Source organism: Lagopus muta, chromosome 5 (genome assembly GCF_023343835.1).
Source record: "Lagopus muta isolate bLagMut1 chromosome 5, bLagMut1 primary, whole genome shotgun sequence".
NCBI lineage: Eukaryota > Metazoa > Chordata > Aves > Galliformes > Phasianidae > Lagopus > Lagopus muta.
The window spans coordinates 15492320-15623424 of NC_064437.1; the positions used below are offsets into that span (position 1 = coordinate 15492320).

The following is a 131105-nucleotide window of genomic DNA, read 5'->3' on the forward strand; positions in this document are numbered from 1 at the left end:
AGTCTTCTCTGTACTGAAAGAATCCTGATATTTAAAAACGAACATCAAACATTTGGAATTCCTTTTTTAGGGAGCTTCACTTTGTGAGTTAATAGCCATAACCTTTGAATAACCCAAGGAAATACAGCTGAGGCCGGCTCCCCCAGACTGCCCATAAAGAATATTTTGCACATGAAATACAGGAAACAAAGCAATAACTAGGATAGTAAACATCCAAATCCTTGCCCTGCTGGCAACTGACCAAGCTATCTGCTCTAACAGAGCACGACCCCTCAGTAATGAAAATACAGCTCGGTCTTGTTTGTTCATGTCCAGTGTACTTGCAGTTAAGTGTACAGCAGACCAAGGAAACTCTGCTGCTTCAGATGGAGGACTCTCAGCTGACTCTTGATTTTGGCTGTTCTCAAGCCAGGCCTTGTGCAAAATGGGACTTGGGACATGTCACAATATACAACAACCAAACACCTGCAGGATCCAAACTTTGGACTTGGAGTGAAAAATGGCAGCAATCAACTAAATATGTCTACTGCCTTCTGCAAGCAGCCGTGATACTGAGAAGGCAACCAAAGTCACTGAATAAAAGAACAAAGAAAGGAGAAAAAGAAAAATATGACAAAATCAAATCCTGCCTTAACCACAATTTTCACTGAAGTTTATGGAAGAGGAGGAAACAGGCAGCAACACAGATCTCAGCCAACTGTTTTTCACAGTTTGTTGATATTAGTTGCTTCAAATAAATCAATCACAGCATCAACTGTTAATAAACTGATATATACTTTATTGTGCACAAGAGACTAAGATGACACGAAACTGTGGTTATCAAAACTTCACAACTAAGCACTTTCCACAAGTCTCTGAAATACTGAACATAAAGTGTAGTACAAATGGGATGTTCTGACTGGCCACAGGTATTAGCAAGTACATTTCTAATGTTCTTGGATTTTAAAAACATCTGGCATTTGGATCCTAAAGAAATATACTTATCCATTTAAAGGTGAGAATACTGTGTGGAACTGGTAGGTACATGGCAGCGAAATATGGTTAACTCCATGAACATCCCCAAAATGACAAACAACAAGATGGCAGATCAGTCACCTCACAGGAAGGGCTGTCAGCACAACCAACAGTACAGTCTTCTTGTGAAGCGTGAGGTAGATATACGTAACAGAAAGAATGGTACATACATACATACAAGAAATGGTTAGAAAAAGGCAGGGCAACGTTTACAATCATCGACATCTACAGACATTTTGGAAAATCCGTTTCCATGCGGGAAACACTACAAAAACATTCTAACACAGAAAGCTCTGACTTCTTGAAACATCAATATAGTAATGTCCAACACCAGAGGCTCTAACAGGTTAGTGATTAGGCAGCAAATGTCACAACAAGCAGTATGGTTTGGAGTTTAAGTATGTTACTGATAGCTTTCAGAGAAAAGGTGTCCCTTTTAAACCCAGTCCTCCCATTGTTGCATAAGAAGTTCCTTTGGAGTGAATTTGATTAGGCTAAAAGTTGCCACTGTGATGAGCCAGCATGCAGGCAGCCCCCTGAAGCCCTGCTTTAAAGGCGTGTGCTGGGACATCAGTAGTACACAGATGTCCCGGTGGCTTTCCACAACAGGCAGACATTTGCCACATGAAATTCAGTGTGACAAGCCCAGCTTCAATTGCATTGAGAATGAGTGACTTTGCAGTTACGTATTCAGATAGCTTGCCACACCAAATACAGAGACTTGCAGTAGACATGAAGAGCTGTTACAAAAGCAGAGCTTACAGGTGTATCAGTACTCTGAATCACAGGCAACTTAATAGCTGGAAAGTACTATCGGTTTCTGTAATAAAGCTATTAACTTGGAACGCCCATTTTAGTTCCCTCTCTCTCTTGAATCAGAAACGCCTCTTCCATCTGCTGAAGAATTGCATGTATTTTTGGTAATCTCCAATAGCCAATTAATTCAGATTGATTAAAATTTCTGAATTAAACAGCTAAGTACACTAAGTTCAGTTCATTAAAATATTTGAAATCAAAGCCAATAAACTGAATCTTTGAACTTTATATATTTTTGGTTTATCCAACAGTAAATATAAATCTCTACATCATTTTAAAATTAGAGTATTTTTTTTATAAAAACATTCTTAATGCAGCACGTTTCCCTCAAAAATATAGTTATCTATTTTACATAGAAGTTTTTCACCCATCCCTCCCAACAACCAAATTTAAAACTTCTTATGAGAAACTACTCAATAAAATATCTGAAGGAAAGGGTTAAAACAAGGAAAGAATTTACAGAGTATGTAAATTTCACAGTAACTGAAATTAAACATTTCATATAGAGTAACTTACATTTATCTAAAACATTTAAATATATCTTTATACACAAATTTAATGTAGTAAAATATAGCTATGATTGAACTTAAAGACTCTAGTCTTCTTTGAAGACATCTTTAAAGACTTTACACATAGAATATGCTTTTACAATACATTCTGCTGAAGGTTAGGGCAAAGCACTTTCTTTTTGACCACACAGGTAGCACCTTCATCCTCTTATCAGAACCAATCCCGCACACTCTTGTGCATGGGTACGACTACACTTGCATGACAATTCCTGCTGATGTTTCCAGGAAAACTCATTGGCTTGGTAACATAAAACCTATGGCAACATAAGCTTTTCACGTGCTTAACTCTGCACTGGATGTCTCTATAGACTCTGAGAATGCCAGTAAATTGTAGAGCTGAGCACGCTCAGGTACCATCAAGATGATGCACGTAGCTACCCACAGGCATGAATGTTTGCAGGATTAGTAACAAATTTGGTTCAAATTGAGCAATATTCTTCTACCCAGCTCTGGGCATTTAACATCCATTGCATATCTTGCACTTTGACCACCCTCGCATCAGCAAGGCACAAGTGTAGAATCAGCAAAAGAAATCTGCAGCTCAGACTTCAGAGCAGACTATCACTCTAGTGTAATCAATTCCCTTCTCCTCTTGCAAAACACAGGTAATCTTTACTGAAATTAATGAAAGTTAGTTACCCCACTTGTAGAGGAAAACAACACTCATTTTTCCTTAAAGGAGAAGGATCAGTAGGACACATTAAAATTACAAAGTGGCAACATAACAGTCAAAGAATCACACATTAAAAATTACTTATTGTTTCTTCTCATTTGGCATCTAGTCAAAGGTCAAGCTATGGCAATTCACTAAAAAAAAAAAAAATCACTGAGACAATTAGTACCTTTTTGTGCTTTCTGCATTTCAACATTATTTTGGGACTACTGGATTGCAATCTTCATACAATGGTTTGGCACAAACAACTGCATACTTCAGAGAATAGTTTAGTTTCATAGGTGGCATTTTACAAAAACAATAGGCTTTACTGCACATTCTCTGTACCCTCTCAAAATCATCTTTTATTTCAAAGGGAATTTGAGGGGAGCTAAAGGAGTAGAACCACCATCACCTTTTTTTTCTTAATCTCCTCTATCTACCCATTGTGAACCAATGTGCCTGCTGTTTCATACATATGCATTTTATGTTTTACATATGGAAGGAACGCTCAACTAATTTTGCAGTTGTTGAAATAACAAGTTTGGATCTAAATGTTGAGATATACATCTATTTGTATAAGGACACTGCCATTAAATGTACACACACATTTATACTAGTGCACAAGAACGTTATTTATCTTACTGTTTGTGTGTGTTTATATTTGGTATAGCAGATTAAAAAAAAAATCTCTCATTATAGAGCTTTGGCCTGGAAAAGAGGGAAGGGAATGTTAGAGCATGCTCTTCTCCCATTACCAAATCAACGTGCATTAAAACAGAAATAACTGGAACAAACCTGAGGCTGCAAACACAACAGAAAAGCAAATGAGATGCTGTAGCTGTAAGCTTAACAAAACAAAGGTTACTCATAAGTTGCTAACATAGCTGAAGTAATAACATGTTATTAATCAAAGAGATTTCACCTTCAGGCTTTCTCGTTTAGACAAATAGAAATCTTTTGACCTAAGATAATTTTTGTTCTGCTTATCTTTTTGAATTCCCTTAATGAATACCTTGTGTCAATGAGACAGTTTAGGGAAAAAGAGTCATATAGACAAAGCAGCATTTTTCCAAACTGGCAAAGATTTCACATTGAGGGCCAAGAGACCCCTAGAACAGGTTGCAGTACTGTAACATTAGTAGCTTTGTCACATGTAGCATAACACGCTATAGATCCAAAAGGCTGTGCTTACCCATGCATTGTGTGCACGTGTACACACACATGCACATAGTGGCTTCCCCAAAAGAAAATCAGTCTTTTTTTCTGTAGAACAATCTATCCTCACGTTTTCATAAAGGAACCAAACTTTGAGCATTAAAACGCTGATGTCAGCAACACACAGTCCTTTGAACCTCTGCACTCCTATGCTGTTCCTCAGTGTTGCTCTCCCCAGTTAGGTTGCACTGCTACTGGAACAAGGAGTGCTCTGCGTGCTGCCAATGCTGTGCGCTGCACTGCTGTTCTCAGAGGCTGGTGGGGATGTAGGGACCTGCCGTCTTCCAGCTGCTTCCCCTGAGGGAAAAGGGAGAGAAAAAAGGAGATGGAGGGAGAGAAGTGCAAAGTGTTAGTTGTGACAGAAAATATTCCATTCCTTCCCAGTCTTTCTCTTCTGGTGGTTTTTATTTCCATACAACTAATGCTTTGGGTGACAGATCTCAGAGTACTGCTGAAGATGCTACCATACTTCGTTACCTCAGCATCGCTATGCACGTGGGGAAAACAGTATTGTTTTTTTTCTTAATCACTGTAAAAGCAGCAGATAGAAATGACCAAGATGGACACTGTTCACCTTCTGCTGTCAGCCATCACTCAGGTGTGTCTTGCTACGTGATTGACAACATCACAGCTTTCTCTGTTATATGGAGAAAGGCCAGTGAAATGCAGACTTTTGTTCCAACGCCAATTCACAGAAGAGTGCATTTGCTGTAATCGAGAAGCTGGAGCTAAAGACAAAGTTCATCAGTCAGCAGGGTACCACATATCCTGAGACATGATCCATTTCCTAGTGTAGAAAAACAACGGGCTATGCTGCAATCTTGACTTGATGTACTCTGAACGTAACATGTAGGAAGTTCCCTTACAGCTGCCACAGTATGTGCAGCACTTACAACTCAGTAAGAACAAGCCTCACCACTTCTTGTAAATTGTTTATTGACAATAAATTAAAAGCTCTTTGTTATCTGGATTGCCAAATCAAGCACTCAGGAGTTAAAGACAGATTTATGCCTCCTGGTAAAACCTAGATTTCGTCTGCTCTCTTCATGTCCCTTCTGCATATGTGGCAGGGATCCTCTGGAAGAAATCCAGCTCTTACTGCATTGTGTCACAAAGTAAATGCCCAAAATATCACATTGAGGCCACATAGGAAATCATAAATAATATATATACAAAAAAGCCCCAGTTATTTATTTTAAAGTTTCAGTGCTCACTTTTGTAACCTCTTTTGTAGCAATATTACAAAATAGCCTCTTTAGAACAGATGTGAAAATGAAGTTTATGTGATTTACACTGCCACTGCCCCCCTGCAAAGGCAGGGGGTTGGAACTAGATGATCTTTATGTTCCCTTCCAACCCAAACTGTTCTATGATTCTATAATCATTGTCTGGAGGTTAAGTCAGAGATCTCAGCACAGTAGCAGAGAAATAACTGCCATGCAAAGCCATGAAACAACCCACAGCAGCCAGCAGCACACAGTCACTCTGCCAGTGAAGTTGCAAGAAGGAAATATTTTGTTGGATCACAGGCAGGAATAATCAGGAAAGCCGAAGACTGGTGGATCTCCAGCCTCATGAGCTTAGGAAGGCTGCAGACTCCCGCCCTGTGTGTTGCCCGAGGTTATCTGATCCCATGGGCAAGGTCTGCCAGTAGCTGAAGAAAGGTGGAGTCCAATTCTTCTTTCCTACTCATAGCAAGCACATCAATAACAGGGTCACAGAACAAGGACAGGTTCTCCTATAGGTGCCTCACGGCATACTTCATGCCCTTGCTTCTAGCATCCTGTGCTCCTCAAGAAGGGACCCTCGGGGCTGCATGTTCTTAATGTCTTGCATCTCAGGCCAAAGCCAACAGATTTCCACCGGATGAAGAAAACATACTTCTGCTGGCTGCAGAGCCCTCAGAGTCTACTCTGAACAAGGGAGGTCTGAGGATTTCTCACAGCAGAGGCTGCAAGCGTTCTTTGTAACAGGAATTGCTGGGGTCACTGCAAGCTTGTGCTGCAGCCACAGCTGTAAGCCCAGGCACAGCCCTGGAGCACACAGACCTGCCTTGCACCCTGCTGCTCTTGGGACGGGGAAGGCAGAAGGGAAAGAAAAAAAACAAGTAAACCGCTAAAATTCATTGCCCAGGAGGCCAATGAAATGTTGTGTGGGAGGATCAGTCTCACCCTCACAGACATGAAGTACAGCCTTGGCTTTTGTGAGCAGATTTGATTCTGTTCTCTACAGGGTAAGAAATATCCACATAGCTCATCAGCAAAATGCAGATTTCTGCTTACAGGCAACAAGTCAGAATCCACCCCCAGCCATCCACACATAAAATGTGTTTCACCCCTAACCTGCATTAGAAACAGCTTTGTAACTCATCAGAATAAGCTGCACCAAATCAGCGTTTTGTGTTACCGTACTGCAAAGACTTTCATAAGCCTTGTTTGGATAGCTTCTCCTTCCTAGCTGCTCCCTTCTCCAGTTGTTTGTGCATAAGCCCTCCTTCCTTCGTACAAAAGGATATATTTACAGAGGCAGGAATAAACAAACTCCCTTTCACTAAAGAGAAGGAAAATCATCAGAAGGCAGCGAAGGGCTAACCCCAGCTGGCAGCGTTGGAGGAGGCAGCTCTGGCTGGGCTCCCCTAGTGGGGCCCCAGCCTCCCCCCGCTGTCTCCCATTTACAAACCACAGTTACACAGCTCTGCATCAGCGTGTCAGAGCAATCTGGATGTATTTAACCAGAAATTCATTTACAAGCTAAGTGTGTATTTTTATTATAAAAAAAAAAAAATATATATATATATATAAAATATATATATATTTTTTTTTTTTTAACGGAAAAGTGACAGGCATGTCGGCCTCTGTGCAATCCCTATGACGCTACCTGCTCCTTTCAGTTTCTCTTGGAAGCGTCCTACAGGCACTTCCCTTCAGTTTGGGATGGCAGCCCCCTCCCTCACTGGCATCCCCCGCTGGAATTCAATTTCCTCTTCAGTACTTCATCTCTAGAGCATTATTGGCAGCTCCCATACACCCCAATCAGCTGTGGAATAAATTTTCAAAGACCGGAAGAAAAGAAACTTTGTCACTGCAATATTACAAACACAGACCAACAACTGTACTTGGACAGGCTGATTTCTCCTGCATCTTATTTCCTAAACACCCAGCAAAGATGCAGCACAGCATTTTTAAAGAATATTCAAGAAATGGACTTAAAGAAATGTAAATTATTGCTAAAGAGGCATTCCCCATCTGTCTTCTTGTAAACAGCTTAGAGTATCCAACGTTACTGAACCAGGACTACTCAAAATGGACATGTCTATTGACAGTAAACAAGCTTTTACTCATCCGAGCGCGACAACATGCACTTTATTATTCACACTTAGGAAAGCTGCCAGTTGTACTCCCTGTCCAGGAAGTCTGAATGTTTGCTTTTCTATCTCCATCTGCCAAATATAATTGGTTGCTATGTCAGTTTATTTTAAATCAGATCCCATTTAAAAAAAAAAAAAAAAAAAAAAAAAGAAGTGGGGGAGGAGAAATGCATTTAACTTCTCAGATTTTGGAACATTCTATCCTGTTAACTTGCAGCACTGCCTGAAGCAGAAAAAAGCACTACCTTACAGTATGAAGTGATTGACATTCCATGTAACAGCTTTCTGTTTACACCTTTGGATATAGGTTTGGCAGCCTCACTAGCTTACAGATTTGTGCATGTCCTTTCCCAAACAAAACCACTTACTCCTATTAAGACAGACACTTGATAGATATTTATGTGTCTAATTTTGAAGGGTTTCTGAAACTGCACAATCTGCAAGAATTTTTGTTTCTTCATCTAATTGTAGCAAATCTCTGCTGCTTTCCCGTTGTTCTCAAGGCCTCTCAGTCAAAAATAATGCTGCTGCCAGTCACTTTTAAAGGCCTTTAATCAACTGGGCAAAGGATCAAAAGTAGGGAACTGTTTTGCAGAAAGGTGGGCTAAAATTCCTCCTCCAAGGTTGCAAGCACAGCTTCTCTTTTCTCCTCCCTTACTACCTATGTACCTTCAGACAACTCCATACTGAATTGTTTCAGAGAGCCACGCACAGTTTTAAAGCAAAATTTTGATGCTTTTGATAGAAGTCCCTTATATTTTAATCACTGAGAACAGTGAAAGTCCTATGTGAGAGACAGAAAGAAAACACAACTCCTGCTTAATATTTTGAGATTAAATTCTACTTATTTTTAGTTCTTTTTTTTTTTTAGTATCAACTGAGATTTTGATGGTAACAGCCAATACAGATGAATAAAGGAGCTCATACATGTAAAGCTTTCCCCATGCTAGAACGAGCCTGCCAACAGAGCCATTCTGGTAAAATCATATCAGCAAACCTTCTCACTATTGGCAAAAAGGTAGCTTTTTGCTGTATTGTACTTCACACACTCCCAGCTGGCATTCTCTATCAGCATAGCTTGTCCCCATTCTCTGAGTATCATTATAATATATAACTTCAGAGTTAACTCATTTTCCAATTTTTGGTCTAAATAACAGGTTAGAATAGAAACTCAGCATTATTTGCAACAAAAGATGAGATTTTAAAGAGCAATACAACAGAGGGTGAATTCTGTAACAGCAAAAGACAGCCACTCTGTAGATGATATTTAGATAACTTTTTTTTCCTCCTTATTTTAATAAGTCTGCAGTGAACTCCCAAATGTTTCCACTGCAGCTGGATTATCTTGTCCATCACAGCAGTTGTCCTCTAAGAGACTGTCCCTGCCAGAACTTTCACTGTACTCTGCTGAAGTTCTGCTTTGTAGATACAAGTTGTTATGCATGGAAAAATTACACGCGCAGGAACGTAGGCTCACTTTCAAAATCCAACCCAGATAACTTCCTAGATAATTTTCTCATCTCACTGCTGCGATTCTCTGACCTGATGAGTTACAGCATCTCCTTACTTTTCTTTTTTTTTTTCTTCTAAGTCATTTCTTCTCTTTGTCAGGCCTTTTTCTCCACTTATTTTCATCTCTTAAACACAAAGTCGGGGCAGCTGTCTTCTTCACTACTTTTACAGGGTAACTATGACTGATCTACTCTGTTAATGTAATAATTTTAATGGGATTGGTCCAAGCCTTGCTGTTAGTGAAGGATTTATCATGTTGCTTTTGAGTGTTCCATTATTACTGATATATAACATGTGCCCACAGTTGATTCTGCATATGAACAGAATCTCAACTTTCCCCAAACACAGAACCAACAATATTAATTTAAGAACTGTTTTACTATTTTTGTTAGTATGTGTTGCCTATTTGGCAATTATTTCCTATTTAGCCATCGAAGTCACACTTACGTTTCTTGCATAATGTTTCGTTAGTACATGGGGTAGGATAATACTGTTTATACTTATGATCCCAACAGTTACAGTTTCCACATTTGCCTCTGAATTCCAAACAAGCTTCATACACAGCTGATGCATTGGGGAGTATTAAAATGCTTATACTAAGTTGCTGTACTGTCAACTGGAAATAAAACAGATTTTTTCCGAATTAACATAAGCTTCTAGGTCCTAATATTTACAGGAGCTCTGACCTGACAGGACCAGATTCTTACTGGTCCGTACACTTATGTAGCTTCCATAAGGTCTTAAATGCAGAGGAAAACCCACAGTAGCCTGTAATGTGCTATAGGACAATCCTAGGGCTCCAGAGCTGCACAGGTTTGGAGTAGATGACCTCACATTCTCCCCACCTCCTAAAGATCTTGGCAGGGTCTTGCAGTGTTAAAAATGGAAGTAGTTGGCAGTCCAGTATGCTACAGGGATCCTGAGATACTCAATAATCCACTGGTAGCCAAGATCACATGACCCAAAGCAAGGCCTTATCACTGTTCAGTCTTTGTTCACATCAAGCCACAAAACAGAGACCTCCCTAAACAAACTCTGCTTCTTATGGTGTTGCATTTCTGATAACTCATCATAGTATGGAAAGAGATGTGAGAAGGAGACACTGAAAAATTAGCTACGCATAAGAAGTACATCAATTTCAGGCACTTTTTTGGTTATTTGCTTGAGTTAAATTAAATCAGATTACCTGTGACTTCCACCATCTTGTACAACAGTTGATGAACAGAAAAATAAATGGCAGGGACAAAATTTCTACATAATCAAGAGAAACATTTTCAAGTCTAGTTATATTCAGGAAATGTCAAAGCAAGTAAGGCATTCTCTCAGTCATTTGGCTCAGTGATCACATCACATCTTGAGCAACATAAATCTAATTTAGTAACTTAAAAAAACCCAACACAAATAAATTAGAAAAAGTAGTATGTGAACCAAAAGGGGTACGTTAATGGATATGCTAATTAATTTGAAACAGAGATGCTACTAATGATACTGCACAACACAGGAAATCTCAGTTTTAATTTCAAGACCCCAGGTGAGTTTTCAAGACTTACATTTAAGATTAAAAATATATACATATATTTTCGTAACACACAACATCTCCTTTTAAGGCAGGGCAGGTACCAATCTACTCATAAATACCAACAGGCTCCTGCAAGGAGTTGCTCACAGAGAATAGCGAGTGAGAAACAAGGGCAGGATGGCTACTGCTAACTCCCCTCCCCACTCCCATTGCAAGGACTTATACCACACTGCATTTCCTGCACTATGATCTACACTGAGATCACTAAGAGTTCTTACGCTTACCTGTGTGAGAGTAGATAAACCACAGCGCTCCTGTTAGCAGGGCTCCAATTACAAATGCTGCAAAGGCAATGCCCACAACAGTCAGAGTGTCCAAGCCATAGAACACAGCTAAAAAGGCAAACACACAGAATAAGGGCTTTTAATTTTGTCAGTGACAAGTTGTGTTTAAGAACAATTACCCTTAAACTTCCATGGAAAAAGTTGTTTAGCTTTTTTTTTAGTTGAAGTTCATAGTAAATTAAGCACCATTTTAAGGAACAGTGTAGCAGATTAGCATCAAGGAAATAAAAACGATGCTTTTGGAGACTGGCTTCCGTCCAACCAACTGTTCCACATCACAAAATAAAGCTTCAGCTCTGCACACCCAAATGTGGAGCACATTGCAAAAACTGAGCATTTTCAGTTGGCCCTTAATAAGTTGCTTTCAATTAAATATCCATTTATCTTAAAAATGTGCTTCACAAAGGCAAGGATTTTTGGCAAAAGATTATTTTAATTTAAATGCCCTAATATTCAAGCAAACTTTTCCCTACATCTCCAACAAGTTCAGTCTGAATTCTAGGTGGAGAACGGAACTGCTGTTAAGAGGAAAGAGATGCCAACAAAAAAGTCAGCAAAAACATAAATAGAAACAATTGAAAAGATTGCCAAATGTGAAAAACAATAACTAAAATTAATTCCAGAACACAGAAATAGAACACTTCCCCCCCCCACACACACAAGATCACTTTCTAGGGGAGAGGCAATTTTGCAGCACCATTTCAAGGGTAACAGCATCTGGTTCCTTGATACGATGCCCCAGAGCTGAACATCAAAAAACTTCCAGCTTTTGTCTTTTTTTTTCTTGGTGATTAGAAATGCTTCAAAAACACTCCTTCATCAACCATTTGGGGGTAATCTTTTCTTACAAAATGGATTTCTAGTTTCAGTATTTTTAATGTCTCCCAGTACGCAGAATGAATTAGGCCAGCAAATAACATTTTACTGACTAAGCTGGCTGGGAAATAAAATGACTAGATCTTCTCAGTAGTATCCTTCAGGAGAATCCCAGTTCTAAAAACACAACCAACACCTTCACTTTAAAAATAACTACGTATGTTCCTGCATTCAACAGATATCCCCATCGATATCCCTCACCCACCAGCTCCTGGGATTCTCAGTGCCATCCCCATTCTGACAAATGTCATTTCCAGCAGTTCCTGTTGGCAAGGGCCTGAGTGCCTGTGACCAAGTTCGCATGTGCAAAACTAGATGGACAGTGGCTTAGAAGGCCTTTCTCCCATTACTAATATGGGACTATTTCTCATTCCTTTGTTGGCACTTGGTCACTTTTAAATGCAAAACAGAAAAGGACTTCCTAAACTCAAATGTTCTTTTTCCATGAGGCACCAGCCCTGTATACTCTCCTCTGAGAGTACTTAGTGAAGAGGAGAAAGTTATCTAGAGACTCATGCAGTAGAAGCATAATTTTTCATCGCCTTTGCTATTTAGAGTAAATTCAGTCTCAAAGCTATGGGGACAGAAGTAGAGGGGAAAAAAACCTTCTTTGCACTTCCCCTTCTAATTTTCCCTCTTCTTCATTCATCGCTGATTTTAGCTGCAAATCACCGTCAGCTTCCTATCTTATTCTCCTAGAGCCACTTCTCCCCTCTTTCTACCTCTCCAGTCACTGACCATGCTGAAAAATGAGATTCACTATATCAAGACAACAGGACAAAAACAAATAAATGAATCCTACATCAATTCAGTGATCTCATCTAGAGCATGGCCTATGAGTACTGGTGCCAAAGTAATTGAGGATGTGAGCAATTGCAGTGCAGCGTAGAAGAGAGGCTTGCCATGGGATACAGGAAATCCTTAAGATGGCATTGCTGCTGAAGCTCTTGTATTGGGAAGTGGTAGCCTTGACAGAGTTGGGGGAAAAACACACACTGGCAAATGAAGTCATTAAGACTGAAGTTCTAAGTGGTGTTTTCCCAAATTCAATTTTCACATATCGATATGATTACAGTTCTTCTCTCTAAAGATCAATAGGAATGCCTACAGCAGCACTAATCAGAATTCTCTTCTGTCTCAATTTAACAAACTCACCCACACACACATAATTCAGAAAGCTTAAATATAATTTTCCTCATTACTCTAATACTAGACAAAGGTTTAAAGCTTAAAAGAGATAGGTTGAAGAGTTACTTACACGGTTGTCTCACATTTGATTTCGGAAGAGAAGAATCTGTTTTAAAACAAATTAAAAAAATTAGAAAGTTTTGCAAAGAGCCTCCAAACTCTGAAAGTAAACTTCAGGATCTGATCAAGCAGAAATACATTAATGGTAATCTTTGAAACCAAAAACTTCAGGAAAACCAGTCCAAATCTTGCTCAGCCTAGAAAAATTCCATTCATATATTGATCATTCCTCAGAAAAACATTATAGAATGAACTACGTTCATGCAAAGTGTGATTTGCTGACAGGTACATTTCAGCTTCCCACCCAGATAACATCAGTTCTAACCTGCAGTTAAGTCTGGTTAATTCGTATAAGGAGCTCTTAAATGAGCACAGATCACAATGTCAGTCCTAAAGCGATTACATTGATCTGGCTACTGACCAGTCACAAACATGAGATATCAGCACGCTAACTCATGAAAATCAAAACAATAAGTGGCTATCTTCTCTAAAGAAAAGTCACTATTATGGCATAATATAAATTTGTTCATCCAAATTGCATGAGTATGTGTTGATTCACACGTTAGCTTAATTCCTACTTAGTATTCTGTTTTGAATGCTGTTTTGTTGGGCTTTTTTAGTGATGGTGGGTTGTTTGGTTTGGTTTAAACACACACAGAGAATCAAAGATCATAGCTATTAAACCAAAGTTATTATTCTTGGCATTATCATCATCATTATCAGCATGTAGCAGAAAGTGATTACGTAAATACATGTTAAGAAATGAAGAATTTTCTCTTTTTTTTTTGCTTAACTGGCTCCTCTTATCTTTCTCCAAGAATGCCACCTCAAGCAGAAGAGCCAGAGATCCTGGCTTCAGATCCAAGTCTTTGTTTGGTTAGCTGCAGAATTTACTTCTGTCCTGCCCAGTAACCTAGGGATCTTGTTTAAATTCTGGGAATATTTGAGGGTGTTCAGTGCAATAGCTGTAAAAGGATTTGTTAAGACAGTGCCCCAATACTTATTTTTATATCTTCAGGGACCAGAAAACAAACCAAGCGCAACATAAAGTGGTGCAAAAAAACCCTGAAAAGAAATGTTATTTATTTAAAGTGTTCTTAAACCAAGCCAGTTTTTCTAGCTTCTTAAACTCAAGTGGCATCACTAAACTGACAGCAATATCCTATAAGGGCATTACACCCTCAGACACATGTGCCTACAATATCCAAATAGCACGTTATTCTTAAACTGCATTACGTTCAGTTGTTGTAACGCATAGTTATCTCCTCCAAATCACTCTTGGCAGGATAGCAGGAAACAGGTGGAACAGTAGTAGGAAACAGGTGAGAAAAGAGGGTTTGGGGGAGCTTGTTCATACATAACTGAATGTAACATTTGTGAGGAAAGTTGGACTGAAACCAGGGAGCAATCCACAGCACAAACACAAAAGTGTATGTAAGTGAGTCTGTATAAAACTGTAATAACATTAGTAAGGGAGAAGTAATCAGTCTCATACAGATAAGACAGTTGTGATTTCTACTAGAGTCAGTGACAATCATAAGATCATGGCTGAAGAAAAACCTTTGCAATGTTTAGTTTGCTAAGGTTTTTGAAATTTCAAGCATATAATCCTTCACTTGGCTTACAGAGCAGCTGCAATAGCAGTAACTCATAATATGGTCTGCAACAATGAAAGCTGGCCTGTTCACGTGAAAGAAAATTGTGAACAGCACCTCCGAGACGTAAATTCTCCAGTTCAGTGACGCAATGTGACTTATTCTCCAAATCTTAGATGTATTGCTCTTTACTTTCAGAAAGGGGTCATTTGATTCACTGCAGAACAACTGCATACCAACAAAGCTACGTTGTTAATGTGCCACTTTGTATTACATCTGAAAGCTGTGATATGCTGGAGGAGATTTCCATGGAACGTCCCACAATTAGACCAAATCACCCACGATACAACAAAATACTCTATCACATCGTTGTCTTGCAACTAATCTTTATAAATTTAGCTCGTCTTTGCACACTAAGACCTTGTGCCTCTCACAAAGGCAACATTCTGAGTGCAGTCCTAGACGGGAGCTGCACACAATGCTCCACACATCAGAAGGGCAAGAGAGCTCAGAGTATAAGTCCGTTTATTGAAAGATGAACTTCAGTTGGAGGATTTACTCATCTCCAATAGAAAAGCAAATGAAAAAGTGGGAGCTTTGTAAAAAGAAAGAGCGCAGAATCAAGCCAAAGTAGAGATTCAGCTGTATCACATCAACAGATCAATTACCAGCTTTTAATTCATTGTGAATTGATCTGTATTATCAAGAAACTTGTAAAATAAATCATAAGCTGCCTTGTAGAAGTAAATAGAAACACTTTTCTCTTAAGTCCTATAGCAATGCTCTATGGTACTATAAATTGTTTGAAAACTAAAAATCTCACACTGTACAATGGAGGTTAAAGAATTTCTTATCCCCATCCTTTGACATTACCTGAAAAGCATTCTGAAATTTCAAGCAGCTTTTGTACACAACTGTAAGATTTTGATATGCACATAAAGCCACTGGAGCTTACTAATTAAACTGCCATGGTAATACAAAAACGAAAAGATAATGTATACCTTCTCCTTCTATGAATGCAACAAAATATGACTAATGCTGTTGCCAGAGGGATTCACCAAAAACTTTCAAACTAAATGAAACAGGAAACAGTTCTCAGTTCCTGTTGCTTAAAAAAAAAAAAAAAAAAAAAAAAAAAAAGAAAAAAAACAACCCACAAAAACCAACAAACACATTCCTTCCAGTGGCCACCCTTTTGCTTTACAAACTTTTGGGGCTTTAGCATTCTCAAGATCTTGTAATTCTACTGCTATTATTCCTAGATATATATTTACAGACAAAATAAAGAAGTGATGCAGCAGGGAACAGACTACTGCTATTGATCTCTGGGCAACAAGAAGTGCTGGAAACACTAGTGATGTATTCATACTTCTGAAACCAATTTTGTTGCTTAGTACGGTATTCCTTTGTCAATGCTGGGCAAAATCACATTCCAGGGATCAATAATGACCATTAATAGATGGCAACAACTGCCATGATAACTTCTGCCAGGGAAAAGTCTAAACAAATAACAACTTATAAACACAGTATTACCACAAGATTACAAGATGCTTCATACTTAGAGTACTCTTTTCTTTAAAAGCCCATTTCAAGTGGCTATAAGTACATAATATAATATATTAGATTTATTAAACAAGTCAAGCCCATTTTCATACCTTCTAGTTTTCCTTCATGGGTTATTACAAGAGGCTTGGTGAAGGTTTTTTTGTTGTGCATCATGGCCAAGATCATATCCACATTCAGAGAGGTGCAAGCTTCATCAGGAGGAACACACTGCAGATGGAAAGAACAGTGAGGTCAGAGTCACTCAAACACCAGCAGTGTCTGTCAGTCCAGCTCTGCCAGCTGCACAGCTATCTCATAAGTTTTATCAAATGTTGTTTACCAAAAAATATAGGAGAACTTCCAAACAATATCTGTATGACATACAGGCAAAAGTAATCCCAAACAGTGCTTCAGAATGCAACCTTTACATTCATTAAGAATCCTCTAAGATTTATAGGAGTGTTACTCTTGAACTTCAGTTGTTCTTAAAATGCATTCTCTGGTAATGAACTTAAGCCATATTCATTAATCATAACACAAAATTTGGTGATTTTGTAAATATCAGATAGAATATGAATTTTATTTAGAATCAGTAGAGCAGTGCAAGACCGTTTGCTGTAAAAACACCCAAGATGATACAGAACCAAAATGTAGCAGACATGGCAGTACTTAGTTACTTTCTACCCAAGTTGTACTGAGATAAGCTGATCTCAATATTCAAAGGAAGGTCAAACGCACTTGCAAGAATACCTACTGTTACACATAACATCGTTTGTCATGGTGTTATGTGAGATTGATAGCAAAGATAAATCTGAACCATTTGCATAATGAAAAGCAATTTCTATTTATCCCTCAGAATGAGATTTAAATAGAAACTATAATTTTTGTTGTCAAAACATATTGCATCATAACCCATAAAATCTTGAACCTAGAAATATGCTCATTATATCAATCCAACAGAAAACCATGTAGTCTCTTCAGATTAAAGTTCAGATTAAAAAAAACCCACAACTTATTATTACTTAAATCAATTTAGACTTAAAAAAAGTACTCACCTTAGGCAGTCTTTGTGTATCTTTGTCTTTATTTGTACACAAAGTTAACTCACAGTGAAGAAAGAGCAGTGAGATGTTGAATATTGGTTTAAACACAAAGCTGAATCTTTTTTTGTCCTTCTGTGCATGTGCTATTGGGAAGTTCAACTTCTCAGTGCTGTAGAATTTAACAGATTCATCCTTTGGACAAATATTTTCTATAATGGTGTAATCAGACATTCTATCTGGATTTGAAAATGGGGAAACAAAGCACGTTTGAATGGCAAAGCCTAAGGATCTGTCAGCTTTAGTCACAGACACCTGCAATAAAAAGAAAGACATAGTAAGATCTCCAAAATGACATTTTTAGTGCACGTTTCATTTGTATTTTTGACATCTGTTTAAAATAGTGATCCAGTTCCACATTCCAGTTGAACTGTTTTGAAAGCTGAATGTTAAGGGTAGGCTGTCACACACAGAGAGGAAGATCTATGGTTTCAAAACTAGCAGCTGCTTAATAGCATTACCATGCAAAACAACTCCAATTCCTTATCTTAAATAAATAAATAAAATCCAGCCAGATCACAGAATCACAGGGGTTGGAAGGATGAACCCAGATTGACTACAACTGACTACAACTACAACTACAACTGGAGATGATGCGTCTTCCCTCAGAGTGAGACAGATCATGAGAACTCTGTGAAAGGCAATTACTAATCCTTTGCCTTTATTGAAAGCTTTACTGACAAAAAAAAAATAAAGAAAAAAGAAAATGAAAAAAGAAAAATAAAGAAAAAAAAAAAAAAAGAAGAAAAAAAGAAAAAATGAAAGGAAAAAAAAAAAAGGAAAAAAAGAGGGAAAAAGAATGAGAAAGAAAGCCACACAACAGAAAACCCAGCCCCAGCCAAGAGTGGAATGCAGAGGCAGAGTGGAGGTCAAGGTCTGACATGCGGGTGGCATTCCAGGACTGGGGGGTGTGGGCAGTCTACTAAAAAGCCCTAACTTATTGTCAAGTATGAGTCTGAAATTGATATTCTTTAATGAAAAATAATTAAAAGCGCCAACTTGGAGGGCACTGATATGCTTCAGCTGAACTGGATAGAGACAGCAAATGTTACAGAATAATTAGGAAAAAAAAATGGAATTTGTAACAAATGAAGCATGCTAGTCTTAACAAATAACAGGACCATTTAACATGATGTGATGAAAACAGTTTCACAAGAAATAATTTTCTTCTCAGAAATAAGAAAATGTGCCTTAAATGTGTACTTAGTTCTTACGTGCTACATGTATATTTAAGAGCCTTCCAAATTTTCCTGTGGTCTATACAGACATTTTTGGATGTTAAGCTGTGCAGTGAAGAATGGCATTTCCCTTTTTTCACCATGTGAGCATTAATCAAAGATGAAAGGATGAGCTGAAGCATCTAACCAGAAGAGATTATTTCATAAAAAGAACAAGAAACAAGAGGGGTGAATGAAAATCAAGGCACTGATAACGAGAGGGAAAGAAGCTGGTGGTGTAAACTAGTTTGAAAAGAGACATGACATGAAGGACAAATATATTACTGTGTTATGAAACACTGTGCAAATAAAAAGATGCACAATATCTCGAGGAAACAAAAAGAGCTATAGTAGGAAGGTGAGACCAAAATAAGGTAAGAAAATGAAATCTGGGGAAAAAAAGCCAAAATGTTCAGACGCCAACAAAATTTTTTTAGCAGAGAAAGTTCTTACAGATTAAGGCTTACATAATTTACAGATCATAAGCAGTGGGGGGTTTGTTTGCTTTTTAAATTATTTCAATTATCTTTTTAATAACAACAACAACGTTAAAATGTCTGTCAGTTACAAATGAAATCACAGAAGTCCAAAACTGATATACATTTTCCATTGTGCAAGAAGGAGAAACAGGAAAAAAAAAAAAAGAAAAAAGGGGGGGGTTTGCCAGGACAAGTGGTGAAGAAATCAGCACATGTGTCTGAAAAAACAGCTCCAGAACCAGATCAGTTCCAAGAGCTAGAAGCCAAGGGGACTCACCTCAGATTGCTGAAGGAAGCAGAAGATTTTATCCAAATGAAAAAAAAAAATCATGTGTCTTTTATGAACATTGGTATGATGATACGAATATTATGATAAATATTATGATGATATGAATATTATGATAAATGAATATTCTTCAATGATGAGGACATACCTTCTTTTTGTTTCAGCTGTCTTAAGAACTTTTCACTATCACATTGTTTAAAGTCTTTTAGGCAGAAAACAACTAAGGATCTTCAGAACAGACAAAAACTACCACCAACTAAAGGTCACAAATATCGTTCCCAAGTCTGCTTGCTAAGGATCTCTAATGAGGGTGTTAGAGACTAGTAGATCCCTTTAGAGAAGGCTTCACTGATGCAACGGGCTTCATTTTAGCACTGAGGATATGACAAAGCCAAAGCTGCTTACTCTTTTCACTGATTAGCTGGTATTTTATTGTCAGGCAAAGTATGAGAAAATAGAAAAACAAAAGAAAACAAAAAAAGACCTTCACAGACCATCTGCTATCTAGACGCCCTTAAATGGACAGCAGCTTTAAAGAAAGGAAGCAGAAAACTGCTCTAGTAACTGAAAATACAACAAGCAGGATACTACAAATGAGAGGAAACAGGAATCTGGAGCTCCAATACCACTTTCACATTTCTGTTTCCACCATGCAGTGCTGTATCATACTACAAAGACTCAGAAAGTCATTTAAAATAACTACTTTGGGATGAATCCTTATGACCTTTCTCGAAAGAAATAGAAACCTCTTCACTGGGTAGAGAATGAGAAAGATTCACAATACACTGAAAAAGTGATGACAACTACTAGTGTTAAATGAGCCACTATGCTTATGGCTGCTGACTTTGTTGCGTTCATTTATTTTATACCCTTAGATGCCGTGCGTTAGCATAAGAAAGTGTTTGAAACACTTTTGTGTTTCAAACAAAGTGTTTGAAAGTACTTCAGAGACAGATCAGAACCTGTATTAACTATGTAACCTGGGAACACCAGTATGTAAAAGACAGACACTTGCAACCATTTTTTACCATGCCTTCATTATCATCTGAGGTTCAACCACATTACCCAATAAAAATAAGCCCTGAAGTCTTCACCAAAAAATGCCAGGTCAGAGCAAAAACTTAGAGACCACTGTTAGGTTCTGAACAGTAAAGCAGATATGAAAAGAATGACCCTGTACTTAAATTCATGCATTCTGCAAGGACCTTTTGATGTCAACCAAAAGCACTGTCCTGCTTGTAGTCCAAATCAAACCCACAATTTCTGTTCTCTACCACCCCAAAAGCACATACCTATCTACTTAAGGCAGCTGCACAATGAGTTGTACAGCCCTGCAAAATGCTTTTGCTAGTATGAGAGCCTTTTTCAGTTTGTTACCTCTACATATATTGGCCCATTTTCAGCAACAGAGAAGAGTCCTTGGGAGGGAGCAAGGAATAGATCTGTTTTGTAGAGCTCCATGTTGAAGGTCACATTAGTGATGTGTGGCTCAGGAGGCCAGAACATGGCAGGATTAAAAAAGTCTTTCTCTGGCTGGTGCAGTGTGCAATTAAACTGAAATTACAAAAAAGATAAAAGTACAAATGCATCCTGAGTTAGAAGTGGTAGCAAAGAAAGGACAAATTTGAGTATATAGTAATGCCCCTCCCACATTCCTTTTACTTAGTGCAACCCTTCAGCAGGGTCACAAGAAATTGAAGTGGAAGGAAAAGTGATAAAGACAAGTTAATTGCTATATTATTAATGTAATTTCTGTGAACTGCCAATTACAAGAGGTTTTTCTCAGTTGTCAGGTGCAAAACCAAGAGTAACATACCGCTATTTCAGGCCAGCTTGAGAAAGTAACATCTCCCTCGTCAGCATCCCCTGGAAATCCATTATCACCTGATTCCATGTCATCATCATCAAAGCTGCTGCCTTCTGCTGGTGATGATAGCTGAATGACAATCTGCACATAGCATATTGCAAATGGCATAAAATTAGATGATAATTGAGCACTCTCTCTTTACAGTTATTATTTTCTTCTCTATTCACAACAATGTGAAAGCCAAAAGAAGTGCACCAGCTAAAAAGATGGTAAAAGAACATCTCATACGCTTGACACAAAGCTGTTGAAAATACATAGGTTATGTTTAGCGAAAATCCTTTAGTTTGTTTCCAGAATTCAGAAAGCAAAGACATAAAAAATGCTGGTCTGGGTGCTGGTATCTAAAACAGTATTTCAGTATTTCCATTCTATTTCTGGCACTTCTATAGCCAACATTAATTAGAAAAGATGGCTTTCTGAAGTGATTTTTCACAACTTACAGTTTTCCTTGATGCACACATGAAAATAATCACTGCAAGTATTAGGGTCATTAAAGGCTTTTCTCTTCTGTCATTTGCATTTTTATTTTTTGAGATGCATATCCAAAGAAATTATGTCTTTTTCTTTGTTTTTCAATTTGAATTTCTACTCAACTCTTCCACTCCTCCTTAGCACACTTTTCCATTTCCTCACTTGACAATTCCAGTTTTCTTTTAGCAGCCTTCTTCACTCTGTTAGTAACCTATGCCCTGCAACTGCACAGCTCATCCCCATCCTTCTAAGACTTCATATTTGTTTTCCTGGACACAGAGCAACCACTACGAAGTGGCATATCCCTCTTTGGGACTCCACTGATACCATGCACAATTCTGAATTCAAGCAAGTAACCAAGGCTCTTAAGACATGATGGAGAAAGGAGAGAAGCATTAAATATCAATTTTGGTTTGGACCACAACAGAATATAATACAGGAACAAAGACAATACTTAGCTCCACACACATGCTATTCTACAGTTTGGAGATGTTTCTATCTACAGCCTCGGTTTAGGACTTTTACTAAAGTCAGGCTCTACAGATTTAGTCAGGCAAGGTCAGATCAGACTGCCTTAGCAGTGTTTGGGTTGGACCAGTGGCTTTCCATTATTTGCCAAAGATAAGCACTGGAAAGCTCAGAGAAATGTGTCATTACTTCCTAACCCAGATTAGTCGCAACATTTTTAAGGTCTTAACTGAGCCAGCATGAAAGTGGTAGAACCTAAGTAGGCTCCTCGACGTCATCACTCACATAAAAACACTCAGAGCCTCTTCATCACATGCATCAACTGATAGCAAATAAATATGAATCCAAAATACAAGAGAGAAGCGTGCACAATCTATTTTCCTCACTTATGAAAGCCTTTTCACCCACCATTCTAAAAGAAAGAATACATCTTAAGCAATCCAGTAAGTGAGTTAGATGGTATTGCTCTCTGCAATCACAGAACTTCATTCTTATCCCTTCTTAGAACAACATACCTACTTCTTAAGTGTGGGCACATCTAAACTGCACAAGGAAAGTAGATGCAACTTCTCTGAAACTGGTACAGAGGGTTCAGCCATGTAATTTTGTAAAAGCATGCAACTTCAACTCATCCTTTTTCCTATAGGATACTATCTGACCACAAGGTCAGATGGAATGTATAGCCTTCATACGTTCTTGAATACAGGGACTGTAGCTAGAACTAGGTTTGAGCTCAACAGGAAAAGGTCAGGATGCCTCTTTCCTGCGAAGGCTAAAGCTAACTACAGTGGCTTCCTTGTATCACTATGCCGTGCAGCAGAGAAGAAGGCTCCACTTTGTAAAATACTCACAGAGTTAAAATAAACAATCTTGTCCAAGATATACGATGTTCGAGTCCCACATTTGTTCGGCAAAGACTCCAGAATGAAATGGGTACCATTCATCCTGGCTTTGCAAGAGTGATCCAGCAATGAGAGTTCAGTTCTTGTGTAGCCGCTCGCCTAAAACAAAGATGCTTTGTAAATGGCTGCAACCTCCACTGAAATTGTGTTAGACCCTTTCTTAAAGTGTAGCTCAGAATACTGGTCATGACTACTGATAAGAGGAAATGAAGTTCATTGTACTGACATCCAGGGAAGGTCAATCTCAAAGTGTTGTTATACTTGACAGACAGGGAATAAGTGTAACATGGAACAAAGGAAACAACAGGTTCATTATTAATCCACTGACAGAAACTCTATGGTCTTGAATTAAAAATGTTTTAGTCTGTATCAAGCTATTTTCCACAATGCAAATGGGTTCAAGTGACTTGTCAGCTGGTAGATGGTGAAGACAGAATAAAATAGCACATAGTAACAGCAGACTACATAGTTTCACCCTCCAGCTTTCCATTCCCTTAGCTGCCTCTTCATTGAAATATTCAGGCCTTACAAAGCTACCAAAAGCAGTTTCATCATACAACAGAAATTAAAAACCAACCAATGGTTGAACACAGTAGTTTTCTACAGAATCAATCCTGCAAAGCTTTAATCAGAAAGCTCTCTACAAATTACTGCATTACTGAGAAGAGGAAACAAGAGTTATGGCAAAGAATAGGTACAGTACAGTTTCCCCATCAAACTCCTGGGGGGGGGGAGGGAAGCAGGGGAAGGTGAGGAGGGTGAAAATTGCTTTGAATCTTAGACTACTTGTTTTCCATCAAAATACAAATAAAATCATCTGATCAAAAAAGCCTGCCCAAATTTGAGGATAAGAGACCACACTTACCTGCAGAGAATCTTTTTCTACAGCCACTGTCATGACTTTGTCATCACACTTTATTGACAAGGCTACATCAGCACTGCCTTGAACTTCTTCAGGTTCTTTGTGTTTTGAGAGGGAATGCTCAAAGTCATGATTAATTAAAGTATCCACTGAATCCCTGGATGGGAAAATTCCTTCTCCCCCTGTGTCATGTCCTCCTCTATTAATGTGAAAAGGGAAAGTCAGGCCATCACTTAATGCAGGATTCTTTGCACCATGCAGCAATTCTGTAAGCTCTGGAGGAAGAGAATGGTCTTCTTCATCATTCATCTCTTCTAAAGATAGAAAAAAAGTTTTTTGGCTTATTAGGTATTTTTCCTAAAAGTATTCAGAGCTGAAGAACTTTCATGTAAAAAACCATTATCCAGAAAGGAATTTCTGAAAGACATCCATAAAGGATCATCTTTGTACTTTATTAGCCACAATTCCTCTACCAACAGTATAGTTGATACTGAGGCACTTAATGTCGGTATGTTTATTTTCTTCTAGAAATATGCTTCCCTAATAGTTAAAAACAGACTTTGAATGGGCCTCACTGTATGCAAAAGGCCACCACAAACATAAAGAAAACATCATACCTAAGAAATACACTAGTTTAGTGCTGCTAAAGTATCAGTCAGTCATATGAACCTACAAAATTCTTCTATTACTTGAAAATACAAATTCTACTGTTGAGGAACTACTTACATAACCATAGTGAAGTTAAATTAGAGTTAACTTTAAGATGAGGAAATGAGAACACTATCTCCTGGATTGCAGGCTGTACTGCTCAGGATTGAAGTTTTAGCACCTCACCCAAATAGAAAATTATGTGGAAACCAGAAGAGTGCAAGTGATAAAATTTATGTGAATATAAACTTTATCAAAAAAGAAAACGGTATTTTTAGGGCCTTAAATTCAGAACTATCACCAAAGGAGATGTAATTCTATTAGCTTCTTTGGACTAGGGTATATTTAAGTCAGCAGTGACTTTGACCAAATAATTTTTTTTTTAAATGGCTGTATTTATTCCAGTTACTCAGACTTTTCTGGTAACCAAGCTTTTTCAGTCAACAATTTAAATTTTCATTTAATTGTCCAAAGAAACATGTTCATATTTTTTATAAAAACCAAAACTGCATTTATTGACTAACAAAATATGCAGTTGGTGAAGTCTCATTCCAATGAATACTGAGCATGGTCAAGCTTCTGAATTGGACAGAATATAACCATTTAATTCCACTTCAGGATGTAACACAATTTGTCAGGGATTTTCTAACCAAGAAGCCACAGTTTTTTGTTTTTTAATTTTAAATGAGCATTTACACATACAAGCAGCATACTTTCCAAGGAGCAGTGAAAACAGCACAATCCCCAACAACAATATTCCAAAATTGAGAAAGGACCTTTAGAAGATCTTACTCCTGGGAAGACAGTATTTATTTCTACCATATGATAAAAGTCCATCTTAAAGCTCACCTGTATGTTCAAGTTGCAGATGAAATCTGTTAGCTACGGGGGCTTTTGTATAGGAAGTAACTGGACTATATTTATGCTCATATGCCCACTTGATCAAACTCTCATGTGAGGAAGGAATATCAGGTATTACCGATTTACTCATAGCCATGGATCGTTCTGTTTCCTTTCCAAAACCAATACTATTCGATGTCTGCAAACAAAGAAAAACATGGTTCATTACTTACCATTTAAGGATACTTAACATGGACTAGGGACAGTGATATTTTGTTGAAAACTTTTACTCTGTTAATAACAGCAAACTGAGATCACCTGGGAAATAAAATAAAATAAACTCTGCCACCTTAAAAACAGAAGTGCTGCACACATGGAGAAAGTTTTCTTGTCCAAATAAGCAAGTCGAAAGTATATATAACAAGCATCCCTAGCTGTCAAAGGGGCAGACAGAAAATATGCATTGATATTACATTTCAACTTTCTTTTAAGTGCTTGGCATCTTATGTGTAAATATGTATTCCCACAAAGCTTAAAGATACATGAATTTTTACATTTACAGTTTCACTATTATCACTGTAACAATTCCATTACGAACTACATAACAAGCTGAAAATACTCACACAGCAGGAAAGGGCATGACGACCCACTCAACAATTCCTCCAAAGTGACTGAATTGCTTTTTCTATATGCAGATTACATCTTTCAATTTACAGCACACACTTAATTTCCATGCCTGATTATATTCTCCATCATAGAGGCTGTATATTACTTATCTTCAGCTCCCTCCCTCATTTCTTTCTAATGACCCAATTGTGCATACTTCAAACACTCAGAACTTACAGGGAATTTTAGGTGACAGTGTCTGGTTTGAGGATACTGTTACTAGTTTTCAAAGACCAGTAAATACCACCAAACAGAAGAAACAAAAAGGAAGCCATGAGTATCTTAATTTCAGTGCCTTATTACTGTTTTGGGTCAAATAATATTTTATTTTTCCAATAGATACAAATCTGGATATGATTTATCACACATTTTCATATTACCATACCGCTTCGACCAGCTAGAATTTCTATGCCATCCCAATTTTGCTGTATTTCCCTCTCTACTTTCCTCTTCTTTTTCTTTGTTAAAATGAGACAGCTGAACAAATATTATCCCAGAACTTTTCAGTTCTAGCTGGCTCTTGAACGTTTTCAGAGCTTGTTTATACCTCTCCATGCCACAGTGCGCCTGTAAAAGTTCAGTCTTGCATCAACTTAATGAAACAAAACCAATCACAAGGGCTTCCAGGAATAGGCATACCTTCCTTCATATGCCTGCCCTGTCAACACCCTTGCACAGTGCAGGCAATCAACATGGAGCCGCCTAGAAAGCTATTCCAAATAGAGAGATCCTTTCAGAAACTGGCAGGCAGTTTTCCTCATTAAAGAACAACTCCTCCAAGCTTCTGGAATCATCAGAGATTTGTTGTTCTGTGCTTTTTACCTCTTTCACTCTTTACCCCCCTCAATACAGTGGAATTGATCAAATCTTTCTGCAATTTCACTTTTTTTTCTCCACTGCACAATCTGTACACAGCTGTGTAAGAAGACACCTACTCTGAAGGGAGCAACATGAAGTGCAGATAGTCCAACAAGCACAGAAACTCAAGCTGATGTAAGGACATAAGGCTGCAAACAGGATCTGAACACAGCCCATGAAAAACACATTACACATATACTGTGTGCAATTATTTTACCTAAACTGTTTTCTCCTTACTCAATTTTGTGCCCATCAATTTTCAAGGAGCATGGCAAGGTGGGAAATGATAAATGATCATTTATCATCTCTGCATCTGGACCTTCACTCAAGCTTTCCGGGTTGAGGCAGCACAGCATTAACCTTTCACTCTCAGTTTGTCAATCCCCTCAAGACTAAAGCTGAGGGCAAGATATCAGGAAAATCGAAGTGCATGGAACCTACTCAACTAATAAAAAAGCACATTGTGAAACATTACCTAATTGTTTAGTAATGTTTCTATGTATTGTCTAAATTTGAGCTTGGAAAGGCCGTTAGCTTAATAGAAATATTAACAGATCCTAAATCCTCGCAGTACATACTTTCAAATAATACGTGGTTGTTTAATTCCCTCCCCCACATAAAGTAGAACAAACACACATTTGGAAAATTAGGCATCCATATGAATGAGCCAGTAAACAGTCACGAATCCTAACATAAACATACAGTCTTTAAAACACTGACATTTTCATATACTGCATTACTTTCTCTTTTTGCTGACCTAAATAAAATATTATTTTTTGCCACCCATTAGAGAAAAGTTTCACTTATACTTTTTACTCACACTTTCAATGATTACTAAAGGTGAACTTGAACAAAACATAATAATATTCTTCTTTGTTCTGAATAAAATTGCAGCATTTTAAGACATTTTAAAATCTCCTAAAAATGCTCTCTCTGAAAATTCACATCTACAAAGAGGTAGCTTCATGGCTTTGAAACATGTCACTGAAGTGAACTAGTGCACAATTCTCTATCATGTGGAAGAAGAACAGTCTAAATATACAACAGTGAACTTTATTAAATAACCCAAAATGAAAGTTTCAAGTGTAATGTTGTTTTTTGATCTTTTGTTTAAATGTGCTAATCCTGAACAATTGACCTTGATCTCACTCTTTTCGGACCTACTGATCTAGATCAGCCCTACCTATCCATATGATCAAGACGTGCCAAAGATCAGAAGAGAATTTCATTATCAACACTAGAAAGTCTTTTCAGACAATTTCCTGAGCAACACCACCATATTTTCCTTAAAATTGGTTTCTCTTAAAACCAAAGATCAAATCCTAGAAGAAATGAGTGGTAGGCAGATTATGAGGGTTGCTCTGAAAGTAATGCCTCCTATGATACAATGTCAGAGACAGATGTTGGTGGAACAGCAGTAGAGGCTGAACCTTCCCACCGATATTCTATTACAGTCTGTTATTATGCAACAGATGGCAGCAGAGGGGCAGCCTGACAGAATCGCATCTGACATGGAAGTGTATATGAAACAAAGGTGTGTCACTGAACTCCTCCATGCAGAAAAAAATCACCCCCATTGAAATTCACTGCCACTTGCTAAACGTTCAAGGAGACCAAACAGTGGATGTAAGTGAGAACAGTGAGTGGCATATTTCAGCAGCAGGGATGGCAACAGTAGGTCATCTCTGCTGGTGATGTGTATGAGCATGGCATGCAGGCCATTCATTGCTGGCGAAAACACATAGTTAATGGTGGTGATATGCTGAAAAGAAGTGCTCTGTAGCTGAGACTTTACTCTACCTAATAGTGGTATTGTGTTGTTTGTATCTGTTGTATATGGAAATAACTAGGAGGAGTTACTTTCAAAGAGACCTATGTAGATCCTTTGGGTGCTTTCAGTATTGACCTGCACGCATTCAGAGAAAGCTAGCAAATAAACTCTAGCCATTTATGTTTGTATGAATTCGACGGTGCATCTTGGTTACTGCAAAACTGTTAACCAATAGGCCGCTGGCTGGTCTTGAGCCAACATTAAGCTCAACTTTATAATGCACTCAACTCACTACTTAAGAGAGAAATAAGCCTAATTTAATTTTTATTTAGGTTTTTCTTCTCTCCAAAAAAGGAAAGGTTTATTTTCTTAGTAGAAACAATGCCGAGTCACAGAGCCTGTGCCAAAAACCATTCTGAATTGGAGCTTCCAATTATGTTTAAGTATGGTTTCAAATGCTCAGCTTTACAGACCCTGGTTTTAAATTTTATAAAACCTACTATTTGTGGTCTGAGCAGAGGTGAGGTCAATTTGACCAAACACTTGCTGGGGACAGAAATACTGGCAAGGAAGAAGGCTGGAGACCACTAGAATCACAAGTGGAAGGCAAAAAGCAGTTTTCAATTGTAAAACAATGTGGTTGTACGACTTATATCTAGAATTATCTATTCTGATTTCATAGGCATCTTTCCAACTTCTTAGATGAACCTGTAGATTCATTCACCAAATTAACAGAAAGAAAAGAGATGAAGATTCAACTCAACAGTGAGTGTACTTCAACAGAAATCAAGAAAACATAGACTAAATCCTTGCAGTAACTACCTGGCTTTTGGGACACGTTGGTCAGTATGTAAAGGAGAAAAGAAATATGTACAGTTTCTGTACTTACTCCTTGCAATGTTGGTTTGCATCAGCACCAGCAGTTTAGAATACATTAAAAAAATCAATATGGACTAGTAGCATATCACATTCAAATGGATTCCATACTGTTCATACATGGTACCTCTCAAGAAAATCAAGGAGCCATAACTTACAATGACTTCCAGCTTTCCTTGGACATCATGTGACTTGATAACCCAGTTGACCGATTTCTTACACTTGAGGATAAGTACGACATTTCTGTCAAGTTTGGCGCCAGGTTGAGATGGTTTAATGTCAACGATTATATCCACCTGGAAAGCACTGTGTGTGGAAAATAGAGGGAAAGTAAGACCAGAGTGCCAGAAATTTCCAGCTATCAACCTTCTTCCAATCCATCATGTTTCCACTGTCTGGCCAGCTGATTAAAATGCTGGAGGTTATCCCAGACAACACAACATGTGCAAAACAGATTGTTATTCCATTTACTCTTGAATGATTTTACATTGCAACAGATACAAGTATTTTTTAGACAATTTTTTTTTGTTTGCTTCTTTGTTTACAAGAAGTGTGCTACTCATTTCAGCTATTATTTGGGGCAGGTTAGCTATATCGCAAGCCGTTTGCTTTACACTCTTTGCTTATTTCATTCCAGCTATGGCTAAATATAGCTGTTTCAGTTTCCTCTGGGTATAACAAAATTAAAGTTCAAAATAGTATTTTAAAAAAGCAAAAAGACAAGCAAGTTAATACCAAAAAACACAAAAATGCTGTATCAGGCAATGTCTCTGTCTATGCAGTTAAATTGTTGAAATTACTTTGCTTAGGATCATGTATGTGTTGAGGAATTAATCTGTCCTATTTAGTTTCCAATACTTCTGGATATATACTTTAAAAAGACAAGAAAACAGATGTACAGCCTACTGATCACTGGAAAATAGACGAACACTATCCAGATTTTCAACACTTCAGTACAGTAAGTAGAGCAATAACATTTCATCATGCAAAATATTAATTCAACATAAAAACCTTTACTTCCAAATCATCTTATGGGAACACACGTCTAAGAATGTGCTCATCTCCAAATATCAAGTTTCAACTAATTTTCTACATTGAGACTTCATATCTTGGCATCTTCTGTTTTATCTCATGTAGCTTTACACATATTCACTTCAGCTTCTGTGCAGATAAAGTTTGTAAAGATAGCTGTGGAACTATTTATGAAGCAAGCAGAAATTTAACATACTCACTGCCTTTCTTAGTATTGTAACACTTAAATATTTTGCAGTGTTATCATCTAAAAAACCAAACTCCTACTGTGCACTGTCAGCCAACGCTAAATGCCCAGAGGAATAGAAACAGGGCCTTAATCATCACATAACGCTGTAAGAGACTCATGGTGATGTTGCTACAAACTAATACCATGATTCAAAATGGGCTTACTATCCACTGCCACAGACAGGCAGGACTTAACTACTTGCCTTCCATCACCTCAGCACTTTCTTGCTCTGCCAAGATTGCTAGGAAAGAGTATTTTCAGACCCTGGATTCAGCACCATGCAATGAGATAATTAATCTTCCACCTCTGTCTCCCTGTGTGATTTCCTGGCTAGAGATGGGAAATATAATGCATAAGGAGCAGAAGTGGACAATGCTGGAAAGCCAGTCTGCAGAAAACAGACGACATTTTAATTCTACCTCATCTCTGCTGAAATTGTGCTTTTCTTCTTGCAAAAATAAGTTCCATGGCAAATTTCTGTTCTAGCAACATTACTCAGCACTTATGAAGAGCTTTTCCAGGTATGATTATCTGTAGCAAACACGATTCATACGTTTCCACTAAGATCCAAGAAAGACAGGCAAAGGATGAATGCTTTGACCATCTTAGCTTCCCAGTTTACAGCACTTTTGACAATTTAGATAATTCTAATAACATGTACAGAGAGCTACCTAATCTTCCTAACAACTATTTATAAACCTTCTAAAAATGAACGGACTGTTGTTAACCCTTTTTCTCATAGATTATCAAACTATACCTTATGCTCAACCAGAAACATTATAGAAAATACAGCTGTGATTCTGCAGAACTGTGACACTCTTACCATGGATCACAGATCACCCATGACCTCTAGACCCCTGGCTGGGAATCAGTGCCCTTGGGTTACTGTAAGTCTTCAATACCTATGACAGGTCAAAATTACTTTTAATTCCTCTCTCACCTCCCCATTCAGTGGGCTTATTTTAATCCCTGTCAGATTTTGTCCTTATTCATACCTCCTTATTCATTTCACTAGAAAACATCAATTGATTGAGCAAGACTTCTGTCTAGAGAAGGACAGCAGAGTAAAATCCACAAAAACTGTGCATTATGGTCTTGTCCAGAAAAATCCTGGAATCATGAAGCAGAATCCAGAGTTTTCACATGATGAAGAACTAGTTTCTACTTAAGTTAAAATGTTAAGGTCCAAGCTCTTCCTGTAATGATGAAATGACTAAATCTTCATTTAAATTCCAATACAGAAGGGAAAGATCTAGCTGTGATTTCAGATTTTATATCTTACATGATACTTTACCTGTATGGATTGGAATTTGGAGTGATTAGTTCAATTATGTGAACCTCCCTTTCTTGGACCAAGTTAGACATTAGGCACCCCTCTGCTCTTTTTGGTTGTAGGTATCCCGCAAGGTAATTTAAAGACAGAAAATTCTTTTCTATGTTGCATGTGGGAGGAAAAACTTGATCTGAAAAGGGAAGAAAAAAAAAAAAAAAAAAGAAAAAAAGAAAAGAAAGCATAAGTAGCTTTATACATAAATATCAACTTACATTCATGTATGTACAGCATCTACTTCAATGCAGCACTGTATTTTATGATGCAGATCTCAAGCACAAGAGGTTCATCTGTTACCCACCTTACGTACATAGGAGAAATCACCATAATGTTGAAAAGCAGGTAACTGTTGCAAAAAAAAGCACTCCTCTGCTCAGGTAGATGATTTAGCAGAGGGCTGTTAGAGTTGGGGTAGCACGGTTAGGTTGCGGTTGGACCTGATGATCTTGAAGGTCTTTTCCAACCTGAATAATCTTGTGATTCTACAATACATACTTGTGAACTACAGATTCAAATATTTAATGAACTCCCTCCCTTCCCCAAAAGAAACCTGAAAACAATACTGAAGGAAAATACGTGTTTTTCAAAATTAATAACATATTTAATTTGCTTCTCTCATATTTCTTTTGAAATTAACTCAAAGCTTCTGTGTTAACTCCTCCCTTTAGATTTTTTTTTCTTGTTATTAAAAATTTAATATATTTAAAAGATCACAGAAAATATATTCCATTTCCATATTCAGTATATTTTCCTATATTTTGTGTAGTCAGAATCAGCTTTGTCTAGAAATATCACAGTTCTCTTACACATGGAAAATTGAATATAGCAAGAAAAGGATGAAATAAATGGTTGATATAATACTCATCGCCGAAGTGAAGAAATCCTAGAGTAGATAATCTTTTTTTTGGTTTCAACTGCCTAGCTGATCACGCACATTAATTACTGTACAAAATTAAACAAAAAAATAGTCTTGGTATGAAGTGCTCATGCACAGCCTGGATTGCTGCACTTCAAGCAGCAGCATACATAAATACTTCATTTCTGAGAGAGCTTTACGTACGAACTACCATAATACACAGAAGGACTAAGTGTCATGCTCAAGACAAAGTCTTACAAGAACAGAATTCCAAACCATTGCCACATTGACCTTTGCATTACAAAGAAGGCTTTCCTTTTAAGATCAATAGCACAACAGAAAAATATCTGAAAGAATATAATGCATTACGCATGTAAAGCTGCGGACAAATTCCTAGAAACTGAGTGGAGATCACTGTTTGCATTTGCTTCATAAATCAGAGCTGACATATCATCCCTGAAGTGTATTTGCATGTGGTACACAACTTCTCAGAAAGCTCAGAGACTCCTGTGTCCCAAGCTGCAGTGGAAACAATTAGGAGAATTTCTTCTCCTGATCTTACACAAAGCAGTCTTTGAATTTTAACCTTATTGCCTTTTGTACAGAACCTGTCAAAGCTGCATGAGGCAGTAACTCTTCATACTGTGCAAGCAAAGCACTCCTCCAACATCTGGTGCGTGCCCTGCCAGATTAGCCTTGAATGCAGCTGCACTCCTGCCAACTCCTCCCACTACAGCACAGAATGGAAAGTGATCCCAAATGATCTATACTGAGCCTGAAGTTATATATATAGGCTCATACTTACACACAGATATTATGTATTTGCTTCTCAGTTGCTGTGCTACAACACAGTTAAACCCATAAAACACCAGCCTCTAAGCAGTGTGTGGGTAATCACCACACGTGCTATCACAGGCCATGGCAAAGCACTCGCCTCCTGCTCCTGGCCCTTCCCTGCCGCGTCAGCACAGCTCAGGGAACCGCTCCTCGCTGCCACCAGCACTGATGCTCCCCAGCCCGGGCCCCTGCTCCTCACACGCCTTTCTTCTGCGCTCATTTTAACTCTGTCAGTAGATGCTTGATATACACATTTACTTCCCCCGCCTTAACCAAAATGCATTTACTCTTGTCAGTCAGTTACCAAGATTTGGGCTGGAAGAGAAAAGGAGATTCATTTCTTCTTTCTTTGGCCACCATACTTTTTTCCTTCTTTTTCTCCCTCTCAGCGCTGTTTAGTTACTTTAGAAGGTTGCTGCGGGTGTCTGCAATTCAACTGATCAAACAGAGCCCATGAGCCCATCTAGAAGCCCCAGGCCTTCCCAATCTCCCCAGGCACCAAGGTGAGGCTCCTCTGCAACAGCACCAGGTGAGCTGTAGGCCCACAGCTGGTGAGCCCTGCTTGCCACAAGCATGCAGCCCTGACTGTTCCCAGCTGCTGGCTGCTCCCAGGAGTTCCTGTGGGCAACACCTCCATTTTAAAGAGGACAGACAACAGCTGCTCTCTTCTATACACATTAGGTATCACCCACAGGTTCTTGGCTAAACTGGATAAAACTTAATCACCCAGCTTTAACTCATGCAATTTTTGTGCAAATGAGAGCTGTTAATCAGGCATCGCTCTCCAAGACATGCAGTCTTAGCAGCATCAGCTTAATTCAGCAATAAAAATCCTATCCAAGCAGAGCTCACCTTCCAAAACTCTAAGCTGAGGATGAGCAAGGTATCTGGGATTTTCCTCTCCCACTCCTCTACATGCAAAAGAAAATGCAGGAAGCACTTTACAGTTCACTAGCCCTTAGCACTACAGAGATCAGAACATCAACTTTAAAGTGGCACCACGTTAAAAAATAGAAAGCAGCTGCAGTCTTTGCAGGGAGGGAGGAAGCTCTTAGCAGCACTCACTGTGAAGCAGTGAGCTGAAGCAATGGCAGGACAAACCATAGCACAGAGCACAAACCTACAGTATTAAACCCAGCAAGTCTGCAAGTGTGGGTAAGTACAGGGCACCAACTCAGCAACAGGACTGAAGCTCCAGCTTCTGCCAGGACAGGAGCACAGTGTTAGTTTGTAAACAGATTGTACATGGAGTCTTTTTCAGACCTGTTATTGTTATGGTTGACTCCTTCTCTGCTTTAAATGTGTTGAAAATAGGCTGCCCTCCAGGCTAGCGCACCTGTGCTGGATTTAGATTGGTGGTACAGGCTGCATGAGGTAACATTTAGCTAACTCATAAGTCTCCCTGACCTGTATGTCATATCTTACTAAGCCACAAGGAACTAAATCAGCTTCTTTTCTACAGAAAAATATGCTCTAACATCACTTCTGTGAGCAGTCCAGCCTTCTAGGATCTGATAGCAATTATCATGGCTATCACTTTGTCACCTCTTTTATCACGGAAGTCCAGCTGACCACAACACCCCTACTCTGTGGGCCTCCCAGCTCAAAATTCTCACTCTAGCCTGGTTAAGTTTCCACTGTGCTCACCACCCCTGCAGAGCTGGATCAGCCACACTCAGGCTCTTGATGGATGGAATCAATAAGATTCAGGTGTGCCTGGCCCCAACCCAGTTTTGGCAGGCTTCCATACTCAGCTGCCTTTCACTCACAGCCTCAAAACTGATTTCAGAGACTCATGGCATCAGAAGCAGTTTTATTCCATGACAGATCATCCTTTTTTAGATTTTTTTTTTCCTCTGGCTTGAATTCTCTTTTCCTTGTATTCAGCTAGAGCACCAACTTCTAAAATGTTATGTCTTCCAATTTCAGATATTTTTAACTTGAATAAAGATAAAATGGCAGTATTCATTTAACTACCCACATTAAATTCTGTATCAGCTGTGTAGAATGAATGACTTCATGCAGCCTCTTCTTTTATGAGTAACTCTAGCCATGAATTCAGAGACTGGCCACTGAGGGTACCTGACTGCATAGTGTGATTTTTGTAGGAAAAGCCTGAGCTGCCTATCAGCATACACTGTGATTTGTGGAACTCACTGATTCCATTGTTCACTCTGCAGAGAAGCAGATCAGGTCCATGTCCCACGTGTTTTTCATAGAACTTCTTGCATGACCGCTACAGTTCAAGAACTGACCCTCTCCTATGCAGGAATACATGTGCATGATCTCTCCACTTCCTCCCGCCCCTTTATTTCTTCTGCCAAAAATTCAAGTCTAAATCAAATATGGTTACAGTTGAGCTAGTTTGTAGGAGCCTTCTCAGAAACTGATGTTGGTTGCTTGCCAAGTTCCATTTTGTGTACTTAACTCCTAATTAAACTGTGTTTAAATATACTCTAAACACGATGCAAAGCTCTCATATTTAGCTGTTTTGTTTAACTGGAGATGAGCAAATCAACAAACAATTTTATATGTTTTTTGACATATCTAATTGAATGCTTATCTCTGTAACACAGAGACCATACTCCCATACATATGTTCCAAGAGCACTTTAATAACCTAATAAATGTATTTCTGAATGATCTTCTGGCATTAAAATACAAGACTGGTGCCAAGCAGAACAAAAATCATGCAGGGGAATCCTGTACAAATTTGGCATGTTTTGGATAAAACCAACACAGCCATGCTCCGATTTGGGGGGACAAGCCTTATGCGTCAGGAAATCTAATGATGGTATACAGGTGGTGAGGATTGGGTGTTTTTGCCACAGAAGACTTTGGGTTCGGTTTTGGTTTTCGCTTTTTTTTTTTTGGTAGCCAACTAGTTCCACTCTGCAGCAGTTTCTCTAGAAATACTGCTGAAGTGATACTAAGTCACACAGTCTGCTGGTGCCAGTCAATGCTCAGTCCCCAGTACTTTTGTTAAAAGTGTTCTTCTACTGATTTCTAATATTTCAAAACAGCTGGATCTCTAGCTGCAATGCAAAGAACAGCTCCAGTTCACTTTTACCAGCCTTTATTCTCATTGCATTTGGTTTAGCCTAGACTTGAATGGCATCTTCAAAGAACTAAAGGAACACTGAAACAAGCCATTAAGTAATGAACACTGAAATCTTATGACATCCCATGCCTGCAAATAAAGCAAATTTCACCCCCCATCATCTCGTACTATAATGGAAAGTTGCTTTTGCTGATAAATTTCTTCTGCTCTCTATATGTGTTCCAGAAAATAAATTTGAATAAAGATAAGTAGTTTATAAAACTCTCCTGAACCAACGGCCTTATTCCAAGATCATAGTGAAAAGCTGTGCCTGTTGTATCACTATGACTTAAGAACAGCTCAGATACAAATCTCTTGCAGAAGACATCTGTAGCATGATAATATAAGCATGATCCAGAAGCTACTGCATAGATTCATATTTTTATATTTTTCTGATATTGTTCAGCTGCACAGACACAGCCAAAGCCCCACCCTAACATGGGCCATGAAATCCCTCAGGCACTGCAGTACTTTCCCAGCTCCCTTTAGCCCAGCTCATAGGGATAGGAAACCTTAATCCTCAGGGTAAAAATACACAAAGACATCAGATCAGCCTGAGATGACCTATCTTCATGAGAAAGACAATAATTCTTTGCTCAGAGTAGTCTGTATCCTTATGCAAGGGAATAAGAAAAACAGAACACAACTCAGGTATTTCTACAAATAGCCCTCAGAAAGTTTATAGAAACTTTCCTCAGGTTCTACACTCCAATCTTGAAGGCACCCAAACAATCACCACGAGTAGTATGTTTCTTTAAAAATGCAATTTTTTTTTTCTTGTAAGATTATAGCCAGTGATCCTGTACCTGAATTTATAAGCATAAAATTATGGCACTAAAATTCATTAAAAAACTGACTAAACCTAACGTCTGGTCTTTACACCTGATTTTCTCTGCCTCATCCTCTTCATAACGTATCTCTTTGGAAAATGAGAGGTTTGTTTCACAATCAAAAAACAATGAAATACTACAATTAAATTTATTCTCAAGATTGAGAAGTTCCAACATTTCTGTTGAGTTTTGTTTGCCTGTTTTCTTTTTGTTTGATTTACCTTCTCCTACTTTAATATAGATGTTTCTTGATACTTTGAGTTCGGTGAAAGATGTCACTGCCCCATATTCCTTCTGGGCCCACTGTAACAGATGTTCGTTTCTCTCAGGAAAATTCTTTTCTTCCATTTCGGCTGACAAAGAGAAATTTCCCTTCTCGAACCAAACAATGGAACCTGAAGACACCTGATGAAAACAAAAATGCAATTTAAATGCAGTACATTTATCCACACAGACATGCAGCCCGTTTAAGCAACATCATCTGGCACACCCAAATCAGCTGCACGTTTATAGCTTACTTCCAACTTCATGCCTAAATTTCATGCATTTTAACAGCTGCATAATGATTCATTTGCAGAGATTATTTACTTTAATGTAGTTGTTTTAAACAGCACAGTGTTCCCAACCTATCAGTTCGGCTGGAGTGCATACGGCAGCTGAATCAAAGGGTCTCTAAACCAGTCTCAGATGTCGGCTGCTGACAATAGTATAATAATGCTGCACATGGGCTGAAGAGGAGAAGAAGGGGAGAGCAGGAAGACAGCAGGGAAATGGGAGGGGGTTAAAACAACAGAGTCCAGGTAAGTGAAGGGAGAGAAGTATGTGAAGCTCAATAAACCTGGGAACTACTGAGGTAATCCGAATCCGAAAGGTCTTCCAAATGCAAAAGAACATGAGTTCAGGCACAGTGAAAAGACCAATGGAGAGACACGGTTAGAAATGAAAGAGGCTATACACACTACTGCTTTACTTAGAGTAAGAAAAAGAAAGGCTTTGATCTAGCACATAAAGCAGATGACTTGCATCTTTAGAAAAATCATTATAAATAGGTTGTATTAACTTACGCCTTGACCAGAAAAACTAAAACAGTGCTTAAAATTGTCAAAATATAGAGTGTATCAGTTCTTGCACCTGAGCACAAATCAGACAGAAGCCTGGAGGCAGAAAGTATCCCAATATTAATATATACTGCTGCAACATCAAGGCTTTCTAGTAAACTTGATTTCTTTGTTAAAAAAAAAATAAATGTATTACTTCCTTGAATTCAAAACTAACAGTGTTGATGAAAAGAGTAAAAAGAACAGTGCAACAATTTCCAACCCCTTCTGAGTATTATTTACACGCTATCACAGCATAATGGTGATAAGTACCCCTCTAGTCTTTTAAACAATCAACAGCAATTATTTAAGCAAATTATATGAAGTCAGGCTCCAATTAGATAAAATTAACTAATAACAACCAGCCATTATCTTCCCTGTATCTACAGTTCACTTCACAGCACTATTTTGTGATGTTCTATATCAGCTTGTTGAGCAGTTTAGCACATACAGGTATTTGTCTAAGTAAACACATAAATTATGTCCTTCGGCACATGGAAGGAATTTCAAAAGTTCTTCTCCATGCTTCCAGCTATTATGTTGGCATTTATTATCTATGTATCACACTCTGCTCAAGAGAAGACTTTTTTTCCCCCTACCAGAATAGCATTCAAAGTTTAAACTAACATTTGTTTCAATTCCAAATGATCTTCCTTAATTGTTTTTCATATGACCATCAGAACACATTTCCTTTAAATTAATCCTTATCTTCTGTAACGCAGAAAATACCATCCTTACCAAATAAGAAAGTAGACTCTAACGTAAGAGAAAATCTAGGATTCTCCTACAATACTAAGAACAGATGGCAACGTATGACGGCACTTAGCAAATAGTATTCACTTTGTAATTCCATTACTTAGAAGCAGTTACACCATGAATGGGTTTTCATGGAGCATCTCCATAATAACATTGGATCACAGTGCCCAGTCTTACAGGACAAAGACCACACTGTCAGTACAAGACAGGTCATGTGGAGACAGCCTATGCAGCACCTCTTAACTATGCTGTCTTTTCTATCCAAACACATGGGACATCTTTGTAGAGCCCTGGCCTAAAAAAGAAAATTCTCCTGTGAGTAAAAATTGCTGGATTTAAGGATTTCATCAGTTACTATTTTACAGGTACATTGGATAGATACTGGCATTCCACTGCCAGGAACCAAGATTCTGTAACCGCCTCAAAAAATTCCTACAGTGCATCTAAGAGTGACAGCAATTGATGTTCATTTACACAATTTATAATAGGCCTGGTATTTTCCATGGTCCATGTCAGAGAAAAGAATTCAGTGTAACCTTTTAAGACATTTGAGGAAAATTGGAGAGGAAAATATTAACACTTCTAAAATATTGTCTAAAGAAATGCATTTGCTTGCAATAATGCATTTGCACTGTATTTTCTATTTAGGATTTGAAATATTTAAGTGTCTGTTAACAATAGGTTTCTTCCTCAAAGGTCTTGGCTTTCCATTTATTACTAATTAAACTTGCAAATATTCAGCATAATTCTGGGGCAAGACAAATGTTTCCCTGCAGGACAGATACTATCAGTGAACACCACACTCAAATTTCTGAGTCTTACTAGAGAGAAACTGGGAGACAAAAAGCAGAATCATCAAGTCTCTCACTAACATCCTCAACTAACGATTATATAGTAAACATCTTTATATAGACATGAAGCTTATCATCATTTTTTAATCACAGACCGAAGACAATTAGAAATTAATGGTTTCACTATTACATTTTTAAAAGAAGTGCAGAGTTCTGCTGTTCCTGCCAATGTTAGGATTTTTACTACATGGACCTGAGGTAAGGTTAAGTGGGCCAAGCACGTTATTTTTTCTGGAAAGAATTCAACAAACTCTTCCAAAAAAGGCGACCATCACTGTTTCAACACCTGCTTCAAACATTAACTGCTTACTCTTCAGAAAAAAACAAAAGCAGCCCTCTTGGAAGTACTTCAGGCATGGCAGCCAGAGCATTCAAACAAAAGAATGCTTTACATGCTCAGAAATATGTCAACAATTTTAACGTGAGCACACATTACCCAGCCCAATGGTTGATTAAGAAACTGCCACCACGTTCACTCTCATCTCCCTACTTCATCTCCTGCAGTGGTTACTTCTAGAGGTTGCAGAGTGGAAAAAGCGCTCCAGCTCTATTTCTTCCTGTTGTTGTGCGGGCATTAAAGATGACTGCACCAGAAACATCCCCTGTTGCTGAGGTCATCTACATGCTTTGCCACATTTCTGAGGCTAAATGAGGAACTTCCAAGTCTGATGTGGAAAATCAGTTTGCAGGCCCAAAATACACCGTCCACAGACAGCAGTATTCCACAGCAAGGAATGCAGTTCAAAAGGCTCTGCTGTCAGGGGGAATGAGGATCAAGTGCAGCATCTTGCATTTGCTACAAAACTCTGAGCTTTCTATCAAGTAGTAAAAGATATTTAGGAACCTACTTTAATTACACATACTACTACTTAAATGTAACTTAGTGGTCCTTGGGAGAAACAGAAATTTTCTTTGCACTGTACAGAGGCAAGGAAACTTCAAGGATCTCTCATCCTGAAAAAAAAAACAACCAAACCTTTATGTGTCTCTAAAAAAAAACTTTCCAGTCTCACAAAAATTGTTCTTGCAGTGCTGCCAAGGCACCTTGGGACATCAGCTACCTGGCGTTAAGTGCCAAACTGCACCAATTACTGCTTGCCGGAAGGAACACCTCAGATCCAGCCGTAAGTCATCTCACTGCTGAGCATGTCACTACAGCCACTCAAAACAGCAACTTCTGTTTCTTATTTTACCTATTTCCTTCTCTCTTTAAAGTTCTGTCTTTTTTTTTTTCTTCTTTTCTTTGAACCTGATATATTGGGGATATTATTTTTTGTTTGCCTTATGACATTTTAAGAATTTAATGTAGCTGTAACTCAGAACACCCAAGTAGGAAGCAAGCTCATAAATTAGCCTTGAGAGAGAGTCAGATACCTTTGGACACTGACTCAAAACACAAAGTTAAGTATCCACAGCATGAATCATTCCCTCTCCTCACAGCAACAGCCACTCATCAAGGTCCCTCCAGCACAAGTGACCAACAAAGCCATCCATAACGGAACAAACAAATCAGCAGAAGAAAAGCAGCACCGTTTAATGTTTCTAGATAGTATCAGACCCGTGACAGAACACGTCAGGAGTAAATCCACTCAGAGTAGAAGTAAAAATCTTGCACCAACTTTCATAGCAGCCTACACAGAGTCAGGACTCGGTAGCTTTTTTGATAATGTACTTTGACAGACTTCAGACCTCTTACAGAGAAAAAGCGAAGCCACAAATGGAGAAAGATCAAGTACTCTGAAACTCAAAAAACATTTCCTTTATTGCTTAAAAAAAATCAGCATACAATCACAAACAGAGCAATTCTTCTTGATAAGTGGCTGCTTTTGAAATCAGGTGCAACATAAAACATGCTGCACATTTGTGCAGCGTCTATCAGCTTTGCATTATTCCCTACAAACCACAGAGATAAGATGCCTTCAGATAGCAGTATATTTTTTTTCATTTTCAGCTTGGTGTTCTCAAGAACACTTAAAATCATGACAAACTTCCACTTCCTTTTCTCACTGTTTTTAGAACAAAATGTGAAAGAAATAGCATTATCTTATCTGCAGATTTTAATTCTGCTTCTGAAGAGATGTTGAGTTCACCAACTATCAAAGAACCTGATAGGAATTAGAACCCCGTGGGATCACACTTGTGCATTTATATGCATCTGGAAAGAAAATCCAGAAATTTTCCATCTAAGTTGAAACCACATCAAAGCAAGTGCAATTTTCAGAACCACCATAGAAAGAATCATGATAAAAAGGAAAAAGAAAAAAAAATGACATGAAGGATAAATCTGTCCCCAAAGTTCAGGGCTCAGCAGGAGTTTAACATACACAGGCAACTGTTCACTCACCTCACAGTAATCTAATACCATCTTAATAGGTTCAACACATTAAGTTGATCTGAACAAAATAAGATAGCAGATGCTTTTTCAGGGATTTTGTTTCAAGCTAGATTCCACCTAGCTAGAGAAGGAGTGAATTAAAGCATATCTAGGCAAGTGTAGCTATACTTTCCACTGGAATCAGTGACTAAATAACAACCTGTTGTGATTTATTATCTCTGCGTCACTAACACCAGTAGTCTGCCAAAATGTGCTGCTTGCTTCTGTGAACTTCCACTTTCAAAACCCCCATCAACTGAAGCAAGTGAGGACAGGAAGGAACCATGACAGTATAGAAAAGACAAAAATCAGCACAGGAATCTGTCTCCAAACACTTCAGCTTATTGCAGAATGGGTCCACTCCAATCTCCAAGTGCCAGAATGTTGTTTCTTTCCTTGCTCTTTCAACTCGATTTAACATAAAGCCCAGGATGCAGACAAAGCTTTTGTTGGAGCCATGACCCATGAATACAGCCCACCCTTGAAGCTTAATGAAACACCAAGCATTAAGCGTGAGTTTTGAAAAATGGCTTAAATCACTTAGGACATGAGAGAATCTAATATGAACTGTGATAGCATTAGCAAACCAAGCTCCAAAAAAGAAGAGGGCCTGACCATTCCATGAAAGGAGAAACTAAGGCACACAGACTTGCATAGATTCCTCTGGTATTTACCAGCAACTTGGGAATTTTGAAATATTTCTTTCCAGATTAAAGTGCTTTACACTGAAAGCAAAAGATACTTCTGTGCTGTAAAAAAAGTCCCCTGTTTTGGGACATCATGCTACCACAAACAGAATTCTTTGCTATGAACATAGCTTCATAAGTCAAAAATATAAATTCTCCCCTCTAACATTTCCTGAAGGAACTTTTGAATCAAAAAAATCCAAGTATTTAAAGATGCTTTACTAGGACTATTGTGCTCTTTCACATTCCACCTTATTGAATGCAGACAATGCAACACTGTTACACCTGTATTAAGCACTCATTTTCTACCATCTCTACTTCTGACAAAATCCTTCCAGCTGATTGCCAAGAACAGCTCTCATATACAGTCTCTGAAATTTCTGGGAGGAAAACAGTTCTACAGACTAGAAAAGCATGATTTTGTCAGGAGGTAAATCAGGCTAAATTAGACATTGTCTGAGGAATTTTACAGTTGTGACAAGCATAATAAACATTACTGTTTACTAAACGCTGCTTTTAATTAGACACTTAATGGTATTTTCACATTCCTTCCAAAAAGCACGGAAATGGTATGGGAAGGGGAAGGGGAAACATGAACTCTGCCAAGTGGAAAAGGGCAACCATGGGATTATTTCCTGCTACTAAGTAGAAGAACTATGAAGATTTAAACAAAAAACAAACCCAGGATTCTGTGGAAATGCAATCGTCCCTTTAAATTCCTCTTCACACTGTTACACAACGCTGAAAATCTACAGCATTTTACTTTGAACAGTGAAAGGTCACTATTTATACTATATTTATCACTAGTCATGCACTTCCTATCCTTTCTCACTCTTCTAGCAGAGCGCTCTGTTCGCATCTGGGTCTGTTTAGCAAGTGATTGGAAACTTAGTCTCCTGATTTCCCGTTAAATTCTAGGCACAGGAAAACAAATAGCACTTGTTTTTCAGTGAGTTTTGTCAGTCATCCAAAATCTAGTGCAAACCATAGAGCAGCTTGTGGTTTGGTGGCAGAGACCCAAAATATGTCAGCCATATGAAGTAAAAGGAATACACTAGCTATTGGCTGAAGAAATAAGACCATCCCTTTTTTTTTTTCTTAGAAATAAACAGATGACTAATAATTAAACTCAATCACTGATTTTTCTTTACAGCTTTTTCTTTTTTTTTTTCTCCTCAAATCTCAAAACAACAGCACACGATCTGGTTTTGCATTTATTTTTATTACTGTTGCTTCCTCCGTTTTACCAATCTCCTGTCAGGTTATTCACTTCTTAAGTGCTTTCGCATCCATAACTCTTATTCAGCCAATTACCTGAATAACTAACTCAGAGAAAGAGCTGAAGCACCACATCCTTAACCAAATACTATAAGCAGTACTATGAAGTAGATATTCAGACTTCTGGAGAGAGGAGGAGGTGGGGAATCTAGTCTAACAGTGATTTCTCTCAGGAAAGCAAAAAGGATTGGGGTCCATTTTTTCATTTAATTCTGATTAGTTTCACTTGCCCAATAAAGACGTTCCTAGGCTATAAAAGCAATTGAGAAAGCTAACAAATCTGAAGAGAGAAATCACTAGCGAGCAGCATCTGCAAAACCCTCTTTCTGGGCAGCTTCATAAACCTTCTGGTTTTCTGCCAAGACATGTTCTTAATAAACTGCTTTTAGGGAAGGAGTGAAATAATGACTTCGGGGGAAGGGAGGAAATTATTTTGTTATACAGAAATTTAAAAGTGTGGTGGTGGGAAAAGTCTGGTCAGGTTTTTCTGCAAAATTGGCCTGTAAAAGGATCAAAGGTAGAAGTATTTTCTGCAGGTGTTGTCTAGCTTACAAAAAATTGAGATCTGTTGTAATCCAACCAGGCTAATCCCCAGTGAAGATGTACTCTCTCTCCCTCTGCCTCCTTCCGGTACAATTCTGGCCTACAGTTTCTTCCTACTGAAGAAAACGCAGTATTTAGCACAGGTGCTAAATATTCCCCTTGCTGAACTAAGCAGACTTTCCCATCTGCATGCCACTCTTCCTAGAGGGGGCTGATGGTTCAGCCTAGGAACTCTCCAACAGAAAGGGCCCAGTCCCCAAGCTATTGTATTTTTGTAAGAATATCCAATCAGACTAATATGTCTAGATATATCAGTAGTCAAAGTGGTGATTTTCAGCGACTTAGGTCAGGCAGACTTCATGCACTCAAATATTTCAGGTGTTTTCAAATTAAAATAGTACGATAATTAGGTCTGTTGATTTTCAGCATCATGAGAACAAACTCAGGACTTGCTGGCACCACCAACTTAACCCATCAAGATATACATAACTGACGTAGGCTCTTTGAAAATAATCTTATCTAAGCCAGATACAACATTAACACCATACCAGACAGTCACCATGTACTTACTTTCTGTAACTCTCGTGCAGAAATTTGCCTTTTTTGGCACTTCCACAGCTTCAAAAATCACTCTCCACCCTTCTGCCTTCTCCCAGGTAACCTGAGAGAACTCAGCTACAACAGGAGTCAAAGCTCAGGAAAAGCATCTGTTTTCTAATTTATTTTCTATGTGAGTACTTTTACATTAAAAAAATTTTAAAAAAAGTACACAAAGCACAAGAGTGTCTGTAGTTTCCAAGAACACCTGTGCACTAAAACATGGCTATTGAAGCACACCTGACCTCCTTGTCTTGCACAGCACTGGAATATTATGTATACCAAACAAAGCATTACAATTCTATAATCATTATTGCATCACTTTTGACTTGAGAATACAGAATGTGTCTGTTTTACTTCTATTTACTGGCTTTTCCTTCTCCATATTATGTAGTTCCTTTTGACTCTCCATTTAGATAATCACTATGTGAGTAACTCAGCTGAATGCAATTCAGGCAGTTCAGAGTGAATTCATGAATTGCATTTATATAATTGACAAATGAACCTACCAGGAAAATAATTATTATTTAGATATCTTAAGTTAGTTTTGATCGAGATCCCAACATTTTTTCTTAGGACTATTCACTAATGTTTTGTCTGATTTACAGATGCAGAAATCAGTGCAATAACAGCAAAAAGGCAATGAATAAGTAAAGAAACCCCTTAAGAACCATCCCAGATGCCTTCCTCCAAAGTATTGTAAGCGTCACTGTGCTTCCATCCATTGCACTGTTTGGGAAAGAAAATAATAATTTACAAAGTACTTTGTACTTTCTTCTACAGTTTAACCATGCGCCTGGAGGACAGATTTTCTCCACCATTCATTTTAAACTTCTGTATAATGCAGGACCTGACCCAAGTCAACAATGCAAGCTTTTAGCTATATGGAAAGAAGGTGAACTCCAGACTGACTCAGAACTACTACTGTATGCTTTCCTGGTCTTCTGAGAATATGCTGACACAAGCTTTAAATCTTTTCATTCTTTTCCATATATACAGATTGAAAGATAAAATAAAGAAAAAAATTAGCAAGCAATCTGAGACCCCTTATCTTTGTTCTCTTCAACCAACCTTTGCAGTGGAAACTCAAACAATGAATTCAGACTGAGGGGAGCAAAGTATCTTTCTAACAAGGATACCAAGAATAGACAGCCATAGTTCTACTGTCTGCTGCAATAGAAATATTGTTCAACCTCAGCAAACATTATTTTCTCCACCTGTACAAGGGTACTAACAGCATCTCACAGATTGTTTTATTATCTGCTCATATCCTAGAGTTACCTCCCTTTTTAGAAATAGCTTTTGATCTTTTAATATAATTTGTATATTTATTTATTCAAATAACTTCGCTGTAATGACTTAAGTGTTATGGTGCTATGCAGGGGCAAATTTAACAGTTAGTAATTGTAAGAAATAAACAGTCAGGACTTGGCTCCAGGAGTGTTTTCTTTACCACTAACAAGTCCCAGAAGTTGCCAGTTAAACATTTTTACTTACTAACTAGGCTCAATCAATAAAACATTGCAATTCACAATTTACATACAGCATATTAATAAAATTGTGAATGAACATATTGTATGAAATGTCAGAAAGAGAGGCTGGAAAGACAATGATTATCATGCCTCAGGCTTCCATAGAGACAGACACAATAGTTATGACACTCCTATGGTATGCATGACACACATTCCTGTTTTGAGCATAGAATTCACAGACATCAAAACATATTTTTATATTTGAAATCCTTTATGATTCAAAATACCCTGTTTCTGGCTTGTAAACGTAAGGAGAATGAACAAGATGTAACTGCAGAAGTACATGCATAAGCCAAGTATTTTCAAACAAGATGAGCCAATGAAGCCAATTTTGCATCCCATGCTTCTTAAGGTTGTGATTTACACACTAAAGCTTAATTCTCTGGAACTTATTGAGGGCTTTGGTAAGGAAGAAGGGAGAGTAGAAGAAGTATGTCTGTCTGCTCCATGACTCACCTGGAAGTACCTGGAAGTAAAACCCCTGATTCTGCAAAGAGGCAGATTGCTTCTTCAGGCCGGAGGCTGCACTAGTGACTGCAGTGTGGCATGGCCTAACACAGACAAGCAGCTCTGCTGCCAAACTAGAGCTGATCTATTTCTTTGAGGGGTGTTATACCTGTGCACAAGTCAAGATTTTTTCTCCATTTCCCATAATTTTCTGCGCCACATGATTCTGTGTTGTTTTATTTTTTGAAAGAAACATATAGACAAAACAACATATGTATCTTTTTGAGCAGAGTGGAACTGTGGAAGGGCAATAGTCTATTACCACAGGTTAAGTTATTCAGCCAACTAACACAAGTCATAACTACTGAGAAACCGGTATATGAGAAATAGGAAGGTTGATGAGTCCCTGATAAGAGATTGAAATAAACTTACAATGCCTTTTTTGGCACAAATCATGACTGCTGCTGCTCAAGTTTTCAAGACTGTTTTTGCTTTCAAGTCTGTTTTAAGTCAGAAGAGATTGAAGCACTTTTCTGAAGCAAACACTTGGCTAATCGTACAGTTTTGGCAGCTAAGGCCTTAGACACATTCCTATTGTTTCCGTGCCTTACTGCAGGCCACTGAGCCAAGCTAAGCAAGTCCAGCACAGCCACAGTCTGAACACTGGCATGGTCTGCTAAGCAGAAATTGATAGCTCTCAGCAGAGTCTCTTCAATTCCAAAGTCAAGGCAAAAGAAGAAGGAAAATGCTGAAGAGAGGAGAAGAGAGGGCTGAAAACAAATTAGCTGAATTGAAATGGGAGTGATGGTATAGCAACTGCAAGAGGAGATCAAAACTGAAATGAAAATATAACTAAATCTTAATTAACTGGTGAAAGGTGCTGTTTCTTTTGGCCACAAGAAGATCAAGGACTCTCATCATACTGCTGTTCATCATCATCTTCAGTCAATTTCTGAGCACATCTGAACTGTGCTGGCTATGTTAAGGGCACATACCATGAATGGTCAACAAGAAGGTAACAGTTAAGAGTCTGTAAAATTTAGTGAGAAAAATTGAGATTTTACCTTTAAAACACCTTTAAAATACAATATCATTTTTTAATTTAAAACAAATTGCACTGGGAACAGGACAGAGTCCTTCACAAGTCAAAATACTAAAGGTCTTTCTACTCTTGTACCTTGATGGAAGGAAAGCTGGTGACCCGTTTCAAGTGGTGTCCCCCAGGGATCAGTACTGGGGCTCATCTTGTTTAAGATCCCCCTAGATGAGGGGATTGAGTGCACCCTCAGTAAGTTTGTAAGTAGTAAGTTTGCAGATGACACCAAGCTGGAAGGTGGTGTTGATCTGCCTGAGGGTAGGGCGGCCCTTCTGAGGGATTTAGACAGGTTGAACCGCTGGGCTGAGATGAATGGGATGAGGTTCAACAAGGCCAAGTGTCGGGTCCTGCACTTTGGGCACAACAACCCCATGCAGTGTTACAGGCTTGGGGATGAGTGGCTGGATGACTGTGAAGAAGAGAGGGACCTGGGGGTGTTGGTTGATACTCAGCTGAACATGAGCCAACAGTGTGCCCAGGTGGCCAAGAGGGCCAACGGCATCCTGGCCTGCATTAGAAATAGTGTGGCCAGCAGGAGCAGGGAGGTGATCATCCCCCTCTACTCAGCACTGGTGAGGCCGCACCTCGAGTACTGTGTTCAGTTTTGGGCTCCTCACTACAGGAAAGACGTTGAGGTCCTGGAGCGTGTCCAGAGAAGGGCAACGAAACTGGTGAGGGGTCTGGAGCACAAGTCTTATGAGGAGCGGCTGAGGGAGCTGGGATTGTTCAGTCTGGAGAAGAGGAGGCTCAGGGGAGACCTCATTGCACTCTACAACTTCCTGAAGGGAGGTTGTGGTGAAGAGCAATTTGGCCTTTTCTCCCAGGCAACGAGCAGGACATGGGGAAATGGCCGCAAGTTGTACCAGAGGACGTTTAGATTAGACATAAGGAAGAAGTTTTTCTCTCAGAGAGTGGTCAGGCACTGGAATGGCTGCCCAGGGAGGTGGTGGAGTCACCGTCCCTGGCAGTGGACTAGATGATCTTACAGGTTATTTCCAACCTTGGGATTCTATGATTCTATGAAAAAGAAATCAACCCCAGAAAAACTTTTGATATCCTGTGAACAACGGGACTCTTAGAGAACTTTATGGAGTCACCATTACACCAAGTCAGAGACAAGTGTCCCCTTCCCAGTGTGCTAACTGCTGCAGCACAAAGCACCTTCTCCTCCTGCCAGTGCACAGTGATACCACTGAGTTCCCTCCCATCAGGTAGGGCAGAAGCAGTCAATGCCTACCACAGTCAGCTATGCTGGAAGAGCAAAACTGAACCCTATAAGGACATAGCTAAAAATAATCAAGTTTAGTTCTGCAATTAGAGTTGAACATAGTAAAAGCTGCAACTTTAATAACGACAACTCATGATTAGACATGATGTCACACATTAAAAATTTAATCCAAACAACTTGTCTGTTTCACTACAAATAGCAAACTTGAATGTCCTGGCAAATTGTATGGACATGATTTACAAATACTAGGTAATATTTGGATCATAACATTTTAAGCAGCACTCCAGTCCTTCTGAGAAATAAAAATGACTTCATTCTAGGCTTAGTTTGGTCATTTCAATAGATCAAGCTTCACCAGAAACAAACATATCTTGAACTCAATGCATACAAATTGTTGTTTGTTCACAGACTACACAATAGGCATTCACCGTAACATTTCCCATTGCTTTGAAGGGCTTTTGCATTGTTTATCAAACTTCTAATCAGAACAGGCAATCTGTTATAACCTCACAACTTCTTGAACTGGAATTGGGAATTGCTGCTGCTGTTAATAACTACCCAATATGCAGATTATAAAAAAAAGCAATTTTGGTTCCTTTTACTTGAATTCATATAACAGGTAATTGGGTACTTTTTCCAAACTGCTTTGCTCTACCACCTAACTGCTCCCCAGAGCCTGACACTGAAACTTGACCTCCTGTTAACTTGCCTTTCTTAACATAGGTTTAAAAATTTTCCAAATGAATGCCATTAACTTTGTGCTTTGTGTGACAAATAGCTGTGATACAGAGTGGGCCAGAGGACCATGCATACTTACAAAGAAAACTCTGCGGATTCCAGGTGCCAGTCTTTCTGTTTTTAGCTTCCAGACCAGAGGCAAAGGTGAGTTGAGAAGAAACACCAGAGGCTTCTGGTGAATATGCACTGATGAAATTGGAGTCAAGTGTAATGTGACCTACAAAGAAATAAAGAAATGCACAAGTACTGCATTACAAGTTTCAAAACAAAAGGGGAATTTGAAACAATGAATCAATTTGAAACAATGAATCAAAAGTCACTTCTATAAACATTACAGCTCCTAACATTCAGACCTTCTCAGACCAAGATTATGGACTCCTACTTCCCAAAAAAAGTCAGTCAACAGAATACAGATAAAATAAAGAATGAAATAGTTAACATTTCTGTTTTATGCTTGCAAAGCACTGCTAAAGTGTTTAAGAAAACCTTGGCAAATGCTGATGAAAAATAGCTTATGCAAAAGGTCAAACCACTAAGCTGAGGGCTGGAGAACAAGGAGATAAAAAGAACAGCAAAGAAAACTCCAATTTCTGATGGTAGCCTACAAAGCTGGCTTAGAGTACAAAACCTCGTCTAATTATGCTAATAGGGCATAATTCTAACGTGCAAAATAAACTAAACAAACACAAAACAGAAGAAAATGCTTATCATCATGGACAAGAAACAACACATGGTGAATGTAAGCCCAGGAAAGCGAGCATCAAAAATGTGAGGAAAGCTATGAGCTGACTTTTTAAACATTCAGTTTGTTCTTCTTGACTCTTGACTCACTGTCAGTGCTGCTGCCAATGCTGGGCAAAATTCAGTGCATGAAAGAGAACATTCTATCAGTTTTTAGTATATGACAACTCGTAAGTGACATCACAGTATTGTTACAGTTACCCGTAAGTTTACTAAACAGTCAGCATTTGGCATATTTATACATTCTGTTTTATTGAAAAAAAAAAAAAAAAGCAGTGGGAGACCACATAGCACACACACCAAGAAGGCAAGGTTACATCTCAGCTGTGGACTGAAGGAGCAGGACTCCCTGACAAAGAACCACAGCTCCTCGAACACGCACACAACCACAAAACTCTGAGTGGCTCAGAATACAGAGCATACAGGTAATTCAGAATGAGTTTTGTCTCCTGCTAGAGAAACTAAATGCATTGTTTATTGCATTACTCTTACACAGTGGTAAATACCGGTTTATTATTAAAATAAATGCAGATTCATGTAACTAGACAGAAGCTGGGAACCAAACTGAGTACAGATGTCCATCATTGCTTAAAACGTTTTCAAAAAAAGAAAAAAGAACTGAGATTTTACAATCAAATGGTTGAATCTATACATTTGTTCTGAAAAAATAATTTGTTCTTTCCAGGACCAACGTGCACACTGGGCAACTGACTGCAGAAAGGCTAAGCAACCCTGTTCCCCAAGCAAATGCAGCCACATCTCTAAGCAATTGATTTCTCTCTACAGGTGTCCTATTTGTATCTATGCATTTCCAGAAGAAAGCATGAAGTACCACAGTTTACTTTTGTGTTCCAAGGACAGCATTTCTTTCCATTTTCAGCTTCAAAAGAATAAAATAGCTCCTTTTAGGAAACTGAAGGACATTAGCACTCTGAATGGTAAGAGGATGCCACAGACTTCAGATATCAAGCAGTCATGATCTTAGATATGAAAACTGCTTTGAAGTATCAGGCTATAAAGTGAAAATAATTCTGTTAGCTGAAAAAAATAAGATAAAACTCCTTGCTTTTAAAAGTCTCCCACTTGGTTGCTCCATCTAGAAATGGAAAGAGCTGGAAGTGGAAAAAGTTTAGAACTGCTATTAAATTCACTACTAGTAAAAAGCTTTTGTTAATTCCGTTGTTTCTTCAGCTGTAATCATGACTAATTAGCAATAAGCCATTTAAACAACTAAACATAATTACCTTGTTCTGGGCTTATGTAATACAGTTTTCTTACACAGCAATACAAACATTGTAATCTAAATTTACCAAAGCAGCCAAGTGTTATCTTTCGCAGTCCTTATCTGGCAAACAAGTTCAAATTTTAGTCTGATTTTTTTTTCAGTTCCAAACGGCATAAAGGACATCTGACCACAAAGTCTACAAACTCAAACCTGCCAACAAAAAAGTCTCCTACACTCAATGTGGTGAACATTGCCTTTCTCCAATCTTACGGTATGCATCCATAGCCACGTTTTCACAGTCAAATGATAACTGGTTTCCTCTGATCCCAAATTTAGCTCAGGCTAATGTAAATATTAATGAAATGAGCTATAATCTAGGTTTCTGTATTTAAATAACCAAGAATAGAAAACTATTAACTCCTGACATTTAAAACTATTAATCTCCTGACATGGGCTAGTTGGGACACACAGTTTAGGTTTGCATAGTGCTTGTGTTTTTATTAGAATGCTGATTTAATTAAAATAAGATGTTCCTACAGACATTTTCAAAATTCTTGCAATTTAAAATCTCCTTATTAAAAGCAAACTATTACAAAAAACATAACACACTGAACACTTCATCTCAGAGATAGTTAGGCCAAATCCTTTGGGTAATTAGAAAATGGAGAAGTATCTCTGCTTCAACTGATGTCAGACAGGTTTATCCGAAGCCAACATCTACCAGACAAGACAGATGTTTTAAACTTTGTGAAGATTTCTGCCTGTAGTTTGGTCACATGAGGGAGCATAAAGAGAAAACATTCCACTTTAGAAAGAAAATCAGACTCTTTGCAACTGGATCTGCTATTTGATTTCCCAGTTGTTATTACAAGTATGTATATAACACATACATATATGATTATGTCCACCTATGAAAATACAGTATCTATGAAAATAAAGTTGTTCAGAACTGGTGGTGTATCTATGAATGCCTTTGGCTGGAATTGTTGCATAACTTGTATCCCACAATGAATTTTGCCTACATTTCTGCATGAAAAGTACAGGCTGATCCATAAGAAAAGCTACAAGATGTTAATCCAAAATTTAATTTTTTATAAGCAAATCAAGTGCTCTTGTGAAAAAAAAAACAAAAAAAACCAAGTAATTTCTGCTAGAGTGCCTCCACTGTCCACCTAGGAACCCATATATCAGCTGTGTTAGACATGATGCTCCCCTTCTTCCAGTCACATTTTCCTCCTTTCTCATCTTAGTTTGTGAGCTCTTCAGGGCACATTCTTTTTCAAATGTCTAGACAGTTCATAGCACCTTCTAAACACTGCATACATTAACAGAAAGGTACTGGATATTTCCAAACCACCAACAAAATGTTTCTAATTAATAGCAGAAGAGCTAACTAGAAGTTTTCCCTTCCTTTTTATCATTTTCTCTGGCAGAACTCATACTGTTAAATATTTATGTGAGGCATTGCCCAGAAACCCCATTGGAAATTAGTGTGTTCAGCTCCATACAGCTACATATGAAGACATGCAAAATGCTGAACCCATTAATAAGCACAATGGTAAAATCCATTACTTTTCTGAACCTCCTACAGAGGCATATTATTATTCAAAATGATGGATCTATAGAGATAGTCTCCATGCACTCTTGTAAGCTGACACAAACTTACAAAATACACACATTTTGTGCTTCTCAGCAACATACTACCTCAGCATGTCAGACAGCTCTACAAGAGCACTTTGGTCAAAAAACACCGAGGGAAAACTAAATCAGCACCATTAAGTATACTAAAACACCCAGTCCATTTAACAACCAGCTGACTGCTCTGTCCATACCGTTTTTAAAACATGTGAAGGAACAGCACATTAACCAAGCAGACAGCAGCATAATATCAGTACAGGGAAATAAGCCACTGTGGTCCAACACAATCCTTTGCTGCTTGGAAAGGGCTCATTTAAGTACTGAGCTGGTGTGTAGCAGCATGGTCCCCTGCACGTTTCAGCAAGGCTCAGGTGCAGGAGCTGTTTGCTGTTTGCAGAGCAAAGCTGCTCTTCCCGGCATAGGTCTATTCTTCCCAGTTTCCTTTTGCATGCAAGTCACTCCTTCAAAGAAGTGACTAATTTGTGAAAAATACAACGAGTTGGTAAAAAAAATAAAATTAAATTAAGGCTATTCTAAAAATGCATACCACAAAACCTACCAATTCATTAAAATGTGTATACAAACAAAGAAAGGATGCAACACGACTAGGAAATGAGCCTCAGAGCAGCTCTGCATTTCTTCCAGAATGAATCTTTCACTATATTTTATGAAAACTGTTTAAAAAAAAAAAAAACAAAACCTTCAAAAAGACACGTTTCACAGACACCATGTCTGTTGGACAGAAGCTGGCATTATTTAGCCAGCTCCTTTTGCATGGGCTCAAGCTCATCACTACCGTCTGTCGACAGAGTTTGCAAAGTTCCCTTAAGGTCTCCGCAGATGCATGTGATAGCAGCAAGGTTAGGGCGGCTGTGGCAGCTCTGTTTCCCTGGAGATCACAGTTGCATGGATGGCTGAGTATTACCACAGCAACCAACTACAAAAACAGTCCATGGGCTCCTGCCCCATTACTCTGCTAAAGCAATTTGTACTACGTGAAAGGCAAGGGCACAAAAGTTGAAAACTGATCAAAGTAAACACTGCTGCTAAAAAGTACCATTTTGTTTTGCTGACTTCAAGGTATCAAATCACAGTCTGTGTTTTGTTCTAAAAGATGAAAGTCAAGTGCCAAGGATTTGCGAGGCTCAATTAACTATTCTAGCGTGAAGTCCTTAAGATAAATCCATAGCTCTTTTTCCAAAACAGCCATCGTGAATTTGTGCTAATAAACCAGGACAAAATATGCTGTGTTGGACTGAATGACGCTGCCTAGGACAGCTGTTTCATACAACAGAAGAGGAAAACGAATTTTAACTCGCAAATCATGATCACGGAAACAGGTTTTCTGACTTGCTAGTGATGCATTGAAGATGGATTTATGACAACTTAATGCACAGCTGCAGAGATGAAGTTAATTGGAACTAAGCAGACAAGAAGAGAAAAGAGATTTTTTTTAAACGTATCACTGCCATTATAAGTGCTCTCAATCTGTCTAATATAATACTTATAGGACAAATTATTCTAAATTGAGAGAAAAGTTAATATGAAGAAGCTTATCTTTACAGTTCATTAGTAATACAGTGTATACTATCTACCATATATTAGTACATGTAGTATAAATACATTAGTGTATACTATCCACTATGAGATGTTTAGAGATTCTACTGAAATTCACTTGAAAAATTTTAGTGCTAATACATTTGCTATAAAAGAGTGCAGTAAAGGATTAACCCACGAACCCACCTCAAACGGCGAGAGCTGGTACTGTGCATTTCTAAACACTGTTTACCAATTGCTTTGGGAAGGACCTCTAGGCCATTTCATTTTTTCATTTTCAAGACGAAAGTAAAGAACAGCTGTACTCTTTACACAGGGACTAAGAGTTCCAATTGGAATACATATATTATCAATTTCTTGGTATTTTTGCTATGCTCCTATGCTGTTACAAATTTGATATCAAGCCAGCTATAGTAGATTGCAATGAACAGCCTTCACAAGCCAGCAGTTTCTGAAAGTTTGCAGATTTTTCCAGGAAAGACAAACTGTTCATATGGAATTATCGCTGAAAGAAATTTTGCCATCGCCACAGCTTTTGCCAGAGAGACACTAAGATGCCTTCTCTGTCAGGCCAGAAGTAAAGTGATGCTGCTGCTCAAGCAGCACTACCACAAAGCAAGCACACAGCAACCCCATGCAACCATATGGTGAGTTGCAATGCCAGGAGAGAACAGGGTTGTTTATTTTATCCTAAATGCATGGTTGTAAATGGATTGGCATTGCCTGAATCTTCTTGTCCACATCCTACAGAAATAATCAGACCAACTGAACAGCAGTTTCAGTTCAGTTGTGAAAATCATGGGAAAGATTCACCCTGGCACAATTCCACTGAAGCTCATGGCATTAAGCCAGAGATGATGTGGTCCCACACATTACCTAGTAAAAAAAGCATACTATTGTGCAATCTGCTGACCCTTATGATCTACCACTCACATGAGAATACTGGACTCCACCAAAGAGGGGGGGCAAGAGAACAGAATGTTTGACAAGGACAACCCCAGTGATTTAGGGCTCACTGCACACTCTTTGTTAGCAATTACCATCAGAATGCTTTGAATGCAAGGTGTTCGAAAGAGCATCACAGTAAGAAGAATACATTAGAGCACAGTAGCATGCTGTATGGCATCAACATACTGCTCAGCACCTGGCAAACACGTCATCTATATCTTGTATCACACCAGTAACAACTTCTCCTCACTAGTACAAGGTAAGTAACTGTTCTGGTAACTTCAGGAACAAAGACTCTGAAAAGCCCATCCAGAAAGCACCAAAGGTCATACAGCGTCACAAAGTTCTGATACAGGAACATTACAAATAACGCTTTTAAAAAACATCGGATCATTTCTAACCACAGCTCACTCACATAATTTATCTTTAGACAAAAAAGTAGCCAGTTAACTTCTAATGTTCTAAAACTGTTATTTTAAGCAGGAGCTGCCAAATGTAATCACATTATATTAGATGTTAATCATTTATGCAAATACATAACTAATCCAAAAATTAGGAGCAAAGCTGTCCCAGGAACAAAAAATTTGGCAAACGTGCAGGGCAGTTACTGAAGTTCTGTTCACGTTAGAAAATGGTATTGCTTGAACAGCGCAGGAATAACAAAACAGAAAAAAGAAAAGTTAGCTTATATAAGGACAGCTATTTCAGAACACAAAGGGTAATAAGTCATACTTACACCACTACTTTTGCAACAATTTCAAAATTACAACCCAGTGTACTAATGGGCTTTTGGTAGGGATTGTACATACGTGTTAACAGTACCTGAGCTTCCTTTATCTGTACTACACAAAATCCAGCTTTCCCCATGGGCATATATTTCAAAGCAGTTTTTATGTCTTTGATATCTCTGGTATTGTTTGGTTTAGAGAACCAGAGATCTCCTGAAAAATTAACGTTTCAAAAACTTCAGGCTGCATCACTGGAGCAGTCTCTGTGCAAACATCTCTGCTCTGTCAGCTAAATTTCGTCTCCAGATGTGATCCCCATCTTCAGCACCTGCAGAGCATGGCCTGCCTCTAGCAATCAGCCCTGCCGTGCAATGGAAAGCCCACGCTCAACCTTGCAAAGCTGGGACACAGCACCCATTCTTCCTTCGACACAAACTAGATGCTCCGACTCCCAAACATTAAGTGAAACCATTTGTGCCATCTGCCCTTCCACAAACCATCAGGCTTCCCAGCACTTGAGACCTAAAAACATGACAACCCACTCAGCTTTGCATAAATCAGTAGATGTCAATACTGTTCACATGCTGTATAATGAATCCCAAAGGGAAATTCCTTCTTTTATACATCTCGTGGGAGAATTTATTTTTGTCCTTACATATGGTTAAGGGCAGAAGATCCATTCCTGCAAGTCTTGAGTACAGTGTCTGCTTTACTGTTGTCCTAGTCACAAAATGGTATCACATCAGACTTGCAAGATTTATTTTTAACAGTTAAGATAGAAGACTCATGAGAAAAGGATACATTTCTCCAGACAGTATTCTGCTCTGTACTTACATGTACATGCATGGCTTAGCTAACCTCTTCTTTGGTGAATCACCTGAGCTGCAAGGTAAGTCGGATGTCTTACTCCTCTCGCCCATCCCTAAGCTATACTTGTGTTTTTGCATTAACACTGCCTAATGTCCTGAAAAAAAAGCAGAAGGGGTAGAGGGACGAACATGTTTGAGTTGTTATGAGCACAAAATGTAAAAGCAGTTTCTGTTCCAAAAGAAATGCTTCTTACAGTGAAAAATATAAGATCACTATGTTCAGATAGAACAATTTTCCTTAAAGGCGTTTGAGGTACTCTGAGTAAACCTACACAGACTTTTCAGATAAATGGAAGTTCCTGCTGCCTGCATTTTTAGCAACTTAGATATGCACTAGCCACACAACCAGAAACTACATGGCTGCATTAATATACCACTGCAGCACTGATGCACCTCACTTGTCCATGGGTTTCAATCATAGATCAGTTCAAACTAACTTCTGCATGTAAGAGGCTTTGCTCCTCAAAGTTTTGCCAGACCACACATCGATCTAGATGAGTGGAAAACAGAAACGCCATTCTGCAGGTGTCTTTCAGAAAGGCAGTCAAATAGAGACGTGTAATATATGGAGTTCATATTTTTACTGGACATATAAAACCAAATTCTTCCTATCCAAGCCTGGGAAGAGAACAGCGGGCACACGCATGAGTCAAAAACAGAAAATGTAAGCAGCAGCACCAGATTTAGGAAATGGCTTTGTTTACGTTATCACTAACCTATCAGTCTGAGTAAAACGTGCTGCAAGTGTGTCTGTAGTACCTAATTTGTGAGTAAAAGCACAAAGAAAACTGCCTTCAGAAGATTCAACAACTGCAGCCAATACATTTTCTTTTCTTTTCCCCTACCTTCAGGCAGGTGTTCATTCTTTCCAGTTTTTTCCTGTTTTCAAACTTCAAAAAGAAAATTATAACTTTTAGTATGTACAAGCACGATAATATTTGGGGAATACTTCAGAGAATGAAATTACACCAAGCACTTGGAAAAAAAGCCCCAGGAACCAAATTTTCTCAGTTTAATCAGTTCTCTCTGTACATGTAAGACTGCTCAAATCTGTATACACTTGCAGAATCAAAGCTGTGAACACCTGACAAAACCTCCAAAGAATTGGTGAGGCTGTCACACAAGACATTTCACACACAGTGATACCATTCTGAGCATTTCTTATCTATACTGCCTTGCTGATTCTTGCTTGAAAAGAAATTCACTAAAGAAAACACTGTTGTGCTTTCCATCTAGCAGTGCAAAAATGGATTGCAGCTTCCTGCTTGCAAAGGTTCTCCACATAGCTCCAGTGAATTCTCAGAGCCTAATTTTGTCCCATTCTACGTATCCCTTGAACGCCAAATAAGCAGTGGAGGCAACAATGCATGTTCTAATGGTCTATTCTGAAAAAAAAAAAAGTGCCCCTGTGCTTCTCTACTAAACAACGACACAGTATAACACTTCCCAAAAGGCCTTAAAATTTCACTTAAGCACTTGCATGCTTCATAGAATGCCACCCCTGCCATGCTTTACTTGTATTACACAAGCACAACCGTAAAAATGCTTCCATCTTTTAAACTGCCTAAACAACTGCTAAAGGGACACTGTCAACTATAAATTACCTTTAATTCCTTCATACTTCTTAAAGCAACCTAAATTTCATCTATTTATACCTCTTGGTGGTGCTATTTTCGCATCTTCACCCTGAAATAAGTTTTACCACTGTGGAAGTGCTCTGTTTATGTTTCACATGGAAAATGAGAATCTTGTGTAGAGAAACAAAAACTTGAGTGGATGAGAAGTGCTAGCAAAAGCACAGTCTATGTACATTAAAAACAAACAAACCAAACAAAGTCGATTAAAATGTTTTTTCCTCTTCTCACACCTTTCCACCACAGATTTTACTTTCTCAGCTGATCCAGGAAAGTAAACATGAAGCACTGCAAGCTGCACTCAATTTATGTTGGAAATTTTCCCTGCTGCGAAGAACAACTGGAGAACAACTCTATCAATTCCAACTTTAGTGTCAAACAGACACTCCAGAGAACAACATAAACCCAGCCACTCACGGCAAGTGCTGCTTCAACATCTCCCTCATACACACACGTAAGCCCAAAACCAGACTGGAGCCTGCCCATCAAGTTTATGATATAAAAGGACTTTTGGAAACGCTATCATTTCTCTAACTATCTTTTTTTGGTAAAGTAGCTATAGACAAAGAAGTAATTAATAAATATTCCAAGCCACATCAGATAGAAAGGGGTTTTAAGGAGGGAACTAGAGATCAAGAATTTGGATCATAGTTTATGATCAAAATCACAACACATGCATTTGCCTGAAAGAACATGTACATGTGCACAATGTACTTATACACATATGAGAAGCAGAGAAGGAGGAAGACTGGTAAAGCCAGCAGTGAAGGCTGGAACAGCTGCCTAGTTCTCTCTACAATCTTGTAACAGCAAAGTAGCATCTGTGGGCACACACAGGAGAGGAAAACAAACATCAGTAAGACAGTCCAACTTTCAGCTCCTAACAGGATATTTTAAAGACAGTCAGCAAAACCGAAAACTCCAAGCAATCAGAAAAGTCATTCTGATATTTTTCCTTTGAACCCCTTGGCCTCTTGAAGTGGGCCTTGGCATTACTTCACACTCCGTTCCAAGAAGCTCTGTGAAACAGAATAGGTCTCATTTTCCATGCACGGAAAAGAATTCCATTTCTTGAATAAAAAAACACTAAGGGTTTGCCCTGCACTTTTCAAGTAGTGTGAAGTTACTGTTGTCTCTTTAAGAGTAGTCAGGCACCAGGCAGTGCTCCTGCAGGACAGCAGCTCTGCACAAACAGCCTCTTCTGGCAGACACAGGACTTCCTTTGGCAGTTTTGGTGGGCAGAGTGTGAAATGATTGCCAAACTCAGTGACCAGCAATTCCTGAGCTGACTGAAAACAACCCACAGCAACTGCAGGCCAGGGCAAACAAAAAAACCCACATTAAAAAAGGCTGAATTTTATACAAGCACAGATGCTTTAAAGTGCTAAGAAAAAAAACGGTGGGTATGGGGGGTTGGGGGCGGGAAAAGAGGGTTGTAGGCCTTCCTTGAATGAAGGCTGAGGTGTTTTTTTGTTTTTAAAGATGTGGCGATGTCATGCTCAGTCATCAAAGCAATTAAGATATCCCATGCTGTAGCCTTCTCTTTAGGGTTTACCCTCTCGCATTTGGAGCAAAATGCTTTACTTCCAAGTTACTGTTCCTCTCATCTGAAGTCTCAACTCTGACTTCTCCATCCCCAGAGAAGCTGAACATTTTCCACCTCCTCCTCATCCCCAGATATTCTGGGCAGCACCACTCCTCTCTCAGGCCATCTCACTGCAGGTAATCCATGCCATGCCTGCTTCAGAAACCCTGTGTACCTTTGCATGGCCTCTTGCAAGTTTGCTGTCGTAGTTAGACATTCATTACTGCAACCAAGCAAAGGTGTTCAGAAAACAGAGAAGTAAACTCAGCAGTATACCTTTGCAATGCTGACATCTTTTGCAGAAACAAAGGCACAGTACTTTGCTTTTATCTATGAAAGTTTCTTCTAAAACAGCAAGTATTTTTCTTCAAAACAGATCCCTTTGGCCTACCAGAGCCACCAAACATGCCCAAATGCAGCAGCATAAGCTTCCCACTGTACCACAGCTAATGAGCATAGGGCAGATGGAAACAGTATGGCAAACCGAGCAACATCCCCTGTATTTCCCAGCCTGAATTTTGTACCACATACTGTGATCAGCTTACTAGAATCATCACTTTGTGTAGCCAAGTGATACAGCAGTGCACAGACAGCATTGATGGTGACAGTGAAAACTGTGGTCTAGTTTAATCTCACAGAAATAAAACAACCTTTTTATATCTGTGCCTTTTGATTCATTATGAATTTCAGTAGTGCATAGGATTACAATCCAATTCTTTCAATTTGAAAGAGGACAGAGGAGAATCAAGTTAGGAAGAAGAGGTTGCCAGAAAGGTTTTAAGTCCACTCTGCCAGGTGCTTCAAAAATTCAAATAAAACCAGCCCATCTTTTCTGTCAATTTCTGACTATTTGGTCATGTTGACACTGAGAGCTCGGCACTAAAAAGCTCAGGAGAAAAAGAAGCTCATTTTATATTTACTGAGCCTCAGACACTAAGACTAAAACACCTCAAACTGACATTTGATTGTCACTAAATCAAAACCTGTTTTAAAAAAAACACATTCTTAGAGGAAGAAATAAGCATAAACTGAAATAAAAGAAATGACTGAGTAACAAAAACTTCACTAACTACACTGTCAAATAACAAACTTTGAATTCCCTTCCTATGTGGCTGCCAAGATTTCAAGGCCTAGGTGCAGCAGGTTGGCACATCTAACCACACTCAAAGCAAACCCCCTTTATTAGAGCTCTTTCTCAAGGCTTCCCTCAGATCTTTGTGTGCCTGAGCATGAAACAAATATTTCCACCAACATGGCCATGGCACGCTGTTGTGTAATTTGAGTAATCTAAGGAACCTTGCTCTGAAAATCATAAAAAACAAAGCCTAAAACCCAAAGGACAGAAAGAATAACAATCTATAAATTATGCAGGGAGAGAAATGAAAGTTAACGAGTACAATCAAGAGGAAGCGTGAAAAAGGAAACATGGTGATTATCCAAGCATTTCAAATTAAGAAAATTGGCATGGAAGTTATAATACCAAATGGTATCTGCCATGCTGTTTCTGCAGAGACTTCCGACAGTGTCATACTGTTGGCAATGGATTTCCACCAGGTTATAACACGCACACCTTTCTGCAAGACCACCACCTCACAGAACAGATGAAAAAACAAACAAATAAATCTTGCTGTAAAGGTGACAAGACACCAAAGGCACATTTATTCAGACTCCACATGCACCGTATCAAGTAACATAAGCACTGCTGTAAGCTACTAGAATATCTGAAAGTATTTAAAACCATTTAAAGCTTGGCCACCCAGTTCATTAATTTTAGGTACATACACTTTATGGACAAATGCTAATGCAGCATCTGGCATATAAAAATGCACAGCTCAAAAATATAGCTGCATTCCTAGAGGTATGTTGAGACAAACTTTTGAAATAAACTTCAGAAAGTACTTTAAATAAACACATGGGGAAATCTAACCAATACATAGAAATCTAAGCAAAATGATCCAGGATCTTCAAAGTCCTAAAATTTGAATCATTCCAACACAGAACGACCCTGAATTCAGGATGCACAGCAAAAGTCAGGATGTAGAAAAATGTTATCAGGTGACAATTTCATTGTCTCTTCCTGCCCCATTTTTACAGCTCTCCAAATTCTCAGAAAATCCTACAATGTTGGACTTCAACAATTTTGCACATTATTTTATGGCTTTAAGCAGGCCAGCTCAGGAACCTGAAGGTACTTCCCTAGTAAGTGCCCAACTATAATAATTAGCCCACTCAATAGGAACTAACATGCATTTTAGTATCAGGTCTGCTCACAAAGGAAAATAATAAACTCTTATGAATTTGTTGTCACACAATACTGAGAAGAAAGACTGGAATTATTACAGCCTCAGAAGCGTTAATCATGATTATAAAAATAAAGAGGATTCCTCGCTTTTCCTGCCTTCATTTCGCATAACACATGTTAAACATCTGTATCAGGCATAACATCTTAAAGCTATTGAGGATGAGGATGTCAAGAAAACAATAGTGAATCTGTTGCCAGGAATTCTGATTCCGTGTAGTCACATGTATTCAAATCCTAAGTACCCACATGAGAATAATTTTACATTCCCCTGCTCCACCTTTAACTATTTCAGTTGTGACTGCATGCCTGAAGCAGATCAGGGAAACGCAACAGGCATTGAACAAAATAATGTCAGTTGATATTCTTAAAAGAATCTCACATCACTTGAAGACTCTATAACATATGTGTTTAAGAAGTGACTTTAATCTTAAAAGAAAAAAGCTTTTCTACACGCTTTTTTCTGGTGCAAATTGCTCGAAACATAACAATTCTTTCCCAGAATGAATAGCCTCACAAGAAAGCAAGCTCTTCTGAAAACTAGGAAACTTGAGCAGTAAAGACACCAAAAGCCACAGAGAAAGTTCCTGTAAGTGTTTGGCAGTTCTGGCTTTCAGCTGAGCCCCAGATCAGTACAGAAATGCACACATGCTCTCACTTCCCCAGGAATATTTGATCAAATAAAATAAACAAAGAAGGCTTGCATTTTTCATGCCAAGCTCAATAAAAACACTTGTGGCTATTACACGCACCCGTATTCTATTTCCTACGATAAAGCACAGCCAATATGAAGTGCCATAAAAGACAGTTCTAAGGAATATTTCAAAAACACTGAAACTTTTGGGGTTCTTTCTTGGAGAAAATGTCTTGACAGTCTCAACAAACAAGATGTCCTATCAACTAAGATAAACAATGTAAAATACAAATAAATTCCTTGGAGAACAGAGACACGATTGCAGCATTTCATGGCATGACCTTCTATCTATGAGATGTCAGTCTTAACCTGAAAGTGCTAAGTTATCAATTTAGATGTGCAAACTTCAGAATACATAATCCCACACATTTCTGGTCAGCCAAACCTTACTAATCATTAAATAAAGAAGTCTGCACATGTTACAGAGGAACACATTGCTCTGCCACGTCCTTCCCCTACATCAGCCACCCTTTCTAAGTTAAAGTTTGTGAATGTTTGTTGTCTATTGTACAAAAGTGCCAAGCAAGTTAAATTAATTAAACATGTATGTTGCACACTGAAGAGAACCAGGATAACTTTGTATGTTCTCCAAAGAATTTGCTATAGGAAATTTACACTTCTTCCAGGATGTAAGAGATGTGTAATTTCACAGCATCTAGTACTAGTAGTATTTTGAGGCTGCAGATTCTACTAGTGTACTGTCAAAAAATATTTTTATACTGGAGCATATTATCTATACTGTGTGACATATCTCTACCTTTGCTATCAATATTTGCAGGCAACAGGAAAAACCTCAGCTGGTAAATCAAATTAATTTAACTTGAAGTGATGAGAAATTCTAGTTCAAGACAAAAGGGCACTCAGAGTTGATCTGTATAATAATGGAAAAGATATTCGCTTTTTGTTTTCAGACTCCGGTCCTACAAGTAAAACCTGATCTTTCCAAGTTGTGTACACTCTCTTGCTCTACATTGTCACCAGCAAGCCTTGCTGTAGCTTCCCATTCATTTTCAGAGCAGCGATTTCTGAAGGCTGCAACTGGAAAATAGTTGGGAGCAGGTGGCTATGGGCTGCAAATTGTGGAGTATATTCTATGTCCATCGTATTAGCATTAGTATACCACAGAACTATACAGAAAAGACTGGGCCAATTGCTTTCAGAACACATTAGAACAGGCACATGCAGTATCCTTCTACTAGACAATAACTAATCTTTATGCATTTAAATTTTAAATTTAAATTTTAAATTTTAATTTAAATTTTCTATTATGTTGTCAAGACAATTAGTACTAGCACAGTCTACAGCCTTGCGTGTATGTGGCTCTAGTTCATGCTGTGTGTGCATAACTGTAAGAACTGCACTGCTACACAATTCATGGTAAGAGCATACTTTGACACGATAACATTTAGTTTCATGCAAATGTAAGCCTTGCAGTTGATTCGTTCTGGCCCCTTGGGAGATGCTAAAGCTGGAGTTCACCTACTTCACCTCACATTCAGGCACCCTTTGGCCACTATTAATTTACAATTAACACTACATCAGGTCCCTACAGTGAGGATGTTCTTCTACATATTTTTAACAGAACTTGTGATTACCTTGTGAGACCTACCTGTCAGAGTAAATCTGTCTGAAACTTTCCAACAGATTTAAAAGTTCCTGGGTGACAAGAGAGGCACTAATAAAGGCATAGCAGAACTACATAAGGCTTTTGGTTTCCATAAGAAACTACACTGCACAGGTTTCAACTTCAAACAGTTTTTCATGCCTAAAAAGCTGGCTGTAAAAAGGGTAGTTATAGTCATTCACAACAACCCAATGCCTTACAAGTTTTAAGATAACAACAATAGAATCTCTGCTCCTCATTCTCGGAAGAAAATATTATTTTTCTATTCATTCTATGACAGTTGAACTGAAGTTGATCAGACATTTTTGATTAAAGGCCATCAATGAGATGCCTTCCAAATAAAACAGTATCTTCTCTTTAATCATACACTAGACCTTTCAGGCAGTGTAAATACTGAAAACATACAACAGCTGAAGTTCTACAGATGCATACACTGAACACTGAATTAAATACAGTATAAACACAACAAGGCTGCTATTGAAGTCAGAGGAAAAACTGATTATGGCCAGAGTATCTGCCTGAATTGAACACACTATAAAAGATTCCACTTCCAAGTTCTTCCAGCACAGATTTAGACTCTCTTTTCCTAAGCTTCCATATGATAGAACATCATCTTTGTTCTTTCATCACTAATTCTACTAACTGTGCACACACACGCTGCTCTCACGGGAAACAGTGCTCAGGATTTGTGTGTGTAATAACTGTAGGAACATGAACTAAGAAACTCAGCTGTTGTGGCATGCAATGTTTTCTTTTCACTTCAGCACTTGGTTTTGATAGTAAACAACAGTACTGCAGAAGTTAACATCAAAAATTTTCTTCTCCTGCTGCTGCTTCCAGAGCAGCTTAAGTTCTTGCCAGTCTTTCCAAGTGCAATGTATATAAATAAGTAATTGGATTGTACTTAAGAACTATCATAATCAGCAACACTTGCTATCTGCTCAACATTCCCCACTCAGTGAAGCACTAAAGATGTATTACAGGGCTATAAGAATCTGAACTTTAGTATTTGTTTATAGTGGTCGTGGCAAGAATCCAAAGGTATTCATGTTAATTTACAACACATTTAGGTAAATGATCTGGCTTTGAAGACAGCCAATTCTGTAAAGGCCTCTTGTAGATCCCAATCTGTTTCTTATTTCCTTTGCCCACCCCACCAACTTTTTAAACTATACTTCGTGGTTGTGAAAGGTGACAGAGAGAACGACTGGGTATGGAAGTAGTTTACTCCTATGACATGCAAAGCATATGTGGACAATACCAATGCAAGCTGCACATGCTTCTTTGCATAGTCTGGATGTTCACAATTCAGAAAATAAACTTAGAATAATCCCATTTGCAGACACACTTTTAGTCATGGATCTGGAAGAAAAGCAGTTACTCCTTTACCTCTCGTTCATGATGGTCGAGACCTTCCTCAGGATTTCTGAGATTGAGGACATGCACCTCTTGTGGTAGGCCTGTTGTGCCTCGGCTTGCACAGCCCGATAAGACTGTGAAACTCTCCAATAGAGCATGGACTGGGTGTGAACTGTTAACAGGAGATAGCACACACTCACTCCTTGGCACAGGACCTGCAGGGGAAGAGACAGATGCATATCATTTAGAGAAAAAAAGCAATTCACAGATTCCATCTGTCAAATAATAAAGTCCCTTCTGGTCACAAAACCAATGGGAATACTAACAGAGATATCATGTTTATTATCCACATTATGAACAAATTTTAATTTAGCATATACTCCTGAATATGTTAAACTCTTAAAGTATTTCTCTCTCTGAAAGTCTGAATTTAAAATACATTATTTAAAATTGAAGATAGTGTTGTCATTATCAGAAAGGAAATTAAGGAAGGAAAAAAAAAAAAGGGATGACAAAAATACCCTGAAGGAGAAAAAGAACAGGGTGGCTAGGAGGAATTGGTTAGTCTTAGATATGAATTATTTGCTTATGTCAGACACTGTTATCTCCAAACACTGAAAAATGCAACTATGTATATACAACAATGAAAAAGTTAATCTCTAGTATAATGTAATTCCAGCAGGAAGGATTTGGGCAAGTTGCGTATGTTGCTTTTGAAGCACTGCTGATTTATGGTGAACACCATTCAAATACACTGGACAAAACAGAAGTTTATCACATGATAAAATGAAATGTTTGTTTACTGAGTCTATTTTGCGTCTGACAGCAATTATCTACACTGATAACGGCTATCTAGTCCAAAACAGAGTGTACGCCCTTTTAAATAATCACCAGAGCATGATGCAGTGCTGCACTCTCATATAGTACGTGAGACAGTGTGATGTGATACAAGATACAGCAGAAGCTGAAACATACGGAAAAGTTTACATTTGAACTATATCTCAGGAAACTAAAGCAAGACAAATATTTATGAAAAGCAGCCTTGCTTTTCCAAAATGGCTCAAACCCACCCCTGACAGTAACAGATACAGTATGTTTTGGATTCAGGAGGTCACAGGAGAACGCCAATTGACTTAACCCCTAATTTGCACCAGAGTCAGCTAGATAAGAATTAGACAAACTAGTCAGTTCAAAAGCTACACTGTATAAAGGAGAACCACAAAGCAGAATTCTGATTTCTCTGGCTGGCATGCAACTACAATGAAAGGAAAATGTTTCTTTAAATATATATATACTATTAATAATAGTAATATAAAGTTCACAGTGAAAGAAAAATGCATAAATGATCAAGTAGCAGAGCTCTTTCTGTTTTTGTGAAATCTACATCCAGCAATCTAGCTAGCACTAGAGATCATTTGACCTGGGTGTACATGTTTAGTTATATTAGGACTGACTTACACTTCGCTGGTTAAAAAGATAGCTCACTCAAGATACAGCTAGCAACTGGCCATTTAAAGCCAAAGACCATCTTAGAATAGACATTTTACAGAAAAAACAAGGCCACCGAGAATGGTGATACTTCCGCAGTGCCTTGGGTTGTGCATGTCTTGTCCTGCAGAAGGGGCTGCTCCTGAGACCCACTGGTGCGTGCTACGTATCCTGCCAGCTCCCAAAGAATGGGAGCAGTTATTAAAGGCAGTGCTGCAGGCATAAATTACACATGCCTGTGCTTGGGATGCAGAAGATAAACAAACTTCCTGTTCTCTGTATGAGGAGCTTGGTATTAGCATGGACTGGCTGCATGGGGGATTGCAGGTTTGTCTTTTTACTACTTTTTAAGAATATGCATGTAAGATGAAAGCAGTCCAAGCAAAAAAATAAATAAACAATAAAAATAAACTGCGACTATTGCTCTTTGTAACAGTTGAAACATTCAGAATTTGCAATAGAAGTATCGCCAGCAGCAAGGGCTCATTTTCTTGATGTACAAGTGCAGATCAATTAGCCCAACCACTGACGTGCAAGTCCTGCAGCAGAACAAATTATTACACAATCTGCACATAAAAAGAATTTCTAAATATGTGCGTTTCTTGGGCTGGGGAACAAACTGAGAGCCAAGGAGCAGCCATGTGTTGAATTGCTTTTCTTGCAAACTAGAGTGGAGTTGACATGTGTAAAGAAGCCTTTACCATAACAGAGAAAAAAAAAAAAAAATCAGGGAGAGAGAAAATTCTTACAAAGGTAAGCACACGCCAAAAAGAAATAGCAGCATGGGGGAGAGGTCCCAGAAAAGTATGGGGCAAGATAGCCTGTATATAAAGGACAGAAAGAAAAGAAAGTCTGGCACGGGAATATAAAGCTGTAAGACTTAGAACAGGATGGAAATGGAGCTGCTGACAAAAAACATACTTTCAGCAAAAGTTCAGGAGAAAGCGCTAATACCTCCCTCCTGGCACTTGATCCCCTCCTGACTACCTGTTTCCATGCAATACAGGTACCAGCCCTCCCCTTCAGCCGGTCTTTATTCGATACACGTTTGCCTCACTAGAGGAAGTTGTGTGTTTTTCCCCACCTCTGTAAGGCTCATCTACAGGAAGGTGACGGTGACCAATAGAGGTGTTAATTTACCACAGCCCTGAGCTTTCTATAATGTCCTCTCCTCCCTGGCACCCCCAGGCGCGCTAGGCAGAGCTCCGCATGGCAGGCTTTGCAAAATGGAAACACTCACAGAAGGGAGTAGCAGTTCACATTCTGGATAACGACGTGCAGCAGGGCTTATCTACACAATGACAGGCAGACGGAGGCATGCCCACACTGCCTGCTATCCATCCAATCTGGAGGCGGGCCAGAAATCCTGCAGAACGCATGTAACCCCTCTGGCAGCACACCCGAGCGGCATACCAGGCCGCACAGGGCTGGCTGCCATGGGTCCCAGGCCACACGAGTGTGGCCCCTTGACTCCTGCACACGAGTTGGCTCTGGGCCTGCCAGCACAGGGCTGGCCTCAATGCACTGCAGACAAGCTGCATGTCCAGCACTGTGAACTACCCACCACCACTGCAACAAAGCGGCCATCCTATCTCCAGGCCCCAAAACAATCTCCTACCTTTCTTGTACATTCTCCTCCCTTCCCCTTTGCATCCTTGAGCAACTACGCTTCCAGTGCCACCACTAAGTGCACACATCAACGTTTTCTCTTTGATTCACTGCGATTTCTGTCAGCTCTGTACACCATTCCCTTAAATCACAGCTCTTCTGAGAAGCTCGGTGCAAGAAACCAACCTTTTTGGGAAGGAGATGGAAAAGGCAAACGGGAGTTATTTCTTCTGACAGAGTTGCTTTCAGTCCATTGTTAGTGACGAAAATGCAGCCTCTGAAAGTCTCTGGAGATCAGAATGGCTACTGAAGGCTAGCTCCACTGTGTTCCAACTGCATACACTGTCAGATTACCCAAATACAGAAATGTATGATGGGGTAAGTAACAGAGGCTTACACTAGACGTTGCATTTCTGCCAAGTTTTGCATAGGTGTTTGTGTAGAAATGTCCCTGGTCCACACTCTTCCTAGGAGCTTTCAAAGAGCTCAAGACTCAGGAATATTCTCTTAAATGTGCTGGCAATTCCTCTGTATCACGAAGTCCACCGGCACCCAGTCTGTACAGCTATGAGACAGTTCTTTCCGCCACATGCCCTCCATTTATGCTTTCTTTCAGTCTCTTTACATTAAACAAGCCCCAGCCTGAGCTACCTGCTCACCACTCAATATCAACATCTCTTTCCAGCATTACCGACTGCACCTGCAGGTCTTGTCTCATGCCACTCCAATGCACTGGCAGGAGCTCTCTTTTCTCCAAATTAACTGCTATCTCTCTTCCTGGCTCCTCTCAGACTCCTCCCACTGATATTCCTTCCATCCTCCTGCCACACCACCTTCCTGTGGCTAAAAATCTACTTACTTCTAGGTAGTTTAAATACTACAGTGTGTATTTACAACTCTGAGGAGAAAAACAAACACCAACAGAAAGCCCTTTCTAGGACACCACTAATCCATTCGTTTATCACCTCTGCAATATCTGCTTGTCTCTGAAAGCCAATACAAAACCGCATTTCTCCAGTTTGTGTAGCTGCAAGCCTTTAGGATTCACTCCTTATCCTACTGAGAATATAAATGTGTAACGTACGGTCATTGTTTGGCTTTTGTTTCACTATTACTGATTTGGACGATGTATTCGTTCAGTGAATACATTGAATTTAGTTACAGTTAGCAAATCCTGACTCTTATAACAATTATATCTTAATTGTGTAATGCCTGCAAAGTCTTTTGAAGAAGGAAAGCAGGTTAGGTATTTTTATAACAACTTTACTGCGAATGTGCTTTACGATGGCAAACGTTAGTGAATTTAGAATTTTAAAGAACTGTTCAGTGCTTAATTATCTTCCACTTCCAATTAATAAGAAAACCTTTAAGAAAATCTTAACGCAGATCCAACCTTATTTGGTATGAACATCTGGAATGTATTCAATACAATTTCAGAATCTTGTTTCCCATATCATCCATGCTACTAATGAGTAACACGTGTTCTAAGAAAGTAGCAGAAAAGGGAGTAAACACGACATAGGGGAGTACACAGTAAGTGGCAAAGTAGGATGATACAACCTAAGACTCGCTAAGAGCTATGATGGATTTTATTCGAATAATAAATGCTAATGTACTTTCTGTTGTATTTCCATGGAGATTTCTATATTGCTGAAAAGCGTGATTAACTCCTGAAAATTACATGAATCTCTGCTGTGGGTTCAAAAGCACGTTAGCATGGTTCCCATATGTCATACAAGAGGACACAAGACACACCAATGGTATATAACACTCCTCAGTAGAACAATAGATTTAACCTAATTAATTTTTGAATGTGGCAATGACACACATCTAGTCATTATAAATAAAGACAAAAAATCCAAATCCAGACTTGAGAAACACCAGGGATTTCTGTGCTGTCAGGTACAAAGCAATATAAATGACTGCAGATCTTGCTAGAATTCATCACTTTAACACTGAAAAGCAAGCCCTAGAGGAGGCTAGCTATCAGAGCAGTGATTTCAGTATGCCCAAATGCCAGACTTCTGCAGAAGCTCTTTTGGAGAAGGTTAATTTAAGAGCTTTTCTTATATTAACTAGTCACAGTGACAACTGGGACAAGAAGGAAAGAAGAGACAGGATCCTCAAACCTAGTTTTGAGTGACAGCAAAGTTCTGAAAAACAAGAGGACTAAAAGTCATTTTCTCCAGAACTGAAAAGCATAAAATTCATTGCAGAGCACCTAAGCAAGCTTAGTAATAATTTCTTCCTAAAACCTTTACCACTCAGTCCAACATCATTGTGTTTTGACACCATTAGATACATGCTAAGGGCTGAGGAACTACTAGAAAGGCTTGTCATTCATCCCAAAACTTTCCAGTAGAGCTAGGCAAAAACACTGAAAAACAATTAATTGCTGGCAAGTTTAATAGAATCACAACACAAATACCCAAAAGAGTCCCATCTCAACAAATGAGATCTCTCTGAGGATCTACAGAATTACTGGTCATGGAAGTGGCCCCATTTGCCACCATCTCATTTGCTAGATAGCCAACAAAGCCTTGACATTCAGTTGCCCAAAGAGCTAATAAATGATAAACAAATAAAGATAGAGGCATTGTACTGAAAACACAAAGACAGAATAGCTGTAGTACATAAAGCTTGATAAGCCTCCCTTCACATCCTTAGCTTTCAGGGAGTTGCTTGTTTTTTGCTTGTTTTGTTTTTGTGGTTTTTTTTTTTTTTTTTTTTTTTACTGCTATATCTAGTATTGGCTTCTTGTCAGAAAAAAAAAAAAGGCATTTTTGATGGTGGAACTAGTTTTGATTGAATTACTACAAGGACAAATGGAAAAGGTTTAAAATTACAATGGAAAGGTTCATGGACAAATTGTGGCCATTTCTGAAAGAAAAAATCAAAAGAAAAAAGAGCTGCAAATGGGTTTGTAGAGGGTCTCAAAAACCTCAGGCTCCACATGTATCTATTTAAATTAGGGAGCTATAAAACTTGAACTGAGAAGAAAAGTATATCCTTAAGAAATATTCAATACAGATGGCAACATTTCGTTGTAGATGGAGTTAAAAACATACAAACAATATTAAAAACATGTGCAGAAACAGAGGTTCCCCATTCCAAAGCTCAAAGCCTGCTAATCTTCAGAAACTCCATTTCATGCACTCTTGCTCTTTCCCTCTTCCTCCAAAGGAAAAGAAAACTATCTCCTGGAAGATAACATTCCAACTTAACACTGACTTCTAATGCAAAAGCTACATGAAATCAGAATTTTGCTCTGTGTGTTCTTAACTCACAATTATTACTCCAGAATTAATTGCCATTTCATTATCAGCAATTCTGTTCCAGACACATTCCGCATTTGGGCCCAACATTTCAATATAACAACATACTGAATTTCTCCACCTGCGACGTATTTTGATCCTTTATTTTCCTGCAGTTTTTCTAGACATTTCTGTTATGCATAACAAAGTCTATCTAGCATCTTCTGTTTGCCCATTCTGAGTCACTCAGATCTACAGATGACAGATCCCATACCATTTTGGGGTTGCAGTTATGCTTGGTATACACTCCAGCAGCTGTTTTTTTTGTTTGTTTGTTTTTTACTTTTACATCTCTCTAGAGAACGTAATGAAAAAAAATCTCCTTTCCTGTTGCTGGTAGGTACTGGTAAAAGCATGAGGCTCATCTCCCTGTTGCAGCAGGGGTGACCAAGCCTCACTTGTTACCTGCGTGGATCTCACGTTTTTCCCATGATGTAAAATTTCAAATTGCATCTTGCAAGCAATAAATACTTCCTTCTTCTTTCAAACATAAGCACCTAACAACATTTTGTCCTTATAAGGATGTAAAATTAATGCACATTAAATTGGAGAAGTTAACTATTTAATCAAACTCAACTTCTGTAGCAATGTACTGCTGCTACTTAAGAAAGCAGAATTGTACCTAAATAATTAAAGTATCCATTTTATGAAAAATGTAAATGACATTCAAATTTATAAAGCAAAACTCATTTCGATAATTGCACAAGCAAGGCGAGGGTAGCTGATGTCAATACATCAGTATCTTGTTTACTAAATAAAACCCTAAGTGTCTAAATAAGACACATATTAAGCTAATTAAATAGAAAATGCAAAGATTGAAAAGTCTATTTGGTTTAACATCTGCCGAGCAGAATTTTAAGACATTCCAGTGCATGAGACATGATCTTCGAAAACAAACATCTGTACCTAAAAAACAAAGAAGTCTTTCAAAGCAGATGTACTGCAGCACGTAAAGTATCACTGTAATCAATGAGCTGCATTTTCTGTAACTTCTACTGCACTTATTCCTGACCAAAGTACTGTCAGAGCCCTAACTTCTCTTGAGATCTGCAACAAAACACTGCTTATAGGATCTATTCTCAAGTATTTTTCCACGCTTAATGCACACGCAGTCTCATACACATGCTCTCCCTCTCTTTCATCCCTTCACCCAAGTATTTGGAAAACACACTGCTAATATAAGACCATCTTTTAATCTGTATAAATAGAACAGCATGGATGTGTCGATATTTGTTTAAATAAACCTTGGAAATACATTTTTTGTTTTCCATGCCAAATAGTTCACCACTGTTTCAGATAGGGTTGCTGACTTTTTCCCGTAGTTATCCTCGAGCAGCAGAAAAGAGACAAGTTTTCAGCAAACAAATACAAATGAAAAATACAAATATAGGTGATACTTTTACACAAACCTCAGGTCCCATGGAGCCCCTGTCCTTTTCCCAAAAGCTGCAAAAATTAATCAAGTGTGGTTTCCCTCCAGACACATCCGTATTTCAGAAAAGCATGAATTCCATCAATACTTGTATCAAGATACAAAACCTAAACTGCAAGAAAATATTACATCTCAACAAGCTGAACGGAAAAATCAAATGTAGCATTCAGTTTCATCAATTTTAATTAATCAAGTTGTCTCCAGAACCATTATTAAAAAAAGATGAAGAAGAAATGAGTAAACAAAACCATTTCTAGCATTCCTTGCTCTTTATTTCAAACAACATGTAAGGTTTTGTTGTTGTGAAAGTCTCTTTCCCCAGAGATAGCCCATAAATTGTCACAGACTTATCCCTTCTTACTGTATAAAGGATAGGAAGTTGCATGGAAACAATGAATGGAAGTACACTTTTTTTTTTTTTTTTTGTAAATCAGACAACTACAGGAAGCATTTGGCTTGGTTTACATTAGAGCTCCATACTGGGGCCAAAAGGAAAACACCTATGAAACTAAATGCCTGCTTAGAGCAAAAACAGGTTTCAAAACCATTATATTTTTAATGAATCGGTATAGAAACTCCTCAAACCATCCTACTCACATTGCTATTGTTATCGAAATCCTGAAAATGAGTAAATTAAACATAACAGAGATGGGAATTCCAGACTTTAAAAAGTCAGTTTCAAGAAAAAGAATCTTACTTTTATGATCAGCCACACAGGAATTCATGCATCATCAGATACCACGCACGAACACACATGAAATCCTAGATCAGACCTCAGTGGTCTCTGCTCACCCAAGAAAACAAGTCTTCTGAGTCTCCCTTTCTCAGCCAAATTGCAAATTTGGCAATATTTATACAATATTTAAATTGCAAATATATATTTCCGTTCTTTGTATGCTTTTAAAAAACACTGATACAAGTTCTAATGACTTTCAAACCAAGACAAATGCTGAATTATGCAAGAAACTGACAATAAAATTCATGTCATTACCACTGGGTGTGATCTTGCTTTGATACTACAACATGGGAGGAGCAGAGGAATTACCTTTGTGTGATGAACCAGTCATCTATATAATTTGGTATCTGATCGCAGGTAGCATCGAGAGTATCACAAAGTACAAAGGTATCAAAATACACAACAATAGTAAGATCACAGAACGTATTCACTTGCTGTGAAGGTGAGGAAGGATTTTGTTTTGTTTTGTTTTCTTCTTTAAATTCAGATCAGAATGTCTTCAAAAACCTTGTGACACTTTTTCATAAACGCAAGTAGTCACACTCTTCATGCCTACCTGCTTCAATTTGGAACTACATACACAGCTCTTCTTTTGCTCAAAAATATGTGGCCCTATATCGGTTGTCTAAGAGACAATACCATGCAGTGAAAGGAGTTTATTATGTCCAAAGCTTTATCTAATGGCTGACAAGAGCCACCTCAAGAATATCAGGAAAGATTAAAGGAGGGCCTCAGAAACAGCAAAAGCCAGAGGGAAGAAAAAAAAAAAAACAAAACCACACAGGCTTGGGGGAAGACTGCTCCATAGCTTTAAGAACACCAGCCCTTTTCTAATTAAAAATAACAAGATTGTGAGTTCAGTTGAAGGCTGAATTCCTACAGCTGACCCTTAAAGGATGTGTTCAGTATCACTAAACGTCTCACTGCACAAACCTTGAAAACTGATCCATGTCATGAGCTCAAGGAAAACAAATCCTCTCCTCCTCAAAATAGTTAAAGTTTCTTTCTCTTATTGGAGGTGAAAGACTAAAAAAAGCACAAGAGGCAACTGTACTCTTCCTCAGCTCAACCTCTGTGTTAGGATCAGCAAATAAATCAGTCATGGAATACGCCCTGCTACACTTTTCAGATTCAGGCAGTTTATTTCATTTTCCAGCTTGTTTTTAATTAGGAAGGGCTTTGTACTTAAAATTGTTCAAGGGTCAGTGCCTAAAGGAGAGCATACAACAGTGTTGAGGAATGTCCATAAAGGAACATCCTTGCTTTATCCTGAACTTGAGGACAGGATCGTCTTGGCAGGGGAACACAGCATCCCCACAAATGCCAGAAAGCTAAATACTGGCAGACATTTCTGTGAGTTCCACAAGACCGCTCAGACAAGGTGGCTGGACCACGTTTCAAGCTGGTTGAGGTGGTTCACACCACAGCTGAATCTCCAGCAAAGGCAACAAATGTAACAGAGCAGCGCTCCTACAGCCATGGTCCACAGGTCTCTGATGGCTCAGACGCTCCTAAGTGGTCTGGATAGCTACATTTTCTTTATCCCAGTTCTTTATCCCATTTGACAGCTGAGGTAAGTAATGCAAAATTCTGAGGGTCGGCTTCTCCACACTCTAAAAACCTTTGAAATCATATAACTGGGATATACACCCAGATACTATTGCAAGAGACAACCCCCCCTCACACCCACAAGCAGAACATGAAGACTTATGAACAGAAGTCAATCAGAACAGCTTTCAGTCAGCATCAACAATAAAAAAACCAAAGTTTTATAGCTATATATACAGATATTTTGAGACCTTTAGGTAAATTCGGTGTTGAGGAATGTGACACAAAATAGCACAGTGCGCAGCAGGCCAGAGATAGCCCAAATACAGACCATGAAGTCGTCTTTCTATGAGTTGAGTACCTGACATGCCTCAACCTCTTTTTTTTTTTTTTCCCCCCTAGCAGCTCAAAAGAATCACTAGAAATTCCAAAAATACAAGAAAAGCTTAGAGCAAAGAAAAATATATGCAGACACATTCTAGAGTATGGTGAACAACAGATCTAACTCAGGTGACTGGAAGCATTTATCTTCTGTTTCCACGTATGTCAGTTTTTCCTCAAAAATCTCTCCCACAGTGACATTTTTGTTTAAAATAATTAAAAACCCCTCATTACCTTAGCTTTCAAGCTTCTTTGTAAATGCATACATAATACCATAAATCACACATACACCTAATTATCTTAAGCTAAACAGGAAGGTTCTATGTTAAAACAATTCTGTGGGCATCTGACAATGCTTATAAAGAACAGTATCAGGTAACATCTTTGAAAGCTCTTTTTCCTCTTGTTCTCCAAAGTCCACATGCTACAATCTTTAAAATAGGACTTCAATACTTACTACCAAAAGCAAAATTCAATTTCCTGCTGTGAGACAAGGTCAGATACAGAAAGATTTTAACCCTCAACAAGACAAACAAACCATTGCAAGAACAAAAAAGGAAGGTCTACTGAAACTTGCAGCTGCATTTTCTGTTTAAACCAGAAGCACCATTAAAGCAGAGACACAAACTACCTTAAAGTTACCATGGCAATAGCTCTTATCCATGCTGCTTACCATTGCGCCCTAATCCCTATAGTCATCATTTTTTAACTAGGTGAGCACAAACTGTGTTGGCTGGTTGCAGCCATGATGGCCCACACAGATCAGCAAAACCATGAAGACTCTTCAAGACAGCAAACAGCAGGGATTTGGCTTAGTATATTCAAAAGCACATAAAACAGCAAACTCCAGACATCCACTTAAAAGGATGACCCTCACACAGTTTTAGTAACGAAAAATAGGGCCTGTGCTTTCATGTGCTGTACAGTTATTGTCATCTTTTATAACTACTCTTAACTTGTGCTTGATATTCAAAAATCTAATCTATTTCTCCTTGAGGTGAAAAGTCAGAAGACAGACACTAAGAAAAAAAAAAAAGAAAAAAAAGCAACTGTCTGCAGAAATCACAATATTTCTTTGTGCGTTTGTGCCCTGGACGTGGAAGCCCTTGCACCACACATCCCATGGGCAGGTGAGGGAAGAAGCACAGCAGCTTAGCTGCACAACCGGGTGAAGTCAGAGGCGGATGCAGCAGCTGGGAACCATGAGCTGGAGCAAAGGTATGAGCTGAGCCATGCCAGGCCCTGATGCAGGACAGCTGGTTGGTGCATGGCAAATGCTGGGCTTGGCATCCAGGTGCAGATAAATGAGGAAGGCTCTGTGCCTCTCCTACACAGGATGCTCCTCCATTTGCATGGGATGAGAGGGACAGACTCTAATGAGCAAGTCACTCATGATGGCAGATCTGACAGATCTGTACATATATAGCTACTGGTAGAGGAACACAAAACCACTGAAACTTAAAGCTACAGGTTTACAAGACATGATGAATCATCCAACATCTCACCATAGCCAAAACCAGCATGTCTCACTCCCTCCATCTCTTCTTCCCACCAACACTTCCAGCACCTTAAGCCCATTTTGATGCTCAGACCCACTTTCTACAGGAGCTGATTCAATGCACTAATATTAAAGGAAACTAACCTAGCAATGAAGGGACTAAGCAGGCTTCCATTAGGTTCTAGTGCACAGAATGGCAGGGAGGAAGGCTCAAGGAGCACATAGGCTAGTTTCCTCTGAGGGCAGGAGGCTGGTGTACAACCCTGGATCACAAGTAGCAAGGCCTGTTCTCTCTGGGCAGCAGGCAGCCAAGCCAGTACATTCGAAAGCACATGCGAAACCACAGACTGAATGCAAAAAAGACCTTCCTAGAAAGAAGAGGAGGAGTTTATAAGACCTGCTGACTGGGCAAATACATTTTCCTTCCAGTCCCCGATCAGCACACAACACTACTGTCAAAAGCCCCCATGTGTTTGCACTTTGCAGTTTTGACTAAATCATTTCAATGGAGAATACAATTAACCACAGTTTAGCACATGCCTTGATTACTAAATGGGATTCATGCAAAGGATTGCAAAGGTTTATGATGTCAGTGTGATAGCTTTGGAGAATATATATTTTGAATAAAAATACAGTGGAAATGAGAGCAGTCAAACTTAAGTCATTTGATGTTGTTTGTTCCACTTTTAAAAAACACACAGGAGACTTCTGGTTTTGAGCATGAAAGCTTTTCCTGAAGTGATGTGCACTTTCTTCACCATTACTAAGTTCACCCTTTACAAGGGCAGGACACTGTAGTCATGAGCCAAGGCTGCTACTGCTTCCCTCCCCAGCCTTCCTGCAAGCCCACTGTTAGCATCTCAGACAGACAGTGAGGCTGGGGCTGCCGCCTCCTTCGGGGGTAACTACAGCACCTTTCAGCATGTTCCTCTCCTCCTCATTTCCTGCCTTAAGCTCCTGAAAGCAGCTTGAAACTACACTGTGAAGATCATTGTAGATGTAGCAGTAATAGATCAGATGTGGGAGAAGAATGAAATTTTATTCTAGTAAATGAATATTTTGTAACTTCAGTCATTCAGATATTTTGGATCCCATGGCACAGCCCTTCTGATACCATAAAATTACTTACTCTTGTAGGAGTAACCTAACACACTGTATTCAGACAATTTTTTGAGGAGACTGAAGGCACTGTCAGATCCCTCCATCTCATCAGCCTCTAGTCAAAGCTAGTTCTACCTGCAGCTTTCATGGAGGTGGGAAGGGGGTGGGTGCTATTAAAAATAAGCTAAAAATGAGGATCAGACCATTATAATCACTGTTCTGATTAAACAGAACACGAGTTAACTCTGGTTCACACATTTTAATAATTACCACACTATTGTTACAGCAGTTTTTAATATGACAAAATGCATGATTTTGAGATGACAGATTTTAAAACTACTGCACGTCTCTGTATCGGCACATCACCTGCATCTCAATGTCTGCACACCTTCTGCCTGATGGCCTGTAGGCTCACGCTAAAGTGAGTCAGCCTGCAGCACACAGAGGCAGTCAGTCAGAGCCAGCATACACAGGCCAGAAAGTCTCAATCATCAGCACAGAATTAGAATGACAGAAGTCACATCCATTTCCACTCTTCATTTTTACAGTGCAAGATTATTTGATACAGTTTGCTTGGTATAATATCTAAATGCATGGTTTTTTTCTGATATTCTTCTGCTGCTTCTATAAAACTGTCAATATTCAGATAATTAAATAAATAGTTCTGCTCTTAAAGCCAACTGTTTTTGGATCATAGCTAAGTAAAGTAGAAACTGTCTTTGTTTTTTCCTTCCAGAACAGGAAAAAGCTGAACCTTGTCCTCTAATAAGGCTGATTCAACAGGATGAGTGGAATACAAGCACAGAGGTCAAGTGGCCTTAGAAATCCCTCCTCTGATCCTCCACACGAAGGGGTTGGCAGAAGCCACAGCAGTAATACCTGAACATTAACAAGCTCAGTGTTTGCACCACACTCTGACAACAGGCTCTGTGTAAAATGTGATGTTACATATTAAGCACAGTTCCCAACCTAATACTCAAATGTGAAAAACAACCAACCCTCCTCTAGTCCACACAAGCCATTTCACCAGAATTCAGCATTGCCATAATTACCATAAAACAAGATGCTCTGAACCAAAAATTCCAGGTCAATCTATAAGACCGCAAAAAGCTTTTTTTTTTTTTTTCAGAATGGTTTCTCTCAGTGATTCAGGGATCTGAAACTTTTGAAATGTTTCATCCCGGCAAAACAAATGCAGGTTTTCTAAATACATAACTATCATTTGAAGAGCAGCTTCACATGTAAGACAAACAGTACGCACTAGCTTGACATAGTGGCCATATTTTCCCCTTTTATAATCTGTTAGCATTACTACCATTAATTTATAAGGCAAAAGAAATTTAGCAGTTCAAAGAGTGAGTTTGTCCTTAGGCAAATTACTCAGTGGCTTTTAAATGAAATCTCAGACTAACTCTATTTACCTAACACACCATGTTCTCTTCGAATGCTTTATGTTAAAAACACCACATAAGAGTTAATCATATCTTACTTAAAAAAAAAAAAAAAAAAAAAAAAAAAAAAAGGAAACAAAACTTAAAAAAAAAAAAACAAAAAAAAAAAACACAAAAACCCACACACATCCAAAAAACAGGCATCATGGAAGAGAAACTGAAGATGTGAGTATGCAACCATAGAATTCCCGGCCAGAGTTCTGCAATAGTTTGCAAGTCACAGGCCCTGCCCGGTCTTCTACTCCTTTGAACATTGCAGTGCAGCCACAAAGTACAAAACCCCAACAAATTGAAAGCAACAGACTCACTGACTCTACTGAAATCAAAATCTCAGTATGATTTAAGGAAAATCTGAACTGGGAAGTTATTCCTTAACATTTACCAAGAGGACAAAGAGGCTCGCCATTCCTCTTCCACCAAGCTTCTCCCTTCTTTTCTTTCCACTCAAATCCTCTATCTACTTCCTTGAGCTACTACAATAAAAGTTGATAAAAGCAAATTTATTGGCTCATATCATCAGCTACACCCTGCTACATATTCAAGAGCACCTTTAGCAGTCTTTGCTTTCTACTTTTTTCATGATAACCTCTTTGGGGCAAGTATCACTTGGACCTCAGCAAAAAGATAGGCATTCTGTCTCTTGATCTGCAAGCATCCAAGCACAGCTATTCCTATCTGCATAAACAACATGTATCACCAGGTCATCACAACAGAAGCCCATGCTGCAGGAAGACAAGTGTGATGTGTTTTAACAGACAAGTGTTATCTCGTTCAACCAGAGACTACTGTGCTTCCAACCAAAGTATAAGCCAACACTATGAACATCATATGAAACCAATTATAGGATTTAAAGAATAAAAGTGATTATATGCACCAAAAAAAAAAAAAAAGCTTAGAAAGCATCCTGAAGCTTTACTGTAGTACTCAACTCAAGGAACTTCTGTTTTAAGGATTTAATACTTTACTACTGAGTTTCAGGCCCCTTGTTAGGCCTAGTCCAGTAGAACCCAGAAAGCTACGAGCAGTATTACCATATTAAAAACTATTTTTTCTTACATCAAGTTATCTGTGATGTTAATTGCATCATATACTTTTTAAAAATTAAACACTAATTAAGATTATGTGAAAATTTCAATTCTTCTTTCCCTGTTCTGAACTGTGAGATTCCTTGGGGGTTTTGTTTTTCTTTTCATTTTTCTTTTTCGGTTTTTTTTTTTTTTTTCCTTTTTTAAATGAGAAGTCCTTTTTGGGGTAGTACACACTATCAAAATCTAGTTGAACAAACAGCTGAAGGTCAGTACCCAGTTGTGCTCATTATCTTATTATATAGCCTAAATGCTGTAATGTGTTTGCTTCCGGGATGTGATAATTAGCTTTGTGCTCCTTTGTTTTTCCACAAAAACGTGGAGATACCGGAATCTTTTAAGGAAACAGTGAATCATTTTGGAAGGCTGTGTGCAGTAAGAGTTGAAGTTACAACCCTTCCTAGATCTTAGAATTTAATGGCCTCAACTTCACAAAGGAAATCTGCTCTCTTGGATCCTGCTTTTAGGAAAACAGCTCCAAGAGAACTATACCAATAAACTGGAATTTTCTGCTGAGGAACATCTCAACATACACAATCAGAAAATGAAAATTCATTCTAAATAAGCCACAAAATCCACAGAAAGACCACATGTTTTCCTTTCCACAGAGGATTAAAATAATGGCAATATACCTGCAGTTTAATCAAGTTAGGGCCAGTAAGTATGTGTACTGTAACCCAGCCAAGTGCTGAAATCATTACCTTAAACCCAGCATATACGCTGAACACTTTAGCAGCACATACTGCCTTCAACTCCCATTGAAATCTGTAGGTCCTTGTGGGGATGCTGGGGTTTTTATTATCTCACAGGGTCAAACTTTTAGTCCTTAATCAGGCAAGAACCCAGATGAGGTCTATGGGAGATTTGCCAGAGAAAAGATTAAACGGAGAGTGAGAAAGGATGACTCTAAACAACTTGGGAGCAGACCTTTATACAAAACAGAGAGCACACATATTGTACAACTGATTCATAGGGAGTGATCTGGCTCACGCAGATTGCAGCCACATGCAAAAGGTTTGGCTGTATATATCCTACATTTGCGTCTCTCATTCGTTGATGAGAAAAAGCAACATCACTGGATGAGCATGGTTTTCATCATCTAAAACGTAAATTTTGATGGAGTGAGTGAACTTTCCCAGTGCTGAGATTTTCAAAAACCATGAAAATAATCATAAAAAAGTTCAACTGTAAAACAAAACACTGATCGGCCTGCCTGATCTTCTCTGCCCTTCACTAGGAATTAAATAAATCCTACAGCAAAACAAAGTCGTTCTCAATGAGCAGGAAATTTTCTTCAATTGAGAAATCTCTCACAAGAGAGTCAGGTATCTTAAACAAATCTCTAATGTCTCTTTCTTTTTCCCTTCTGGTAAAGTTCTGTTTAAAGAGTTTTGTACCAAATGCCCCCGCTCAAGTGTCTTCTACCCAGGAAAAAGTCAAGTCCTGCTTTTAGAGCCTCTTTCTTTCCTTCCAAAATACAACAAGATTTTATTTCACTCTCATAATTTCTTCCTTTATTAAGCACGTGTCCACTGCTCTGTGCTCTGTAGAGTTCTGACAAGGACATTTAGAGAAACACAGAGATGTGGTTCTGCAAGAGTTAATGGCATTCACATTTTGTTAATGCACCAACCATCTGCTTGTTAACTGTAACCAAAAAGAGCGTGCACATCGCAGTTCACTGTTAAATGCATTTGCAAAACTATTAATAAGTTGAAAATAATTCGAGTCCAAGACACGAGTACAGTAAATACTCCCAGGCCAGCATCAGATACAAAAGCAGAACTGAGCCCCACTCTGAATGAAATCACAATGGCTCTTCACCTCACCAACTCTTACTGGCTTTTACTTTGTTTGTCTTTGAAAAAAGAAATTGAAGAAAGGATGCCCAACATTAAAAGCCTGTACAGGGCACGTGTTGGAATGTCACTGCTGCCTGAAAAAAGAATCTCAGAACCTCAGAGCAGGCTGAAGTTTCAGTAACAGTTACAGAATTGTGTCAAACATCAGTAGAGGTTGGAAAGGACCTCTGGAGATCACCTAGTCCAACCCCCTGCTAAAGCAGGTTCCCTTCCTCTGACCCCATGAATGCTGCAATCCAACTCACTCTAAGGTAAGAGCTCAACATGCCTCACTTCATGCCTCACCTTCATTGCCTTAAGAAGTCCCAGAGCTCCCTCAGCACTGCCAGTGGCGGGGGGGCACAGAGGGGATCCCAGGCATGGTGGGGGTTGTGAACTCAGTCATCTTCTCCAGCAGGAATACCTCCAGATGCTTCCAGAACAACCAAACAAGACAAAAACACAGGCACACTACATTTTGTCACACTGGCCACAGGATAACAGTGAGCTCTAAAGGAGAAACTTTCTTGCCACATTAATTCCCTGGAACTAGATACCTCAGTCTTTTCCATTTCAACAAGGCATACAAGAGACCTACATATGGCGTAAGTAAAGAAAAATCTTACAGTGAAACTTTCAAAGTGACTTGGCATCATGACACTAACTCATGTTTTCAAGTACAATCAGTAAAGTACAGCAATATTTGGAAAACAGTCACTATCCTGGAGCTTACTAGATGTAAAATAACTTTGCAGTGGAGTCAGCAGGCTGTGGGGCCTCACGCATGCTTTGTATGCTTTGAAACAGTCCCCAAGAAAGGTTATTAAACAAGATGACTAATATATCTTCCCGTCAGACAAGACACACTTAAAAACTGTCACCAAGTCAGCGCGTGGTAGTGGCAGTTTGTACCACGAAATTTGAAATCTGTTTTGCTGGAATTGGTCAGAGTCTGAAGGTGGTCCTTGCTATGCATCTCATGTACCCAGATTATTATTTTTAAATTATTACAATTACTTTTGTAGAAGAAAGTAGCATTTAAATGACCCATTTAAATGGATCCATAAGCAGTATTCGTTTTTATTTTGAGGAACAAACAAGAGCTCGTGACCATCTGTCTAACCTGACAGAAGTTGGAAACCATATAAGAGGTAATTTAATACAAAAAAAAAGCAAATAAATGATCCTACACAGGATCTGGTAAAGTTACTGTAAGTCTTCTCATACGGTTCAGTTTCAAAAGGAAAAGCATGCAAATGTCAATGCTATTGGTGGTACAATGGTACATTTCCTTTCCATAATACATCAAATTTCACTGTTGAAAACTATATTACGATGGCAAATCCTTCTTGCAGACATAGTTACATTGATCACATGAATTTTTAAAAAGCATCTGTCATTTCTACTTGTACTTTTAGGGTAAATGGTGTAGCTATGCCAGCTACATTTTTTTTTGCCACATGCTTCATTTTTGGCAGGGAATGCTTTACTTAAGAGTTGATGACTAACTGCCACCAGGTGAACCACAGATCAACAGATACTCAAAAGACTTTGACAAAACTTTGATACCACACTTCTGTAAGAGGAAATTCTGTTTTGATCTAGAACAAACATAGGCTGCTAAAGAAAAGGGAGGCCCCAGGGAGGCCCCCCCTGCTCTGGCCACCCACTGTCAAGGGTGCTCCTGTGTTTGCACTAGCAATCATGATGGTGCAGGGAAAACAAACAACGCTTCTGGGGCTTCAAAAGCTCTCACACGAGCAATGGGAGCCAGGCTGAAACTTGTCCTTCCTATCAGAGGTCCAGTGGTAAAACTTATATCCACTTCCATGAAGTTAAGACCCATTATTTTATGAAAATTTTGTAAGATTCATAGAGATTTTCTGCTCATGCAGTCCACAGGCAATCCTAACATTATATCACTGGAAGAGAAATTACTTGGTCAAGTGTAAGCTTGACTGCATAACTGCTTGGAAAAAAATATATATCCCTGCCAATCAACTGAGGAGTGGTATCAACATTTTCTAATGGGACACCAATGACTTCAGATACAAACAACCAAAGAAATAATCATCACAGTATGTGATTTCAGTAAGGCCAACACAGACCAAACTCGTAGTAAGAGTTAAACAAGGGAGCCCAGTTCTGTAGCCCCAATGCTCTCAGCCCTACTACCAGCCTCATAAGATTGGCTGGAAAAGAACAAAGCTCTTCTCGTGCACAAATTACCTTTTTGGATAATAAGGCTACAGCAACAAAACAAACTCAGAAATAAAGCATGGACTTGTATTCTCATTTACCAGTAATTTTACTGCACTTAGTTCCAAAAGTAATGCCTCCTATTTGTACCCAAGGAAACTACAACAAATACAAAGAGCATAATAACAATATTTGATAGAGCAAATTCTCAGCTACAAAACACTTTCCCAACACAGCCACTACCACTAGTTATGCATCATCACCAGCAATTAAGAAATGTCTGCAGGCTGCACTCATAAACAGGCTCATTCAGCAAGCAGCAATGAATGTCAGCGGGTGCCATTTTTTATGGAGGGAGGAATCCAGTGACATATCTTTACTCCATCTACACTTCCATGTCAGATACCAATTTGACAAAGTGCCCCTCTGTCACATGGCAACAAAATGTAATGAAATATCGGTGGGAAGGTTGATCCACTACTCACCGACATTCATCTCTGGCCCTGGGAGCTAACACCATAAAATGGTAGGCACTACTTTCAGAGCAGCCCTTGTACAGTCAGTAACAGTTTAGTTAACCACCTAAAACAGTTGACTGCAGTTTTCATGCACCCATAAGTGCAAAGAGAGACCACACATAATCCACAAACACATAACTAAACTGTTGTTTAAGAAGCCTGTACCAGTTGCTGTATATATGTATTAGGGACTTTACAAAGGCATCAAATGCTAATTAGTGTTGGGATCACACTAAATGAGAAAACAGACATCTTAGATACAGACAGATACAGTCAGGTATTAGACACAGGAGGAAGAACATACTCCAGGGAAGAGAGAAACAAAGCATAGCACCCATTGCAGTCATAGAGTCCCATTGAAAGGAAGTAATTACGCGCGTCTTGCACAACAGCCCTTGCACTTGCAGCCCTTGCAGGTTTCTACTAAATCTCTAATTCTACTGGTGATGTACAGCACAGAAAGTGTAACTAGAAGTCGATAAGGAGAAAAATCCAGCAGACATATGCATTGCAAATAGAGGAAGAATATCAAAGGACTTCTGACTAGGACAGCTGTGTTCATACTGCCTCAGGAAACAAACTCTAGGATTAAGAAGAAAGATGACCTGTGCTACACTGCTCTAAATTTTATGCCATTTATGCATATAACATTATCCTAGAGTCATAATGTCATATGACCATATCTGTAGCAGAAACTTACTGCCTGGTTTAGAGCAAGATTAAAGGGCAGAAGATACAGCAACCGTGCAGGCAACAATGATGTGAAAGCAATCTTTCCTGTCACAGTAGCTCATAGCCCATAAAGGAGTAATCTGAATTCCCAGAGAAGTATTCCAGCAAGGAACCCCACCAATGAGCACAGGGATGTCAACATAACAGGCTGGCATAGAGGAATAATAAGAGATGAAAAACAATTGCACCCCTTCTACTGGATTGGAATGTCTCCAGTTTCAAAAAATAATTGAAAGCAATTGGAACATGGAGAGAAGGTAGGTACCAGAACTGTACCTACACTGAGTGACTGAGTTAATTCAGTCAACTACATCAAAACAAAGCGTTTTATCTATTGCACTGATAAATCCAGTCCACTAGGCCAAAAAGCATTGATTCATTGTTCAAAAAAATGTTCCCTTACGAACCCAGATTTCATTCTGCTTTTTCACTGAGCAATCTCATCAAATCATAGACATACAACATAAGCACTTGACCTAAAGAAAACATCTTAGGTGCATTATTATTTCCCTAGAGAGAAGGAAACTACATTCTAGGACTCCTTGAGGCCAGAAAAAAAATGAAAAGAAAAAAAAAAAAAAAAAAAGATTTCTTAGCAATCTCTTTATCTGAAATCTCAAACAGCTTTTGGCTGAATACTTTTATATAGTCATTCTATGGTGCTAAAACAAACAGAAAAATTAGCTGTTCAGAAGTTTTTTCCCTGCATATAGGAAGATTTTAATAACACCATTAAACAGCTCAATGCTCAGAACAGTTTCATTAGAATTCTTTTCTCCTGAAACATACTAATAAAATTAAAGTTCAGCCTGGTAGTCATAGTGCTGACTTACAAGCTTCTTGCTGCAAATGTAGCTTTAATATGCTGTAAATGTAATGAAGACCAAAATGTCAGTAACTTTCATTTTTAGAACGATTTTACTTGAAATCCATCATCCCAGACTGCCTTAAATGTCAATTTATTTTTTTTAAAAAAAGCCTCTAGAAAATTTACCAGCAACAGAATAGGGTATTTTTCTGAACAGTTTTTTTTTTTCCTGCTACTGATATGAAACATTCCTTAGTCTGAGTAATTCAGTAATATGGTTGAGTTTTTTGTTGTTTGCTATTTCAGTTGTGTTTTTGCCTGTTACAGAAAGTATTACTAAAGTCATCTAGCTAGCCTTCTAACAAGAGTCACTTGTGAAGCATTTACTCAGGTATTATCGCTCAGGCAATTGTAATCTTCTCTTAAAAAAAAAATTCTTCAGAGAGTCCTTCTCGTGATGCATATTTTAGCTCTCTTACTTCCACCCATGATGATACATGTTATCAAAAAGATCAAATATTAGCACTGAGGGAAGGAAAAGTACTACTTCAGTAAGAAAAACAGCTACTACTAGGCTAGTTCCAGAAAGCAGCCGAGACAAGTAATACCCACAGTAATCTCTAAAGAGCTTTCTTGCCTTTATCAAACACTTGTTACTTTTTCAGCTTAAAGGTGAAAATATCCCATAGAAAAATAATTGCAGATTTGAATTCTTAGTATTATGATAGGAAATTTTGCTACTGATCTAGCATTCCAAAGCAGGAGGTGTGGAAAACTAGCAACCTTTTAAAGAATATGTAACTAACAAATCACCTCCAAAGAGGTAGAGTGCCTTAACACAAGAAACTGAAGCCACATATTGAATTTCCAACACGTAACTCAAACTACACATGGATGTCCCACCTGCTGTTGCAATCTTTCCTCTAATGATGCAAGACTCATATTTCACCTGAAAACCTTTTTCCCTTCAGCAAAGCAAGAGTGGTCTCACATTTCCCCCATCCACTTGATTTAAGTGTGACTTGTTCTCCTTCCCATAAAAATGATTGATTCTCTTTTTAAATAAGAGTTGGAATGGCAGAAGAAGAAGAAAGAAAAAAGCAGCAGCTCAATCAGTTAAGACACTCCTCAGAATATTATAACTAATTTATGGCTTGCCAAAACTTCAACCAGCCTGCTCCTTATCTGAGATCAGAGAGAACTTCTGCAGTTCAGCATCCATTAGTCTAAACACAAGCAAGAAAGGCAAAAATTTTGACATAACTTTAAATAAAGGCTTTGTAATTTTCATGCTCCAAAAAAGGGCATGGGGAGGTTTTGAAGAATTAATAAGATAACTGCAGTTGGGACCAATGTGATCCAAGCGCTTGAAAGCTATGATGTTAGTCCTTTAAACAGTCCTGCATGGAAGAAGACAGGACAGAACACATCTGTTTTAAGTACCAAGAGACTAAGACCAGGAGATGAAATAACTCATGGCAAGATCACAGAGAAAGTCACTAATCCAAATATAAGCCTTTCATCTTCAGTCAAGAGCCAGGGCTTGTGGATGACTCCTATGCCTTCAATCCACCTGTGGCCACCAGAACTAGGGGCTGCACAAGAAACGTAATAAGCCAGCAGCCCAGCAAACTCAGACCCTGCCCATGGCCAAGGACAGCCTGCAGCCAGAGGGAATTGCACTGACCGCCTACAGTACACACCCCGCCCTCTCTCAAGGGTCCTGCAGACACAGGCATTTGCATTTAGTCACCACGAAGGAGGAACACGTGCACACCAAATCACACAGGGCAGCTGCATGTTGGCTACATGAAAAGCACACGTCAGTCCTAGGGCAGAAGTCTCCACCTCAGCCCTCAGCCTGGGCCTGGGCAGGCACTGCCCTGAGCCATTCCGGGTAGGGCCGCTAACCAAGGCACCAAGCAGCCCAAAAAGTGCCGGTACTTCTCTGCTGGCTGGTCATGTTCCAAGAGCTTCACCACAGAAGCCTGGAGTGAGCCATAAAGCATCCACACCATGATGTCTTTTGCTATCTATCCTATGAGAAACTGCATGAAGCCTCACTCATTTGAGCTCTGAGGGCAAGCAGGCAGCCTGCACATCAAAAGTACCTGACATCGTACAGCAGGGCCACAACAAGGGCATGGAAAGGCAGCTGAGACTGCAGGGTACAGTAGCAGAGGAGAAGTAGATAAAGAGATCCTACCAAAACTCACTGCAAGGCACATGCATCTCCTCACATTCAGCCTCAGTCACATCTGCCTGCTGCCCAGAAGCCAGATATTCAGTGAGCAGTTGTCTGCACCGTGCTGCTTTAATCACAGCTTCTTTGGAGACAGTAAAGCTGTTTCAAAATCATGGCAGTGTAGCTAAAAGCAAAGCAGAGCTCCCGTAATTAACTTCAAACTTTTGGGGGAGCTGGACACAACATCTCAGCTTGTGCATGTCGAGATGCTAACACACATGAAGAAGTGAAGATAAGCACAAAATCAATTATTCACCTGCTTGTGGCAGCACATGTTAAACAAAAATTAATAAACAGTAATAATAAATGCACAGGGAGAAAGAGAGGGGAACAGACAACAAACAAGGAGTGTTTCAGAGTGAAGTAAAACTTGCTGAAAACATAAACAGCAACAAACCTCAAAGATGTTTCCACAGCTTACTGCTGAACGGCTCTGTGTGCTCCTCTATGCGCTATTTCCAATAATGAAGGAATAAATATATTCTCAGGTTCCATCTCTGACAGTTAAAATCCCTTTTTTATTAAATGTCTATTAGTGAGTCCCACAGTGTTGCAGTTGCCAAATAAGGGAACAATAGCTCCATCTTTTACAAAGTACACTCGAAAACATAAAGAAAAGCACACTGTGCTTAAAACAGTTACACTTCACAAAATTATTAAAAACCCTTGCTTTTGTCACCTGGGGTCAAAATTTATCCTTGGTGAAATTCCATTGACAGAGAACAAGCTTACACAAAAGAGGAATCCAACCCAATGCCTCCAGGTAATGAAACACTGCACAGCCTTTGTGCTGGTTTTTTTTTTCTACTCCAAATTCATCTCTCCTCTGACTTATAGCCTGAGGAATTTCAGTTCCTTTTATTATCATTAGCACCAGAGAATAAATGTATTTCTCTTCTGTGAAAAGGAACATACCTGGTCCTTACATTCTCTTCATACAATAGGAAACCAGCATAGAAACAAATATATTTGCATGTGTCAACACAGTTAAGTGGAAAAGTTTATCAAAGAAAATGTGTTCTAGAAACTCAAATTTTCCATGTGAAAGCAACAACTGTGTTTCTAACAGCATATCCTCCCTTTCTTGTTGAGACATCTAGGATCACACTGGGGAATGCTGGGTTTGGAGGCACTACAGTCCTTGAAGCCTGATTTTTCCTGTCTTGTGTCAACAGATAGAAGTCTGTTGTTTGATGTTTGTACATGCCCTGCTTAGTCCAAATTACAGAAGTTATGTTATTCCACAGCAAAAGAAAAAACCAAGCACAAAAAAAAGTGAAGGTAAGCAGATTCAAGAGAACTCTGGGGTGAATAACGTTAAGACCAGCTGAGGTCATTTGATGGGAGAAGAATTTTAAAACAGATATGAAAGAAAATAAAAATGTTTTAAGGATAAATACAAACTAGTTAGAAGGTAAGGAATGAGGTATGTTCCAGAGTACCTATTACTTCAAAGATATGATGGGATCGGGGAACTTCTGTATCTCTCTTTGGTATTCATGTTTTTAGTCAACTAATAAGCCCTTTTCACTTTATCATTGAGATTAAGGGGTTGTGTTATTTTTAAGACAAATGGCAAATGGAGAAGCTAAAACAGCATTAACAAGGGCCTATAATAGAGGAAAGGATATTTAAAGCTCTACAAGCAAAATCCTAAATCCCAATTCCCTTCAGAAAACAGAAGAACTATTTTTAGTGTAGTATTTATAAAATTATTATGTGATGCTTGTAACTTCTTAAAGACTAGTTTCTGTTAAATAAGACATAATAAATCTGCTTGGAAAGACAAGGATTAATGTCATTCAACATACCACACCTTAAAATTTTCTGTATAACTGTTTTTCATCAGTTGAATGCTATCCTCCAGAGATGCTCAGTAATGCTACCATTTGCCTGCATCCATACAAGTACTGCACTAAGGGCTTCATATTTCTTAGAATTCCTTTGACATCATCCAGAGTCAGTTTTAATCAAAGAATGAGACTTTCAAATTCACTTATAAATGTTCTGCTTCAGCAGAGCACTTAGACATACGCTCAGTTGTTTTGCTGAATTGGGACATACCACCCCTCCATGTGGGTGCAGTGTTCAGAAATTCAACTGTTTATAGCTTCAGAGTCTTGCTGATAAAGGAAAAATGCAGCCTGCTGAGTTTCAGCAATTCTGAGGCTGCAATACAGCTCTCTTCTGAAATATATAGCCTTTCTTTGTACCCAGGCACTTCAAGTTTTCCAGAAATTTGTGTTTTTCTGAAGATAAAAATACTATTTAAGCCTAAGCCACAGAGAAATGACACCAGATCTGATTCACTTGAGAGACAGACCGATTACATTAAGAAACTAATGTACACAGGAGTAGATCACCAAACAGCAGAGCTGTCAGTGGTTCCTAATTAGCATTTCTCAGAACTGAGCGATGAGCCCTTCTTAAAGGAGCACAGCTGCTCCCTTCCAGCCCTGCTGGTGCACAGCATGGCAGTGGCACCAGCACAGCACAAGCCAGGTGGCACACAAACCACCTGCTGCTCCTTCAGCTCCTCTGTGAGCATGCATGCCTTTAAACACTCTGAGTCCAACTTCCCTAGCAGACTCGCTCATCCAGATGCTTGAGAGGCAGAAATCACTGGGCAGTGTTTCAAGGTAGAGTTTGGTTATAGCAATAATGAACTAAAGGAAGAGAAAGATAGAGAGTAAAATCCTTATGCATTTGATGTCAAAACTAGTCTGTGCTTTGCTCTAATTCTAGTAATTTGAGATTAAACCTCTGTTCTCATCCTCCTACCAGTTTAAACAAAAAACCCCACACCTCTGGCAACAAATATTTTTAGGGAAAATAAAGCCAGTACATTACATCTGGGAAATATGCAACAAACATTGTCCAAAAGGGAAGGAAATTTGTGTGACTCTTATTTTGTTTCAATCACGTCCTTCACCTTAGAGTGGAAGGACTTTCTATTGCACTTTGAAGACTCCTATATTGCTTTCACAGCTCAAGGTTGAGGGAAATTCCTCTTAAAGTAAACAAAGAAAAGATGCCGTGACAGGGCCTGATTCTTCCTACTGTTATGCTTGCTAATAGGACACCCATCATCACCATACCTAGGGGCACTCCAGACTCAGGAGATCAGCATACAAGCAAATGGCATGTTGAAATTTATGACAACGAAGCACATGCTCTGAACACAAGGTTGCTCATAAGAACAAATACGGAGACAGGAAAAAAAAAGTGAGGGCAACAATATAGTAGAAAAGGAGGGAATGGGGCTGTTGAAAGAAAACCACAAAGGCAGATGTAACAAAAGAAGGAAAATTTATAAGTTTATATAATAGAGGATGGATAAATTGCTCAACATATATCCACTTATAATTCAACTACTACAGTCTCCACTGGCCTGACCACAACAGCATCGCAATGAGACACATCTACAAGGTAAGCAAGGGAACACAAAATATTAGGTGGGTCAGAGGAATGAGAACACGGCCACATGGGCAACTTTTGGTCACATCAGACACCATGGTTGCACTGCTTTGTCCATAGCAGGGACAATTTGTACTACCCAAAGATGTACCTCAGACAGAGCAGACCCACAGTCTGCATCACTCTTCTGTTTCATTGTAAACAGCTAGGCAACAAGATGGAAAAAAGAAAAGAGATCCAAATTTTAAAAAATGCTTCCCACTCTCTCAGTGAAACCTGCATCGTTGAACATCGGGCCCTCAGGCTCTAGGATAGGTACACATTTCAATTTCTCTAAGGCTTTTTATCAAGACATCATGCACCCAACAGCACAAATTTGCTATTAAGTAAATGTTTCAGTCTTTGATCTAAGCTACATTAGGACCACATATTTTTACCCTCGAGACTACAAAGCCAGACTTGCTTATGAAGTTACGCATGGCTGCAGCATGTGCAGTTCTTACAGCCTATGTGAAGTTCCTACTGCAGGTTGCCTGATCTTTGTTTAAGCACACTTCAAAACTCTGACTCCTTCAGACAAGCAGATAGTTTGCCAGCAATTCTCTTCCATTCAGAAGAAAAATTGCAGAGAAATCCAGGTTTTCCTCGCAGTATTTTGCTGTACAACTGAAGCAGCAGAAATATGAGAGGACAAGAAATCAGTGCACAGGGTGGAAGCAGAACAGATCCATATAAGCATTTAGATACATACATCTCAGAAATAAGAGGAAATAGAGAAAAACATTATTTGAATATTTATATAAAACCATTTCCAAAGCAAAAATCAGTGAAGTGTATTCCTTAGTTGATTAGCATGAAGAATAGCAGCCTTTAAGCTCAGGTTTGCATATGCGTCTTTGTGCATCATGACATCTAACTCAGTTTTTGTTGTTGCTGTTGTTTTTTAATGTATATATTTAACACACAACTACTTGAAAAAGCAAAATGAAAAGCAACGGAGATTCTGCCTAGAAGATTCACTGTATCTGAAAAGATAACAAAGCTGAAAATATTAGAAAACGAGAAACAAGATCTTCAATATCAGTGGGGGACTAACAAAATAAAGGTTTGCTCTCCAGTATCAGCCTCACTACTTAAGAAACAAAGAGGAGGCTGGAAAAAGGCTCAATATATAAAAATCAACACCCCAGGGAGGTGGCATGCTGCCCCCTGCCTCCCCCAGGCCTCACCACAGGCATGCAGGGATTTTATTTATACTTCTCAGTTTTATTTATATTTCTTAGTTTTATTTGTAGTATGGGAAGTACTAGTTTGTTAATTATTCAGGCTTGATAAGGGAGAGTTCTGTGCTCTGGTGTTTAACAGCCAAGACTGTGGTACCCTGGCCATCACATTGACAATAGCTCAGTCATTTGCCACTGCTTTTTCCACACTGAAAACACACTGCTTGCTCCCATCCCTGTTTCACTTACAACCACAAACTCTCTCATTTACTTCTGTGACTGTAAAGTTTGTTTACATTAACAGGACTTCATGACTACTACCAGAAAAACATTGCAAAAGCTCTCTTTAAATAACCTTCACAGAGGTGTCCTTCCTCAGTTGTAACAGTATTTGCTTCATCTCAATCTCTACCCCTCCTTCAGCACAATCTATCAGTTCCTTACTGCTTGTATATTACTGTAATCATGGTACATTTTAAATGAACTCATCTTCCTCATTAAGAATTTACTGCAAAATGAAAAAGAACAAAACCAAAACCCACTGAGCAGGCACAGCCAGAAGCCGTGACAGTAGGACTCCCTTCTATCTTCACCCGAACCAACTGACCCCACTACTCCTTCCTTGTCTTCTCCTGTTCCCATGCAGATAGTGGGCAGGATCTCCAGAAGTGAACCAACTTGGAAGCTAGCCCTGCTCAGGGCAGGGGGCTGGACTGTGCTTGGAGAGATCCTTTACAACCAGGAGCATTCTATGAACATTTCATGAACAAGCATTTACTCAGATCCATGGCAATTTGGATTTTGAAACAGCTGTCAATGGAATAAAACACAGAACTTGGAAGTAAAACCAAAAAGAAACAGAAGAGATTGCAAAAGAGAGAGATGCTAAGGTACACTGGATAGTACTGTATAGTAGTACTGTATTTGATAGCACCTTTAAAGTAGTGTTTTTAATTAAAGCTGGCATCAAGCAATCTCAACAATAAAATGTAACCGTGGTTGCTATGAACTAGAACGTAGTTTTTATTTTCTACACTGGTACTTTCCCTTAAAGTAGATTTTTCATGAATTGACAATGACTCTGAGTCACACAAAGTAATCCCTCCTGAGCCAAGATCAGCATTCATACCCTCAGCTCAGGCCACAGACACTCTGACACACCCTGCATTGCTAAAAGTTCATCTGTAATGAAGCTATTGCAAAATGTTAACATCATGTACTATTAAATAATCGAAGTTACTAATGCTGGATGGATGCCTTCAGGAGGTCAGCCCCAGAGAAAGTCCCACAAGGTTTGAGGGCTTGAAACAACATAAATTTCCATGCTGATGGTGAAAGGAAGCCAAATTGTAACATATTTAATTGCTCAGCCACATCTCTTCCAAAGCTGGTCATCTTTTCCACAATGAGGACATCTCAGATTTAAGCAAGCCTTCTGTCCACTGTCCACTTTTCCCACTACCTCATTTTGACTGACTATATATCCACTTGGCTGCTTCTCCAGCGAACCATGCTGTAATCAAACTGGACACATAAGAGGCTTCCCCTTGTAACCACAGGAAGAACTCTGACAAACAAACATACTCAGAAGAATCACTTCAGCACTTGAAGAAACTTGAATATAATCTTGGTACTTGAAGTCTATGGATCTTTCTCATTTATTTGTCACAAGTTATTGCAACATAGAGTTATAAAAACCCCTGCTGAAGACAAGATGCGCAGCAGGCACAATCCCCATAAATGGCAATGCACCTTCCTAGCCCATGAGACCTCCAATAACACCAACTTTTAATAAAAAAGACTTCATTGTCACCATTGACAGTTCATTTTGAAACAGACCAGACAACTGTCAGAAATGACATAGGTGAAGCTTGTCCCATAGGAGAAGATAGATACTTTCAGTGCTCTATTACAATATCCTTCAGGCTTACTGGTCTGGAATTTTTGTCTAATTCCTTTCTACAAACTAAACAATCATAGCGTAATTATAGATTGGAGACCTTGAAGGAAGCACTACGCTGGTATGTATGTTACTACTGCAGTTCTTGAATGGTTTTAATTGGGAAGATAGCTGCATGAACACTCTTATAGAAACAGCATTTCACACACCGTCACACTAGCTGACCTATGTATTTCCAGTGTGAAGTCCTAATTTTGATCATTAATTCCAGATATATACAATAAGTTACACTGAATGATTTACATAACACCACCTACCTGCATCTGCAAAACACAAAATCATCAAAGCAAACACTGGAGTCACACAACTTGAAGACATTGTTGCAAACACCATCTTCTTAAATCAGCTCTTTCTGTAGCTCTTCATGTAGATTTACTTTCTTTGAAAATTGTGGTGTGCTTCGAAATCAGATCTTCCAGACTTCTAATTGCCTACAGTGAGAAGCAAAAAAAAGAACAACACAATATAAATACAACTTACAGAAATGTTACTAGCTATTGAAAATTATCTCTCTTGTAACAAGAGAAATAGAACTCCCTTCCTCAAGAGAGTATTGGAGAAGTGCAGTTCATATTGCCAGACAGTCTGGGCAGTGGTAGCCTAGCACTCCTTCCCCTCTGCACTTGAGCACTTCTTGGCAGTCACTGCTCTTCAGTATCACACATTGTGCAAGTGATGATCTTCTTGGAAGTGAAAACCCAGAGTTCCTTTTGTCAATTAATAATTGTACTGCTGAAGCCTGGAAACAGCATTCAGTCTCAGACAAGTTAACTATTCAAATTCCCTAGGACACTTAAATATTCATTTATTTATCTGTTGCTACCTTTATTATACCAAAAAGAAACACATGTTTCACATGTGTATTAGCTGGTTTATGGGTAACATGATAAATGTGATTCATTTCTCAGCATAATATATTCTGAAATCTTCTCAAGACCATTTGACTACAATATTTCCTAATATTTAAAGAGATTTCATTACTTGATGTACCAGGCCATTAAAAACAAACAAAAATCTTGGATGTTCTGAACAAGTAAGTGACAACACAGTGGATACTTGCAAACACTGGAAAACTGTAAAAACTTCTGATCAAATGCACACCACATATTTTTATGGGGAAATAAGTGTAATACATGCAACATCATATTCCACATATATATATATATACACACATATATATATATACACACACACACACACACACACATATATATATATATATATATATATATATATATACACACATATATATGTTTAGATCTATCTCCAGCAATCTAAACGTGTAGAATGAGACCAGGGGCCAAGTAGGTAGGCAATGAGAACATTGATATCACATCCAATCAAATAAAATCTCATATGCTTTGCATCCTTAACAGGTGCCCTGGGTAACATGCTTCTTGCAGGATGGAAACACAGGACAAGGAAGGAGCCAGGTATCCATTACAACACGGGCTCCACGTGGCCCGCTCTCAAGCTCTGCGTTCCCTCATAGAAGCAGTCTGACTTGCATTTCCTAACAGTTTTTAGCACACAGAATTTCTGGTTGAAATTCTAGAACTGATACTTTCCAATGCATAATAGCAACGAAGGAAGGAAGCCCCCTAAAGAAATGGTAACTCCTGTAATTCTAACAATTGAGCTCATTCTAGGGAAAACAAGTTTACGGCAGACTCTAAAGAGGGACATTCATTCCTTTGCGCAATGAAAAGATCTCTGTATCTTCAAGGAAAAAAAAATCTGGAGAAGGATGAACAGACACAAGCAATGCTAGAGACCGAAAACAGCTCAAAACAGGAAAACCTCAGAAAATCACAGCTTCCCTGGACAATTTCTGGGCTTGTAAAACTAATTCATCCTGAGCCTACTGGAAGCAATATGCGAGTTCCCAGATACCTCTTGTTACACACAAACACATACACCAAGAATGTAAGGTTACACAGCTAAACTCATCAAACCAAAAGGGAAACTGAACTTTGCGGTAAATTAAGGCCAACCTTCATTAAAGGGAAATGAATTGTCGACAGGAGTGTTGGACAATCCTTTAAACACAGAAGCTTTGAAAATGAAGATCCAACTCAAACAAATTTAATGCCAAAATTGCAAGCCAAAAGGAATTTGTGGCAGATACTGAACATCATTTGGGAAGTTAAATATGAGCTGGAATCATTCGTTGCTACTTCTCTAGAAGAAGAGAAACCTTAACATACTCAGAGTATTTGGTTGTTAATTGAACTTTTAAATGTTGCCATAAAAACAAACGATAAATACAGCATATCGAAAGCCTTCTAGCCACGTTGCCTTTTGTAAACTCTGATACTTGCAGGTCTCCTCCAACTCAGGAAAGTCTGTGACTCTATAAAAGATCACCACAACATACTGAAAGAGCAAATAGGCAATGAATGATCATTCAGAAACTTGATGAAGTGGTTACACATCAGTAGTTCAACGCTGAACAAAAGGGAAAACAAAAAGACAACTTGAGCACATTCACTCAATAACACACCAAGTAGGAATGCATACAATATTACTCAGATAACTGCCATCAGAACAAACCTCTCATTCTTCCGTGACACTTTTATAACTCACACAGTTATGCAGAAATGAGGAGTATAGAGAAAGAAGTAGAGATCAAGCTCTGCTGCTAACAGCTGAGCATCCCATTCTACAGTGACCATCTACCTACATACGTTAAAATGACAAGTTCAGATTCAGCATTGATTTGGGGCAGATTATTTAAAATGGGAAGAGGATACATATATACATCCATTTTCAAGAGAAAAAGAAAAGAATGATATTTTATCCCTGCCACCCACCAACCAAAACATTTGTAACTCAGAGCTGACAGCATACAAACTAAAAGCCCTAACCTTCTCTTCAATTCTGCCAGGTCAAAGGCTGAAATAATAAAAATTAAATGAAAATCAGAAAGATCTTCCTGAAGAATGAGTTCATTTTCTTGAAAATAAGCATTCACAGAATTAAAGAGGAGGTAAATTTTCACCCCTGGAGAGACGATGTGAAAGGGCGACAAACTGACAGCAATTTTCATGAATTTAGGAACTCCCAGCTACACAGATGTCTGGAATAAAGCAAGTTAAGTCAAGCACAGACAAGTATCTGACTAATAATTAACTTAAGAATAAACCTACCAAACATGCAACTTGTCAGTATTTTGGAAAACTTGACCATCTGTCAACTTTAAGTCACAGGTCCTTAACAGCGAGCTCAGCAGTTTCAGAGAGGGTACCCAAAAGGCAAAAAAAAAAAAAAAAAAAAAAAAAAAAGGCATCAGAAGAAAAGGGGGCACTGGTTTGGCTTGCACATTTTATTTCATTTCTTACTGGAAAGAATGTGTGCTCACAGCCCTCAAAGCCAACCATATTCTGTGCCACATCAAAAGCAGCGTGAGCAGCAGGCCAAGAGAAGAGATCCTTGTCCTCTACTCCAACACACCTGGAGGACTGTGTTCAGCTCTGGGATCCCCAGAACAAGAAGGTCATGAAGCTGCTGGAGCAGGTCCACAGAAGGGTCACAAAGATGTTCAGAGGACTGGAGCACCTGCCTTGTGAAGCCAAACCGGGAGAGCCTGGAGAAGGCTCCACAAAGAACCTACAGCAAGCCATCATTCAGTACCTAAAAGGGACCTACAGGAAAGCTGGAGAAGGCTTTCTTACAAAGGCATATAGTGACAGGACAAGGCATAATGCCTTTAAACTAGAAGAGGGTGGATTTAAATTAGATATTCTGAAGAAATTCCCATGAATTTGTTGAGGCACTGGCACAGGTTGCCCAGCGAAGCTGTGAGGGCCCCATTACTGGAAGCATTCAATGTCAGGTTGGATGGGGCCCTGGTTAGCCTGGGAAGATGTCTCCACTCATGGCAGGGTGACGCAACCAGATGGCCCTTAGGTTCCTACCATCGCAATCCACTCTGTGACTCCATTTGGCAACATATACTCAATAGAATGCTGGTGTTTTGATCAATATCCGTCTTTCACAAGTCAGCTATGAAGTTTTACCTGTATCATCTGACAGTACCAAAGAGAAACGAAAAAAGAAAAAGTGTGCTCTACTGCAAAACACGTCGCATTTTGCATCAGTGTGAAACCTTCTGGAGTTAAAGAATACATGAAACCTGAAAATGAGGAAAAGTTGATGAAGTCCAGTGAACGGTGGGAAATTTTCTTTGAAACAAGAGAAGAAAGATGTGCAAAAGGATTGGGAGCCTAAACTATTTACCCAAGAAATAAACAGAACTCTTAGTTAATTTGAGATTCAAAAGAAATTTCCAAGAGAACCATCTTTTCCTTTGGGGTATATCTGGGTAGCTATTTTTGCAACTGAGGTCACTGAAAGGGAATATTAAAAGTATAATTAAAAAGTCCTGATGAGGAAGTGGAAGAAGATGACATGAGGGCTTCTGGATTACTAAACAAACTATTTTCATCCCTATGTTCTACTACAGGCCGTAAGAAAGGTGGGCAAAAGAGGGCATCTGAATCTGGAGTCACCGAAGGCTCACGGTCAAAGAAGCATAGCCTGGTAGGAACATTTTTTGCAGGGGTAGAGGCCACTAGTCCTAATATAAATGAGGGCCTGAACACTACGAAAGAGCTGCTTCACTGCAAAGTATTTTGCAGTGGCAATCAGGAATGAGTGCTATTGAGAACATCAGGAAAAACCTTAAGAGAAGATTTTGTTTGGTTTTAAGGATGACTGGGGAAATTGAGGGTGTGAAACATATGATGAAGCACATGAAGGGAGGGACAAGAAGAGGAGGAAACATGAAGCATTCTAGTTTGTCCACCAGAATTTTGATGTATACAGCTTTGCTCAGAATTCCAATCTTCTGTGGACTTTTTAAAGCTATCCTTGGAACTAGAGACTTTACCTTTAATGCTACTGCATAACCAAAGAATTCAGAAGTTGAAAACATACCGTATCCTCTTAAAAACATCATTCTACTAAGGATTTCCCAGCCAGCACTGGCAGGAAATAACAGAATCTAAGGCTTTGTGAAGCAGGAGTTCCCCATAGCCATTGCTAAATGGGGTTTTTATTGCTTTGCTTTTCCCCTTTCATTTCTGTTCATTTAAGCCTTTTCCCTAATAGCCACCATTTCTCCAATCACTGCCTACCATCCCCATAGTTCTTCCCTTGCCTTAACTCTATCATCCTCCTTGTCTAATCTTTCCCCTTACTGCTTGAAGAATAACTTCCACTTCCTCTCCTCCTTATCCACATGGACTCTTCTATTTCTGTCTTCTTTATGTGCACAATGCCAGAGGTGACACAGCTCTCTACAAATGCTTCTGCGGCAAAGCAAACCAGAAATCTTTCTCTAAACCACGTCAGAAGTCCCAATGAAGTGAATGGGGATGCTTGAGTGAAGCCAGCAGGATCTGTCCCTTTGTGTTGTTTTGCTATAGCAACACAAACCCAAGTCTCTAGGCTATCCAAGAAGGCCTTCACAGCCAAAGTTTTTTCACTTTTTGTTTGTTTGTTTTACGCATGGCAACCATTTCTTTTATTTAACCAGTTTTTCTCCCACTTGCCCATGCTGGCTCACCACATGAGTGCAAGAAATATGTACATTCCATGCATAAGTAACAAAAGGCAATCATTTGTAATCAAGTATGCCTCAACAAAAATTTCACAGATAGGTAACTACACGAGCAGCTCTACAAACTTAGCCACTGAGCAGTTTTGGAAGAGTTTATTTATAACTCCATTCCTATTAAATATGCATTTTAGCAGATTCCTTTTTTATTAGATGACATTTATCCTCTGTCAATTCTGTGCAATTTGTACATGCACAGGTTGGAAAGCTGACTAATAGGGTTAGCAAGTATTAACATGGGATTGAAAGTTTCTATGTATTTTTAATGCCTCTGTCCAAAGCATACAAAGTTCCACCATTGAGAACTGAAAACAGTAACTCACTCATAAACTATTAAGGGGATAGATTCTGATTTAGAAAGATCAAAGTGGTTTCAGTTTCAGGGAATATATGAATAGTAATAAAACCAAAAATCCTGACATATCAGAAGCCCAGGGAAAAAGTAACTGATGTCCTGCAGTTCACATGCTGCTGTGCTTGTAATGGGACATTTCAACAAGTCACTGTTAAAGGCTATGGGAACTGGACAAGTGCCAAGGGAAGATATTTTATGCCATTTAGCAATTGTGCCCCTCTACTCTGAGTGACTTCTGTTCTAACATTTCATTTATTTATCTTCATATTAACATATTACAATGTATCTTGTCACAAAATATACACAAATCAGTCCATACAACATGTGAAATTTATTTCACCTTTTAGCAACTCGTTACTTAAGTTGACTTTGCTACCTGGTACACATATTGCCCACTGCTGCCAGGAGGCTCCAGTTCAGATAATTGTGGTTATTCTCAGTATAATTTCATAACTAATTTTCCCTTCAGCTACCCAACACGTTCTGAACCAGCTGATTTTAATTGCTGTGAGTTTAGATCAGAAAAGTCATGAAACCAAACATCACGGAAGCTTGAGCTACATAATCACTGCATAGCATAGCACAAAAGCAAGAGACAGTTTATAGAAACAGGATAAAAATCAATCGTTTGTATGTTCCCAGGACTTCCCTTCCCCCAGACCCAGTGAGGTATGCAACTGAGTCTTTATGAGCTCAGGGGCAAGGCTGTACTTAAAGTGTAAACAAGAGAATAGCCTCTTGCAGGATCAGGATGTAGGAGGGTTTCAATAGGTGGAAGGGAAGGAAGTGCACTCAGGCGTCTTTTTTAGTGGAAGGAGTACACAAGATTCTTCCTCAAGGAGAGACTACAGTGCAGATTCCCTTTTAACAAAAGCAGAAATTCCTAGAGATTACTGAAAGTCTAGGAAGGGAATACACATGGCACAGGAGACAGAGCTTAACAGCAAGGCAAACATCCTATGCGTAACTCGAGCGGTGAATCAGAACTTCTCTACTTTCACACACTCTTCAGGGACAGCCTACATCAGAGGGTCTCTAAAAGGAGCACAGAAAACAAGAGACCAGTAGGCTGAGCAGCTGTTAGGCTACAGTGGCTCAAGCAACCTGGAATCTAGTACCAGCTTCAGCCACATATTTTCCATGCAACTCACAGAAAGCCTCATCTTTCACAAGCAAATGAGTCATAACAGCACCTCTGCATGGCCACAGCACCCCTCCATTATCTACCTGGAAAGATAACACCATTTCAGGTTGTTCTGCTTCTGTCTTCTGGAAAAGATCTCACTGTCCTTACCAGGGAGCAGCAGAGGTAAAATTATATTACGTCTTCCTGATGAGCATTCAGGCAGCAGAAGCAGCAAAAAAGCTTCTCAAAACTGTATATACGTAAGATGGGATTCAAGTTGCCAAGGCAGCCCAAGAAATCTGAAAGTGTGCACCTGAAATACAGCACAGGTTCCTAGGAACAAAACCAGCAATACCTCACTGCTGCTAACAGCAACCGGACTTCTGTTTTTCTAATGGAGTTTGTTGCTTCTGGAAATTTTACTCTGAAGCAAAAACATTGCTGCTGCTGCTGCACAGGAGTCTTCAGGATGAAGAAGATCATGAACAGCTTGCAGCAATTCTCTGCAATTTTCCCTTCTCATGGTTAAATTTTTTTGGCCTACTTTTTTTTTTTAATGATTTCTAATTTGAAACAGAATGGGTTTCCTGGCACTGGACTATCTTACTCTTCACCAATGCAGCAGCAGCCAACAACCTCACACAAATTTCATTAATCTTAAGTTTTATTTGGCTCAGTTTCTAATTGCACACCTAAACTAAAAAGTTAACAGCTCTAATGCACCTATCCAGGCCAACATGCCACCAGGGAATCATCTCCCTGCAGCTATGCCACAGAAAGGAAAGAAAACACTGCAAGGAAACACTGAAAGTTTTCAACATAGCAGGGCTTCTGCTCAGGGTAAGAGATTTCAGCCACTGAGTTTCTCAAGAAAATGCCTGATGCCGTTATTTTTTCAAGCCTAATCTGCAAAACTTTAGAACTGTATCTAGAACTAGTGCTAGATGCAGCCTCCCTACCAGCAACAAAGCTAAATCAATCTCTGAATGATTTCAAATCTTGAAATTACCTCTGTACATTTAGAGAAGTGGTTTTCAAATGGTGGCCTACATTAAATTACATTAAATACATTAATATAGAAGAAATTATCTGGGCTAATTGTGAGAAGATCACAAGGGATGACAGCAAACAATGTGACTATGGCACTAAGCATGAGTTTTCTATATAAGAATGCAGGTTGTTCTTAGGGGAAAGAATGGTAACCAGCAAACTGAAAAATGCTGAAAAACAATGCAGAGCAATGGGATGAGGTGACACAAATCAGCCTTCCCCTCTACCATGGTCATAAGATGTGACAAGATGTAAATGAGCAGCTTAAAATATTAACTACTGGGTATGTTGAAACTAACCACATTCATCATCAAAACCACCTTTTGAAGGGAAAACAATAAATCAAGAGAAGCGTGTTCTGAAATTTGCTCTCTAAAACAAGCTGCACATTAGAAAGCAGGTAAATTAATAGTGCATTTCTTCAGGCTGCTATACAACAACAGAAGCTACACACATTTGTCAGAAGCTAACCACCAGCCATTAGATTTGCAGATGCAAGTCTGAAAGATAGGAAAGTTCTCCCACACAAACAGGGAAGACCACAAAGTTCTACACAGTTAAAAGAATGAGTCAAAAGGAGCTTCCCTTTATGTAGGAGTAACCTAACCTCTCACTAATTGTCTGCCAAAGATGTGTAATTTAATTTGTTTGGCAGAGAAACACATTCAAGCTAAGGCAAAATCTTTTTCCATAAAAACTATCATTTATGAGTGCTGCGAGGAGGATTTGTCTCAACAAGGATCCGTATCACTGGCATATTCCACTGAGAATGCACACATACTCCTACATAATTTTACCATGCAGAATTTCCTGCCTTTCATTATTTATTACATTTACACATAGGGACTGCAAAAACCTCTGAGCAGAAGGTTTGAGATGTGGAAGGCCACAACACATTCCTAAATTCATATAAATAAATCATTTGCACACCGTGTGTGCAAGAAGAAAATCACGGTACCTCATCTCCAGAGTGAACCAAATCCCTGACCCAAAAGAACTCAGAAAAACTGGTCATTTTAAAGAGAGGAGGGGAAGCTCATCCACTGCGTAGCACAAGCTGCACATACAAGAGGAGTGACTTGGTCCACTAATTCAGTAGCCTTAATATGAGAAAAAGTCATGCTTTTCAAATCCTGCAGCAGCTGTTTTGTCGATCAGAACGCTATTTTGCTTCACTCAAATCTCTCTCAGAAAGAAAAAGAAAACAAGTACAGCCTCACTGATACGAGACTACTCATTCACACTGTGTCACATGCAGGTATGGCCTAATGAATTACTTCCATGAATCTAAGACAAGACAGACAGTTCTTCAATGCACCTCCTGCTTCTTGACAAAGAAGCACGTTTCCAGCAGATCTACACTGTGCAGTTGGTTCCCTTGATAGTCTGAGATTTTTTTTGTTATTATTTACTTTTACCATCCTGACTCAAACAACGAAACTTCAGCAATTCCCAACAGAAATGCCTATGCTTATTAAGAAAATCAGAGTATAAGTGAATTCCCCCCCCTCCAATCACCTTCTATACTACAGTCCCTTCCATGCAGAGCGGCTCATACATTCAGGTATATAATTAACTTGTTTCAAACCTGTGACCTACAGATAAGCTATTCTCCCAGAACCTAAACAGGTTTCTTGCAGGGTTATAACTAAGCTTATTTGAAATAGTGAACCTTTCCAGCTGACCTCTCGCAATTTTGCAATAGTTTGCAACAGCGTAATAAATAAATCTGGAATTGGTCACTATTAAAATTAGAGAAACTACTGAAAAGTAGTGTTAAATATAGCACAATTCAATTTGTTAACAACCAACTTAACTCAAGTTGAGGAACTAATTAAAGAATGAATATGAATGAACAGCTTTCATGTTCTTCCGCAATAAATTCATTATTTCACCACAAACGCATCATAAACTAGTATATTTTGCCAGACAGTTTCTTGCAAGCTGTACATATTCAACAATCTAACTAAATATCAAACGTCCTCTGCTGAACTTGATAAAGCGACCACTTGGATATTTAAGCTCAAAGGACGCGTTTCCAAAAATCTACTTTGACAGGAAGAAAATAGAAAGACATGGGATATATACTGATTAAGCAGCAGTTCTGAAGTCCCTTTTTCAATGATTTCCCAAACTGTGTAAACCTGTTTCATTTTGGCTATCATAGAGTTAATTGTTGCTGTCCTAGCACAAGAAAAGCTGCTCTACTGGATGACTGCCAGCTCATGAAAATGAGAATCTGCAGTTATGGACAGAGCAGTTCCAATTGCATTACTTCTCTGCTAGTACATTTTTATGGCAAAACATGCTTCTATTCATGAAATGGCTAGAAACTCACATACCGCTGTTCACCACCACAAATATTGCTGCTCTACAAGTAACGCTTATTTATAATACACAAATATTCTGTGGAATTAGACTGCAAGTAACGTGACTGCAAAGATATTTGCAATTTGTATCCCACAGGGTATTTGCTGATATCAATCACCTCTGACTCAGTAACACCTACCTTAAATGCTAACAGAATATTATTGTAGCTATCAGACAAAAGCACTGTAATTTAAATTTGGCAAAGCTTTAGTGCTATCTTTAAATAACACAAAAGCATAAATCTCACAGTGACTTTACATATTTCAGCATCTCATAGAACTGCACAGGGGAGAAAGTTTTGTGATTCGCTATTAATTATAATCAAAGCAAAAATAATGAAAGATGCAGATCACCAACGGTGCTTAACACAGAACTTCAGTATCTGGCAGTACAGGATACTGCTCTCAGAGAAGAAAACAAGGCCACTGGAAAACCTATATACCTGGTGGCTAAAACACTGGGAAAGAAAACAATGATGCCTCATGTTCAGTCAGTGTCATTCCAGAACCAGGTAAGCACATCCCCAGAGGAACTCAAGTCTTTCTGTAAAGGTGACTTGGGACCATTCATTCTAATGAGTCTGTATTTTGTCTCCATTTGCTTTAAGACTTAAAGCTATGAGAATATGCAATTGTTGCCAGTCACTGTGGTGTCGGAGCAAACCTGCAACTCCATGGCAGATGCTTCCAGGCATGTTCTTACCCTACCATCAGTCAAAGACAGTTTAACCCCATAGTGCAAGCAGCGAGGCAGCTCACATTTACTGCAGGGTAAGGGCTGCTCTTTGGCTTCCACCAAGAAACAGCAACTTGCTCCAAGTTCCCATCCTTAGCAAAGAAAAAGAAAAATCATTACTGATTCATACAGGGAGCAACAGTTGACCTCTGCAAAAACAAACTAGTCATGGCTTCCTAAAACCTAGGAGATCACCTACAATACTTTCTCTTATGGAAACCATAAATACTGTGAATAGTTTCCTGTAAGAATACAATTTTTTGGCCACTCAACTTCAGTTCTACTGTCAAAACATCCTAGCTACCTCACTGTCCAAAGCTTTGGGGGACTACTCAATATCATTTCTCATTTTCACTTAACTCATTTCAAACATCTTGAAAGAAAAGTTCCACTTAAAGAATTTACCAAGTTCAGTTCTCAATAGTACAGTAAAATTCCACTCAGAAGAGTGAGAGAGACATCTATCAGAGCAAACAAATAGGCATGCATACAAAAATCATGCATTTATTCTAACGTTTACTTTTTTCCAAGTAACTCAATATTCATCTTTTAAAGAAATACTATCAAAGGCATAGGCCCAAGGTTTTAACAAACTGCAGCTGTGGTATGAAAACTGACTTCAGAGACAGTGTTGTGTGTTCCCCCTGCTGGTTAGCAATTAACTTCAGAGCACTGTTCCTAGAGGTAGCCACCAAGATGCTACAGTACCACGAGATATTCTGCGTGCTGGAGAAATAAAAATCAGAACTTACTTCATGAAAGAAATCCCATCTTTTGGGAGGCATCACTCACACATGGCCTAGACAAAGCTCTGCACACACACCCAAAGCTGAAATGTGCACAAGAACCAAACAAGATCTCCCCAGAGGGAGAAAGGAAGGCAGAAGAGGAAAAATTTTGAAGTGCCACTTTAAGCTCAACAAGGTTGGACTCAGCAAACAAATGGGGGAAGCAAGCTGCCGAGTAAAGGGCTCTTCACTGAAGGAAGCCAGCAGCCTGCCCCAAAGCAGCTGGTCCTCCCTGACTCTGCAGCCATGGCTGCCCACACAACTGCAGCGCCAAATCCTAGCAGGACGCACTCTTCCTCAGCCGGCAGCCCCAGCAGCTTCCATAGGATGACCAGGGCTCTTCGCACAAACGTGCATCTGTCACTAACACTGTTGTTAGAAATGCTTTGGCAGGACACCTGCACTAACTAAAACCCAGCTACCAATTCATGTTGTCCCATGAGATCCACGGAAAAAGTGTGGACTGCACGGGAAATAAAGTATTCCTGGCAAGAAGCAGTAAACAAATAGATCTACGCTTTGGAATTTGTTGTATTTACAGCAGCCTCAAGGTCTATCCTGTGCAAGGCTCCAGCAGCAGCGCAGGGTCACAGCACTGTGCCCAGCCGGTCCCCGCGCTGCTCTGGGACAGGGGCTGCGCTGCTGCAGGAGCCTCCGTGCAAGGCCAGCACTGGCCTACACACCTCATCCCAACAGCCCTGAAGTGCTTGGCCTGGTGTAAAGGCAGGGAGACCAGGTAACAGCCTGTGGGAGAACGACATCACAGTGCTCCTTCATTCGAGCCTTCCTTCTCACACTGACTGCAAAACCTTATGAACCTAATTTTAAGTTTCCACTAAAACTGATCCGTGCTATGGGACGGGGAGGGGGGCATCTATGGGGACATGGACATGGTCAGATGTGCAGAAAATACTGTGACAGCAACTAAGTCACAATAGCTACAGTGTAACACAACTGAGGGAAACCCATTGGCATCTGGTTGCACCCCCCGCACCTTAAGGAAGGCACAGCCCTGAAGGCAGCTACACCTGGAATTGGTGAAATTGGTAAAAGGACAAAATGCGTCATCTTCAATGATGCCAGTAGCAGTTATTTGGGACTAGCAAGAGCTCATGAAACTGGGGGAGCTGAAGAAGTGGCCTGGGCACACCTGGTGGGAGCGTGGCACACAGAGGTGCTCAGAGGTGGCAGCAGGACGCACGTCCTACAGGCCAGCAGCTTCCCAGCGAAAGCACGGCGAAGCCGCACCACGCCAACCCGCACACCGCCTTCACGCCTCTCGTGTCACCACCACGCCCGCGCCAGCTCCATAGCTCGTTCCTGCGGCAGTGGCCCATCAGTGGGGCAGCACCGACCCCACAGAGAGCCGCCCTACCGGCCCCACACACCGCTCAAGTGACACCTGTAACGCGCACCGCCAGACCCGACCGCGGCTGCTCACCTCCTCCCACCGCTGCCGGGACCCGACGGCTGCCGGTCGCTGCCTCCCGGCCTCACCCTCACGTCTCGCCCCCCGCAGTCCCACGGATCGGCCGCCCCAACCACGGTCCCGTTCCCGGCCCCGTGAGCGAGACGCGGACCGCCGCCCACTCCCGGTCCGGGCCGCCCGCACGTACCTGGCAGGAGCTCCGTCCACGCCGCGTCCCGCGGGGCAGGCGCGCGATTGCGGGGCTACGCCATGGGCAGCGCAGCGCCGGCCGGGAACGGAACCGAACCGAACGGGACCCTCGCCGAGGCCGACCCAGCGCCGGCCGCTACTGCCCGGCCCGCGGCTCGCGGGAGGAGGCGGCGAGGAGGAGGAGAAGGAGGAGGCGCGCAGCCGCCCGGCCGGCCCCCAGACCGCGAGTAACCCCATGGCGGCAGCGCCGCGCACACGGCGGGGCGGGCCGAGCCGAGCGGGGCTGCGCCCTCATTGGACGCGGGGCGGGGATTGCGCCGTGACGGCACCGACGGCGTCCCCGCCCCCGGGGCCCATTCGCCGCGCGGAGCCGGCCGGTCCCGCGCCGCACCTGAGCGCCGTTCGGCTGCACCTGCGCTCCGCGGCTCTACCCGGGGCAGGGGAAGGAGCCGCGTGACGTGCAGGCGGAGGTCTGCGTGCGCAAGAGGAGCCTTTATGTCAGAATATAACAGAGGTGGTTCTGTGCTGAATCCGCTCTTCGGCTTGTCAAATTTCCCGTTTCAGCAGTACATTGAGTTTTGGAGCGAAGAGAGCACGGGTGAGGGCTTTGCACTTCACTGCGATCGCCAAGCTCTACCATAACGCTCTCCTTCGGCAAGAGGTGCGGAGAACCGGCTTCTGAAGCCCGACGGCTCCTTAGAACTGACTGGGCTGGGGTACCGCTGCTGCTCGGTGCCGGTTCCGCTGGGAGCCGCAGCCAGCGCGGGCAGGGCAACACCAGAAAGCTCCGTGACGGTTCCGAGCCCCCACCCGCTTACCCGAATGAGCAGCTCCCGTACGGAGCTCACGGCGAGAACGGGCAGAAACACAGCGAATAAAAGAGGAGTTTCAGAACGCTTCACCAAAATTTCACTAGTTCACTAGTGTGCTGTCAGATGATTGCTACCATACTTTGTAGCCTCATTAAGAGGCTGCAAGAGTTTAAACAACTTACCCACTCTTGAAATGCCAGCAGACCAGAGTAACTTGCTACCACCTATACTTAGTGCTGTTTTCCCCTTTGGAAGAACCTTGCAGAGCCCCCACAATGCACACCAGGGGCCTGTGAGCAGTTTAATCCTGGGCACCCACACTGGGCAGCACTGCTGAGCACCTCATGGAGACAAAACCTCAAAATGTTGGCATTAGCTGAGGCCTTAAACAAGTAAACCAAAAGTTGCTATAATAAGCATTTGGTTTGCCTGTAGAATTTCAGTAGGCAGCCTTCTAAAACCTGAAGAAACAAGCAAAATACAAGTTCAGGCTGCTTTCTGGCAGCCTAAATCCACTTGCACAACTTTTGATTTAAGTGTTTGAAAAGTTGCGCGTGTTGGAGCATGATATAATCCCCTATTACTCCAAGTCTATATGTCAGATACAAAATCTGCACAAGAGATGCGGAGGTGGGGGAAGTCCCTTAACTAAAGAAGAAATTAATATTTTGCAGCACGAAAAGCAACACATGTATTTCAGTGCATATTATGTCTACTTTACTTCCGCTGCCCAAAATCCCAGTGTGCTGATCAAAAGTGGGATTGAGACTTAAGCAGAGCAATGACTTATTATTTTAAATACTCATTTAGGTATCAATCCTGCACAGATTAAATTTGATAACATTTACTCAGATGAGTGGCCAAAGCTGTTAATGTGTACAAAGTGTGTACAAATCTTGGTAAAGCCAAATTTGCTGTGTGCAGCTAAAAATTGTTATCACCATTTGCACTGGTATTAGGAAAGAACTGATTCCTGCCCTCAGAGCCACCTTCGTTAGGTACTAAGCATCTAAGAAGTTGAGGCTTTACACCACTTCTCTGATGTCTGATGAGACTTTCCAAGCCATGCTCAACATTGTTTTATAGTTATAAACTCTTCTGTAATTAGTTGATGTGCATGAAGTTCAGTGGCTTAAGATACGAAAAGTTACTGCATACAAGTATAGTCAGGTGTAAGGTTTGGCTGGCAGATGAACATTATGATTGATTGGCTCTGGCAATATATTTTTTTATAATACTTCATGAAAGAACAACAAGAAGACACCTAATTTCCTATTAAAATCAAGTTAATTCCTCTCATCTTAACTGTAGTGTTAAGCTGTGCAGAACTGTATATGTAATCCATGCTTTAAGTATTTGCTGCTCTAGTGGTTCACTTCTTTTCCAGGGCAGGATTATTTCACTTAGCAGCCACTGGCCAAATCCAACAATGCAATGGATTATCCTCAGCAAGGTACATGAAAGCTGTGGCAAATCACTTCTGCAAGCTTACAGAGTGCTGCAGAATTCAGCCTAAGTAAATGCCAATCCTTATCTTAAGGACTCTGCCCCAAGTTAACAATTGCAGTTTCAATGTCTGTATTTTTGAGACAGCATCAATTCTGAGTCATTGCTAGTAAATGCTTTTATCTATGTAGACTCAAAATTCATTAGGAATATATACTTCTATGAGTAGCAATTACTCATGTGCTACTCACAAAAAAAAAATAAAGCCACCATCAATTAAAACCTCACATTACTGTCATGAAATCTAACCCACTCTGAAGAGTCAGATGAGTTCACATCACACAAACCAGAAGCAGCATCAGTACCCTAAAATGACATGCTGTATTAAGTAACTAATCCTCTCTAAGGACAGGCCTTATTGATGTGGATTCAACTCCACATTATTTTGTTCAGATCTTTAGACTCCTACACCGCATAGGTACATGCTGGCCTTTGTCACTCAAGCCTAAAGATCTCACTGCTAAGAGACATCCACATTACTTAGCATTTACAGAAGCCTTGCCGCCAGCCAGATTCCTGAGTGTACAACACTCTGACTACCTAGCAAGGAGCTCAGCTGTGCAAGATGCTTATCACATTTAGCACTGATTCAGCAAATGATTTTCAGCACAGTTTTAGGCAGGCACTGCTGAAGAGCGTACACTTACCAATCAGTGCTTATTTAACTGAAGCCACACTGTTCAACTTCTTATGAAATCAAATTTCATACAAGCTAACTTTCTTTTTTTTTTTTTAATTCATGGAGTTTAAACAAGAAAACTGGAGTTAGCTTGTTCTTAAAACCTTGCCATACTGAAAACCTTCACTGTCTGGGTAATTCCCACAATTCAAGGAACTCAGAATAATCTCTGACTTCTGTAATGATGCTGGACTGGAGCTTTAAGAGTAAACTCTGAGCTAGGGACTACATCATTGAATATGATGATCAATATTGAATGTGCCTCCTGCTAATGAATATATTCTTATTATGAATCCACTGCCACAAGCAGAAGTGTACTTGAAGCAGATACTTCAGGATGTGAGCATCTTGCCTATTTATAGCACTATTTAGAGAACTTCACCCACCAAAAGAGGTTATAACAGCTTAACAGCTCTATGAAATAACCACTCTCAAATTGATTTGGAGACTGTAATTCTGAAAGCAGGTATTTCAATAAACAAGCAACTTAGTATGAAAATACTTTCCTATCAATTATTTCAAGATCACAGAAATGATTCCCAGACATTAGTAATAACTAATTCTTCCTTATGAGTAATTTTATGGCTTTACCCATACAATGTTTCACATGAAGGTCCAATTAACAAAATTAAGGCATCTAAAGCTTCTTAGGAAATAACTCACTAATATCAACTAATGAGGTTAAAATTCTATGTTCCTTACAAAACAATCCTGCATTCCTTGAACACCTATAACTTCTGCCAAAGTTAAGTAAATGTTAGTGTTATACTGTTAGGCCTGTCTATACTTGAAAGTTACTTAGGATTAAGGCAGGGAATAAGTTTCAAGTGCTGCAGAAAATCTGGAAAAATTCCAAGAACAAAAAAAAAACCCATGTCTCATACTACCCAAACCTGGTAGTACCATGGGTTTTGAGGTCAACATTGAAGTTACAAATCTAATTTAAATAACATTTCTGAAGGTTTCAGATTAAGAAAAAAAAACACACAGAAACCCTCCAGTGTGACCAACCAGCCTTTTTGTGCCTCCTATTCTTACCTGCTCACCTCACACTGACTCCCCCATACCCAGCACCCCTCTTTGACTCTAATACACCCCTTATTCTCCTTCCAACATTTTTCTCATGTTTACAGACCACCAGCATAACAAATGCAAACACAACAGACCAGAAGAGGGAAGAAAGAGAAACTGTATTAAAAAAACAAGAAAAATGTTAGAGTAGCATACCTGTACTGCTCAATTACTTCTTTTTGGCTGGATCCCATACGGCATGTTGTCTGTTCAGAGCCTCATCCAAAAAGCAATCAAATAGGCTGAAGTCAACAGGTGATTTTAACCTCTTCAAGTTCAGACAATTCTCTTTAGACTAGATCACACAACACCTAGAATTTCACAGAAATCAAAAATACTAAATAAGATACGCACAAACTTTCAGATTCAAGCCTGCACATTCACTCTCTGCAAATATCTAAGCTATAGAATTACACATGACTAAAATTGTAGCTGTGGTCTGCAGAGCTCCCAGATTGCTATATTCAGTTCTGAGCTTTAAAAGCATAAGACATGCTTGTGGTTCAACACCACATTACGGATGGAATTCTTCACAGCCAAGATGTAAATATCACAGGCTAAAATCTTCTCATGTATACAATGGCATAATTACTTTATTATATTTTACTTTGTTATATACACAGGATGTCAAAGGTTTTATTGAAAAACAAATAAGACAAACCTGTTTTCTAGAGAGTTAACAACTTAAATAAGCAAATGCAAGTGAAAGAAAGGAACGCACAACAATGTAAGAAGTTATCGGACATTTTCGGTAAGTTAAATTTCATCCAGTACAGCAAAAATGCCTGAGATAAGACCTGTTTCAGGACAGAACTACAGCTTAAACAAATTAAGTAGATGTTTAGATTCTAAGTATAAATCCTAAAGAAATGAGAAAATATTCCACGTGAATTTTAAGAAGTTGCAGGTCATCATTTTATTAAATAACGCTATTATTTATTTTGTCAGCATTCTGCTTGCAAAGTGCCTTAAGGATGAGGAAATCATGAAGTTATTCATGTAAGATATTTGGAGTCCAAAATAGGCAACAACATTTTTAAGTGGAAAAATTAGACAAGTATATACTCTGCTTCTAAAACCATTCCCCCACAGCGGAAAGTCACCTAGTTAATCACACTGCTTGCAGGAGCCTCAACATCAACCTATGGCAAAATTTCTGGGTTTGCCAATCTGAGTAATGAATTGCATAGGCTGCAACTTATTTATTTGAACTCCAGAACTTCAGGGAAGGAATTCTGCACTGCCACTCTATGGTTAGAGTTAGAACTGCACCTAAAGAAAATACGCTCCTTTTCCAGAATTAATGTGAAAGCATTTCCTTCACATATACTGTACTGCTTTTGCTATTTCAGAGGACATATTAAAAAAGACAAAAGAATGTAAGTATTTAAGTCTTTTCTGCAAGTATTGGGCCTCATTTTTTTTCCTCTCCATGTGATCTGTACTATATTACATTCAAATTTCTTCACCTTAGATTGCTACTGACTAATGCCTTATGCTGGATATATGTTTGTTTTCTCCCATGTGTTAGCTTGTCATGCTTGAAAGAACAACAAATGTGCCAGGGAATGTGATCTATCCATCTTAACTGTCCTTCATTGGAGTCCGAGATGTAAGACAAGTGCACACATATAATTCCTGAAGGGTTTATACTTAAATTTGACACGTGATTTGCTGCTGGAAGACTTTCATGTCATGCATTGATTCAAGAAGTATCAATTATTTACAGCAGATGTGTGTGAACTGCTATCAAAATTCACTCTTTGTTCCCATTCACACATTATAAAAAAGCCAAATACAGTCTTCTTTTTCTTTCTCATATACACAAAAGATTGAGATCTTGATAAAACAGAAGAAAAAACAACCCAATCTCCTTACAACCTACCTTTACCAAGCTCTTGGAGGAAAGGATGGCCTTATCTCAACATTCAGATGCTTGCAAAGCCACATCAGGCAGACAGTAGGGCAGGTTCTGTACCTGGGAGAAAGCCTGAGTTCCAAAGAAGAGAACTCACTTGAGAAAATCCAGGGCAGTTTCAGGGGGATGTGTATCACTTCAAACATCTCTTGACTGTACTAGTGACAGTGGGCTTGTGGAGAAAGACAGTCTTTCAATAGATAGGTTGAAAGCAGCTGAAAGCACCACAAAATAGATGACCAATATACCAATCATAGAACAGATCTGAGCTCAAAGACTTGCAAAATATCTGTTCACAAGTAGTCCAAAGTATCCCCAGCTAGCTGTACTTCCACGAATACTCCACACTAAGGGGCCAAACGCAAGCTTTGGTAACTCTCACAGCTGCTTCCTGTAATCCACCTACATCTCCCCTGCACAACTTAATGTCGACAACCCTTAAGTATTTCTGAAGAATTTGTTCCACATAACTGCTAGTGTCAACTACTGTCAAGATGACAACAAGCTGAAGGACAAACTAAATATCTCAGAACCAGTATCATCTCAAATCTTGCCAAGGTTATCACACATGGACATCACTTAGAGCTGGGCCTGGTCTGTTCCTGCTTTTATCTCAGGACTGAGAACCTTCTGTACAAGCTGACTGTAAGCAATCTAGTTTGTATCTATTGATTCATCTGAAGTTTATCAGACAGATAAAATTAAACACTCAGTGCTGTTGAAAGCCACAGTCAAAAAGAAAAAAAGAATAAGGAAATCAAGGGCAAGTTACACTTTTAGCAGAGATCACGAATTTACATAGCCAATAAAACTGCTACTCAGCTCCTTCATTTTTTTAATGTTGCCTTAAGGACATATTTTATCCTGAAAATCAGAAGTTTCATCCGCACCAACATTTTTTTCTGATGTATTCACACAATGACAGGGTAGATGTCTACCATTGCAATATGAACCTGCAAGAGGCTTCTAAGCCCATTCTGAACTACCTGTGTTTTCCTGAACTAGCCAAAACACATCTAAAGTATTGAACTGGCACAAAGCGTAAAAGACCAAGATTACTAAGAGACACTGTGTGCTTGTATTTTCTTTTCAATACTTTTTTTTTTAATTTGCTCTTTCCAAAAAGAAAACAAAAACCCCACAAAGACAAAAAAAGAAAAATTGAAATGCAATGTACTTTGTTTTTTTTTAAGGCATTGACAGATAAATTTACCTCCTCTAGAAAACATGCTGATTTAGCCATTTATAGACAGACAGGAAGATCTGTAAGCCACAGACCTCCTTGTCACACTACCACATTTTTGCTCGTTTTTTTTTTTCCAGGCATTAGGTTCCAATATATTTTTACATCAAGAGTCAACAGAAACAAAATAGTTAACTACACTGAAAATTGCTCCTAACGAGTGAGCCACAGTACTGTCACTGAGGGTGAGAAGGGCATCATGCTACAGCATACCGGCTGGTCACCATCTGCCTCACCCTGTTTCTCACCAATCACTTTGTTAATGAGCAGTAATTAATTCCAGAAGGAAGATATAAGAACAGATTTGAATAAATGCATTAAAAAAAGTGATTAGACTGTATGCCTATCTCCAGTAACAATTAGTGCAGTACAAGAGGAAGGTGTCAACAGAACAGAAGCTATGTCTTGATCATAGGGCAAATTACTTCCAACCAATTCCAGCGATGTGGACTGCAAATTCACTGCAGCATCTTAGGTGTGCTTTCAGGCCACAGTTTAATTTCACCCAGAAGGAATCCTATTTGTCTTTTGAGACTTGTTTCATCATGTAAACCAAAATACCACAGGGGTGAATGGCCAGGAATTTGGCTTCCAAAGCCTGCTCCTGATTCAAAATGAAACGCTGAAATAGACATACCCCCTGCAGCTCAAAGGACACAATTTTAGTCTAACTGGTCTATAGTCACCCAAACAGGTCAGAAAAGCTTATAGACAAGATACTGCAGGGCACTGACAACACTAACAATTGCTGCCTGAAAAAAGAGTCATCTGACACTGCTCCAAGACACTCACACAGAGCAAGTTCAAATCCACAAAATATTTTTACTCTCTGCTTCATAGGGGTTAAGCAACATTCATGTACTGCTCTGCCTCCCTCTCTTCCTGTTTTGACTCCACGTGTTATCTAGGCATTGTACAAGCCTTCTGCTAGGGAGAACTCCACCAAACATGAACTTCCAGAGATGGTAGAATCCCTTCTCCCCAGTCATTTTTCTTCTCTTCAACAAGGCATAAGTAGTGATTCCAGCACACCTAGAACCTTACACACTCGTGTCTGTGATGCGATGGAGGCATGCTAGAGAAGATAACATCTTCTACTTCACTGCATTTCTAAAATGGCTTTACTTTTTCCACAGTAAAGACACCAACTGCAGTTATGTTTCACTGTATGGGATAGAACTCTGATCCCTGTAGAGAAAGCAGAAAAATTCTTTGTGCCCAAAGCTACAAAGTTAGAAATATGAAAGGCAGCAAATTCTCTTTAATGCAAAAGGGATTACAAAGATAATTTCTTAACAGTTGCAGGAGAAATACCACAACCACTTACAATAAAATAGATTTATTCAGCATAACTATAAATATACTTTTCCTTCCTTTTTTTTTTTTTTTTTTTTAAACAAAGAAAAATAGCTGTTTCTGTGATGCGTTTTTTTTTTTTTTTACTGAAAAAAGTGCTATGGCAGTTTGTAACACTATAATTTGAGGGAAGGTACAACAACAGTGGCAAAAACCTAGGCTACAACAAGAGAAACTTCGCTAAACACAACAGCCACAGAATCGAAGGGGGGGAGAGAAGAGAGGGGGAAAAAAAAAAACAAAAAAAAACAACCCACACAGAGATCTCCAGTAATAGAGACCCTTACCACTGCCAACCCTTATATGAGGTCTGGGAAGGGTGGGATCCTGGCTCCACCCCACCCCTCCTGGTCACTCAAGGGCATTGCTTGCACCTGAACTCCCCTAGGTTGGCTCTGCCTTCCCACCAGGTGCTCAATCACTACTTCAGGCCATGACTCAGCATTTCTGCTACAGGCAGTATGCTAAAGCACCCTTACAATGGAAAGGCCAGCTTAGCATCTGTTTGGTCAAGTTAACAAAAGACAGACAAAACATGTGACTGAGCAGCACTCTTGCAATCAAAGAAAGACAGCTAATGTTTTAAAGAAAATTCCAGCCTAAGTAGTAAGATTAAAGCTTCTGTTGGTTTTTGTGTACTCCTTCTGCTTCTGTGGCTAAAAAAAGAAAGAGAAAAAAACAAAAAAAAAGTCCCAACCAACATATTCTGCAGTTTAGTAGAATTCTCATTTTAGTTTTTGAAATACTACTGAAAACACAGTCTTTGGTAACTATTAGCATATTATTAACTATGCCTATATGTACATTTCTTACTGTAACCATATACATTTCTCATAGGGGCATAAACTGGGGAACATTCTGAGCTCATATTTGTTTTCCCCGTGCATCCACACATGTGGTGAACAGCTGTACAAGTTGTAAAATTGTCTTTACACATTGCACATGTTTTTGAATATAGTATGCACGTACATATATAAAGCAAGTTCTAAAGCAAAATAACACACTGTTTCTTCTAGTTTGTTTGTTTGTTTGTTCTGTAAATATTTGTGTGGGGGGTTTTTTTCAAACAAAGACAAATGTTTTCTGCTTAGCTTCCACTTACAAAATAACAGCAGTTAATTATTCAGAATTATAGGCTTACCAGTTCTTAACACAACCAACTACCTCTACTGTGGCAAAGAATCAAATGCTGTCAAAACCAGCAACTGTTACCATGCTATTGTGATCAGCTCCACTGCAATAAAACATATAAATGAAAATGTAAATTGTTACTCGTATATACATTTTTCTCTAGGGTACCATGAGCAAAAATTGAAAACAGCTGAAATTGTGTCACCCTTTCAGAAAGTAAATATTGCTAATACGAATCTGATGTGTTACAGGGTGGGGGGAAGCTCCAGAGACTAACGTTCCCTTCGTTAATGCTCTACCACCAAATTAAAGAAAGGCGGGGTGATTTCCCCATCTCTGGTGAGGTCTTAGTTTTCTGAACACAGCTAAATCAATTCCCAATGAGCTATCTTATCTGCAAGGCTCATGAAAAATATCTGAAGAGTAAATGGTTAGCATCTGGCATGGACCACACTGCATGAAGTAACAGTTATTTCATAGGAGATTTCCCATGGTAGATATTCCCAAACCCGAGTATGAGGTCTTCACTCCCTCCCACACCCACCACAGATTATATCAGTTGAATGCACTGTGCCATACTATTAATACACTCAGGGAAATTTTAAATAACAAAGCACATGCAGCCAAGTACAGTAAAATGATGCCTTCTTTTTTGGTAATTAGCAGAAAAAAAATTAAGGGCAGCTCCATTTATTGAGAAACACGTCCCTCTGCTTCCATCTTTCATCTACCAACAAATGCAGATATTGCACATGCAATTTATCACAGATAGAAAGGAAAGTAATATACAAGCCACTGTTAGATTTAGTTATGTAAATCTGAGCAATGCTTTTGTTCTATTTGTCTCTTTCTGCTCTCCTATAGCTCTACTATTAACATTTGAAATGCTTCCAAAGAATGCTCATTCTTCCAAACATTTGTAAAGCTATTTAAAATATATCATATATATATATTAACCAGCTATGTAAAGCAGAAATGTGTTGTCACTTGGGTTTTAATGTTGGCAAGAACAAAGAAAGATGCAGTCAATTGTGCACAGAATTTGTCTGCAGGCAGGTCATTCACATTCATGTACCACACATTTTCTGCTTGCTCTAAAACTGATCAGATTGAACTTAAATATTTTCCCTTCAATTTAATAAAATTAGCAAAAAATATTTTCATCTTACTTATGGGTCTGACAAGACAGCTTATAAAAAATTGTCAGCCAATCTGAGATCTTTCACAAAACATTTTTTTCATTGCAATGTGTTAACGATGATATTCTTCTCTCCTTTTTTTGCATCATGCATGTCAAACAAACTGTTACAATTTGGATTTAATTTTGCTGCTTTCAGTATTAACTTGTGTTTGTTCTGCAAATTATTGTGATGCTTTGATTAAGGGTATCACCTTCCCCATCTCTGCCAGTGAAATTTTCAGGGAACTTTATCAACAGCTCACATCTTCATCAAGCCTCAGTTCAATAGACTACTGATGTGTTCACCAGTAAGTTAGTAAGTTGTTCCACTCCAATTTAATGAAGTTGCTTGTGTGTCTTGACTTCAGTTGTGTTGACTAAAGTCCTAATGAGCTCATTTACCTGGAGAGATACAAGTTGAAGCCCCTCACTATTTCAGGCTACGTGACCACAAACCTCCTGTTGGTACTAGCAAACAAATACTAGCCAAAGATCAACCCTCAAACAAAGATAAGAATCAAACCAAAATCAGCAGAGGTGAAAAGTACACATTGCTTTGTAGCATATCGCATTACACAGCTGATCCCCGAGGGTCAGCTAAAAGGACCCCTGTCCTTTTAGCTCTATTTACTGGGAGAAGTTGGACTTTACTTGACATGCATGAAAATAGCCAAATCAGGCCACTTCAGATTTAAGAGCCTGTGAAGTTCAGCATTTAGATATATGTTCACCAGATAATTTTCTCTCCCAGAAGTTAGGGTGTGGGTTTTGTTTTTTACTTCCCCCCTTCTTATTGCAGCAGTTGTAATGTAGTTAAGTCTCTGCTGATAGAAGGGTGAGAGACAGGATTTTGACTACCATCTGAGGATTATTCTCTCTGCTATTGTAAGAGATACAGAAATACATAGGGTCTGTTTTCTGGTGGCTTTTTTTTTTTTTTTCCAGAAGACATCTTGGAGAAGGAAAGGAGGGGAAAAATGGAGAGATCCCTAGAGCAGGAATGCAACTTCTAATAATGACTTGCAGATGTCAGAGTAATATTCTAAGATCTTCTTATTAGTCCAAAGCTATTGTTTCTAACATATATAGAAAAAACTCTCATGTATATGGCTGCAAACAAACTTCTCATTTAAACTAATTGTGCTTCAGCCAACTTCAGCCCTGGAGAAAGGGAGGGATGAAGGGCTTAAAAAGTATCCAGTTTTACAGTGTTGCACTCAGATCACCTTATAATTTTGCCGTTATACTTCAGAGACGAGTTATCTCTATTATTTGGGATCCAAATCACCACCACAGTACTACTGGAAATGCCAATGATAAAGCAAATAAAACCATACTCAATATTATGAGATACTGAAGTTCAAATATGCAGTAGTAATAAGAGAAGATGGGAGTTTTCATTTAGAATTTGTAAAATCACTTCCAAAAAGAGAATGAAAATGTGTTCAAGTTGAGCAGCTCATATATATCTTGGAGAGTTTAAATGCATCCAATTTTCACAGTAAATAGTATAATATGTAATTAATTATATTTCAGCAGCAAATACTAGGATACTAATACCCCATTTACCAGAAAATGCTTTCAAGTCTTCAATTTCAGATAGTTTTATTCATGTCAGCCATTTAATGGATTTTTTTTAATATAAAGGTAACATTTATCTTTATGCCAGTTCTTAATCACCAGACAAAACTCTAGCAGTATGTTTGATGTAAAGCAAGAGCACACTGGAGGTCACATCTTTCTTTCACACACAAAAGTAAGTTACTCATGGTGTACCACTACACTATCACAGAATCACAGAATCACAGAATCGCAAGGTTGGAAACGACCTGCAAGATCATCTAGTTCAACCACTGTGAATGAGCACAGACCTTCTCACATATGAGAATAGAAGCTCCTGTTCCTTACCATACATGTGGGAGTTATACATGGGGAGATACGTGGGAGAGCCTGGGTGCACTCAAGCTACATTAAAGTTTCACAGCTTCAGAGGGATTTTTTAGCACTTGATGCATTTATGAGCTAGTGCAATATAGACAGCTGAACTCAACATTTATTACCTGGTACAACATAGGAAACCTCCATCTACAGATCCATACAGTGGTGACAAGGCACCATGAGGACTGTGCTCAATATCATGGGGAAATTATTGCCGTGGGAGTGGAAGAGCAACTGTAGTATTGGATCAGAACCATGGTTCAGCTGGTGTGGAGCTTTGTCCTTGGCCATAGCTGTTGCATAAGAAATTCAAGGACTTCTGTGAGCCGTAGTTAGGTCACATCAGTTTCAGTTAAAGATTCTTCTGGTCTCCAAGAGTCAAAAGCATATGAATTTCTGTCTTTTCTGAAACTCTTAATTCTTTACTTAGCAGTATGTCAAATCTGACTAAGCTTGTTTTCTTGTTTCCTTTTTTTCATTGTCAACTCCTTTTCTGGATCCCACTAAGCTCTAGATATAAAACAGTATCCTGAAATAATGATTTCCCCAAGGAAAATATACACTGCATCAAAAAAAAAAAATCTTCCTTTTCATTTTGAATGCAAAACATTTCATGAATATCTTCATCATGTTTTGCAAGAAAAATCAAATAGCTCTTCCCACTGACTCCTCTACATTTGCTATTATTTTTTAAAACAATAGATACATCACAGCTCAGCTCCATTTATCTATGATATATCTTTAACTTAATCAGAGTTTTTCACCTCTCTTAATCTGAAAGCTTTCCTAAGTTTTTACCACTTCTTTTTTGACCAAATTTCTCTTTCTGTAGCCTGCTTTTGTTGATGTTACAGCAGCAGGAGTTTTGCTGACCGATGTGACAGATAGTCTGTCTTTTCCATTCCAGTTATTTTCACAGTACACAAAGATGTGGTGCAAGGAAAGCCACTTGCATGAGTGGACGCACAGGGAATTGAGGATGTCTGGCAAGAGGCAGCTCTGGGCTTTCTATGTTTGTAGATGTCAAACAGACAAGCAGCAATATCTCTACAATTCTACTTCAGGGCAAAACAGTTGCCAAATAGTTGCAGAGGACCGTATTCTTCTGTAATCACAAGAAGAAGCAATGCAGAGAACTGAAATGTTTCCAGCACTGGGGTTAATAATTTTAGGACAAGTCCAATAGCCCTTGTTGAAACTGTACACATGAGAGGAATGGCATTTGACATAATTTTTAATCATAAAGGAACACTGAGAGTACTGAAAACTATTTTAAACTAATGGAAAGGGACATGGCACATTAAAAATTTAAAAGGATCTCTCTTCAAAAGGGATTCAGTAACACCATTCAATTTAAGTTTCCCATGAGCCTCAAAAAATAAAGTATTGAATAGACTTTTATTCATATTTCATGAAATATTAGAATTATTTATGCTCCTACATAATTTTGCTGAAAACTACAGCTAGATGAGCATCACCTGTGAAATTTACATATCCTCTATAAAGTCACACAGACAAAACAAGATTTATTCAGGCTGTAAAATCTGCTTCAGTCCTCAGACCATCACTACAGGACATTACCTGAACAGAAGCAGATTTTGCTCGGAAGCCAATCTGAGACTTCTTTCAGTCCTTCATTCTTCTCGGTTGCATGGCTGATGAGCAGGTGCTTATTCTGCAAAATTCCTTTGGTTCCAGCTTCTATAGGCTGTCATAACTCTAATCCTTACAAACCGCTGCAGCAACCGCAGTGAAGCCCATCTCAGTTCTGTTCACTGCATCCATCAACACCAAACACCAAAATTTAGAATTAATGGATGTAGCACCAAGTGTTCACAGAATATCTCCAATATCCTGTAAGACTCCACTTAGACTCCTCCATTTTTTCAAGTGCATACAATTTGTTCAGAAATACCGCTGCTGTATTTTAATACAGTTTACAACTATGCTTTAAAATTAATGAGATGCAATTTGAAAAACTGAATCAGATTTTCACTTGTTCATTTTTTTCCTAGATCATAATTTATGATAAGTAGTATTAGAGAGGAAAAGATAGAGACCTAAATTACAGTTTACAATACAAATACTTCTATTAAGATCAGTAATTACGCAAGCATTATACATACATTAATCAGTACAATATTTTTCTTCATTCTGAACAGTTCTATATCTCAATTATGTTAGGAATATGCAAAGAAAAGCAAGGCTACTTGTCATACAATGAAAATGACTTCTGTCACTGTTCCATGCCAGAAACATAGAAAGAAAAAATATATATTTATGTAACTTATCTCCTTTCCAGAATTTTTTACGTTGTGTTGCAAACAAAATATTTTTAAAAGAGCAGAAAATGATTTATTATGCTACCATAAACCTATTGGCAGCCTGGCATTATAGTCTGATAAAGACTGGTGCATTCATCCCTGATTAGCCTGTTATCATTTTAAATAAAATACTAGAATAGTTCTACATTTCTAAACAGATCTTTGTCACCATTTCAGTATTTCTACAGGAAGGAATAGTATAAAGGAACCCAAAATAATGTAAGGTATTTGGTTAATTAAAAAAGGTTTAGTTATGCAAGTTTCACCATGTTGCATCTACGCAGAAGTTATTCCATTTTTAGTGAGTACATATAGTTAATACTTGTTCAGTTTTATTTCTTGATTGGTAAAGAGAAGAATGCAAGAAATCCTAGGTTTGATCCAGATCCTAAGAAGGGCAGCTGAAGGGGGCTTTATTTTTCTCTTGATATCTCCAATGTACTACAGGCAGATAATCCTTTTTCCTTTCTCTTCTTTTACCCTTTTTTCATTCATTATGTATGATGAAGGTTAAAAAAAAAATGAGTAAAATAATATTATGCTCAATATGGGGACATATACTCAGGCACTGCCTGAGATCATTGTTTTCAATCATTTTTAAATAGTTGATTAACTGAATGAATCAAACACTTGAAGAAAGTAAGTTCTCAGAATCCCCACTGAATTATGGAGTTTTAGACATATCTTAAGACTGAACTGTCAACACGTTACATCATCGAACAATTTGACTGTCATCCATCAGTCACACTGGACGAGAACCTCGGCAAATGACTGAAAATATCCGAAGTACCCAAGGATGTATGCTTTTCCTCCAATACTGACACTGTGCACATTGCATTCAGAATTACACCTCCACAGAATACAGCAGGATTTGTCCCCCTGCATGCAGCAATTCATACAATTAGAAAACATTGAAAAGTCACATTGAAAAGTTGCATTATTTCTCCATGTTTAGAATATTCCTATGCTGGATGGATACTAAGGTGGATTTATGTCTGCAGGAATCACCTGAGAAAGGTATAGGAAGAAATGGAAATAAGTTACAGTTTTTGTTACTCAGAGGCAGAAAATCTGTCCAGAACAATTTGTTCTTAATGGCTGTTTTAGCTCAGAAGAGGCCCTGAAGTAAAGAATAAACAAACTGTCAGAGGAACAGAGAATAAGTCTCTTAAGATCAGGGTTAAGGTTCATTGGTACAACTGCTCTAAGGCAAAACATTACCACATCTTGGATTAATCCTGGCATGTAGACAAATATAAAGGTACAGCAGTAATGCACATGTAGTGCCTTTTCTGTGATTGCTGTGCATGCAGTGCATCCAAAGGCATAATACAAAATGTAATGTCTTGTAAAAGTGAATTTTTAATTCTAAATATATTGAAACAGAGATTTAGAAATTCAGAAAAATTGATAATAATAAACAAAAGCTAGATAAATATACTCTGTGGTCCCAGACTTGCATAAACTGTATTACCCTTCTTTAAGCCAAACACAGACTCCAGGCAGAAATCCATCTTAAAAAAAAAAAAAAAAAAAAAAAAAAAGCCAGTTTCCTGATCTACAATTGGCCTCCAGCTTTTTTCTCCCTCACAAAGCCTCAACATTTTATTTTTTGTTTTAAAAGATTACATTAACACATTTTGACCACCCCATGAAGAAAATCAGACGTGCACAGCGCACTTCCATGCTGGAGGATCATGCAGGATTTGGACAATGATACAAAAGCCACTGCACGCTCTCTGGAGTAGTCCGCCCATGTTTCTCTAAGTGCTATATCATGTTACTGAGCAAACATTTACTTTAGCATCAGTTGTATCAAAGCCCTCCTCCCTTCTCTTTGCTCATAACATCCAAGAATGCCAAAGTCCAGGGTCTAGCCACATCTTCCCCTCTTACCATTAGAAATACACCTCCACACACTCCTTGCCCTTTCTTGCCACAGGAATTCTCTCTCCTAGAGCTGGATCAGAACTATCAGTGTGCAGGCTGCAGCCCCAACCCAAGTACTCTGATCCCCATCGCCACCTTCAGAGCTGCCGCTGCCTCTGCTCCAGACACTGCTGACCATAGAAATTTGGGCACATGAGAGGCAGTGACAAGGCTCCTGCTGAAAGCACAAGGTTCCATACCTGCTCAGTATGAACAGTTTTAGTTATCACAGCACCTCACCCAATGCTAAAGTCACATTTCACCACATTTCTGATCGGCTGAGGAATGCTCCTAACAGCACAGATTGCAGGGCTGCATACAGCTGTATGTCTACACTGCTTACCCATCCTCATTTATTTGCTGAGCTGAGCTATGACAGTGAAGGAGAACAAGCAATTGTTCTACCAGCAAGCATCTGATCCCAGGGAAGCACTGTGTTATCATTTCTCCTCTAATAAGTACTCTATGAAAGGAAGAGTGGTAACAGCCTGAGATTTCTGGACAGTGCCAACTCAGGAAAAGTGTACTGGTCACTTATGAAGCCTCTCCATTTGCTGATACGCTGCTCACTTCACAGGCTCCTTGGCAGAGGGATGTGGAATATTCCCGAAGGCCTCAACTATTCATTCTTTTTTCCATTATAGTATTTTAGAAAAGGTTACATTGTCCAGACTTCCTCTAACAGAAGCATAGTTAGAACCAGTTAGATTCCACAACTCTATGAACCAGCACTGCTAACAGTCTCTGCCAGGCTAAATTTTAATGCTCTTAAACTGCTGTTAATATAACGTGCCTACAGACACTGCTAGCAAGAGCTGCTGTTGGAATGCACAGAGAGAGGAGGAAGGAGAAGCAATCCTTGCACAAGCTTTGCATCAAAGTGGATACAGAATGTGGCGTGGCATAGGCTGAAAATGCAGGGCAGAGTCCTTGGAGAATGGGGGCCTGGAAAAAGGAGTTCATGCTCATGAGATCACTGTGCAGTCCAGTGCCAAGGGCTTGCATTTGCAGTTTGAGAGGCAGCTTCTTCTCCAGCTTCAGCATCAGCACCAGCATCCGGACACTTGGCTCCAAGCCCTTTCATCCAAGCATTATAATAATGTTACATATTTTGAGCACATGAACATACAGATTGTTTTAATTTACTGTGTAAGTATACGAACACACAGATAGTGACCTTAAAGGAGTTTGGCTTTTACTGGTTAGTTAACAACTCAGTTTGTTTTTAAAATATGTTGCTACAAGAGTTGCACACATGCAAAGAGCCAACGAACAGGTCACTAAGGTTTATTAAACCTGTTAAATATTGCAATCACACAAAACCTAAAGCCATATTAAGCCTGTAAGACATATGGTCACTTAACATATAAAAATCTCACTTAAACCTATAATCCCATAAAGGCTGTGAAAAATTAACTGATGTCCAAATAGGAAAATATAATCACAAATTGATTGAAGTTGTTAAAACCATGACAGCCTCCCTCAGAAATTCTCACCCTGCATACTGTTACTTCTCATACCCACCCCACTAATGAATGCTCATCTCTGCTCTTAAAAAACCCGACTCCTTGCAATATCCTGTATGAAAATATTTCTGCCTACAGGCTCAGCAATTTGTCAAGCCCCAGTCTAACTGGTGATCCTGATTTTGCTGGTATTCAAATGGAATTCTTTAAAAGTGTCCATTTTTCAGCAAATAGGCACTTGATGTCCTAAAAACATAGTGCTACATGAGTTTTCTCATTGCTATAAAGCAAACAGAGACAGCACTGTGGCACCTGTCTGCACGTTATGCAGAGAAATACACTCCCTGTACCAACTTACAGATGCATGTGCCACACTACTCCA

The 131105-nt window shown here is 39.1% G+C and overlaps 1 protein-coding gene across 2 annotated transcripts; it reads right to left on the reverse strand.

Moving 5' to 3' along the window:
* Positions 1-755: 755 nt before the first annotated feature.
* TGFBR3 (transforming growth factor beta receptor 3) lies at positions 756-118251 on the reverse strand. 2 transcript variants are annotated; one of them, XM_048944777.1, is made up of 18 exons: positions 118124-118251; positions 116395-116549; positions 98766-98939; positions 67954-68138; positions 51102-51239; positions 38021-38204; positions 32142-32310; positions 29745-29892; positions 25425-25614; positions 23931-24241; positions 23015-23164; positions 21174-21305; positions 20735-20911; positions 17331-17630; positions 16386-16503; positions 13146-13181; positions 10952-11059; positions 756-4566 (listed from the first exon to the last, which is right to left on the reverse strand). In XM_048944777.1, exons 3-18 carry the CDS (start codon positions 98839-98841, stop codon positions 4448-4450), a joined length of 2541 nt encoding a protein of 846 aa, XP_048800734.1. In that variant the 5' UTR covers positions 98842-98939; positions 116395-116549; positions 118124-118251; the 3' UTR covers positions 756-4447. The 2 variants fall into 2 exon arrangements, with proteins under 2 accessions (XP_048800734.1, XP_048800733.1); XM_048944776.1 differs by lacking the exons at positions 116395-116549; positions 118124-118251 and adding an exon at positions 112169-112386.
* Between the last annotated feature and the right edge of the window lie 12854 nt (positions 118252-131105).

What these genes read in the sequence shown, in the direction of transcription:
- TGFBR3 (XM_048944777.1), bottom strand. Translation starts at nt 98,841, where the DNA reads ATGGTGTTTGCAACAATGTCTTCAAGTTGTGTGACTCCAGTGTTTGCT. An exon ending in GAATCCGCAGAGTTTTCTTT is followed by an intron (nt 38,205 to 51,101) that starts GTAAGTATGCAT and finishes TGTTTTCATCAG; the next exon opens with GTGTCTTCAGGTTCCATTGT. An exon ending in GTTTATCTACTCTCACACAG is followed by an intron (nt 4,567 to 10,951) that starts GTAAGCGTAAGA and finishes CTTTTCCCTCAG; the next exon opens with GGGAAGCAGCTGGAAGACGG.